The sequence below is a fragment of the Brassica napus genome, chromosome C1 (genome assembly GCF_020379485.1).
Source record: "Brassica napus cultivar Da-Ae chromosome C1, Da-Ae, whole genome shotgun sequence".
NCBI lineage: Eukaryota > Viridiplantae > Streptophyta > Magnoliopsida > Brassicales > Brassicaceae > Brassica > Brassica napus.
The window spans coordinates 43,444,382-43,583,948 of record NC_063444.1 but is presented as its reverse complement, the minus strand read 5'-3'; the positions used below and the strand labels follow the sequence as shown (position 1 = coordinate 43,583,948).

At 38.2% G+C, this 139,567-nt stretch overlaps 20 protein-coding genes, 1 long non-coding RNA gene and 2 pseudogenes across 29 annotated transcripts in view; 16 read left to right on the top strand and 7 right to left on the bottom strand.

The window, feature by feature from the left end:
* LOC106428897 (pentatricopeptide repeat-containing protein At3g16610-like) overlaps positions 1-2,723 on the bottom strand; it is a 2,790-nt gene extending 67 nt beyond the window's left edge. Inside the window, exon 1 of the mRNA XM_013869650.3 lies at positions 1-2,723. This exon is cut by the window's left edge and continues 67 nt beyond it. Coding sequence (XP_013725104.1) covers positions 525-2,492 — 1,968 coding nt within the window. The 5' untranslated portion in view covers positions 2,493-2,723 and the 3' untranslated portion in view covers positions 1-524.
* Positions 2,724-2,728: 5 nt separating this feature from the next.
* LOC106428945 (kinesin-like protein KIN-13A) lies at positions 2,729-12,458 on the bottom strand. 3 transcript variants are annotated; one of them, XM_013869691.3, is made up of 14 exons: positions 12,254-12,458; positions 12,113-12,164; positions 11,786-12,029; positions 10,909-11,130; positions 10,364-10,543; positions 10,148-10,249; positions 9,969-10,046; positions 9,729-9,810; positions 9,470-9,632; positions 8,906-9,235; positions 8,570-8,788; positions 7,943-8,492; positions 7,802-7,867; positions 2,729-3,122 (listed from the first exon to the last, which is right to left on the bottom strand). In XM_013869691.3, the coding sequence occupies exons 3-14, from the start codon at positions 11,972-11,974 to the stop codon at positions 3,093-3,095; spliced, it is 2,211 nt and encodes a 736-aa protein (XP_013725145.2). In that variant the 5' UTR covers positions 11,975-12,029; positions 12,113-12,164; positions 12,254-12,458; the 3' UTR covers positions 2,729-3,092. The 3 variants fall into 3 exon arrangements, with proteins under 3 accessions (XP_013725145.2, XP_013725143.2, XP_048602157.1); XM_013869689.3 differs by lacking the exon at positions 2,729-3,122 and adding an exon at positions 7,325-7,712; XM_048746200.1 differs by lacking the exon at positions 2,729-3,122 and adding an exon at positions 7,325-7,712 and having other exon boundaries at positions 11,786-12,014; positions 12,254-12,453.
* A 2,708-nt stretch (positions 12,459-15,166) lies between these two features.
* Positions 15,167-16,660, bottom strand: LOC106428950 (translationally-controlled tumor protein homolog). Its single transcript, XM_048746199.1, has 4 exons — positions 16,463-16,660; positions 15,962-16,035; positions 15,566-15,852; positions 15,167-15,465 (listed from the first exon to the last, which is right to left on the bottom strand). The coding sequence occupies exons 1-4, from the start codon at positions 16,488-16,490 to the stop codon at positions 15,348-15,350; spliced, it is 507 nt and encodes a 168-aa protein (XP_048602156.1). The 5' UTR covers positions 16,491-16,660; the 3' UTR covers positions 15,167-15,347.
* A 479-nt stretch (positions 16,661-17,139) lies between these two features.
* Positions 17,140-20,786, top strand: LOC106428902 (protein pleiotropic regulator PRL2-like). Its single transcript, XM_048746198.1, has 15 exons — positions 17,140-17,569; positions 17,748-17,843; positions 17,966-18,041; positions 18,128-18,217; positions 18,366-18,458; positions 18,714-18,777; positions 18,886-18,971; positions 19,074-19,175; positions 19,263-19,346; positions 19,463-19,523; positions 19,622-19,688; positions 19,769-19,846; positions 19,994-20,058; positions 20,170-20,247; positions 20,370-20,786. Exons 1-15 carry the CDS (start codon positions 17,427-17,429, stop codon positions 20,540-20,542), a joined length of 1,356 nt encoding a protein of 451 aa, XP_048602155.1. The 5' UTR covers positions 17,140-17,426; the 3' UTR covers positions 20,543-20,786.
* Positions 20,787-22,816: 2,030 nt separating this feature from the next.
* LOC106428920 (phylloplanin-like) lies at positions 22,817-24,139 on the top strand. The gene is made up of 2 exons (XM_013869670.3): positions 22,817-23,258; positions 23,637-24,139. The coding sequence occupies exons 1-2, from the start codon at positions 22,946-22,948 to the stop codon at positions 23,915-23,917; spliced, it is 594 nt and encodes a 197-aa protein (XP_013725124.2). The 5' UTR covers positions 22,817-22,945; the 3' UTR covers positions 23,918-24,139.
* On the bottom strand, positions 23,918-27,509 carry LOC106428931 (bidirectional sugar transporter SWEET16). Its single transcript, XM_013869679.3, has 6 exons — positions 27,264-27,509; positions 27,112-27,148; positions 26,794-27,004; positions 25,296-25,460; positions 24,869-24,988; positions 23,918-24,778 (listed from the first exon to the last, which is right to left on the bottom strand). Exons 1-6 carry the CDS (start codon positions 27,295-27,297, stop codon positions 24,650-24,652), a joined length of 696 nt encoding a protein of 231 aa, XP_013725133.1. The 5' UTR covers positions 27,298-27,509; the 3' UTR covers positions 23,918-24,649.
* Positions 27,510-29,847: 2,338 nt separating this feature from the next.
* Positions 29,848-36,346, top strand: LOC106428923 (probable acylpyruvase FAHD2, mitochondrial). 3 transcript variants are annotated; one of them, XM_013869674.3, is made up of 7 exons: positions 34,664-34,922; positions 35,003-35,168; positions 35,313-35,365; positions 35,492-35,554; positions 35,693-35,743; positions 35,822-35,939; positions 36,054-36,346. In XM_013869674.3, the coding sequence occupies exons 1-7, from the start codon at positions 34,815-34,817 to the stop codon at positions 36,170-36,172; spliced, it is 678 nt and encodes a 225-aa protein (XP_013725128.1). In that variant the 5' UTR covers positions 34,664-34,814; the 3' UTR covers positions 36,173-36,346. The 3 variants fall into 3 exon arrangements, 1 of the variants encoding a protein (XP_013725128.1); XR_007318638.1 differs by lacking the exons at positions 35,313-35,365; positions 35,492-35,554; positions 35,693-35,743; positions 35,822-35,939; positions 36,054-36,346 and adding exons at positions 29,848-30,381; positions 30,471-30,608; positions 30,705-30,816 and having other exon boundaries at positions 32,109-34,922; positions 35,000-35,151; XR_007318639.1 differs by lacking the exons at positions 35,313-35,365; positions 35,492-35,554; positions 35,693-35,743; positions 35,822-35,939; positions 36,054-36,346 and adding exons at positions 29,848-30,381; positions 30,471-30,816 and having other exon boundaries at positions 32,109-34,922; positions 35,000-35,151.
* Positions 31,221-31,985, top strand: LOC106441793 (glutathione S-transferase T3-like). The gene has a single exon (XM_048744009.1). It carries the CDS (start codon positions 31,221-31,223, stop codon positions 31,983-31,985), a length of 765 nt encoding a protein of 254 aa, XP_048599966.1.
* A 663-nt stretch (positions 36,347-37,009) lies between the features above and the next one.
* Positions 37,010-39,230, top strand: LOC106437800 (putative pentatricopeptide repeat-containing protein At3g16710, mitochondrial). 3 transcript variants are annotated; one of them, XM_048746196.1, is made up of 3 exons: positions 37,010-38,508; positions 38,613-38,785; positions 38,864-39,230. In XM_048746196.1, exons 1-2 carry the CDS (start codon positions 37,174-37,176, stop codon positions 38,628-38,630), a joined length of 1,353 nt encoding a protein of 450 aa, XP_048602153.1. In that variant the 5' UTR covers positions 37,010-37,173; the 3' UTR covers positions 38,631-38,785; positions 38,864-39,230. The 3 variants fall into 3 exon arrangements, with proteins under 3 accessions (XP_048602153.1, XP_048602152.1, XP_048602151.1); XM_048746195.1 differs by having other exon boundaries at positions 37,017-38,768; XM_048746194.1 differs by having other exon boundaries at positions 37,019-38,785.
* Positions 39,231-39,498: 268 nt separating this feature from the next.
* Positions 39,499-40,634, top strand: LOC106437802 (RING-H2 finger protein ATL2-like). Its single transcript, XM_048744008.1, has 2 exons — positions 39,499-39,906; positions 40,200-40,634. The coding sequence occupies exons 1-2, from the start codon at positions 39,499-39,501 to the stop codon at positions 40,632-40,634; spliced, it is 843 nt and encodes a 280-aa protein (XP_048599965.1).
* A 5,579-nt stretch (positions 40,635-46,213) lies between these two features.
* Positions 46,214-59,291, top strand: LOC106443475 (RING-H2 finger protein ATL2). Its single transcript, XM_048746197.1, has 3 exons — positions 46,214-46,329; positions 46,409-46,713; positions 57,497-59,291. The coding sequence occupies exon 3, from the start codon at positions 58,394-58,396 to the stop codon at positions 59,192-59,194; it is 801 nt and encodes a 266-aa protein (XP_048602154.1). The 5' UTR covers positions 46,214-46,329; positions 46,409-46,713; positions 57,497-58,393; the 3' UTR covers positions 59,195-59,291.
* LOC125580049 lies at positions 50,513-51,844 on the top strand. Its single transcript, XM_048744007.1, has 2 exons — positions 50,513-50,992; positions 51,101-51,844. The coding sequence occupies exons 1-2, from the start codon at positions 50,513-50,515 to the stop codon at positions 51,842-51,844; spliced, it is 1,224 nt and encodes a 407-aa protein (XP_048599964.1).
* On the bottom strand, positions 54,024-56,608 carry LOC125580048 (meiosis-specific protein ASY2-like). The gene is made up of 4 exons (XM_048744006.1): positions 55,660-56,608; positions 55,486-55,593; positions 54,474-55,372; positions 54,024-54,392 (listed from the first exon to the last, which is right to left on the bottom strand). Exons 1-4 carry the CDS (start codon positions 56,606-56,608, stop codon positions 54,024-54,026), a joined length of 2,325 nt encoding a protein of 774 aa, XP_048599963.1.
* Positions 59,292-60,218: 927 nt separating the features above from the next.
* Positions 60,219-61,355, bottom strand: LOC106441797. Its single transcript, XM_013883561.1, has 2 exons — positions 60,954-61,355; positions 60,219-60,686 (listed from the first exon to the last, which is right to left on the bottom strand). Exons 1-2 carry the CDS (start codon positions 61,353-61,355, stop codon positions 60,219-60,221), a joined length of 870 nt encoding a protein of 289 aa, XP_013739015.1.
* A 1,236-nt stretch (positions 61,356-62,591) lies between these two features.
* Positions 62,592-73,650, top strand: LOC106441798 (annotated as a pseudogene).
* Positions 73,651-73,887: 237 nt separating this feature from the next.
* On the top strand, positions 73,888-75,257 carry LOC106443476 (RING-H2 finger protein ATL2-like). Its single transcript, XM_013885037.3, has one exon. It carries the CDS (start codon positions 74,274-74,276, stop codon positions 75,156-75,158), a length of 885 nt encoding a protein of 294 aa, XP_013740491.2. The 5' UTR covers positions 73,888-74,273; the 3' UTR covers positions 75,159-75,257.
* A 1,180-nt stretch (positions 75,258-76,437) lies between these two features.
* LOC106437804 (condensin-2 complex subunit H2) lies at positions 76,438-79,849 on the bottom strand. Its single transcript, XM_013878792.3, has 11 exons — positions 79,444-79,849; positions 79,256-79,355; positions 78,857-78,963; positions 78,640-78,782; positions 78,130-78,553; positions 77,865-78,037; positions 77,644-77,793; positions 77,478-77,582; positions 77,314-77,415; positions 77,089-77,244; positions 76,438-77,012 (listed from the first exon to the last, which is right to left on the bottom strand). The coding sequence occupies exons 1-11, from the start codon at positions 79,610-79,612 to the stop codon at positions 76,641-76,643; spliced, it is 2,001 nt and encodes a 666-aa protein (XP_013734246.1). The 5' UTR covers positions 79,613-79,849; the 3' UTR covers positions 76,438-76,640.
* Positions 79,850-91,783: 11,934 nt separating this feature from the next.
* Positions 91,784-96,938, top strand: LOC106383686. Of its 2 annotated transcripts, XR_002656344.2 has the most exons (5): positions 91,784-95,598; positions 95,670-95,869; positions 96,012-96,124; positions 96,432-96,508; positions 96,586-96,938. It is a non-coding gene; the product is annotated as an uncharacterized LOC106383686 (long non-coding RNA). The 2 variants fall into 2 exon arrangements; XR_002656343.2 differs by having other exon boundaries at positions 91,788-95,869.
* A 1,334-nt stretch (positions 96,939-98,272) lies between these two features.
* LOC111198247 lies at positions 98,273-99,490 on the top strand (annotated as a pseudogene).
* Positions 99,491-100,794: 1,304 nt separating this feature from the next.
* Positions 100,795-101,274, top strand: LOC106383683. Its single transcript, XM_013823756.1, has one exon. The coding sequence runs from the start codon at positions 100,795-100,797 to the stop codon at positions 101,272-101,274; it is 480 nt and encodes a 159-aa protein (XP_013679210.1).
* Positions 101,275-116,490: 15,216 nt separating this feature from the next.
* On the top strand, positions 116,491-124,874 carry LOC106418981 (beta-galactosidase 15-like). The gene is made up of 15 exons (XM_022691926.2): positions 116,491-120,326; positions 120,417-120,625; positions 120,944-121,010; positions 121,099-121,191; positions 121,285-121,428; positions 121,511-121,599; positions 121,688-121,793; positions 121,899-121,986; positions 122,062-122,180; positions 122,259-122,420; positions 122,531-122,831; positions 122,909-123,018; positions 123,118-123,339; positions 123,426-123,637; positions 123,738-124,874. Exons 1-15 carry the CDS (start codon positions 120,177-120,179, stop codon positions 124,123-124,125), a joined length of 2,460 nt encoding a protein of 819 aa, XP_022547647.2. The 5' UTR covers positions 116,491-120,176; the 3' UTR covers positions 124,126-124,874.
* Positions 124,875-126,259: 1,385 nt separating this feature from the next.
* Positions 126,260-128,688, top strand: LOC106387393 (uncharacterized transmembrane protein DDB_G0289901). Of its 2 annotated transcripts, XM_048746192.1 has the most exons (3): positions 126,260-126,482; positions 126,570-127,825; positions 128,246-128,688. In XM_048746192.1, exons 2-3 carry the CDS (start codon positions 126,578-126,580, stop codon positions 128,417-128,419), a joined length of 1,422 nt encoding a protein of 473 aa, XP_048602149.1. In that variant the 5' UTR covers positions 126,260-126,482; positions 126,570-126,577; the 3' UTR covers positions 128,420-128,688. The 2 variants fall into 2 exon arrangements, with proteins under 2 accessions (XP_048602149.1, XP_048602148.1); XM_048746191.1 differs by having other exon boundaries at positions 126,304-127,825.
* A 462-nt stretch (positions 128,689-129,150) lies between these two features.
* LOC106387392 (ethylene-responsive transcription factor RAP2-3) lies at positions 129,151-130,495 on the top strand. The gene is made up of 2 exons (XM_013827240.2): positions 129,151-129,510; positions 129,739-130,495. Exons 1-2 carry the CDS (start codon positions 129,348-129,350, stop codon positions 130,305-130,307), a joined length of 732 nt encoding a protein of 243 aa, XP_013682694.1. The 5' UTR covers positions 129,151-129,347; the 3' UTR covers positions 130,308-130,495.
* The last annotated feature ends 9,072 nt before the right edge of the window (positions 130,496-139,567 follow it).

Genomic DNA, 139,567 nt, shown 5'->3' with positions numbered 1-139,567 from the left:
CCTGAGAATTCCCATGATCATCGTTCAGATTTTCATGCAACGTATCTAGAGCACGAGTAATTCTAAGCTTTCCTTTGATTTTTTCCAACAATAACGATCATCAAGATGTTCAATTGTTCACTCAAGAGCCTAGCTTCTTCGATCCTTTGATAGTTGAACAGCTTGCAGCTTCCTTATTACCGTTGGATGTCGCTAGCACAGCTCTGCTATCACCTAGATTCATGTTGCGAAGATACTAAATCCGGTCTTTCTTCCATTTCTTGCTCAACCATCATTCTCCGCCTGAAACAGCGCACGGTTTTAAGCAGTCTAACCCTCCTTGTCTAAACAAATCAAACGAAGAAGAGTTTGACAACAATCCCGATTTCTCGCAAGGCTTTGCTTTCATTTGGTGATCAAGCAACTGGAGGTGAAACACAATGGACTTATACAAAGCATCATGATCCCTTCCATTGAATCCATCATAGATGGCGAAAAACTGTGACAGTGTCTGACTTCCACGAATACTCAAACCAATCTATCAGTTAAACATCGACCCAGCTATAACCCGGGATCTTGTGTAGCCCTGTTTTCTTCTGTGTCGTTCTAATACTCTCAGCATCTTCCCATCTCTCAACAGCTGAATAGGTGTTGGATACAAGAACAAAGCTTCTTGTTGTTCCTCCAAGACTGTGCATCTTTGTCGACACTTTATCCCCAAGCTCCACATTCTTGTACGTCAAAGAAGCAGAGAGAAGTGTACCCAACACATTTACGTCTGGCTTAAACGGCATCTTGTTGACAAGATCATAAGCTTCATCCAGGTATCCGGCACGAGCTAGGAGATCAGCCATGCAATTATAATGGTCTATCCTTGGGGTGACGTTAAAATCTCCGCGAGACAGAGAGCTGAACACTTGTCTCCCTTCATCCACAAGTCCTGAATGGCCACAAGCAGACAGAAGAGCAAGAAAAGTCACATCGTCTGGGCTCACACCTGCGTTTCGCATACTATCGAACAGAGAAAGAGCTTCTTTGCCAAGGCCATGGTTTCCAAATCCAAACATCATTGTGTTCCACGAAACTGTATCCCGCTTATGCATCGTGTCGAAAACTCTCTTGGCGACATCGAGCTTCCCGCACTTTGTGTACATATCCATCAATGCGTTACAAATGGTTGTATTAACAGCATAGCCGTGAACAACACAGTACCCGTGGCAACTGAAACCGTGTCTCAAAGCAGCCAAGTGAGAGCAAGCGGTCAGAACACCTAGCAACGTTGTTATATCTGGACCAACTCCAGAACATTTCATATCACGAAACAGACACAGACTCTCTTGGGCGCGACAGTTCTCAACACAGCCAGAGATGAGAGAGTTATATGAAACAATATCTTTCAAGTCAATCTCACTAAACTTCCTATAAGCATCACATAAGCTTCCATACTTGGCGTAAAACGAAATTACGGTGTTTCCAACGGTTAGGTCTGAGATAAAGCCAGCTTTAACCGCGTAACAATGTACGCATCTCCCTCCATTCACATCTCCAAACCTCGCACAACCCATCAGAATAAGCCCAACGGCCACCGGCGTCACAACTGCCACATCTCCATGATCCAACATCTGCAAGAACAATCCCCCAGCTTCCATCATCATCTCATTTTCTATGTACCCTCCAATCATAGCACTCCATGTCACCTCATTCTTTAAACAGTTCGAATCAAAAACTCTCCTCGCGTAGACAATGCACTTGCTTTTCGAATAAACATCCAAGATCCCCGTCTTGAAAACAACATCATCACTAAACCCCATTCTTATGCAGTACCCATGAAGTGACTTCCCTTCTTTCAAAGCACAACTAGACCTTCCTAATGCAGGAAACATCCCAACGATGGTGGATAAATTAGGGCTCAGCCCATCTCTTCTACGCATATCCTTAAACAACGCAATAACATCAGCTAAACCGCAACACAAAGAAAACCCAGAAATCACAGCGTTCCAAGCAACAACATCTCTCTCCGGCATTTCGTCGAACACCTGGATGGCCATATCGAGTTCCCCACATTTAGCATAGAAATCGACTAGGGCAGTACACACATACAAATCAGCACTAAAGCCACTACCTTTCGCATGGGTATGTATCAGCTTCCCATCTTCAATCGCTCGCAGACCAGCACACGCCTTTAGGGCAAAAGGGTACGTGTACTTCGTGGGCATAACGCCTGTACTCAGCATCTTGTAATACAAATCCAAAGCTTTCTCCGGGTGATCGTTCGATGCGTAGGCTTTGATCATCACGTCCCACGGAATAGGATTGGTTCTTGGGTGAGGAATTTCATCGAACGCGTGGCGTGCAAGTTTTACTTCGTTGCATGAAGCGTAGAGACGCGTTAGTTTTACGAGCACGGTGGAGGAAGTGAGCGTGAGAGCGCGTTTGAGAAGGTGCTGGTGAATGATCTGACCTAGGATTAGATTCTGTGATCCGATACATGAGTCGAGAAGGCTTAGAAACATCGTAGGAGTAGGATTTAAGTTTCAGGTGCATCGGCCACTTACCAAGTTCCCATCGAACCATTGCGAAATCGATTATTTCAACCAATTTCTTGGTTATCTCCGGTTATATTCGGTTTGTAGAATTTAATCACATGTGGGTTTATACTTGGGCTTTACGTATGTGCTCAAACAAAAACAATACACTACTATTGTTGTGTCCACTTTTCGCAAGGATAGAGAAAAATAAGAAACACAAAAGGTATAATTTTATAATAAAGATTTTAACACATAAAATGAAATAAATTCACAAACACGATTCAAGAAGAGATCATGTTTTTTTTTTGCGGGAACTGAAACTAAAATTTCACTTTCTTTCTTCATTCATTGTGTCCCAAGCAACTTTCTTTCCCATTCATTGTGCAACACCACACATAAGTCGTTCTTTAGTTTCCTTTCTTCTACCAACTACCGGGGAGGAACTCTCTTACGGCTCAGTATCTCTTGTTCCTTGAGACGGTGTTGGAACCGAGCTAGCCTCGCTTGGAGACTGACAAGCCCTGCTGCTTTCTGTGACAAGACAAAACTCTGTTCCGTTACATAGTTTTCTATCATGCTTCCTGGTTAGTCCACCTCCGCTAGAAGCTTCATTTCCTGATCAAGATATGTTAAAGAAATTAACAAAGCCATGATAATCTACAATCTAATAGTCACTTAGTTATGTTTACTTACCTCGCGAACAGTCTCCATTGTATCCTCGATTTCTTTTCGGTGTGCTGCTATTAGAACTTCCTCTTCCTGAACCGAAGTTATCATAACTATCAGTATTAAGTTTTCTACCATTGCTTGTTAAGTGAGTATAATTTCACAGTTAAATGATGCCGAATTGAGAAGCTTAAGAACTGGGACTTGGACTTCTCCGAGATCTTTACTGCTGAAGACCTGATCGCTGACCAATTTCACGATGAGAATTAAACGGCCTTCACGGGCTAACGTTTGATCGAGGGAAAACTTGACGGAGTGATTCCTCCAGTTAGATTTCGGTTTATACGATTGGTTTAGTCTTGAGTCAAGTCTGTATATAAAACACACACTTGTACATTTTTACTAGTTAATGAGAATGATATTATTTACTCATATGGTATCACAGCTATACATTCTCTAACAAACTTTTCACACATTGTCATCTTCATCGTTTCTTCGTCGGATTCTCACCAGAATCTCGCCGGAATTCATTCATCCTTCCTCATCAACTTCGATTCGTACTCCTCCTCACTTTCCTGTGCGATTTAAGCTCCAAATCAGCTGGATAGGATTCAATGGGAAAGAGAAATTGCAAATAATTAAATCACAACAAATGTGTTTCTAGTGGATAGTAGAAGATTTAACACTAGATAAAATAAAAATCAGTCTAAGCGGTTGATGTTCATTTCACAAAAACAAAGATATCAATAGCCGATTTATCATCCACATTTTCTTGCTATGCACGATAACCAACATTTATTGCAAGTAAGTCGAAGAGAATTTTTTCATACGAATCACTGAACCAATGTTGTTGTAACTGAATTGATATCATTTCTTTGTTGGATTCAGTGAAAAACGAAACCGAGATGCACCAAATGAAATAAAATGTTACTCCCTTCGTTTTTTTAAGATGAGGTTTTATAACTTTCACACAAAATAAGGCATCTAGTACAATATTTTTTTTTCTATTTTTTTCACCAATTGACTTTCATCTTTTGCAAAACACCTTAGAGTAGAGTTGTTCCATTTTGAAACTTAAGTTTGTTGACTAAGAGAATAATACAAAGGCACATAGATAATATGTCATTATATTTTGCATGGATTTCTGAAAATGTCACGTATTTTTGAAACATAAAAAAGATTCTGAAGTGTCATTTAAAAGGAAACAGAGGGATTTTTGGTTGGGTTTTCAGAGACATAAATTGGAATTAGCAAAACAAATAATTTTAAGTCAATAAACACCAAACATTCATTTTATGTTATTTTAAAATCATTCTCATAACTTTAGAAACTTACAAACTAGAATAGAACCCAAAATTAGTCACTGCCTTTTTGAGATTCTTAGACTTGGAGAAGAAAATGCTTTAACATTCCAAAATCTCAATTGTTATTTTTGGCGGATTCATAGTGGAGGATCACAACTTCTCCCTCTTGTAAATCATTCTTATATATTCAATACAACATCTCTCTACGAGCTCAATGAGATTAAGACTGTTCACTTTAAATCCATTTACCTTATATACATGTTTCCAGTATATAGTTTTTCAAAGAACTAAATGGTTCAGTTAAAAACTAAGAAAAAGTATTAGATATGGTGGTTACCAGAAAATCTTCTAAGCATATAAAGTCTTGACTGATGTCATGATTGTCATCTCTCAACACTTATATAAAAAACAAATTATTTCACATGATTGAACTTTTGGAACTTCAAAATTTGAATTAATAGAAGATAACATAATAAGTGTTAAATAGAGAATCATTTAGAGTTCTAACAAACAAAATAACACACCTGACAAAACATGACCAGTACTATTCTCTAGTCTCAAATTCTTTTGTCTTTGATTATGTTTCATATAGGAGAGAATCGAAACCTGATATAAATCACATCATCCTCAATGTATGCATGAGTGAAAGACACAAATACAAACCCTCCAAATATGTAGTATTTTGGAAGGTTTAGTGTTTTATACCTTGATATGTGGTTTACCTTCATACAAATGATAACAATTTACATAAATGTGATGAAAAATAATCAATATCGTTAATAATAACAAGTGATAACACTTCTCATAATAATTTAATCAAGATAGTTTCATATGGTTTCTTCATAGAGGTGGAATGTCTGAAAAGACAGTGGAGACATATCTTCACAGAACTCGTCGCTATCAACCTCTAATAAAGCCAACTCACATCCGTAGTTAATTTTCTTAACTCTAGCCTTGTATTTGATAGATGAATTGTGGCTCACCACATTGATTAATGTGACTTTCTATTTTCTTATTTACTAAAGTAATGGAAACATATTATGTTTGCCCAAATTTTGTCTTTCAACATCAAAATAATATTTTGATGTGTTTGGATTGATTTTAATCTTCATACAATACTCTAGTCATTGTTTATTCATCATATATCTCTTATATTTTATTAATTTTTATTATGTTTATGTCTATTTCTTTGTAATTCATGATTTTTATGATCTAATATTTAGTTTGATCATGATTAGATTATAGTAGGATGATTTGAATGTTTGAAGATAATGATTTATGTCACATTATGTTAGATCTTTTGTTTGTATTTAAGGTCTCAATTGTGTTTTAGGAAATGCTCTTGAATTAAATTTTTTAATGATTTTTGAACTTTTTAACCAATAAAAATGATATAAGGGTGAATAGTGAACTTAATGAAATTATTTATTATTGCATATTATTGGTTATGTAACTAGCATATGGGAATTTCAAGTGGAGATTTATTGTTGTGTTTCAAAGTGGAGTTTTGTATTTAAGTTCCAGTAATATCTGATTTTAAATGAATACAATAGATATTTTACAGTGTGGTAAAACTGATACTAATATTACGTGTCTCTTTTATATCTTATCTCGACATATATCTCAAAATCTTCATAACAATTGGTAAACCCTAAAAGGAGAAAATTCAATTTATCAGAGACATTAAATTATACATGTCACATCATCGTTGAATAATATTTTTTTCTCATAAATCAAAGATTCAGAACTTCATTTCTCATTATCTATGCTATTAAGTTGTTCATATCATCAATATATGTTTAGATCAGTTGATAGAGTATAAGTTTCTTAACCTTGTAGCCGTGGATTCAAATTTCTAAGGTTGGCAATTCTTACATTATTTAATATGGAACACACAACAAGTAGTACTTAATCAATTAAGAGAACCAATTCTGTCGTTTTACAAATTAAAGAACGTCCACACTACAATAACATGTACACTTAAAATGCCAGCAAAGATCAGTTTCGTGTGTTTAAATACGATCAAAGAGATGATTTATAATTTCACCAATTCAATATTTTGTCGTCATCAATCATCACACAAACGGAGAAGCCTTTGAGGTGCGTTGATCTGTACCGAAAGTGATTACCATCACAGTCACATCGTCATGATATCTCCGTCTCCATCCAGCCGGAACATTCATCAATTCTTCCACGTGAAGCCTACAATCATTTTTTTTTAAGTTGTTATAGATAACAATCATACAAATCCAAACCCTTTTCTGGGTGATCGTTCGATACGTAGGATCTGATCATCACGTCCCAGGGGATGGGATTGGTTCTTGGGTGAATAATTTCGTCGAAAGCGTGGCGTGCAAGTTTTACTTCGTTGCATGATGCATAGAGGCGCGTTAGTTTGACGAGTACGGTGGAGGAAGTTAGCGTGAGGGAGCGTTTGAGAAGGTGCTGATGAATGATTTGACCTAGGATTAGAATCTGTGATCGGATACATGAATCAAGAAGGCTTAGAAACATGAGGAATGAAATTTTAAGTTTCAGGTGCATCGGCGACTTCCCATTTGAAGCGTTGCAAAATCAATTACTCCAACCAATTTTTTGGTTTTCTCCGGTTATATTCGGTTTGTGGAATTCCATGGTTCAATCACATTTCACTATTTTTGGGCTTATATTTGGGATTTATAATGTGTCACAAGAGCATGAAACACAAGAGTGAGGAAGAGAGCTTTCATTCCCAAAAATCTAATTTTGTAAATATTTTATATTTCTAATTTACTGATAAATAAAATAAAAACAATACACTGCTATTGTTGTGCCCACTTTTTGAAAGGATAGTTAGAGAAAAATAAGAAACACAAAAGGTATAATTTTATAATAGATTTAAAAATAAAGTGAAATAAATTCACAAACATGATTCAAGAAGAGATCACCATATTTTATGCAGAACTGAAACTAAAATTTCAATTTCTTTCTCCATTGTGTCCCAAGCAAACTTTCACACTTGACAACACCACACACAAAAGTCGTTCTGTAGTTTCCTTTCTTCTACCAACTACCGAGGAGGAACTCTCTTACGGCTCAGTATCTCTTGTTCCTTGAGACGGTGTTGGAACCGAGCTAGCCTCGCTTGGAGACTGACAAGCCCCGCTGCTTTCCGGGACAAGACAAAGCTCAGTTGCGTTACGTAGTTTTCTATCATGCTTCCTGGTTGGTCTACCTCCGCTAGAAGCTTCATTTCCTGATTAAGATATGTAAAAACAAAACAAAGATTGAACAAAGCGATGATAATCTCTAAAATCGAATAGTCATTTAGTTACGTTTACTTACCTCGCGAACAATCTCCATTGTATCCTCTATTTCTTTTCTGTGCGCTGCAATCAGAGCTTCTTCTTCCTGAACCGGTGGTTATCATAACTATTAGTATTAGTAAGATAATCTCTTGTCGTAGATGTTAAGTAACTATGTTACCTCCAGCAGTGCGTCAATGTTTTCATCAAGCGAAGTATCAGTTTCATACTGCCTTGAAGAAGCTTCGCTTGTGTTCTGTCTATAGTTTGTCAAGGTAGGGATATCCGATGACCTGACATCTCTTTTAGACAAGTTTTGTGGTGGTCTGTCTGGTTTTTCTTCCCGCCACGCTTTCCCACGAGGTGGTGACACTTTCTTCACTTTCTCTTCACGGTCTGAAGTCTCTTGCGGATATGAAGACAAGTGGTTCCTCTGACTAGCGGAGCCACCAAAAGAACTGTTGTTCGTCTCTGATCTCCCTTTGTCCATTGAGATTGATGGGATTCCACTTTCCTCTCGAAAACTTGTAGGTTGTCTGAAGTCAGTAGTCGAAGTAGTGTAGCTTTCCTTTTCGATCCTCCTCCCTGTTTCCTGTACATTCACTTCCTGTGGAGGCTCAAAGATATCTTCCACATCGTTTGAGGCCAGCAAAGCTTCCTTGTTAACTGGAGGCATTGAATTGCCAGTTTGATCTTTCCTGCTGTTCCCACTTTTCGATAGACTTTTGACCCTGTTTATTCCATATATAACAAACAGGTTAAGAAGGGCTGGAACTCAGAATTAGTCTAACGTTTGTACAAAACATACCGATCAGCATATCTTAGTGTATTGAGGGTATGTTCACACGATCCTACACTCGGAGAGATGCAAGAGATCATCACCGTTCTTGAGTTTCCAACGAACGAGTCACGGAGCACTTCGGTTAGTTTGCTTCCACGGAATGGTATATGTAGCTGGTCATTGTCCAGCGCACGTATACATTCCTTTAGGGCCAAGAGACTCTTATTGATTTCCGCTCCTTCAATCCTAAGCAAAATCAACCGTGAAAACTAAAGATCAAGATTGTGGTGGTCCTAAAGTAACATAGTGCCATCCCATCAAACACACAAGTCCAAAAAGAGGCATAGAAAAGAGCATCCTTACCTTGTTTGGCGGTCATTGTCTGTGGTGTCTGCACCTCTTTCACTGCCAGCAAGGTCAATGAAAGAAATCTTCCCAACAACTTTCCCAGGCAATTCCTTGGCATCATTGTTTTTGCGTCTAGTTTCTTTTACCTCAACATGCTTCTTTACAACAAGCTGTAAGATAGCATGTGATCTAGAAGATTCCTCATTTGCTCCAGTAGACCCAGTGCTCCTTTCTGCATTTCCTTTCTCTATGAAGTCTTTTACAATTTGAACATCTGAAACTTCATACTCTTGCAGGCCAACAATGCAAACTTGTTGTCTACCATCTTCTCGCATGCAAAGTTTCCTGCTCGACAATAACTGAGTGATTTAGACAACTCAAAACTTCCATTTGCAATTGTAGACAACAGATGACAATATTTACAATTTCATAACATCTTTTAAGGGGGCCAAATAATTTGAAGACACCAAAATAACAATTCAAAGCATAAAGAAAAATGTATATGCTAAAGGAAAAAACATAAAATGTCTAAAATTATGACTTAAGCAGAAATGAGAAAGAAAGAGAAAGAACACTAACTTTCTCTCACTGAGAAGATCAAACAGCTTTCCGCCATATATCTCAAAATAGCTGAGCCACAATTTAAACCTCTGATTGCTATATACTGGTTGACGCAACAACCTCATTAGATCTTCAACAGCTCGTATGGGTAGTGGCTTCATTGTGTATGTCTTACCACTACCTGAATAAAGCAAAACATCATCAGGGCCATCAAATGAAATCAAGAAGAAATATTATCATCTAATATCTTCGAATAAACATTACTGCCATTGCGTACCTGTTTGACCATATGCAAAACATGTAGCTTTTGTTCTCTGGAAAATAATGGGAATTATCGGCTCAATCGTGGCCCGATACACCTGTTTAAGGAAACAACAAACAAGATCAACGCAGAGTAAAGCTTTTAAAAATCTACAAAGCTTGGTGTCCATTCATAAATCTGTCACAGCTCAAGGTTGCATCATGTACTCCTGCTAGAATTTGTTATGGACTTCAATACGTTTGATTATTAAATTACCTCATCATTTGAAACATCCTCATCTAGAACAGCATCAAAGCAGAACTCATGATTTTCCACATAAGCTGTCAAATCGACCTGCACCAACAAGATTATGATTCTCTCAATATCAGATGCCATCGTTTAGTTATTTAACTGAATCATGCCATTATTATCTTCAATGAAGACTACACACAAACCTTCAGCTTGGGCTCATGGACAGTCAAAGAATTATCAGACACGGTCACGACATCCTCCTCTTTTCTAGCTATTTCTTTCTTATTTAGGGGTCTTTTCCTTACCTAGAGAGTGAAGACAGCAAACAACGGTTCTCAATGAGCCCTAGTCATAGTGAATGTTGCTTAAAAAACAATCACGTAGTTAAGAAACAGTTACTGCTCAAATGAATGCCTTACCACTACTTTAATCTTTGCTACACTGGTATTTTCTTTTTCACTCTTAGGCAATGAGCCCAAAGGTTCAGCATCTGTTTGTTGCCGTTGTTGACGATTAGCTGGCAAATTAAAATCTTCTTCAAATTCTTTATTCACACTAGGCATGAAAGGTGACGGCTCAAAGGGTTCGGTAATCACATGCTGCAAAATGAAAGAAAAATGAAATACTACAAAACAATGAATTGATAAATTTCACATGGATAAACTCATCCGTTAAGAACTAGCAAATGCAATCGAAATTTTCAGAAGCTTTTTCAACGAAATCAATACTATAACTGCCATCTCTCGCTAAATCCTATTCCTATTCCTTTCGATTGCATGCTCACCAAGCCAATGGATTAGGTGGAACACAATATGATAATGTAAGATTGCTAGTTACACTACTATCGACCGAGATGTAACTCAAGAACAGACAATGAATAAAATGTTTTGTTTTTCTAATCTATGTGAACACTAATGAGCATAACTATGAATAAACTCTGTACTAGTTCTTCTTCCAAACGTACCTCAGACAGCAGCTCTGTATCATCCATTGCATGAAGATCCATTAATCCAGCTCCAAAATCACCTCTGAACTCGGGTGAAAAAAATCCTTCCGAGGAAGGCATAGCTGCCGATGCCTGAAAAGTTGGTGTATATGATTCGGAAGTCGACTCCCCGTTAAAATTAAGATTTCTCATTAAATTGAACAGTCTTTGCTTCTCTTCAGCAGTCTGCGCTCCATAACCCTAGCAGATACCGCAAAACACCACAAAGGAGGCTTCAAATTCCCGTTCATACAAACAAAAACAAGAGCCATCCACAGGAGTTTCTATAGCAAAGAAATTCACCTATAGAAAGAGACATTACTAACATCCCTGAAAACAAACATGATGCGTATTCACATTCCCATGGATGGTAAAAAAATTGCAACTTTCCAAGCTCAACTAATATACATAAAAGAGAAACAATCCTACATCATCATGCTTAGGATGCAGCGAAGCAATACCAAAACCTGGCTATCTGAGTCTAATACAAAATTGTCAGACTTTTACCAACTAGAGTAATTCTATTGCTCCGTGAAACATATATTCCAAGCGCAAGCAAAATAAAAATTGACCAATCAAAAGAGAAATTACCAACATCCTGAAACAAACATCTAACATAATAACTGTTCTCATTCACATGGAATGTCAAAAACATCCCAAGCTCTCTCCTTGAGATACATTACGACAAATATACATAAAAGGAAGGGACACAATCCTACATTCGTCTACCAAGACTCGGCTATGCGGGTCTAATACAAAAAAGTGTCATACTTTTACCAGCTAGAGTAGGCCACAACAGGAGAACTAAAGGCATGCAAGTTACTGGAAGATTACAGAGAGAAAGAATGACGAATACCTGCATGAGAAGGTTAGGAAGATGACGCTGATCATTATTGCCTGTGGAAGCAACGGGCGACCCCAGATGCTGCAATCCAGCGGATTGTAGCCACCGTGCCATGACAGCATCTCCAGCGTCATTAGCGGGTCCCGCATCGTAAAGCGCCGTCGCGGCCGCAGCGTTGGTCTGCTGCATATGGCCGCCCATGTGGCGCTGCGATCTTCTTTGAGGAGCCAACTTGGGAGATCTGATAGAAACAACTCTTTCATCCCAAACCAAAAACAAAAATCAGATATCAAAATTCAATCTACAGAATCTCTGATCCTCAATCGAAGGGAAACTCACAATGTGGAGATTCAAACATGAAAGCAGCAAACTCGTTTCGCTTTCTTCGAATCTGAAATTTCCACCGATGGATTTGCATCAGAGAAGCCGAGACGAAGATCGAATTAACAACAAAAAGAAAAAAATGTAAGGGATAGTTACCAGAGGGAAACGAAGACACGCAACGATTCGATTAGAGATCTGCGATTTGAAAATACAATCAGATCCGATTGGAACCCTAAGCGATGCGCAGAGAGAGAGAGAAAGCTCTGTTCAAAATTTTCTTTCTTCTACAGGCGGAGAGAGAGAAAGAAAGAGAGGCGTTGAAGAAGATTTGACAAAGTGTTATAAGACCAAGTTAAAAAAATATATTAAATTAAAATTTTTTTAAAAAAAAAGTCGAAGCGTTTAAACTTTTTTTTTTAAAAAAAGTGACAGTTAGAACATCCTTTAACTTCAGAAACATTTACTGATTTATCCTACTTTTATAAATTGTGCTATCTAGTCCACATCATTTTTTAAAACAAGTCCACACGATCTTCTGTGAAACGGCATGGGTTATTGCAGTATGCTTGCTGTCTTATATGTTTTTTGTTTCTACGATATTGTTGAAATCAATCTTTGTCATCTATCGGTTTATTTACATTGAGCTCAGTCATCAATGATATATACTAAACAAAACAAAATAAAAGGAAAATTTATATGGTTTGAATCATTCCTTATTTGACCAAATTGCATAAACTGACAGGATATTGATTTGGACCATAGATAGTAATACTATGGTACTCTCTCTAGATGACAAATGACATGAGTTTTCAGTAGAGGTATGAAATTTGAATATGACTATCGTGCTACACTTCTACTATCATATTGATTTGGACAACAGTAGTAATTGAGAGATGAAATTTTGAATATGTCTGTGGAAAATGACATGAGTTTTCCTCGACATGAATGCCACAACTTTGGGAATTTTCGTACATGCTATGATTTAATATTCTTATAACCATTGTTCTTATATTCCTTTCATATTTATTTTATGTTGTTGACCCATTTGATCTTTTGTATTATTGAAGTCTGAGTTTTGATTTCCAATTTTTTTTTGCAATGTGTAGATGTATCATGCATATGTGTGTGTATAAAGAATTTAAGAGCTATAATATTTGTTAATTTTGTTTGTGTGGTGTATTATCCAAATATAATATACGAGAACAAGAATATTCAAAAGTTGAAAAGTGGGACAACAAAGCTTGTGGGTTACTTTCTTTTGAATCAAAAAGCTTTGCTTTATCCTAAAGCATTTCGATCTAAAGGATTTCTGGTTTTAAGTAGCAAGTGAAAGTAGTTTTTTCTTTATTTTCTCCATTCTAATAGAACTGGTCTCTTGTTTTGTGCAGCTTTTACATAGAGTACCTCACCTTTTAAGATTAACAAGTGACCACGTGAATTAATAATTTGTTTAAAAGCGAAGGAACAAGTGAACTCTAAAGAAGATAATGACTTCGAATACAATTAGAGGCAAGAGAGTTGGAGCAACGTCAACCCGACCAAATCACGTTTCCTTTTACTTGAGACACAATATTAACAACACATTTTGGTTGTCATCTCCTCTACACACAGACAAAAACACATACATCAAATTATGTTGAGCAACTAAATGAAGCTTCAAGAAAACATAATATTCTACACTAAAAAATGCTCATAACCAACATTTTCTCAATGACGGGTAAATGGGATTATTAAGGAGAAGAAGAAAAATCAAGCATGGATGGAATACTCGTAAATTGTAAAAGTTCAATTGGCAACAACAAGTGACGTTTGCTATTGCGTCCAAGGTCCACATTAGTGATCGTGCATAATAACTTGAAACCAAGAAGATATAGAATTATAACAAAAAGGATGCACGCGTGATGGAATGCCATAGGAAGCATTACGGAGATGAAACACACTTATGTTTGCTGAAGACAAGATTGATTCAGTTACGGTATGAGTTCACAAGGCTTAAACTAGACAAGCGAAGTTCAACTGATAGTAACTGATAATCAGACCAAATTACATGGGAAAACTGTCAATTCCCTTATAAACTTACCGCTACCATGCTATTCATACACGAACTTTTTGATCAAGTTAAAACATCATGAACTAACTCAAAATTTAAATTTCACACAAATTATTAAAATGTGGTCAACTACTACATAACCAGAATCAATTTCGGTTTTATCCACTTGTGTTGACGTGGCTGGCACATAGTCAATTGATTTGGTTTAGTTTGACACATATTTAACTTTTTTTTAACCAGGGAAAAGTGAAACAACGTCGTTTTGATATTTGCTAAAGTAGGGTGAATCGAACCTACCGGTCACATATCTCAACTCTCTCGCTACTTCACCATCAAATCACGATCAAAGATGAACAAAACGTTTGTTCGGGATTACACTCAGATCTGATTCATGCCCAACCACTCTTGTTCCTCTTCTCTTTTAACTCAATTTAACAAGATCTCTCGTTGATCTAAATGTTTTCATTTTTATGATGTCAAAGAAGATAAACAGTTAATCAAAAGATAAATATAGAAGAGATCTCTGGGTTTTCATCCAACACGAACGATATTTTTTGATTAAGACGTCAAGAGATATAGATTAAAACAGTGAAAAACTGAAACTTCTCTGATTTAGTGATAGTGTGGAATCGAAATTGATTATTGGATTTGAGTTTGATTTTTCTAGGTTTTGCCTTGATGGGTTTCCTAAGGAAGCTAAACGATGGTCAAGGAGAAGACTGGAACAGTCCGGCGATGAAGGTAAACGGCGGTGAAGGAGGTAGGAGACGTACACTTTTAAGTACTATTATGTTGTAACGAAATTAATAAACTTTGAAGCAAGTGGTTTACCTTTGACGTGATTGTACGTTATTTCATTTCACTTTTCTCAGATTAGTTTTTCTTTTTCAATAGGTGTCAAACTAAACTAAATTGACTATGTGGCAGCCACATATTGATTACAATATAGTAATTGGCTATATTTTAATACTGTGTGAAACTCAAACCAAAAAAGAGATAAAAATCAAAGACGCAAAAAGTAAAGGACGAACCAAAATTCAACTAACAAACCATTGTTTTCGGATTAATAACTTGAGAATTTTGCAACAGAGATGAGAAGTAGAAAGAAAAGTAAAATGGTGGGGAAGAAACACATAACAATATAAAGAGACATAGACTTAATAGAGTCGCTGCGACCGACCACACGAGAGCTTCTCTCAATCAGCACTTGACCTCCTTCAAACCATGTCCGAAGTACAAAAATGTTGGGTTAGTAGCACCCTCCTTGTAGTAAGCAAAGACCACAGTGCTGTCATCGTGCATGCTCTCCCCAACAAAGCTGTAAATAATATCAAAACAACGTAACCATAAATGAGATTCCATTACAATTGATCGTCATAAAGCAATGAAAATATAAGGATTGTGAAGGGGGTACTTACAATTGGAAGTCCTTGAGCTTAGGGAGCAAGTACTTGGTAGCTCCCTCAATACCCTTCTTGAAAGCTTCTTGATCTTCGGCGTTGAGCTTGGGGGTCAAAAGCTTGATGTACTTTTTGATATAGGCGATGAACCCCTTCTTGTCGTAGGTCGGTTGCTCCTGGAGCCTGAAGGTGTCGACAATGTCAACAACCTTTTGAACAGAGTCGTCAACACCCTCGTCCTCACCACCTTCTTCAGCAGAGGGGTTGGCACCAATGTTAACCTCTACACATCCCTGGGTAGTCCACTGGATATAACAACAACGCAAAAGAATAAAACCCAATGAGAACACAAAAAACTCAAAACAAAAGTCTTTGCAACTTTTGATGAATACAGAGTAAAGGGTTGGCACATACCTTTCCTTCAACTTCCCAAAGAATACCATTCTCAATCTCCTTGTAAGGGAAAGAGTCAGAGAGAAGCTCATCACCTGAAACATTAACCAATAATCTTCAGTAAGCCAATCCACTGATTCATATTATAGAACATATGAATCCTAAAGATAAGGTCAGGCAAATTCAATCTAGATTCACCAAAGATCAAAATAATAAACCTAATTCATACAAATACACCCAAATACGAGAAGAAGCATCAACTAGGACATTCAGAAACACTAATCAATAACAGATCCAACCATAAGATTCAATAACTATGCCCATCACGAATAGAATTACAAATTGACGAGAAAACTATTGTACATCCAATCTAAATCGCCTAATCAATAACTGATTGCATTACAGCTGCAAATCGACGATCTAAACGTAGGATGCGATTACAGATCTAACGAAATCTCAATTCGAAGCAGAACAAGTCGAAATCAACAATTAGTTCGATCGAAAACCAATGATTGAGCTTACCGGTGAGAAGATCAGTGTACACCAACATGGTCGCTTATTGAATTATTCTCTCTCTCTCCGATCGATGGGAATAAAAACGAATCTATAAGGTTGCGGGAGAGAGACGCAGCGACGAGGGGGTTACCTCGAGGACGTAACAACGGTATTTATACTCGAGCCTAACGAGGGTTTCCGATCGAGAGAAAAGGAGATAATAGTTAATTACTATTTTACCCTTTTCCTTTTTTAAAAAAAATAATGAAAAAATGACTAAGATACCAATAAAAAAAAGTTTTTATCACAAATATAATCTCTAAGAATAAAAATGATCAAAATAGCACTTAATGTTTTATCAAAAGAGATAAATATACATTTATATCCTAATGGTAAATTAATTTAGACATTAGGGTTTAGAGTTAAGGGGTAGAGTTTAGAGTTTAGGGTTTAGGGTTTAGAGTTTAGGGTTTAGGATTTAGAGTTCAGGGGTAGAGTTTAGGGTTTAGAGTTTAGGGTTAAGGGGTGGAATTTAGGATTTAGGGTTTAGGGTTTAGGATTTATAGTTCAGGATTTAGGATTTAGGGGTGGGGTTTAGGGTTTGGGGTTTGGGGTTAAGGGGTGAAGTTTAGGGTTCAGGGTTTAGGGTTTAGGGTTTAGGATTTAGGGTTTAGAGTTTAGGTTTTAGGGTTTAGAGTTGGGGATTGGGGTTTTGGGATAAGATTTCAAATTTTGAAAAATATAAAAAAATTAATTTTTTCAAAAGATAAAATGCTATTTTGGTCATTTTGGTTTTTGAATATTATTTTTGTGACTTAAACTTAGAAAATGTGCTATTTTTAAGATTTGCCCAAAAAAAAATGGAAAAAGAATTATAAAATATTAAACCGCCGAGAGTTGGGTTAACGTATAAATAAAGATCCGATTCGATCTTCCGCAGATAGTTTCGTTTCTCTCGCTCTCTTTTTCGTGTGAAAACGACGAATCGACGATGACGACGGAGATCGAGCCACAGTCACTGCAAAAGATGAATCTGAAATCAGTAAAGCGAGCTCTTGATCTTTTCTCCCCCGCTCGTGATCATATACGTAAGTCTGACCATAACAATGAGCAGATAGCTCCATCCATTGCCCTTCCATGTGAGAAAGTTTCCACCTTTCTAGTTTTTTCTTCATCTCATTCTTTATCGCAGTTTTGAGCCTTTATTCGTATCTCTATAAGTAGGGATTTGAAAACAAGTTGAAGTACCATTATTTTCTTTGCATTATGGTTTCTCGTTCGTTCTAAAGTTTCTAACTTTTACTGCTCGATGAATTCTACCAGGTACAGAAGGAGCCAAGGAAGTTCAAAAGGGCGTAACAGAGAAAGCTTTAGCTGTTGTTGGTCCAGCTTTACCGCCAAGAACCTTGTGAGTTTACCCTTTTTTTCCTTTGTAATTTTACTAATCGATAAAAAAAAATTTACTACATTCTCAAGAATCTTTTTGCTCTACTTATATCGTGATGATGCTGATAATGGATCGAATTACAGGAACGACAACACTGTTCACGCAGGCAAAAGCACCACTGTTCTTCCTGCATTTGGATCCTCATCTGAAAGGTTCTCTGTCCTTTCCTTTTCCTCTTTTATGAGCTCTCTGTAATGACACCACATGTTAGATTGTACATAAAACTCTGATGAGTTTGTTCATAGTCATGGAACCTGTCAACTGCTGCTTTAATGGAGAGAATACCTAGTAGATGGCCCCGTCCAGAGTGGCATGCGCCATGGAAGAGTTACAGGGTAAGATATGTTGTGGTATAGTAGCGTTTCTGCATCGAATTGACATATCGTATAAGCGAAGCATGCAGCTCTTCTTAGGCCATTTGTTGGCTTCTCGAGAGTACTTAACGTTCATATGAAGTGATGTATCTTTTGTTTCTTTTAACAGGTGATCCAGGGGCACTTGGGCTGGGTTAGATCTGTTGCATTTGACTCAAGTAATGAATGGTTTTGCACTGGTTCTGCTGATCGTACCATTAAGGTAAACCGATAAGCTCTACATGTTGAAAACTTCAATGCCTTTTTTTCTTCTTCTTTTAACCTCCTTTTATAATATGAATTTTGCTAGATTCTGTTACCTAGCTCTTAATGCATCGTTTACCCATATCTCATGCATTTACCATACTTTCATCCTGTGGGGTAGTTCCTGGAACTCGAGTGCAACTTTACCACTTGTAGCAATCCTGGTTTTATTACTTCTGTAGAAGTTTTCTCTTATATGGCTCATGTTCTCTAGGTATGGGATGTAGCGAGTGGAGTTCTGAAGCTCACACTTACTGGACATATTGGGCAAGTACGAGGTTAGCCTTTTTCAATCTTAACCCCATCCATTTCATCAATAATTAATTCTTGCAAAGCAAAGTTCCATGCTTCGACTTTCTAAGATTTGCTTAATCATTGTTTCACAGGCCTGGCTGTAAGCAACAAAGATACCTACATGTTCTCTGCTGGTGATGACAAGCAAGTCAAATGCTGGGACCTTGAGCAGAATAAGGTTTAAACTCGATGATGGACTTCACTTCATTGTAGATGAATTACATGTCTTCCTGATCTTAACTTCTCATGTTCTGTGTTTTTTGGAATTTTGCTTGGATAGGTTATCCGATCTTATCATGGTCACTTGAGTGGAGTCTATTGCTTAGCTTTTCATCCAACTCTGGACGTTGTACTAACCGGAGGGCGAGACTCTGTCTGCAGGGTATGAAATTTAGTGAAAAGATGTATCATGTTTTCAGTTTCTGAGTTTCGCTGAGATTGTTGTTTAAAATCCTGTTTCTGCATGTAGGTGTGGGATATCCGTACGAATAAGCAGATGTTTGCACTCTCGGGACATGACAAAGACGTTTGTTCCGTTTTCACCCATCCAACCGTAAGCCACTTTTCATAAGCGAGCACTTCTGTTTTATGCCTATATGGTCATTTGTTTTACTTTCGAAATCATTTGAACTTGGGATATGAGAGCTGATGGTGTGTGTAATGTTGCAGGACCCACAAGTTGTTACCGGTTCTCATGATTCGACCATTAAATTTTGGGACCTTCGATATGGTACACTTTAACGTTTAACCATCTTCTGATTTTTTTTTGCTTTTCAGTTGTGTGCAGAGTTGACTAACAAATATATATTGTTTGGTTATTATAATCAGGTAGAACAATGGCAACTCTAACGAATCATAAGAAAGCTGTCCGAGCAATGGCGCTTCATCCGAAAGAGTAATTGTCCTTCTCTTTCAACCTTTGGCTGTGCAAGATTATGCACTCTGATTTAATTTGTTCCGTTGATTTTTTTTCAGGAATGCTTTTGTTTCTGCATCGGCTGATAACATCAAGAAGTTTAGCCTTCCTAAGGGAGAGTTTCGCCACAACATGCTGTAAGTATCTGGAATCCTTGTTAATTAGCTCTTGTATCTAGTTTCATTGAGTATTTTTTAGTCAGTTAGTTTTCTGATGTAGTCAAAGAAATTGTAGTTTTTTTTTTTTTCTGATGTGTTTTGGTTTTGTCATACTCCATAAAGCAGTTCTCAGCAAAGAGCCACAATCAACGCAGTGGCTGTGAATGAGGATGGTGTAATGGTCACTGGAGGTATTAACTCATTTCCAAACCTTTTTATTTGATAGTATCTGGATGACACACTTATACGTACTACACTGGATGTATGTTTCTTAAAATGTTTACGTTGTTGTATCATCGAAGGTGATAATGGAAGCTTATGGTTCTGGGATTGGAAGAGTGGTCACAGTTTCCAACAGGCAGAAACCATTGTACAGCCTGGTATGACCTCATACTCTTTCTTTAAATTTTTGTTCTTGTTGATTAGTTTCTAAGGAGCTAAGGAAGCTCTCGAGTGTGAACAAGTAGTAAATCTGAGTCGTTTTATCATTTCACGTTGTTAGGTTCGCTGGAGAGTGAAGCTGGTATATATGCAGCGTGTTACGATCAGACGGGTTCAAGGCTGGTAACGTGTGAGGCAGACAAGACCATAAAGATGTGGAAGGAAGACGAGAGCGCAACTCCTGAAACCCATCCTCTTAACTTCAGACCTCCCAAAGAGATCAGACGCTTCTGAGGTCTCTCTCTCTCGCACACCTCTCTAGTTATCATCTCAAACTCAAGTCAGAGGAATCACTAATCTTACAAATATAAGATGCTTTTACCAGTTTCTCCCCAAGATAAAAGTCATGTTAATTGTAGTTTTGCAAGAGTGTTGAAGCCATTATTGTGGACAAGGGCATCTCAGTATGAAGATTTTCTCCAATAAATATGATAAATATACCCCATGTTTATGAATTATTATGGGCATCATCTGTTTATTAGCTGAGTCTGAAATCATCATGAGATTTTTTTTTTTGGTTTATGGGCACTAATTCTTTAATTTATAAGTTAAATGATGGAAGATAAAAGAGAACTTTAATCTTCTGAGGTTTATGAAACAAGATTCTAACTGTTTATGTTTCCTAAATTTTCAGCAAGGTAAGTTTAAATCAGTTCTTTCATTATCGAATCGGTTTGGTAATTTAACCCCAAATACCAAATCGTATATATATCATGAACAATTGATTAACTAAAGTTACAAGGGAGGCGATGACGAGCGTAAGAATGTGAAGAAAACGCTCTGAAATATCTTAGCCATGCATAATATGCACTTAACCAGCAGTGACAACAAGTTCAAAAATATACTTGCAGTACTATGGTGATGAAAACCTCATGTTTCCAAGATTCTTGTCTCATTGTTACTATCTACTCGAGTTTCTTGGTTACTATCAGTATACTCTAGAATGACTTTCTTACGGTTTTGTGGTGTCCATATCAAACGATTATACCAAACAATTACCGTGACCAAGAGGGCAAGCAACTTGATATACGACTAATCCCTTGGATGGATCTATCCTGGTCCCCTGGAGTTGCGTTGAATTCATTATTAACATACATTTACATTTACCTCTTAAGAGATAACTCTTTTGTTATAGCTATAAAACGAGCGATCCAACATAAAGTCGAAGATTAATAATAGGTTCAGTGGACCAATCTATATAACACAAGTGATGGGTGGTGGATTTTCCCTTATCTCATTATATCAAGTGTCTACTTGTGTAAGTTTGATTTGTTTTTATATATAAGAATATTTAAGCAGGAAAAAAGGAGCCAAATCTATAGGAGAGCCCTCCTATGATTTGGAGTTTAGGAGTTAAGACCACTCAATGATGCAAATGGTTAGATTTTGAACTTTGACAAAGCTGAACTCACCATATCTTTCTTGACCCAACACTTTAGGATACACTTAAAGACAAAACTGTATTCCAATATTCTGTCTTTCGTTCTTGATCTGTCTCTTTACCTTGTGGGTTCCGATATCTTGACTAATTATTAAAAGGAATAAAAAATTGACATGTTAAATATTTTTTTTGCATGAGAATGAGTTTTCTTTTAGTTTCTTTATTTTTCACTCAATTAAGTTTTTTTTTAAAAAATTTTTGTTGTCATACAATAGGAAAGATTCTTTTCGTTATCATTGTGTTGATCTATTTACTACTAGCGAAGAAACTTTATTCCATTAAATGTTTTCAGTAGTGAAGAAACTTCATTAACTCAAGTCAGACGAATCACTAGTCTCACATAAATAATCTTTTGTTGTCATACAGTATGAAACTTCATTCCATTAAATATTTTTCTTACGGATTGTGATATGTAAAATTTAGGTACGTGTGCAAAAGTTGAACACCAGATTTATTTTGCGAAATATATTGTGGAAGCAACAAGTTTTTCGATATTGAATTCTTTATGATGCTAGTTTGTATCTGGATGCTGATTAATAAATAGGGATGTATAGTTCATAATCATAATTGATTATACCATGTTATACCTATCGTCCGACTACTTATATATATTTAATGAATTTCTCAATACACATTATACAAGAAGGGTCGAATTTTGAAACTAATATATATCTCACGCATGCATGGTTTGAATGCAAGACCGGTACAGTTTGATATTCCAAATATTATAACTCGCCGAGAGTAGCATGATTAAACTCAGGCGATGATTTAGTATAGTACTATTATCACATCAGTTTTTTTACTTAAACCCCCTAATCTCGTATTCCTGAAAATAGGAAAAGATTGCAAGGATTCTTGGATGAACTAATAGGATGTATAAGAAAAGATACTAATAATTGATTGCTTGTACACAACTTGTAATTAAATTTTAGGATTCAGGTTTATGAAACCTATGGACGTAATTAACTTAAATATATGATGAAATTATATAATAAAAACATCAGTGACATCATCACCGACTTTAAATGTATAAGAGCAACGTATACAAGAGGGGCGAGATCTACAAAACTCGTTCTATAAATAAAGCTGCATGGGAAGACACTTTATCACATCCAAAACCAAAAGCAACACAAAAGAAAAGCATTTATTTACTGTCTAGCTACTCTGTAATTTCATATACAATTGTTCCCAAGAACATGACAATGCTTAAGAACAAACGAATAACCTTCTCACTGATCTTTGTGTGTCTCGTGATGGTGTCTCCAATGGCTAAGGCTCAGCTTGGTGGTCTGGGTGGCCTTCTTGGTGGTGGTGGTGGTGGTGGTGGTGGCCTAGGGGGACTTCTTGGTGGTGGTGGCCTAGGGGGCCTTCTTGGTAATGGTGGCCTTGGGGGGCTTCTTGGTGGTGGTGGTGGTGGTGGTGTCCTTGGAGGCATTTTAGGTCTCATCAATATTCAAGGCGTACTTCGTTGCTCTGCCAATGGCAATGTCTCCGCTCCTGCTTTCGTTAGTAAGCTTTCCAAACTTATCCTTTTACCTATGAATCAATCATTTGAAATTAATAACCAGGCCAACAACATTTGTATCGGTTCTCTAAACCAACACAAATTGGCGAGGCTGGTTTTGTTAAAGCGATATGTTATAAGAAAGCGATATGTTATAGATTTTATGTAAAGTAAATATGGTATAATTAAACACGTTTGTAAGTTCAATTGTATTGTGAAAATGCGATATGAAATATATATTTCGATTGATTCCTAGGAGTATTTGTATATGTTACATATTCATTCGTGTACGAATCTATAAATCCACCACTTATTCACGTTTGACAAATGTAATTTCATTAATTTTACAGTTCATAACAATCACAAGTTTTAAAATTGAACAGATGCCGGCGTTCAGCTCCAATGCGGAGGACAAAACAACGTCGTCTCAACGTCGACTACAAACGCCGCCGGATTATTCTCGATGCTTGTAAACCCAATCCAGCTTGTGCTTTCTACACTCCTATCCGATTGTCAGGTCGCCGTCACAACCCCTCTCTCCACCTGCAACGCCGCACTTCCTACGGGCCAACTCCTCTCATCATCATTGGCCCTGGTTGGAGAAACCGTCTCTGGTCTCCTCCGCGTCGCCAACCTCCGCCCCACTGGCTTTACCCTTGCTTAGTGAGTCCAGATTATACTTATAAGTTCGGTGAATGTACGTGTTGTTCCATTTTGTGTCGTGACCAGTTTATGTTTGCTTGTGTATGGGTTAACCATATGCATGAATAAGGTCTAGGGTTTGTGTCTTAAGCTTCAAAGTCGTGTACCTGTTGTCATTTATGTCTCCTATGTTTGATATGTATAATGCTGTTATAAAATGTAAGAAATTACTTTCCGTCTTTAATAATGTATCTCTGTATACAAAATACATGTACGTGTATTAGATATTTTCTTTCTTGGTCTTTAAAAAAACCCTAAAAAATCTAGAAAAGCACTTTGAAATCATTAAAAACCCAATGTCTCAAACATTTCTAATAACGATGAACTTGAATTTATGTTTAAAAATCACTAGTTCAATATCACTAGATTTAAGGGACATTTGTAAAAATCAAGTAATAACACTGATCTTAGAAAACTTATGTAAATTCATCATTAAATCAAATGAGATTTGTTATTTTAACACAATCTTTCAAATGTTTGATTGATTAGTGATATTTTGGACAATTTTAACAACAAATCATAACAGTTTCTCTAGATTCGTTATAATCTTCCAAAAAACATATTTATAATCAAATCCTTCAATGTCACACATGTACTCACGCTCGGATATGTAAAATCAAATTAGATACTATCAATGAACACTCGCCAAAAGAAAAAAAATACATAGATTTTTATTCATTCATACAAATTATGTTTAAGAAAGGAGAGGTTGGCTTGGAGCGAGGGCTTCCTCTTCATCTTTTACGTTTGGTTTGGCATTTCTGTAAAACGCATAAATTAGGAGTTGCATTGTCCCAAGGAAGAAGCCCATTCCATTTGGCACCTATACACACCAAAATATAAATCAGTTTACTATCAAATAACTATTTTTTATGTTTCCTATAAAAAGCTGTATCAAAACAATGATACTTACTAGTAGAAAAACATCGTGTACGAGTAAAGCGTAGACACCCCAAATCGCGCCGTTTAGGAAGAGGAAAAACGATAGCCAAAACGGCATGTACTTCACGCTCTTCGTTGTCACAACTGTTTTCTGATCAGATCAATAATTTAAGTGATTTGGATTAGAACGACACTACGTGTATATCAAAAGGGCCATCTAATGATTTGTTGTTTCTTTGTGGTGGTTGATATGATAGTTTATTGTCTAATGGGGACATAATATTTGTATAAAATAGTCACAAAATTTTAAACATGAAAGAATAAAAAATAAAGTTATTGGTGTCTTATGTTTTTTTCTTTGAAACATATTGGTGTCTTATGCTATTATCATTTGTTTGTAGCAAACGTGTATAATTAATTAATATATAGTTTGATGAAAAGAATATAGAGAGACTTACAATAGCGGAAAGAGGAGAACCATACATGATAATGTTGAGAGTAGCACAAATGAAACCCATTGAGTTAGAACGCGTTTTTGCATCTCCAAACGCAGTTCTTGTTCCCACAATTGCTATAACTGGGAAAAGAATGTTCAGAGCTAGAACCAAAGTAATTGTTTTTAACTGCAAAAACATAATTGAAAAGATGAGAGAAATCAATTAGTTATAAATGCGTACAAGTGGACAATATATATTATAGTTTATATGACACTAGATTAAGATCCGCGCCTTGCGCGGAATGAACTTTATACATAAAAATTATTTTATATATTAAATATTTTTACATATTATGAAATAATAAATATATATTGAATAATTAAAAGTCAGTAACTATTAAATATATAATTAAATTGGTGCAAACATATTAATCCAAAAAATATTTTTTTTTAATATTTGATAGGATATGTAATTAAATTTAAATGACACTAACATACATAGTATATTTTAGTATATTTTTAATATTAATATCTATTAAATGATGATTTCTACTCATATAGTTTTTTGATCATTTGTATCTTTTATAGAAAAAAAATTAAATTAGTGATAACAAAATTTTCATTGTGGGATTAATAATTTTAACAATTTATAATTTTTTAAAAAATAAGTTTTCAATGTTCGTTCAAAACTTTTACCAAAAAATTGTTCAAAGTAAATTTTGAAACTAAAAGATTTATGTATTTTATACGATTTATAGTTTAATTTAAAATGATATATATATATATATATATATATATATATATATATATATTAATCTTAATAATTAATTAAATTATACTTTTTACTTATATAATTTTGTAATCATTTGAATGTGAGACTTTTAACAGTTTTATTAATTTATAGTCGTTTTTAAAATTCAAAATATAACATATACAGAAAAATCTAAATTTTTAATTATATGGTTATTGTGGTTATTTAATTTATTTAATAGTTTAATATTAAACAAATATGATAGAAGCTACACTAATTTCTTATCAAATCTTTATTATTCAAAATCATTAATTGTCATATATACGTTAGCCACATTAGACAATTCCGTAAATTTTATTTAAGGAAATAATAAAATACATTAATAATAAATTTATTGTTAGTTTAATAAAAAGTTTATTATATAATTAGATGGACCAACATATTTCTCTAATGATTCTAAGAATCATTCTAATGATGATACGTGACTACAAAAAGAAGTTGTAATGTTTGGACGGATATCAACTTTTTGATCAAATGTCACAGTAAAATGTTTCTATATATATCTGCTAATCAGATCTGAATCTGAGTCAGACCAATGCAGTCCCTTATCTGTCCATTTTTTTTTTAAACACATCTGTCCATTAATTAAAAATGCAGATTTCAACCAATAACCAAAAGAAAACACATAAGATCTCATCATCAAAATACAAATTTACAATGCAAGCAAAATTATATTATTGAAATATGTGAATGAAAATTAAAAACTTACGAATCTAGGTTTTGGGACAAAGAAGAGGAAAATGAGAACATAGATGGATTCAGCAAGAACTCCAAATCCATTGACCGTCGAAACCAAGTATTCTCCAGGTGTCACTATTCCATAATATGTCCATAACGACGAACCCAACAACGTGCAAATGTACGGCAAACACTCATACTCCTCCGTCGATCTCCGTTTCACTATCTTCCAAAACGCCTCCCTATTAATAATTCATATGTAATTCAATTAGTTCATGACCCATTTCTTATAGCTCAAATAATCTATTATTAGATCAAACAAAATCATCTGAAAATCAAGGTAACTCACACAGGAGAGAGGAATACAAGCACCGATATTACATTTCCTGCATCGATCATATAAAATTATTCAGCTATAACAATTTAGATATACATATGGTTATGAATGTATAGTATGATTCTTTGATGTAATTTCACGTGCAAAGAAGATGATAAGGTTACCTATGACTCCGACATAAAAACTTAGTTCTGCCATATCTCTGGGGATGAGTTTTTAAGGAAGACAGAAAGAAATAGTGGTCAAAGAGGATTAGAAGAGGCAACTTTGTGTTTACTATCTACATAATGGATATTTATATACATATATTTGAATTTATGGTCAAGTACTAATAAATATATAAATTCTCTTTCAGACAGCAAAACGAGTACATGACAGGACGCTAATGTTAAAATAAAAGGGCTCATGTATCTCGTGAATATTTGATTAAGGATAAGAGTAGTATCGTGCATACCATATTCTACACTAACCTCTTTTTCAGGTTGAATAGTTCCTTTCCTCCTATTATAATCTTTTTATACCCTTGTTGTTATTGAAATAAGTGATTTACTAAAGATTTGAATGGATGTAATAGCAAATCTAATTTAGTGTAAAACTAATACAAATGCACTAGTATTTCTTAAGAAAACATTAAACAATAGCATTACTGAGCACGTAATTGATGTTTAGTTCAAGTCCAGACCAAAACAGCTCAACATCGGCTTTTAGACCCAACTCAGGGCTACACTCATTAAAAGAAACAAAAGAAAACAACTTCAACAAAAAGTAGCACATATTTCTGATTTTATGATTTGACGGACAAGCAAAAAAAAATTATGCTGCATGATTTTGTTAGACCATGTCCAACGGCGGATTTCACCCGGTCCATAAGATAAATCCTTAAGCATAATTATAATTAAATACTATTATTAGCGATAAATCGACGAAGGATTGGTCCGTCGCAGCGGACTTAAGGATTCAATCCTTAGCAACGTGTCACGTGGTGAGTGGGACGATTTTGTCTTTGGTTTGTGTAGGGTCGAAAAAAAAAAATCATTCTCGAGCCAAACCGAAAAAAAAAATTTCTTCTCGAGAGAAAGGCGATTTCGAGACGATTTTGCTCGATCTCTCTTCCTCGGCTCGTGTAAGGTAAATCGAAGCTTTAACTCGTAGATTTATCGATTAGAGATCACTCTCCATCTTGTTTGTTGTGTATTAAGGGTTTGGTTCTCGGATTTCGACCGATTTGAGAAAATTTTCAAATTAGGGTTTTAAAAATATTTGGGGATAAATCGATTTCGGGATTCTTTGGGGGTTTAGATAGGGTTTCGAAACGTTTTTGGTTTGTATCGGTCTCGGATCTCCTCTCTGTGTCTTATACGGATTGAAACCGTATCGGGTTTCAATGGATTGTCGTTTCTTAACTGTTTTTGATATTGTATTTGTTCCTTGTCGTTGGTTTGCTACCTTCTCGTTCATGTGCTTTTGATTATTGTGCTTTTAAATTGTTTTTACTCGTTTTTTGCTGTTGATTTTATTGGTCCTTAACTAAGTGTTTACTTGTTTTGGTTGCAGATAAACGATAATGGGACGATACAGTTACAGCCAGCCTTCTTCATCCTCACACTCTCCAGACTTAACCTCCCTCCTTGAAGCCGAAGGTGAGATGTACGCGGCTGAAGCTGAGATTACTCGGTGGAATGCAGAAGCCATTGATTGGAAACCATCACCAGAGGGTGATGATGGCATCCCAAGGACATGCTACTGTGGTTCAGAGCCAGTTCACGGATACTCCCAAACTCCAAAAGATCCATACCGACGTTACATAACGTGCCCCAATGCCGATTATCGTTCAACTTTTCTAAACATCGTTATCAGACCATAAAATATGTGTATATGTACATCTACCTTTTATTGTACAGATTAAAAAAATTTTAATTACTTCAAATGTTCTTTTGGTAAAATACTTTAAAATGTTTGTTCTTAAAAAAAATTGTATGATAAAAATTAGAACCTTACTATAAACTAAATATATGACCAAGACATTTAAATCATATATCTTATTTATACATTTTTCATTTCAGAAAGATTGTTTTTACATATTTATCGTGTTTTGTTTTTTTTTTGCTTAAGATATTTATCGTGTTTTGGTAAGCAATTATGTTTGTTCTAAAAACTCTGTGCCAAAATTTACTTCAAATGAGATTTTGACCCGATCATTAAGTTCGAGATTTTGATTAATCTTGCTGACACGTTTTAAAAAAAAAAGCTCGTTATTTGATAATTGATCATGTGAGTTGCGAGATCAAATTAATTAATCTTTTATTTTTTTTTGTTAAAGAAAAGAAAAATGTCTACACGTCCAGACTAGCTATATGTCTTAATTGAGTCTTGACTTAGACCACCCGCATCGGGGGTTTATGAAAGAGTCATGGGCTCGGTATCATAGGCCTTTTCGATTAAAAGAAATGAATAAATGGGTTTCAACCCGTGAACCGGGTCTTCCAAGTGAGCCCGTATGATACGGGGTCATGCCACGCGGCGCAGAGGGAGTGGCTACGCGATCTCGCGTGTTGAGTGAGAAAAAAAAGGTTTCGCGTGAAAGATCCCATTTTCCCTTCTCTCTTCGAAATCTAGGGTTTCTCCGTCTCTGAGGCGATTTCGTGTCCGAGTCCAGAGTCGGAGATTTTCTCGATCAATTCGTCGTCGGAGTCACTCATAAACGCTCTCAGGTGAGTCTCAATCACTCCGAGGACGAGATAGCTTCGATTTGATCTCGAGAGGTTTCTAGGTTAAGGAAGTCGATTTGGGGGTTTCGTCTTAGGGTTGAAAATCGAGAAGGGGGTTTCGATTTCTTGGTTAAAATCGACATACGGTTTCCTTTTAGGGTTCGTTTATCGTGGATTTCATTTCGATTTGGGGGTTTCGTGTAAGGGTTCGAAATCTAAAAGGTGGTTTTAATTTCTTCGTTTAAATCAACATACGGATTTCTTTTACTGTTCGTTCATCGTGGATTTGAATTGGATTTGGGGGTTTTTAGTTAGTCTTTCAAATTTTTTTTTTGTTTCTCGGTTGCTTCTGTTCTAATTATTTGTTTTCCTGATACAGATGGATCCCGAAGCAGAGATAAGAGACACAAAGAGAAGAAAGGAGCACATCAATATGCTTTCATACGTGTGTGATTCAGAACACGGGATTCCGACGAGGTGTCCCTGTGGTGGGAGTATAATTCACGAGGTTTGTGGGAAGGAGGAATACGACACTCTCCCCGGCAAGCGTTTCTTCACCTGCATAAACTACGAGGTAAAAAACGGGTTCTTGTCTTTTAAATAATGTCTTCTGTTTTTGTCTGTTAATTAACAATCTGATATAGTTTATGTGTTGTTACCAAGGCTGATGGTTTTCATTATCGTCAGCCTTGGGTCATTAGTGTGCAGGAGCATATCGAACGGCTCACAAGTCGTGTGGAGGAGGTGGAGGCAGTGATCAAGTGGGTGCCCGAGGTGAATAATAAGATTAAGAGTCTGGAGGTAATCTGACTTCCCACTTTTGAATTTTGTTTTGTAATTTTTTTCTTATATTTTATACAGTGACTAACACCATCTCATTGTCATTTCCTTGTACAGGCAGAGGTAAAAGCCCTCACTGTGGAGGTTGATAGGCTCACTGGAAAGGTTTATAACCTGACCGTGCAGGTGGATCACTTGGAGAAATGCTGCTTCGACTGAAAACACAAAGGTAACCACACTATAACTAGAGTTGTTGCGTAATGAATTTGAACTTGAACTAGAGTAGGTTAGAGTAGTAGTAGAATTAAAACTTGAACTGAACCAGAACTGAAGTAGTTGTGTAGTTAAGTTAAGTGTAATCAATTTTTGAATGGTCTGTGTGAACTTGAATTTAAACTTGAACTGAACCAGAACTAAATTTAAACTTGAAATAATTAATTTGAAAACCTGATTTGATGTTTATTGAATGGTCTGTGTGAAGTAGTTGTGTAGTTAAGTTAAGTGTAATCAATTTTTGGTGGTTAGAAGGTGTTTACTTCCTTGTACTTTCAAATCCAAAAGTAGTTTAAAAACCTAGCTAATCGACATCTTAAAACACAAACGAAAACTTAAAAACTTCAATACTCAACCAAAATGGATCCTTTTCCCCTAAACTCTCCCGGCTTTGTTAACCTGCTTACTTCCCAGACCACTCAGCCAATAGAAATAGGATCTTCTGAGGTTCCCAAACCTCCGGAAAGGAGGAAGTGGACAATCAAAGAAGATTTGGTGTTGATCAGTGCTTGGTTGAACACCAGCAAGGATCCAATAACCAGTAATGAGCAGAAGCTAGGAGCATTTTGGAAGAGAATAGAGGAGTACGTGAATGCTAGCCCTCTGCTCGTTGGCTCCATTCCTAGGGAGTGGAGTCAATGTAAGCAGAGGTGGGGAAGGGTTAATGAGCAGGTGTGTAAGTTCGTGGGATGTCATGAAGCTGCTCTGAAGGAGCAGGCGAGTGGACAGAATGAGAATGATGTCATGAAGGTGGCTCATGACATCTTCTTAAATGACTACAAAGCCAAGTTCAGTCTTGAACATTGTTGGAGGGAGCTTCGGTTTGATCAAAAATGGAGATCACACAGTCTGACATCAAATGGCGCAAAGGAGAAAAGGAAGGAAACTGCGGATGAGGTGGGTCGCGAGGAAGATGTTAGACCTCCCGGAGTCAAGGCTAGCAAAGCAGCAAAACGCAAGAAGCATGGCAATGAAGCAGCGTTTGATCAGATCGAAACCATTCTAGCAGCCAAGAATATGTTATCCAAACAGAAAATACTTGATAGGTTGCTAGGAAAAAACGCTGATACACTTACAGATCAAGAGCTTGCTCTAAAAAACAAACTCATATCTGAATTGCTTTAAGTTGGTGAGTGGTTATTTATTTTTTGAAATTTATAGTAGGTTGCTAGGAAATGCAGTGTATGATGTTTGTGTTTAAATCTTTTCCTTGATGTATATTGATATTGTAACTGTTGTGCTTTGTAGGTCACCAGTTCAAGGAGGAGGATGCGTGGATGGTTGCAGGTCTCTGTTTCTTTATGTATCAAATCAAGTCACGGGTGGTAATGTAGTAGTAGGAGGTTGTAGTGGTAGGTTATGTAAGATGGAATCACGGGAGAGTGTAGTGTTTTCCAACTTTCTACACTCGTTTTATGTATGTATCAAATCAAGGGTATGTCCCCACGGCTTTGCTTTTGTACTCACAGGTGTATGTACCCACATGCTACTTGCTTCAATGTTTTTCTATATATATGACTATGTGTTTCATTCTATTTATCTCATTCATGCATTTTATCAAAACTATCTTACCAACTATGTGATACATCAGTTTGATTCTTCTTACCATCAGCCATACTTTTATCAAAACTATCTCACCATCTCGGAATCTCACCAACCAACACCACTACGAGAATCACCAACCAACACCACGAGAATCACAACAGCAATCAAACAAGAATCACCAATCAACACAAGGAATCAACTCTACTACTCCTCAACCCCACAGATCATCTCTACCATTCAACAGAGGTAAGTTGAAAACCAAAAATTCTAAGTAATGAACATATCCTTAAATAATGAAATTATAAATTCTATTTATCATATTTAAAACCAAAAAAAGGTTTATAATTTACTAAAGTTAAAACCCAAAAAAAAAAGATTCAAGAGAAATAAACAGATTTATAATTTTAATGAAAAACTTTACTAAGGTTAAAACCAAAATAATATAAAAAAAAACTAAGGTTAAAACCCAAAAAAAAATTGAAGAGAAATAGAGAAATAAACTTTAAAAGAGGAAAAGCATACTATATATAAGAAATAAAAATTTGTTTTAAAAGTTTATTAAAAATTCCTCCCTATTGCCTTTTGTAGGAAAAATATTACAATAAATATCATCAACAATGTCTTCCTCATCAAGTGATGAAGCGGATGAAGTTTTTGATGAACTGGTCGATGAAGTAGTTGATAATTTCATCGATACAGTAATTGATGGTCAAACCAACAAACCAAAGAGGCGAGCTTATATTGAAAGAGATCGAGAACTAGGACACATTCAACTATGCAACGACTATTTCAGTAATAATCCAACGTACACACAAGATATGTTTAGGCGGCGGTTTCGAATGAACAAGCCATTGTTCCTTCGCATTGTCGACCGTCTAAGTACTGAAGTTCCGTACTTTCAGCAAAGAAGAGATGCTACCGGAAGGAACGGGCTATCTCCACTTCAAAAGTGTACGGCAGCGATACGTATGCTCGCATATGGTCAGTCAGGAGATACATATGACGAATATCTCCGGATGGCTGACAGTACATCACGTTTATGTTTGGCAAAATTCACTGATGCAATAATACAATTGTTTGGGGATGAGTATCTACGAACACCTACAGCCGAGGATCTTCAGCGATTACTCGATATTGGAGAGGTACGGGGATTTCCGGGGATGATAGGCAGCATCGACTGTATGCACTGGGAGTGGAAAAACTGCCCAACAGCTTGGAAAGGCCAGTTCACACGTGGTTCGGGAAAGCCGACAATTGTCTTTGAAGCCGTGGCATCACAAGATCTTTGGATTTGGCACGCTTTTTTCGGCTTACCAGGTACCCTAAACGATATCAATGTTCTTGATCGGTCTCCAGTTTTTGATGACATCTTACATGGTCGAGCCCCTAAAGTGAAGTTCAAGGTCAACAACCACACTTATCGTATGGCCTACTATCTTACCGACTGCATTTATCCTCCATGGGCAACATTTATCCAATCCATCCCACTTCCTCAAGGTCGTAAAGCACATAAATTTGCAGAAATGCAAGAATCCGCCAGAAAAGATGTCGAACGGGCTTTTGGAGTATTGCAATCGAGGTTTGCAATTGTTAGGAACCCAGCTCTACAATGGGACAAGAAAAGGATAGGAAAAGTAATGATAGCTTGTGTCATATTGCACAATATGATAGTAGAAGATGAACGAGACGGATACGCTCCAATTGATACATCTGAGTTTGAGACAGGACAGTCTAGCAGAAGTTCGCAGGTGAGAAGCAGAGATAGTGTTAATGTCACCCCTGATATGTTAGCCATGCGGAGAGAAGTTCGAGATAGTGACAAGCATCATCGTTTGAAAGCTGATTTAGTGGAAAATATTTGGCAAATGTTTGGTGATGAAGATGAATAAATAAGTTATGTATGTTAGAAAAATTTCTCAATTTATGTAATGTACTTTTAATGTATTTAATAAAATGTTTTCATAATTTTAATAATATGTTTTAATATTTTATTCATCTTTTTTGAATATTTTAAATTTTCTTTTTAAAAAAATTAATATTATTATTTTATTCCTATGAACTCGTTCTTCGGGTTCACTAATGCGGATAACAGCATATCCGAGTTCATAATGTTCATGGACCCACGAAAAAATATTAAAAAATGTTGGTGAACCCGAGAGGGGGTTCACCAATGCTCATGCTCTTAGAAATTACACGTCGTGATGTGATGTCTTAATATGCGAATCATAGCTATTTTCAGTAATAGGTCCATACATTATACATTTGTTCCACATTTCGCCACTGACTTTCAAAACTTTACACTTTGACCCTTAGCCTCACCGAGTGGACTCGGTAACTCTGTCAACGACGAATCTTTCCAGACGAAAAGACGAGTGCCAAAACCTTAGAAGCTCTGGGCTAAACCTAAAAATGGCGACTTCGATGATTCAGAGGATGTTCAAGCAAGGCACGAAGATCGTCGGCGTTGGTCTCAATTACGCTTCACACGCCAAAGAGCTTGGCAACGCACTCCCAAAGGTACACACTTTGTTGCATCTTCACTTCCTCTTCTTTGTTCTTGACTTTGTAACCTTTTATGTTTTGTGGTATCGAAGTAGGACCCGATTGTGTTCTTAAAGCCAACCTCTTCCTACTTGGAAAACGGTGGAACGATTGAGATCCCACATCCTCTGGATTCACTTCACCATGAGGTTGAACTCGCTGTAGTGATCGGACACAAGGCTAGAGATGTCCCTGAACGGTTAGCCATGGATTACATCGGAGGTACTAAATAACACACACATTTGTCTGAATTAAGATTCTTGATGGTTATAAAGTATGTGATGGTTCTTGTGTTTGTGACATTGTTCTTCATCTTAGTATTTATTTATATACGTTTTTAATGTGTATAATGTTATTATTTTGTAGGATATGCGCTTGCTCTTGATATGACTGCTAAGGAGCACCACGTTTCTGCCATGGTACATAACCATTTTGTCTTTTAGTATCAATGGATGGATACTTATGACTTTGTTCATACGAGTCTTTACTTAGCATATACATCGTTGAATGATCATGGGGAGTGTTTAATTTCTCTCCTTCTCTAGGCATCTGGTCTGCCATGTACACTTGCTAAAGCACAGGATACCTTCACTCCCATCAGCTCTGTTGTAAGTTAATCATCTGGAACTTGTTACCATATGTACGGAACATACATAACATACTACTATTAGGCTATTAGCTAACTAATAGCGAACGAACAGTTTGGCCTCTAATCTTGAGTTTTGTTTCTTTTGTGGGGTTTTAAGCTACCAAAGGCAATGGTGGTTGATCCCAATAACCTGGAACTCTGGCTTAAGGTTTGGTTCCTCCTGCTCTGTTGTCACTATGAAGCTATTTTTCAATCTCTTTTTATATGATTTCAATCTCTGTGATAGGTTGATGATGAGATAAGACAAAAGGGTTGGACAAAGGATATGATCTACAAGGTCCCATACCTCATCAGCTACATAAGTTCTGTGATGACCCTTTTCAAAGGAGATGTCATCTTGACAGGTAATAAATGAATACCCATCTTCAAGTTGTAACATTGGAGTAGTGGTTTGATTTTTGCTATTGTCTGAGAACATTCAAGAGGATAGTATTGTCAAGAAAGTTTTGGATGTATAGGTACACCAGAAGGGATAGGACCTGTAAAGATTGGTCAGAAGATAACTGCTGGAATCACTGGTCTTTCTGAAGTTCAGTTCGATGTCGGTAGGCGTGTAAAGCCATTGTTGAAGTGCTAGTGTTTGCTCGTGAATCTATTACAGTGATTTGTTGTTGTATAATCTTTAGTTATAAGAACATTCAACTTGATTTCTTTGTCTTTGTATCATGTCTTGTTAACTTTTTTTTTTTTGTTTTTTAACTTGTTGGTTACTAGTTACTACCAATGATGAATATTGATATTCTTTACTCAATGTATCAACTTCACACCAAGAAATGGGCTGTGACGGATTTCATCAACTAATGGTCATCTTACAACGACTTGGAAGAAAATTTGTTGGTCAAATATTATAAAGCAGGCTTAACATACTTGTCACAAAGAAACATTTTTAATCAAATAATTATTAATTTCGTCCATAATTAAAAGTTTGTTAATAGTTCTGTAACAACAAGAATGATTCAAATCAGAAATTATTACTCATTCTATTCAAAATGATCCATGTTTGTTTTAAAAAAAATAGTTTCAGAAAAATATATCTTTGTACATTTTAATGCATTTTATTAGATAATAATGGTAAACTGTATATTTTGAAAAATTAATTGTTATTAAGTTTTGATTTACTAAATTCTTTTTTTTTTTAAATATTTAATCACAAAAAAATGTATTTATAATTGAAATTTGAAATAGTTTTTTAGTATATGTGACAACTGTAAAACATTTCTTTTTAAATGATTAATATTTCTACATTCGAAATATAAACTAAAAAAATGATTCATTGTCACATAGGAAATTTTATGAATTTTTTTTATATGGTATAACTAAAACTGTGAAGTGGAAACTTTTATTAAAAAATTCAAATAGAAATAGAATATTGTAGATTGTAAAATCGTGGATGTAATAAATAAAATAATAAAATAGTATAAAATTTTGGAAAATAAATAAAAACTGGTCGCCTCTCTTTCAGAACCAGGGAGTTAGGTTTATCGTCTTCTTCTAGCTTTCTCCCTCTCTCAGACCACGATTTCGTTGTAAGGGTTTAGGGTTTTACAGTGAAATGACTTTCTAATTCATAGCTTGTGAATGCGTAGTTCCATTTCGTCTGGGTCCGCTTCGATAACTAAAAGGTTCCTTCTTTATAAACATCGCCTGCATATACCTAATCCCGTAACTCCTCCCTCCTCTAGACTCTGTGGTTCACGAGCTTTCTCTAATCACCGAGATACTCTAAGAAGCGATCTACACAATCTCCACCTCAACGAAGCTCTCGATCTATTCGCTCGCATGTCTCACTCCCGCCCCCTCCCTTCCCTGGGCGATTTCACCAGACTACTCACCGCAATCGCCGCAATGGAGGACGAGGAGGAGAGATACGACGTCGTGGTCTCTCTCTTCGACCAGATGCGAAGAATCGGAGTCTCGCCTCTTCTCTACACCTGCAACATCGTAATCAACTCTTTGTGCCAATCCTCTCGGACTTATTACACTGCTTTCGCCTTTCTTGGGAAGATGTTGAAGCTTGGGTTCGAGCCTGACGTGTTCACGTTTACTTCCCTTCTCGGCGGGTTATGTAATAGGAATAGAGTTGATGACGCTGTAGCTTTGTTTGTTAAGATGGTGGAGATCGGGTGTAGGCCTAACGTTGTAACCTACACGAGTCTAATTCACTGTCTTTGCAAGAACAGACACGTGGATCACGCGGTGGAACTATTCAACCAGATGGAAAGGGACGGGGTTCGAGCAAATGTTGTTACCTACAACTCTTTAGTAAAATGTCTTTGTGATTGTGGTAGATGGGGTCACGCAGCTCTGCTTCTGAGAGATATGATGAAGAGGAGAATCGGCCCGAATGTGATCACTTTCTCCGCGTTGATCGACGCGTTTGTGAAAGCTGGGAAGGTTCTGGATGCTGTAGAACTCTACGATTTGATGAAGGAGATGTCTATAGAGCCTAACGTTTTCACTTACAACTCTTTGATCAATGGGTTTTGCAAGCACCGTCGTTTAGAAGAAGCTATGAGAATGTTGTATTGGATGGAGAGAAAGGGCTGTGTGCCGGATATAGTGACTTATACTACTCTCATACATGGATTCTGCAAGTCCAAGAGGGTAGATGACGGTGTGAGACTCTTTAACGAGATGTCCCTGAAAGGACTAGCTGCCAACACAGTCACTTACACGGTCTTTATCCAGGGTTATTGTCTAGTTGGCAAACCTGTTGTTGCGCAAGACGTGTTCAACCAGATGGGTTTTTCTCACAATGCGCCTCCCGATATCAGGACCTACAACGTTCTGCTAGATGGTCTGTGTTGTAACGGGAAGGTGGAGAAAGCACTGATGATATTTGAGTACATGCGGAAGAGAGACATGGATGTTAGCATCGTTACGTATACCATTGTGATTCAAGGGATGTGCAAGGTTGGTAAGGTGGAAGATGCTTTTGATTTGTTCTGTAGCCTTTTCTCCAAGGGAATGAAGCCTAATGTTGTAACGTACACTACAATGATAACGGGATTTTGTAGGCGGGGACTAATCCATGAAGCTGATGCGTTGTTTAGGAAAATGAAACAAGATGGCTTCTTACCAAATGAGCGGGTGTCTTAAGTAGGTGAACTCATGCTGAGTTAGAGATACCATGATGCTTTTGATCTCAAGCAGTTTCGGGAGAGGACACACAGGTTATAGTATATATCAGGTTAAAAACTCATTGCTTCAGGATAATGTATGTTGTATTGGATTTAATTAATAATTGTTGTGGATTGTAACTTTGCAGGTGCAGTTTAGATTTGCCATACCTCGACAGCTACATGAGTTCTGTAATGATTCATGGTACAAGGTGATGGCATCTTGACAGTTTTTTTTGCGTTGAAGACTTGTTTCTATCTTCAAGGTTCTGCATTATTGAAGTGGAATAGTATTCTAGAAATATAATCAATGTATAGATAGATAGATGAGAAGGTATGTGTGTAGGACATGTAAAGATTGGTCAAGAAGCTTGTTGAGCTTTGTGTCTTATGAATCTCTACTGGTGTAAGGGGATTTAGATTTTGTGAAGAAATCCTTTTGGACTTTAATGAATGTAAACTACGACATTATTATCCGATATAAACCAAACAAAACCGTGGTTTGATCCCAGTTTCCTTATAATGTGGCCTTAAAAATGCTAAGAAATCTATAATTTAGTAGGGAACTATTTATTTATGTTTTTAATAAAAAAAGAATATTTTTGGCGAAGATAAGAATAAACTTACTTTCGTTTTCCCTTGAATTTGAGTATGTACAAATTAGATATTGATGATGAAACAAATTGGCAAAAATCAAGAAAAAAGGAAGGGCAAATTGGTCAACGTCAGCGTCATCTCTCTCTCTCTCTCTCTCTCTCGGAAGCTTTCAGTTGCCGCCAGAATCATGAACTCCAACGAGCATAACCCGAAGGACCAATGGCCCGGGGAAAACATCTCTGATTCTCCAATTTACGACACGAATGGCAAAATCAAGCTAGTCACCATTGTAACCCTCTCCACCATAGCCATAATAATGGCCCTTTCCTATCTCTACGATCGCTGGTATCTCCCCCGCTCTAGGAGTCACCACATTCGCCGCCGCAGTCGTAACATGTTTTTCTTCGCCACCGATCCTTCTCCTGCTTCGGTAACCGCCTCACGCGGCCTCGATCCCGCCGTCGTGAAATCCCTCACCGTTTTCGCTTTCTCCGACGCGACGCACAAGGATCCGATTGATTGCGCCGTTTGTCTTTCTGAGTTCGAAGAGGGAGAGTCGGGTCGGGTTTTGACCGGGTGTAAACACGCTTTTCATGTTAAGTGTATTGATATGTGGTTTCATTAGTCATGTTCTTTTCCTGGACGCAAGTTTCAGCTTCAGCTTCAGCTACACAAAAACATAAAGGAATTAAAACTGACATGTCAGCAACATGTTAAAATAGAGAGTTACAAGATACTAATTATTGACGCTAGCGGTACGTCAACACTTGTTTAGAAGACGCTGATAAAAAACACGGGAAAACCCAGTCGCGACACTTGCCCGGCGGGAGCTTATAACGACGCTGCATTTAGTTTTTTTTTTTTTTGTTTGATAATTTTTAACCGCAGTGGCTGACGCTGCGTTCAGGAAAAGAAGTGGACTATTCTCATTCAACTTGTCCTCTCTGCCGCTCTCTCGTCGAGCCTCCTGCAACAACGACGACAGTGGAGGAGCAAGTCACGATCATCACGATTTCTCCTGAACTGTGCTCAACCTCAGTATCTGGATCTTCTGCGATGCCGTTGGATAATTTAGGGAGGGAACCAGTGGCAATCGAGACCCCTAGGAGGAGTTTGTTCGAAGACGATTTGACACGGTACTTACTAGCGAATCACTCGTTTACGTCGCCGACGAATCGGATGTTATCGTTTACTCGGATGTTGAGCAGAAAAGGAAGAATCGCCCCGTCTTCTTTTGCTGGAGCTCCGTCTCAATCGCCATCGTCAAGCTGTCAAATAGTGATGACCGAATCGGATATCGAGCTGGGAGAGAAGAAGAGATAAAGTGATTTCCTCCACGTGGATGTTCTTATTGGTGTTGATCATTGATATTATCATCAATTATAACCATGATTTAGAGCTTTTTTGTTTTGTTTTGGACAACAAGAGATGCACTGATGTATAGCATTTTTATTGCTAAGAAATCTAATTAAATATATTAACAGTTCACTTACAACTCACTGATCATCGGGTTTTGTATTCACGGTCTCGCTTAGATGAAGCTATGAGAATGTTTTATTTGATGGAGACTTACCAAATATAGTAACTTATACTACTTTCATACATGGATTTTGCAAGTCCAAGAGGGTAGATGACGGTGTGAGACTCTTTAACGAGATGTCCCTGAAAGTCACTTGCACCGTTTTTATCCAGGGTTATTGTCTAGTGGGCAAACCAAATGTTGCACAAGAAATGTTCAACCAGATGGATTCTCACAATGCGCCTCCCGATATCAGGACCTACAACGTTCTGCTAGATGGGCTGTGTTGTAACGGGAAAGTGGAGAAAGCGTTGATGATATTTGAGTACATGCGGAAGAGAGAAATGGATGTTAGTATTGTTACGTATACTATTGTGATTCAAGGGATGTGCAAGGTTGGTAAGGTGGAAGATGCTTTTGATTTGTTCTGTAGCCTTTTCTCCAAGGGAATGAAGCCTACTGTTGTAACGTACACTACAATGATAACGAGATTTTGTAGGCGGGGACTAATCCATGAAGCTGATGCGTTGTTTAGGAAAATGAAACAAGATGGCTTCTTACCAAATGAGCGTGTTATAGAACTTTGATGAAACTAGGTTTTACTGAATAACTTTTATTATGAAACTCAGATGATCTCAATGAGAGTGTACATTGGTTTATATACTAAGCTTAGAATACCCTAGGTCTTGTACTATACACACAGGCTGTCTAGTGACTCATCATGTACTAGTCTGGATAAGGTATCAAATCTGTTCAGAGTCGGTATCTCCTTCTTTAGTCTTTCATAGCCGTTACTCTGTTTTGTCCTCTTCTTCACTTCATCTTGGCGGACTATACTGTTGACTTCTGTTTGTTGATGGGCCACTCTCGTCAGGCCCATATCTTTGTTACTCATATCCCCCCGCAAACCTGGCGTGGGGAGGAAGGTAACGCCAAGTTTGCTCCTCAAACTCTCAAATGATCTTCTTGGAAGGGGTTTAGTGAATATGTCTGCTAGCTGCAGTTCCGCCGGTATGTGTCTTGTTTCAATATGTCCAAGAGCCACCTGTTCCCTGATAAAATGCCAATCATTCTCAAAGTGTTTGGATCGTTTGTGTAGAGCTGGATTGGCACTAAGATACACAGCTGAGAGATTATCACACTGAAGCAGTGTTGGGTTCTCTTGATGTACTCCCAGGTCCCTGAGAAGAAATGACAGCCACACAATCTCCTTAGCTGTTGTTGTGAGAGCTCTGTATTCGGCTTCAGTAGATGAGCCAGACACTGTATCTTGACGTCGAGCTGACCAAGATATCAGATTAGGTCCTAGCAGTGTGCACAACCCAGTGGTGGATCTTCTTGTTTCTCTGCATCCAGACCAGTCACTATCGCAATATGCAGTAAGCACTAGGTCGGAGTCTTTGCGTATATGCATCCCCATCCTCGCAGTGCCCTTTACATATCTCAAGATTCTTTTGAGTAAACCAAAGTCTCCTACTGTAGGAGCATGCATTCGTTGACATACAAAGTTTACAGCGAACTGTATGTCGGGTCTTGATATGGTGAGATACTGCAGTTTTCCTGCTATGCTCCTGAAGTATGTTGGTTCTGGAAATGCTTCATCTTCAAGAGTATCAGGGCTTGTGGGTAGAGGTGTCGGCATGGGGTTACATGTTGACATACTTGCTTGATGAAGCACATCATCCGCATAGGCTGACTGATGAAGAAACAGCCCATCATGAGTTTTCTCTATCTCAATACCAAGAAAGTAGGAGGGAAATCCAAGATCTTTCATTAAAAATCTTGTGTTGAGCTTTTCTAACAGAGTATCCATCAGATTATTGTCATCAGCCGTGAGAAGAATGTCGTCAACATACAGAAGCAGCACCATCGTTTTCTCTTGACGATTATAAATGAATAGAGACGGATCAGACTTGTTGCAGATGAACCCAAATTCAATGAGGAAGGCACTGAATGTATCAAACCATGCTCTCGGAGCTTGCTTCAGTCCGTACAAGGCCTTTGTCAGTTTACATACATAATCCGGTCTCTCTGCATCTACAAATCCTTGAGGTTGAGTCATGTAGACTGGTTCTTGTAGTTCTCCGTGAAGAAAGGCGTTGGAGACATCTAACTGCTTCAGATCCCATCCTTTTTGTATAGCTACATTGAGGACTATTCTTATTGTTGCCGTTCTGACAACCGGACTAAATGTCTCCAAGTAATCGAGCCCTTCTTCTTGATGATTTCCTTTCCCTACCAGTCTCACCTTCAACTTATCAACATCGCCGTTTGGTTTAAGTTTAGTTTTGCAAAGCCACTGCGATCCAATTACATTCATCTCTGGCGTTCTTGGTACCAGACTCCAAGTGTTTAGCATGTGTATCCTTTCCATCTCTTCCATGACTGCATTTCTCCAACCAGGATGAGCCATAGCTTCAGCAATTGTCGTAGGCTCTTTGGTGGAGAATTTTGAAGCAAGCAGAACATATCTTGAGTTTGGTTTGTGGATTCCTGCTTTACCTCTAGTCGTCATAGTGTGAGTGTTGTCCACAGGAGGAATCACTGGAGTATTAACAGGAGGAATCTCTGCAGGAGGGTCAACTGCAGCTGTTGCTTGTTGTTGAATCTCAGTTGCTGGTTCTGCTTGTGGAATTCCTTGTGGAGTTGACGATATATCAGGAGTGAAGAACCTCGTGATACGATCATCTGATGACTGAGTGCTGAGTGGAAATGATTGCCATGCCTGCATCAACGGAGTCTTGTACTGAGGGACTAGATGCTTGTACTGATGTTTGAACGGAGATAACCCTTCATCGAATATCACATGTCTACTTATGTAGACTTTTCCACTTAGAGGATGCAGACATCTGTAGCCTTTGTACTGAGAATTATAACCAATAAATACACACTGGAGACTTCTTGGATCAAACTTGTTTTCAGTTATAGGTCTCAGACACGGATAGCAAGCACTCCCAAACACTCTAAGAGCAGAGTACTCTGGTTTCTTCAACTTCAACACTTCGTAGGGACTCTTGTTTTCAAGAACCACACTCGGTAGTCTGTTTCCAATATATACTGATGAGAAGAAGGCTTCTACCCAGTGTTTCAGTGGAACGTGACTTTGAAAGAGCATCGTCAGGCCAAGCTCTACCAGGTGTCTGTGTTTTCTCTCTGCAGTTCCGTTTTGTTGCGGAGTGTATGGACAGGAGACTAGGTGTTTTATTCCTGACTCAGCGAAGTGTTGTTTGAAGGCATTGTTCATGAATTCGCCACCACCATCGCTTTGAAACACTTTGATCTTTGTATTGAACTCATTCTCAACTAGTCTTTGAAACGTTTTGAACACTGCAAAGAACTCTGACTTAGCACGGAGAGGATAGAACCAGGTGTATCTAGAGAAGTCGTCCACAAAAATAACATAGTATTTGAACCCCTGGTTTGATACAACTGGTGCAGGGCCCCAAAGATCACAATGTATTCGATCTAGGGGATGCAAAACACGAGAGTCTGAAGAAAAAAACTGAAGTCTTGATGATTTTCCTATCTGACAAGGCTCACAAATAGGATTGATGTTGCTCTTATTCACTGTTATCTCCTTGTTGTTCTTGAGATGTTGAAGAATCTGGTAGTTGGAGTGTCCAAGTCTCTGGTGCCAAACTTCTGCATCAGCTCCACACTGCCGATTTGAATACATCGCAACTAGTTCTTGACTCTTCAACACATATAGGCCATTACGACGAGGGCCCTCTGACACTACTCTCTGAGTTATGAGATCAATCACGCAAACTTTAGATGCATCAAAGTAAACACCACATGGATAATCATCACAGAGTTTAGACACAGATAACAGTGACTTCTGAATCTCAGGACATACGAGCACATCATTGAGAGAGATGTTACCTGTGGTGTTTGAGAGTGTGACAGAGCCAATGTGACTGATTGGGAGGTAAGTTCCATCTGCTACCATCACAGCGTCAGTTCCATTGTATGTCTCAGCAGTATGAAGGTTGTTTGTAGAGGAAGTGACATGTGTAGTCGCACCGGAGTCAGGATGCCATTCCTTGCCTGATGAATCAGCAACTTGAAGGGCCGCATAAGCTTGTGGAGGCTGCGTGGTTTGATATGCATTGTCAAACCTATTGTAGCACTTTAGAGCGGTGTGACCAACTCTGCCGCATATCTGACAAGTTGGACGGGAGTTGTTTCCTCCTTGTTGCTGTGGTTGGTGCTGAAAGAAGCCTCTTCCTCTGCTTGAGTAACCTCCACGACCTCTACCTTGATTAAAGCGACCACGGCCTCTGAAGTTGGGATTGTATTGGGGAGGGTTCATGGTGTAGCCGCTTTGTTGGGTCTGAAACGCCGTGTGAGAGTTGATGGCAGCTGATGCTTCCTCGTATGATTTGAGCTTACTGTCATAACCCTGAACCTCTGAGATAACATCATTGAAACTGGGTTGCGGGAACTTAGAGAGAGAGCTTTGTATCACTGTCGTGATTGGATCATACTCCCGACTCAATCCGTTGAGGAACCCAAAAATCTTCATGGAATCATCAACTGGTTTCCCAATCGAACTCAACGCATCACAGATTCCTTTGAACTCACGACTGTAGTCGTTCAAGCTCTTCTCTTTCTTTGACAAAAGTTGCAGACTTCTTTTGAGCGAAAATTCTCTGGCAAGAGAACTTTTGTTAAAGTTTTCTGCGAGTGACAGCCATACCTCCTTAGACGTTGAGAGGTTGTGAACAGATCCAAGGACTTCTTCCGACAACGTTCCGAACAGCCACGACCGAACCAGCTGATCAGAACAAAACCATGCGCCGTAAGCTGGGTTTGCGACTGTTGTGATGACTCCACCATTCTCGACCTGATGTGTAGTCTCAGGAGGCGTGATGCTTCCATTCACAAACCCTATGAGCTTCTGACTGGACAAGAGAGACTCCATCTGAGTCTTCCATAGCAAGTAATTGGTATCTGTGAGTTTCAACGTGACACAACTCAAGATGTGGACGTTGCTTGGAAACGGGTACAGAGGATCCGCCATTGCTGCGCCTGTGAGAGCTTAGAATGGCTCTGATACCATATAGAACTTTGATGAAACTAGGTTTTACTGAATAACTTTTATTATGAAACTCAGATGATCTCAATGAGAGTGTACATTGGTTTATATACTAAGCTTAGAATACCCTAGGTCTTGTACTATACACACAGGCTGTCTAGTGACTCATCATGTACTAGTCTGGATAAGGTATCAAATCTGTTCAGAGTCGGTATCTCCTTCTTTAGTCTTTCATAGCCGTTACTCTGTTTTGTCCTCTTCTTCACTTCATCTTGGCGGACTATACTGTTGACTTCTGTTTGTTGATGGGCCACTCTCGTCAGGCCCATATCTTTGTTACTCATACGTGTGTCTTAAGTAGGTGACATCGGGAGTTGAACTCATGCGGAGTTAGAGATACCATGATGCTTTTGATCTCAAGCAGTTTCGGGAGAGGACACACAGGTTATAGTATATTACAGGTTAGAAACTCATTGCTTCAGGATAATGTATGCTGTATTGGATATAAATTAATAATTGTTGTGGGTTGTAACTTTGCAGGTGCAGTTTACATTTGCCATACCTCGACAGCTACATTAGTTCTGTAATGACTCATGGTACAAGGAGATGGCATTGTAGAGGATGGATTCGACCATCCCACAAGGCCCGAGGAATAAAAAGGCCTGACCCGGATTAGGTAGAGCGACAGCTCGATCGGTCGGTTCAAGAGTCAGGTCTCTCGGCTTGACTCTTGAGTACTTTTAGTCGATCGTCGTCGACTAAAGTATATTTCGCTCAGCGGCTGCTCGGACGCCTACGGGCTTCTCGGCCCAGCAGAGGAGGCCCACCAAGATGGCGTAAATTAGGTCAAGTACGAAGCATCAGGACGTCTATATAAGGGAAAGTGGAGACAACGAGAGAAAGATCCGAAATCACTGACTAACACTTGGCGGCTAGATTAGGGTTTTCACCTTTGCTTCATCTCGCCGTTAGTTGTACTTTTCCGGTAGCTCATCGAGCCACCGGCTTCCTTTCTGTCGCACTCTTTTCGTTTCCCTTGTAACCGACTGAACGTTTTCTCCGACCATAAATAAGACGTCTTTGTTAAAACCCATACTTTCTTTATTACCGTTTTCCGATCAAACAGTTGGCGCCCACCGTGGGGCAACTAGCAAAGCAACGTCAGAACTATGGTCGTTAACAACGACAGTTCTTCATCAGGCGAGGAGCGCGAAGCTCTCGAGGTGACGCCGGCTCTAGAGGTGACACCTACGCCTACACCAGTAACTCCACTTCCCCATCCTGCGTCTATGGAAACTATCCTGGCACGCCTCGCCCTATAAGAAGCGGCGCAGAAGGCGGCAGTTGACCAAATCACGGCGATAGCAAAGATCCTTGCTCCTCTCGCTGCAAACGCCGAAGCTTCAACGGCGCAGTATCGTCGACACCTGTTCGCCACAGAACGAAACACCGACGTAGCACCTACGCGGGATAACGATAACCAAAGCGCTGGTAACGACATCAACGCGCACACTGCAAACGAACTAGCCGCGTTGAAACAGTCGGTCCTCGACATCAATTCGAAGATTCACCAGGTGACGACGTCCGCGCCCCAAATCGAGCATGTACTCGCGGAATCTCTTCGTACACCCTTCACGCAAAAGGTTACCGGTGTGCGGCTCCAGAAGATGGAGAAACTCCGTCTTCCAACCTTCAAAGGTCTCTCTGACCCTTCTATTCACGTCACGTCTTTCAACATAGCGATGCGACGCGCAAACCTGACCGACGAAGACAAAGACGCCGGCTTTTGCCAACTCTTCGTCGAAACCCTAGAAGGACCGGCCCTTACTTGGTTCACCGGCCTCAGAGAAAACTCCGTCGACTGTTTCAACGACCTCTCGACGGCTTTCTTTAAGAACTATATCATGTTCACCAACCAGGAAGCGACCGTGTCAGATTTGTGGAACCTCACTCACGCCAGCGACCAAAGTCTCCGCGACTTCATGGAGAAATTCAAAGCTATTGTCTCGAAGATTGATATTCCCGACCATATCGCCGTCGAATCTTTGATGAACACCTTGCACGTCGACTCCACATTCCGTCAGGATCTATACCGATAGCCGACAAAATCTGTCTCCGACGCCATCGCTCGCTCGCACAACTTTATCCGCATGGAAGAAGACACCAGACCAAAGTTTGCAAAAGAAGCAGCAGCAAAACAGCGACCCTCCCGAACAAACGACACCCGCCCCGAGCCCCGCCAGCACTCCTCCGGTGGAAATACCACTCAGAAGCAAGGCTACGTTAGCTCGGTCGATGATGAGGAATCTCCAAAAACAGCAGCCATCACGCGAGAGAAAGGCTGGAACCACTGGGATCGAGACTCCGCTCCGAAGCAGTCAACCTCATCCGAACCAGCGAGTTTAAACTCCGAGGAGCCAAAAAAATGGTGCCTATACCACAAAAGGGATTCCCATGATACGAAGGAATGCAAGGTCCTCATCGGGCAGTTTTTCGACGGGATCACTAATTGGACAATCCAAATGCCCACCTCTCCTACGACACCGAAACACACCAAAAGTTGGAGTAAGAGCAAGGAGAAGAAGGCACAGAAGTCTCAAAAAACACGGCCCCGAGCGAGGAAAGAGCAAGCCCTGAGCGCACTCCCGTCAACAACGTCAGCCCCGCCAATGATTCGCCTGAAGAGGAACACCCGCGTCGCCGGCGATGAGTGGAAGTCATACTCTCTCGCCCTTGCGACTCCTCTGATGACGACATCCCGACAGTGCAACCAGATCTGCGCGATAAGTTGGACAGCAAGGATAAGCAGTCTCTCGCTCCCTCGAAAACAGATAAAGACCTGCGCGTTCTATTGAAGCGAAAAAGCTCCACCAACGAAAACACAGGAACCGCCGACCTCCGTGCGACCATCTCAAAATGCAACGCTCGGAGAGTCGGTCAAACTGGCGACCTTCGCGACCAGCTCAATTCGAAGGCCGACGACCTGCAAATCCAACTCAACCGTTCGAAAGGGTCCGATCTGCGACGACGTCTCGAATCAAAAAAGAAACAGCCCGCAGAAATTCCTACATTCGAGAACACAACTGACGATTTGAGGAAGCAACTCGAATCAATGCGAGCTACCCGAGCCCCGCACATTAGTGTCATAATGGGCGGATCACCACCTTGCGGTGACTCGGTTCGAGCCGTCAAAGATCACAAACGTCAAGCAACCACCTCTCAGAAGTGGCCTTCTCCATTCGAAAATGATCACCAGATCACTTTTTCGGCACTAGACACCAATGGCGTCCACATGCCACATAACGATCCTCTCCTCGTCGACCTTGACATCGGCGAATGTCTGGTCGCAAAAGTCCTTATTGATACCGGCAGCTCAGTCGATCTCATCTTTCGCGACACACTCGACAAAATGGGAGTTGATTTAAGGGATATGAAGCCTTCCTCTCGAACGCTCACCGGCTTCAACGGAGCCTCGGAGCAAATGATCGGGACAATTCGCCTTCCAGTTTACGCAGGTGGTATAACCCGCACCATCAAGTTCTCCGTCATCCGCGCCAAAGCACCCTATAATGCCATACTCGAAACACCATGGCTGCATTCCATGAAAGCCGTCCCTTCGACTTATCATCAATGCGTCAAATTTCCCGGAAAAGACGGCAAAACTCAGACGATTCGGGGAGATCAACAAGCCGCGAGAGAACTACTGATCACAACTGTAAAGATGCAGCAACAAGCTTCCCTTGTCAACTCCGTCAGTAAACCGCTCCACAAGATATACCCCCAGAAGGAGGAAGTTCGCGAAGTCGCAATTGATGAATCCGACCCGACGAAAATCATCTAAGTTGGCGTCTACCTGTCCGACGACGTATGTTCAAAGATCGTCTCTTTCATCAAAGACAACGCCTCGACGTTCGCCTGGAAGACTTCCGACATGAAGGGGATCGACCCCGCAGTTACCTCCCATGAACTGCACGTCGACCCGACGTTCAAACCCATCCGACAGAAGCGACGAAAACTCGGTCCAGAACGATCTAAAGCCGTAAACGAAGAAGTCGACAGGCTCCTCGAGGCGGGTTTCATAACCATAGTCTGATACCCCGAATGGTTGGCTAATCCTGTTGTCGTCAAAAAGAAAAACGGCAAATGGCGCATATGCGTCGACTTCACGGACCTCAACAAGGCGTGCCCAAAGGACAGTTACCCACTCCCTCATATCGATCGTCTCGTCGAATCAACTGCTGGTAACGAACTCCTAACCTTCATGAACGCTTTCTCGGGATACAACCAGATCTTGATGCATCCCGACGATCGCGAGAAGACGGCATTCATCACCGACAGAGGGACTTACTGCTACAAGGTGAGGCCCTTCAGGCTAAAGAACGCCGTCTGGGACGAAAAGTGCGAGGAGGCGTTCAATCAACTCAAGCATTACCTCACAACAACCCCCCCCCCCCCCCCCCCCCCCCCCCGCCCCCAGTACTATCAAAGCCAGAAGCCGGCAACACATTGTCTCTCTACATAGCCGTCACATCCTCCGCCGTCAGCAGCGTGCTCATTCGAGAAGATCGGGGAGAACATAAACCAATCTTTTACACAAGTAAAAGAATGACCGAGCCGGAGACGAGATACCCAACACTCGAAAAGATGGCCTTAGCTGTCGTCACCTCGGCCAGGAAACTGCGACCCTACTTTCAGTCGCACACGATTGAAGTATTGTCCAACCAACCACTCCGAACGGTTATGCAGAATACTAACCAGTCAGGATGGTTGACTAAATGGGCGATGGAGCTGAGCGAACATGACATCGTGTACAAGAATCGCACAGCAGCAAAGTCACAGGTCCTTGCCGACTTCTTGATCGAGTTAACACCAGAGCTGGAGCAAGACCTCATCCTACCAAATTTAAACTGGATCCTACACGTCGACGGTTCATCCACGAGTAAAGGGTCGGGGGCAGGAGTGCAACTGCAATCACCAACAGGAGAGCTCATCCAGCAGTCATTCAGTTTTGGTTTTGCGGCGTCAAACAACGAAGCTGAGTACGAATCCCTCATCGCAGGGCTCCGTCTCGCCAAGGCAGTGAAAGCCAAAAGAATCAGCGCTTACTGCGACTCTCAACTTGTCGTAAGCCAGTACCTCGGCGATTACAACGTCCGCAATGAAAGGATGGACGCCTACCTCAAACTCGTCCAAGACCTCACGCGAGACTTCGAGTTCTTCGAACTCACGAAGGTTCCTCGCGGAGAAAATGTATGTGCCGACGCCCTCGCTGCTCTAGGAAGCAAGCTACACGATCAAGTCAAGAGGACAATCCCAATCCATAAAATCGAGAAATCGAGCATCGACACGAAGGCGGAACAGACTGCGATCGCAGCAGGGATTAGCGAAGCGATGGACATCGACGAAGCAGAACCTCCTTCGCAGGATGATCAGCCAACAGATTGGCGCAAGGAACTCATCCATTACCTCGCTGAAGGTTTATTGACCACCGAGAAATGGGATGCGCGGCGACTGAAGCGACGTAGCGCACACTACGTTGTCATGGACGGGGAACTACACCGATGGACCGCGACGAAGGTGCTACTCAAATGTATCTCCGGCGAAGAAACGGGACTAGTCATGGCCGAAACACATGAAGGAGCAGCAGGCAATCACTCGGGCGGACGAGCTCTCGCATTAAAAGTAAAGAATCTCGAATTCTACTGGCCAACCATGAACGCCGACTGCGAGACATACGTGCGCAAGTGCGACAAATGCCAGTGTCATGCTTCCACCTTACACAGCCCAACGGAGTTCCTTCACACCCTAACTGCTCCACAACCATTCATGCGATGGGGAATGGACATCATCGGTCCGATGCTGGCATCTCCCCAAAAGAAGTTCATCCTGGTCCTCACAGATTACTTCACCAAATGGGTTGAAGCCGAAACCTACGCCAGCATCACCGACAAGGAGGTGCAAAACTTCGTCTGGTAGAACATAATCTGCCGACATGGGCTCCCATACGAGATCATTACAGACAACGGTTCACAATTCATCTCGCATCATTTCAAGGGATTCTGCGACAAATGGCGAATTCGACTCAACATGTCGACCCCGAGAAACCCGCAAAGTAACGGCCAAGCCGAGTCGATGAACAAGACCATCATCGACGGTCTGAAGAAACGACTCGACTTAAAGAAAGGTTGCTGGGCAGATGAACTAGATGGTGTCCTGTGGTCCCACAGAACAACTCCTCGCGGAGCGACGAAGGCTACCCCTTTCTCGATGGCCTACGGCGTCGAGGCAATGGCTCCCGCAGAAGTGAATGTGACGAGCTTACGCCGATCGCGAGTGCCACAAAACGTCGAACTCAACCGCGACATGCTGCTCGACGCACTCGACGACATCGAGGAAAAGCGCGACCAAGCACTACTCCGTATCCAGAATTACCAGCATCAAATCGAGAGCTACTACAACAAAAATGTCAAATCGGGTCCCCTCAAAACGGGCAATCTTGTCTTAAGAAAGGTCTTCGAAAACACTAAGGAGTGGAAAGCCGGCAAGCTTGGAGCCAACTAGGAAGGACCATACAAGATAGTCAAAGTCATCAAACCAGGAGTATACCGACTCGAGACTTCAACAGGCGAAGCAATACCGAGGGCTTGGAACTCCAAACATCTCCGCCTCTTCCATCCTTAGTCAAGACGAACGCCTTACCGAGTAAATGCGCCTTAAAGGCCACTTTTACTCGCCTCTCGCTCAAAAAAAAAAAAAAAAAACCGAGTAAATGCGCCTCAAATGCCACTTTTACTTGCAATCTAAGAACTACGAATGGCTTGATTCCCACAAAGGGATACGTAGGCAGCCCAAAAGAAAAAGGGGTCCAGCCGAAAAAAAAGAAAAAACAAACCTCCTCCCCGAGGAATCGATCTCCGAAGCAGACGATCACTAAAGCGATGCCGACACGAGCATGCCCCGGCTTCTCAAACAAGCGTATCGGTACTCGCATCCCACGTTGGATATGTCCTGATCAGACACGTATTCACGGGAGTCGACCGTGTTGCGATTTAAACCAACACGGTCGAGACAATGACTCCAACTCACCCTGTAAAATACTAAGTAAGATTTGACCCACCGAACGCTTGAAAATTACGTTAGGGTCGATTTGGAACCGTCAACGTCGAGAACTCATAATTGAACTCAAATGATGAACGATCGCGAGTCAAAGAAATCGATCGAGACAAAGTCATAACGAGCTTAACACTACAACGATTCGATATCTCGAAAAACGTTTATACTAAACAAACAGTCACTTCAAATCTTGAGAAATCATGCATTTGATAGACAAGTACAATAAAAGATAAACAGTTAATACGATTTGAAGAGTTGGAAATAACAGAGGAAAAACAAAGTACAAGCCTCGAAAGGCAAAAGTCTAAAAGGCAACAACACAAGTCCTCCGGGACTCAAAAGAAAACAGCAAACAAATAAAACTAAGCTTCCCAATCGCTCTCGCGATCATTAAGGGCGGAAAGCTCCGAAGCCCTGACGCTCGATTCGCGGGAAATCGGAGAGACTTGCACCGTAGCATCCTCCGACACCTCGCCAGTGTTTCCCTCGCCATCCCGACGAGACTCTTCTGGAGGCGGCGAATCGCGACCCTCAACTGAAGTGTCTGAAAACACGAGGACAGGAACTTTATCTCCATCTACTCGAGCTCCTCGACCAGGCACTCCTTCCTCAAGAACAGTCGAAGGGTTTTCAATAGGAAGCGTCGGGTCCTCGCGCCTTTCTCCGATCGGGTGAGTAGGCGAGACATGCAAATTCACCGCGGTCTCTGGGTCAATTAAGCCAGCTTTGGAACCATATGGGTCGAGACCCGCCAGAATCCGAGCATCCACGAACTGAGACTCCAACGCGAGGGGAGAGAGTCTAAAATCGCTTTCGGGGATCTCGCCAACCTTCAGCTTCTCAGCCTCTTGTTCGTACTTTCTCTCGTACTCGACAAACACATCGATAGAAGCTTGCGGTATGTCGTTCCCGGCTCCTTTCAAGGCCTCGAGGCACTTCCTAGTCCCAAAGGCTTGGCTGTGGAGTAACCGAGCCTCGTCGTAAGGACCCCGACGCTCCTCTCGAGAACGAATCTTGGCGAAGCAACGATTAGCCTTGGCGGTCATTTTGCCTCAACTCTCCCCCTTTCTCTTGTCACCTCCAAGATTCTGGAATCCCTCAGACGTTTCATCTCTCCCTCGTGCGTGGCAGCGAGCGAAGCCCTCTCGCTCTCGAGATCAGCATTCTTATGTTCAAGCTCGCGGATGATTCTTCGAGATGATTCCACCGCGGCTTTAAACTCATCGCGTCGAGCAACGGTGCGGGTCATCATCCCGTTGAGCTTCTGCAGATTGGCCCTTGACTCGTTCAGTTGACGAGCGGAAACCTCTTTCTTCTCAGCAAACTCTTTCTTGGCCAGCTCGAGCTCGTCCAAGGCTCCTTTAAGGGCAGTGTCGTATTTATCAATCACGACATTCATCGTGCTGTCACCCTGAACACGCGACACAATGGAAATCGTGAAAAGTTAGGAGTCAAGGAATTTAAAAAAAAAAAGGAGGACCAAGCCGTTTACCAGCAGTTTGGCCCTCGCAGCTTCTTCGTTTTCACCCCCGAAGATCAGGTCTTTCACAGCAGGAAGAGGTTTCGCCCTCCCTCTTAATTGACAGAGAAACTCTCCACATTTTTCTGGAACGTACACTAAGGGAGCCGGTCCCTCGTAGTGGAAGTCGACCTTGTCGGGAAAGCTGAATCTAGGTGCCCTCCGTAGGATAGCGGCGCCGCGGGAAGAAGTACCGGTCTGAACGGCCCCTCCCCCGGCGGGAACATGAGTTCTCTCGCGAGGAGACGTCAGAACAAAAGACCTCTTCTCATCATCGTCTTCGTCATTTCCCATCCTTATCAGGAGTGGCGACCCTTCGCTATCTTCCTCGGAATCACCCGAGCGGGCGGCATTAAGAGAAGTCTCACGTTCCTCTCCTTCACTTACTCCCTCCTCGTCATTCCGTCCCTCCGAGGCTTCAGCCTCAGAAGCCCCTTCTTCGGACTGAAGTTCTTCTTCTCGAGCATCCTCCTCCTCTTGCTCGATCGGCTCGTCAGCATTCTCCAACTGCTCGCCGGCGGACTTCTTCTTTGTCCTTTTCTTCTTTTTCTTCTTCCGGGGTTCACCGGAAGGAGGGACGTCACTCGTCTCCTCAGTACTCCTCTCGACTCCCGAGCTGTCGCCTCTTTTCCTTTTCTTGCCCTTCCCCGCACTTCTGGCATCGGAAGGGAAAACCTCGTCAGCACGAGGAACCGCCATCGAGGGTCCTTCCCCGCTATTCAGCCCCAGCTGGGCCGCTATTAATGCGGTCAGATCAGGAAGAGTACCCATCCTCTTTGCCTCGGTAACTTGTTTTTGGATGTCTCTCGGGAAGACGTCTAGTCGCTTAGCGCGAATGGGAAGAACGGTCGGAAGATCGGATCTCCACTCTCCTGAAAACATAAGGCAGAAGGGTCAGGACGCGATAAATAAAACTTGCGACTAAAAGAACACAATCTAGAGCTGCGAGAGGACGTACTTCGAGCGATTCAATCTTTAAGCTCACGGATCTTCTCAGCGGAGATCTCGGACCAACGATAGATTCGAAGCAGAGCGACGGCACGAACACTTCTCAAAAAATCTTCGGGATAAACTGGAGAGGTAGGATGGCCGACTGCATAAAAAAAAATGGTTGGTTAGAATCGACAAATCGCTTACGGTTCACGACAGAATATTCTACCGCAAGAACGGTTCCAAAAAACTCGATAATCATCTTGGGGAGGCTCCTCGAAGGCCGAGCTGTCGGACTTAAGGAAGAAGTAGGAGCGCTGCCAGTTCTGCGTCTTATTCGGATGACCGGCACACACATTGCAGTTCGGTCGTATCATCACCGAGTAGGTGCCATCCTTCATATCGGTTATCGAGGTCATCTCCTCGAATGACCTAACGCTCATCGGCATATCAATCTGCTCCGCCAAAACCGACAAAGTGACCGCTAGTCGCAGCGAGCCATTCAGCAGCTGACTGATCGCGAGATCTCGACGTCTGGCGTATGCTGTGATCAGTCGCGGGATGGGGAACCAGTAACGAGTGTCTTCCTGAAAATAGGATTCGTACACCGTCTGGTACCCCATCGGAGGAGACCAGGGTCTCTGCGTTTTCGTAGGTACAAGGAAGGTCACGCCTACGGCACCCGCAGCCCAAAGAACCCTCTTCACACTTCCAGGAGTCGACTTCGTCTTCTCTACGCCCTCCCAGTCCTGACCGGCCAAGAAGGCAGGACGCAATAAGTCAGGATGGAGTTGAGGAAGCTCTTCGAAAATTCTGTCGGGGTAAAAGGTAGTCGGGAAGAACTCGGCCTCAGAATCATCGTCCTCCGAGGGACCGCCCTCCGCAGGTCGAGCTCTCAGGGTGACCGAGTCAACAGGCATCACCCCGCTCTGCCCGTCTCTCGAACATTCCATTGCATCCCTCGCAACGACGTTCTGGCTTCCTTCTCTCGCGAGTCTCGCAGCATCCGCGACCAGAAGTCGCTGAGAACGAGATAGATTCGCCGTGTCCATCATCGCCGCGCGATGAATTGCCTCCGGATCCCCGACACGATCCCCGTCGGGATTCCTTGTCGGATTCGACGTCGCTGCGACTGCCTTTCCCTTCTGCTGCTTCGATAGCCTCTGAGCCGACGACATCGCGGAACGGAACGGTGAAGAATGCTTCGAATGAATCTAACAACGCTTAGAGAGATAAAGGGAAGAGAGAGAAAGTACCTTTGATCGCTGAGAAAAACTTGAAGAAATGAGAGGGGATCTGCGTATTTATAAGGAAAAGAGAGGGGGGAAACTCGAGGCGCTATCATTAGGTCTATTCGGGCCTAAACGGGCCTCGAAATCCACCCTAAAAACCCAGCGGACCCTCGCGACGATTCCGTTTCTCGACATGTTATGAAAGGAAGAGAAGGGGGGGAAACTCGAGGCGTCGCCATTAAATTCAAACGGGCCCATTTGGGCCTCGAAACTCTCCCAAATGTCTAGCGGACCCTCGCGACGGTTTAGCTTCACGTCTAAATCAAACGTCGGTCATCTTAAAATCAGAATAAACCAACGGTTAATCTAGATATGTCAGTCGGGACCGATTATCCGCGACTGATCGACCTCAAGCGGAAATGTTCCAGAACCTTTCCAGCGACACAACGACCAAAAAAATAAAGCGATAAGGTCTCTACTGCTCGCCTCCGAGGGAACGACGCTGTGCGACTCATCGGCCAACCGCTCCAACCTTTCGACAGGCCCTCTATTCCCTCTATTCCCTCAAACCTTAGAATCCATCACGAGCCAGAAAGCACTTCGCTCACTGATGGACTGGGGGGGGGACTTACTGTAGAGGATGGATTCGACCATCCCACAAGGCCTGAGGAATAGAAAGGCCTGACCCGGATTAGGTAGAGCGACGGCTCGATCGGTCGGCTCAAGAGTCAGGTCTCTCGGCTTGACACTTGAGTACTTTTAGTCGATCGTCGTCGACTAAAGTATATTCGGCTCAGCGGCTGCTCGGACGCCTACCAAGATGGCGTAAATTAGGTCAAGGACGAAGCATCAGGACGTCTATATAAGGGAAAGTGGAGACAACGAGAGAAGGATCCGAAATCACTGACTAACACTTGGCGGCTAGATTAGGGTTTTCACCTTTGCTTCATCTCGCCGTTAGTTGTACTTTTCCGATAGCTCATCGAGCCACCGGCTTCCTTTCTGTCACACTCTTTTCGTTTCCCTTGTAACCGACTGAACGTTTTCTACGACCATAAATAAGACGTCTTTGTTAAAACCCATACTTTTTTTATTACCGTTTTCCGATCAAACAGGCATCTTGACAGTTTATTTTTTTCCGTTGAAGACTTGTTTCTATCTTCAAGGTTTTGCATTATTGAAGTGGAATAGTATTTCTCTAGAAATATAATCAATGTTATAGATAGATAGATAGACGAGAAGGTATGTGTGTAGGACATGTAAAGATTGGTGAAGAAGCTTGTTGAGCTTTGTGTCTTATGAATCTCTCTACTGGTGTAAGGGGATTTAGATTTTGTGAAGAAATCCTTTTTGGACTTTACTGAATGTAAACTACTACATCAAGAGGGGATACAATAAACCGAATTATCCGATTTAAACCAAACAAAACCCGGTTCAATCCCAGTTTCCTTATAATGTGGACTTGAAAATGCTAAGAAATCGATAATTTAGTTATATAATTTTTTTAAAAAGGTATATTTTTGGTGAAGATAAGAATACAGTGATTTGGTCAAGCAGAAGGTGATTTTTATTTGAATTTTGGCAAATGAGAGTATTTTTGTAGCATTTTCCCTTGAATTTGAGTATATCTTAAATTAAATATTGAGGGAACAAAAGGAAAAAGAAATTTAAAAACCACCGATAGTACTCTAAAAACCACCTTCACCTGTTCTCTCATTGGCCGTCAGAATCATGAACTCCAACGAGCATAACCCGATGGAGCACTGGCTCGGGGAAAACATCTCTGATGCTCCAACCTACGCCACTAACGGCAAAATCACGCTGCTCACCATTGAAATCCTCTTCTCCGTACTCATCTTTATGGTCTTCTCCTACCTCTACGATCAATGGTATGCCACCCGCTCTAGGAGTCACCGCCCTACAATGTTTTTCTTCGCCACCACCGATCCTTCTCATACCGCCTCACGCGGTCTAGATCCCGTCGTCTTGAAATCTCTCCCAGTTTTCAGTTTCTCCGGCGCAACTCACAAGGATCCGATTGATTGCGCCGTTTGTCTCTCCGAGTTCGAAGAGGGCGAGTCGGGTCGGGTTTTGCCCGGTTGTAAACACGCGTTTCATGTGGAATGTATTGACATGTGGTTTCACTCTCACTCAACCTGTCCTCTCTGCCGCTCTCTCGTCGTCGTCGAGGAGCCTCACGCAACAACGACGGTGGAGGAGCAAGTCACGATCACGATCGCGATTTCTCCTGAACCGCGATCTGGATCTTCGGCGATGCCGCCGTTGGATGATTTAGGGAGAGAACCAGCGGCGATTGAGACCAATAGGAGGAGTTTCAGCGAGTTCGAAGAAGACGATTTGACACGGAATCACTCGCCGATGAATCGGATGTTGAGCAGAAAAGGAAGAAGCGCCCCGTCTTCTTTTGCTGGAGCTCCTTCGTCAAGCTGCCAGGTAGTGATGAACGAGTCGGATATTGAGCGGGGAGGAGAAGAGATTAAAAGCGATTTCCGCCACGTGGATGTTCCTTAGTGGTCTTGATTATTGATATTAACATCAAGTGTGTAAGTGTATAACCATGATTTAGATCATTTTTATTGCTAAGAAATCTAAATAGAATATATATTTTTTTTAAATTGGATAAAGGCACAACTGAACAAGAATTAAAAAATATATTTTTTTTCTCTACAAATATTTTTAAAAACATAAGACTGTCTAAAACTAAGAGCATCTCCCATGTACACCTCTATATTTTCCTCTAAAATAAAAATCTCTATTATAGAGGTGAAAATGCTCCAATGCATGTCTATATAATAGAGTTTCTCTATTTATAATGGAAAATATAGAGATATGATATTTCTACCTCTAAATATAGAGGCAAAAAGTAACTTTCCTCTATATTTTCCTCTAAAATAGAGGAACTATATTATAGAAGCATACATTGAAGCATTTTCACCTATATAATAGAGAAACTCTATTTTAGAGGAAAATATAGAGATAGAAATAGGGGTAGGTTGGAGATGGTCTAACAGCTCGGCACTATATCCAAATCTGATCATCGCTCCTTTTCAAATGAAAAAAAAAACATTTTAAATTGAGTTGCTGTCGATGATTGTCGTTTAGAAGTTTAGTTGTTGATACGAAAATTCGAAGACTAATAAAACCTAAAAGAAACTACTAATGAAAGGTCTGTAAAAGGTATAGAAATATGTATAACTCATACAAAAATGAAGAAGAGAGAAGAAAACAATTTCCAGGAACTTTCCATTGTCAAATTTTTTTTTTGGCATCAAACAAAATTTTTCATAAGAGTTTACTCTAGTCCGTTTAGACCGGCTGCTAAGGCCAATCTAGAGTGAACCAGAACGTCTACAACGGTAAAGCAGCGACCTCGTGATCGTCCTTCCTTAACCAGGGAATCCGCACGGATATTGTTATCACGGGGTACATAAGAAAAATCAACATCATGGAAACAAGTTGATAAGAATTTAATATCATCTAAGTCTGGTGCTAAGGCTGGCCATTCGTCCTCCCTTCGGATGAGGTTTATTAACTGCTAACAATCCGAGCCAAAGTTAACCCCATCAAAGCCTCTGTCACGGGTTTCTTGCATTGCCAAAATAAGGCCACTAGCTTCGGCATTTATCGGTGCTTGTGTACGAGGGGCACATTTTTGTCCCTGCAATATCACAACCTCCCCTTCTGTAAGTACGAATCCCATACCCATCCAGTCGTCCTTGTCCGACCAGGAGACGTCGACGAGGCACCTAAATCTCTTCTCCGCGACAAGCGTATCTCGGGCTCTACTCTGATGCTCTGTTTGTTCCTCATCAGATGTCTCATACAGTTTATCTCCTATTTGCGCAATCCTCCACGTCTCTGCTTCATGTCTTGCTAATTGAATCGTATCCAGGGGCGAGATGTCTTTCGCATTGAAACACTTCTCATTCCTTGCTTTCCACACATACCACATCAGCCATGGGAATATCTGAGCATCCCCTTGTGGATTTGCAGTCGTAACTTGCTGCAGTAGGTACTCAAAGTTCACAAATAAGGACGTACTCGGGAACGACCCCAGAGGTGTTGGAATTGCTTCGAGAATTCAGCATTGAAAAGCTGGTGGGCACGTGAAGAGTATATGATTTATGTCTTCTATCTCCGCTCCGCATCTTTGACAAGATTTATCCGTGCCGCAGTGTCTCTCTACTAGTTTGCTTGCCGACGAAACATATCCCGATAGGGCTTGCCAGAGAAAATGTTTAATTTTTCTTGCTGTTTTTAGTTTCCATACCTTTTGTTTCAGTGGTGTGATGCTTGGTTCCGTCATCGGCGCGAAGTGATTCTTCCTTCGTTGTTTCACTGCGATATCGTATCCAGTTCTCACCGTGTAATGCCCTGATTTTGAGTGCTTCCAGCAGTAGCCGTCTTTTCTTCCAGATTTACTAATCTTTATCTCAAGGTTACGTTGGATATCATCAGTATGTATGAACTCTTCGAGAAGCTCCGGTTTCCATTCTTTTGAGTCAGGATCAATTAAATGATGGACTTTCAGGTCTTTATCTACTTCCAGTTGAGCTCGACGTGCTGGCCTTGCTACTTCCTCCGGGATCCAGACGTCATCCCATACACTGGTATCAGCTCCTGTCCCAATCGTGCAGCACACACTATCTTCCAGTACTTGTTTCGCTGCCATCAGGCTCCTCCATCTATATGATGGGTTTGATGCTTTACATGTTCGAAGTGGGTTTGAGTGCCGGTAGTATCTACCTTTTAGGACCCTCGCGAGTAGCGAGTCCGGAAAGACTAATAGGCGCCAGACCTGCTTGGCTAGAAGTGCCAGGTTAAAATCTCGAAAGTCCCAAAATCCCAATCCGCCTTCCTCAAGTGGTACACAGATTTTATCCCATGAAATCCAGTGTATTCCGCGATTGTTTTCTTTTGTGCTCCACTAGAACCTCGCCACTGCGGCAGATAGTTTTTTACATACTCCCTGTGGTAATAGATAGCATGACATGACAAAGGAGGGGATCGCTTGTGCTACTGATTTGATTTGGACTTCTTTACCTCCGCGAGACAGCAGTTTCCCTGACCAATTGTTAGTTCTTCCATTCATTCTTTCCTGGACATAAGAGAAAACTTGAGTCTTTGAGCCACAAATTTTCTCCGGCATCCCCAAATTCATCCCCATACCCCCTTATCTCGTTATCCCAAGTGATCTTTTCAGATCCTTTTTAGAGGACGCTACGGCCTTAGAACCGAACAGAACTGAAGATTTAGTTTTATTCAGTTGTTGTCCTGAGACTTTACCGTAGACGTCAATTATTCGCATCAGTTCCTCGCATTGAGGTTGTTCTGCTCTGCAGAAGAACAAACTGTCATCCGCAAATAATAGGTGTGAGATCGGGGGGGGGGGCATTCTCTTGCTATTTTGATGCCCGTCAAAGCTGAAGTGGCTTCCGCGTTATTTATGTGCGATGTCAATACTTCCGTGCACAGTATGAAGAGGAAAGGCGATAAGGGATCACCTTGTCTTAAGCCTCTCGAGGGCTTGATATTTCCTTTCGCTTCACCATTGATCAAAACCTGATAGGAGACCGAGGAGATACATTTCATGATCCTGTTCACCCACTGCTTCTCGAACCCCAACTTGAGAAGCAAGGCTTCCATAAAACTCCATTCAACTCTGTCATAAGCTTTGCTCATATCCGTTTTGATCGCCACAAATTTCCCTTTACAGCTAGGGTTTGTTCTGAGTGCGTGAAACATCTCCTGTGCAATCAGGATATTATCTGTAATCAGTCTCTTTGCCACAAAGGGTGATTGTGTCTCGGAAATCATTTCCGGAAGGATACGTTTCAACCGCGAAGACAATATTTTAGATATGATCTTGTACCCCACATTGCATAAGCTTATTGGTCGGAACTCAGTCATGGACGTAGGTCTGTCTTAGGTATAAGGCAGAGGTTTGTTTGGTTTAGACATTCTTCCAGCTCGCCAGTCTCAAAGAAATTCCTAACCATGCTGCACACGTCAGCCCCAATCTTGTTCCAGAAGCGTTGGTAGAACAGGCTGGTCATCCCATCTGGTCCAGGCGCTTTCTCTGGATTTATCGCAAAAGTAGCTTCCCTAATCTCCTCATCTCGAGGGATTTTCAAGCGTTGTTAGTTCATCTCATTTGTGACCGACGCGGTAACATACCGGAGTGATTCTCCAATGGCTGGAATCCCGAGACTGGCTCCCTGTACCACCACGACTACGACGCTGTCGAGGCCGGGTCTGATCATCATGAGACCTGTAAATTAAAAAAATATATGTAATAAATAGAGAAATATATAAATTAATTTTGTTTTTAAAAAAAATCCCAAATAATATAGTGACAAAAAAGATTTATATATATTAAAAATATTTAATAAATATATAAAAATAGTTCTAATAAACAAAAAATAGTTTTAATAAATAAAAATAGTTTAATAATTAAAAAAAATAGTTTTAATAATATATATATATTAAAAATATTTTTAAATCCCAAATAATAGTTTTTAATCACAAAAAAAGTTTTATAGATATTTAAAATGTTTTGTAAAATCCAAAAAAATTGAATTTGTATACCAAAATTTTTTTGTAAAATCCAAAAAAATCAAATTTGTATAGAAAAATCGATTTGTAAAATACAAAAATCGATTTTATATGCAAAAATCGATTTTATAAATACAAAAAAATAAAAAAATATAAAAAAATTCTACATCAATTCACCAAAACAAATTATTCAACCAAATCATAATTCTAAACCTATTATACAACCAAATCACAATCCTAACCAATCACCCTAACAAAAATCTATCAAAACTACACAAAAACCTAACAAATAGAACCTAAGAGAGTGGGATAGGGTCCTTACATGATTTGTGTAAGAGAAGGGGGAGATCGCCGGAGATATCGTCGGATTTCAGGGGGAAATCGCCGGAAAGGAGAGAGGAGTCGCGCAGAGGAAGAAGAGAGAAATGGGGAAGAAGAAGCGGCTCGTGGTTATAAAACCTAGGGTCCGACGGATAATATCCGTCGGAATTCCGTCAGAATTCTAATTTCAATTTTCGCGAAATATTTGCCCGGTAAAATGAAAATATTCCGAGGAAATTCCGACGGATAGTAAAATATCCGTCGGAATTTCCTCGGAATATTCCGAGGAAATACCGAGGAACTAGTGTTTGGGGTTTCAAAACATCAATTTTTTTTGCTGTATTTCATTTCTTATACAATTGTAATGCATACCATTGAGGATTCTTTGTATAGATGAGCATAAACCATGAAATAACAAATTTCAAAACTAATTGAAAGTATTCCCTTTACCGTTCATTAAAAGGTATAAGTGTTTCTCTTATGTTGTGGGATTTCGTTCATACAATCGGAAAAGTGTTAATTATACGGTAAGGAACAAATATTTGACTTCATAATGAACGTTAGACACTTAATAAGGGTTATATAGGTGTTATTCAAACCGCAAAACGTTGTTTTCGGTTTAAAAACCATATTTCCTCGGAATTTCCTCGGATTATTCCGAGGGAACTCCGAGGAAACCCTCTTCTTACTCGGAATTTCCTCGGAATATTCCGAGGAAATTCCGAGGAACTAGTGTTTGGGGTTTCAATACGTCAATTTTTTTAATAAACGGATCGATCGATGTATATATATCCAAAAACGCATCGATCGATCACTAAGATGGACCGGACCGTAAGAATGTGATCGATCGATGAGATTATCCCATCGATCGATCGAGAATCTCAAGTGTTCCTCGGAATGTCCTCGGAAAATTTTGTAAGTTTTTTTATAAACGGATCGATCGATGGATATATGTCCAAAAACACATCGATCGATCACTAAGATGCACCGGACCGTAAGAATGTGATCGATCGATTAAATTATCCCGTCGATCGATCGAGAATCTCAAGTGTTCCTCGGAATGTCCTCGGAAAATCTTGTAAGTTTTTTTATTAACGGATCGATCGATGGATATATGTCCAAAAACGCATCGATCGATCACTAAGATGCACCGGACCGTAAGAATGTGATCGATCGATGAGATTATCCCATCGATCGATCGAGAATCTCAAATGTTCCTCGGAATGTCCTCGGAAAATCTTGTAAGTTATTTTATAAACGGATCGATCGATGGATATATGTCCAAAAACGGATCGATCGATCACTAAGATGAACCAAAGCGTAAGAATGTGATCGATCGATCCGTATTTGTTCAAAAACGCATCGATCGATGCGTGTGCGGGAAACAGAATTATAAGGCAAAACCCGACCTTTTTTGGATCTAAACCTCAGAACTCTCATCCCCTCCGATTTCCCCTATAATTCGCCCCCCCCTTTCTCTCTCTATAATCATCCGATTTGAACAATTTTGGGCTCTATTCCCCTTGATTTTTCGAGCTCTACCTGATTCCTACACTCATTTTCACCCTAAGACAGGTATACTCCGCGAATCTCCACATTTTGAAATCGTGTTCTTGAGCAATATTTGGGTTTTGTGAATTTCTTATTTCCTTGTTGATTCCTTGATCAAATATGCATGAAACAGATGTTTAAACATGGAATAGAACACAATTGTCTGTGATCAACGAGTTTAGAACACAATTGAGATGATTTAGGGATTGAGAATTTTTTTCAATTTCGTTTTTTTTTATCACAACTCGATTTCGCCTTTCATTTTCATGTTGCTTTGAGTTCTTAATTGATTATAACCATGTTGAGAGCAATGATTCTATTTTGTAGAGAATGAAGCACACGAAAACATCAGCAAAGAAGTACACACAAGAAGAGGGTTCGTCTCAGCGAGATACGCAAAGGCCAAAGAAGTGGGATAAGTCTGATACGACCCACTATAACAACATGAAGAAGGTAGCCGTTCCGGCTACACAACTAGCATGTCCTGAGACGATGACAATATTGGGAATCAAAGCAGACATTGAAGGGCTATTCCAGAACATGGGTCTAGGCCAACTATGCAACCTCAAGGAACCCACTTATCCGGAGTTGGTACGCCAGTTCATAGCATCCACATACGTCAGCCGTCCCGATGATAGTCATCAGGAAGGTTTTCTGGCATTCGTAGTGCAGAAAGTATACTATGAGGTATCTTTCACAGATCTCTGTGGACTATTTGCATTGAGTGCGGGGGAGAGGACATCTGGTCTTTATTGGACTTCAGAGATGTTGAACTTCTGGGAAACGATTGGCACAGGGGTTTATAGATCTTCTCAGGCAAAGGAGTCACTTATCCGGAGCCCAGTACTGAGATATGCGACACGCCTCATTGGCTCATTGCTATACGGGACAACCACAACCGCATCAGTCACGCAATGGGAGTTGTGCCTCCTGTACCAAGGTGTGAGGCATTTGCTACCGGTATTTGGAAACTCTACATTCCCACATGCTACTGCCTTCAACATGGGAACGGTGCTGGCCGCAAACTTAGCAGGATACAAGGGGAAAGTAACCAAATTCAAGAGCAATGCATGTGGATTTGGTGCAGTGATTACTCGGATCCTTAGACATGTGGGTGTAGACTGCCAGAACTAGCAGGTAGCACTGGACAGATCAAACAACATTGCTTGGAACTACCTGGATGTCATTTCTCTAGTAAGTAAGGAGTTCATAGCTGGTCCCCACTCGAGGATCGATCGGGATGGTCCTTACGTCTACGTATTCCAGGACCGAGCGAAGAAAACACTCTACTGCCACCTGCCTCAGATCGGCCTGACTGCTCTACTTTCAGAGGCTGCAGTTGAGTTCCTATCCCCTGCTACCGAACTAGTAGACAAGCCATCCTTCTTTACGCCAAAATATCAGACCAAAGGCAAGGCCGTGGTTGATGAAGAAGGAGAAGATGAGGCTGCACAAGCCATTCTAGATGATTCACAACCCCATCAGCTACTCCCATCAGACTCCAGCCAGTACAAGCTGCAAGAGCTTCCACCGAACGCCACTTCGCGCCAGCAACAACATTGGAGAGATCAGAGCATAAAGACAAATAACGACATGCTACACAAGATCTGGGCTGCCATTTCACGTATCAGGCCGTGTCGTTGCCAAAAGGATGATGTAGTTCATCGGGACAACTCTCCATCCAGCTCTGGTTCGGGTTCGAGTGGTACACACAGGGTAAGAAAGAGGTCCAAGAGACCCAACGATGCAGGAACATCTGGAGCAGGAGACGAGGAGTATGAGCTATCACCGGCCAGTATTGCCATTTGATTTCCGACCGCGCTATTTTATTTTCTTTTTTATTCTAACGTTTTATGGTTTTATTATCTGTTAATTTTGAACTTAGTTTTTTTTTTCTTAATTATGAGTTCGTATTTCTTTTACATGGTTGCTTCGTTTTATTTGGTTGTGTTTTGAGTAGTTTTTAATTCGTATTCAGCTTTGCCTTGCTAGATAAACCAAATAACTAATATCCGAGGAAAGAGGTTATATCAAGTGTTCCTCAGAATTTCCTCGGTATTTCTTAAAAAAAAAAAAAAAAATCAATGGTAGTCTGTTTCCGAGTCATCATCACCAGATGAATCTGAATTTGGATCTTGGTGAAACTCTCCAATCACTGGTTCATCCTCTACGTGAACGACGGCTTCCTCTCCAAAGTCGGTTAAATCGACTACAAGGCCAACTCCAGCTAAATCTTCTGATGCACTTAAGTTGCCGGATGTGCTTGGTTGTAGTGGGTCTTCCAGCTCAGAACTTCCCTGAACTCGGCCTCTCGGGTTGAGTCTTGTAACAGTAACCCATGGATCATCTCTGTTCCTCACCCGGGGGTACTTGATATAACAAACCTGTAACATTTAAAAAAATTATAAATTAATACACATGATGATGAATCATTCTGAATAATTAACATTTAAATACCTGATCGGCCTGAGAAGCAAGAATGAAAGGATCATAATATTGCAGCTTTCGCCTCGAATTTACTGATGTAACACCAAATGCATCTGTTCTCACACCTCGATCTGGAGTGTTGTCGTGCCAATCACAATAGAAAACAGTACAGCGCAATCCAACCATGCCCAAATACTTGATTTCCAAAATCTCATGTATGTGTCCGTAGTATACATCATCTCCTGATGCAGAACAAACGCCAGCATCATAAGTCGTACTCAAACGTCTCCTCTTCTGAGTTGTGAATGCATATCCTCGAGTACAAAATCTCGGATATGACGTAACAACAAAGTTTGGTCCAACGACCATCTCACGTATCCAATCGTCAAATGTTTCACCTCTGGCCAAACCAGCAGACACCTATTAATAGCACATATATATCTGTTATATCAATAAATGTGAATTAGTATAAATATGTGATAAAATATATTTTAATTTGTTTAAAGCACTCACATAAGTAAACATCCATCCAGTAAATTCTCTCTGCTTCATTTCTTCTAGTTCGTCCTCTGTGGCGTATCTATACTTGAACCGCTTTTCTGCCATGAAAATCCTGTATATGATGACAATAATGTAATTAATTAAGATTTAAATTTCAACTTGTTAAAATAAAAATTTGTAAGCTCATTTATTTACCTCTCATATTGAAGAACGTCTTCGCAGTTGGTGAGCAAATATGTTTGCAAATGACTGCGCTCCTGCTCAGTAAGTCGACGGTCCTTTGGTTTTCCGCTAAGTCGTCCAACGTCTGTGAAAATGTCTGGAACCGTAACATGATATGTTGCCCGTTCGCCTCTATCATCATGCCGAGCAGGTCTTCTGTTTTTGGTCTGAACTTCTGCTGGAAAGTAGTACTCGGCAAAGTTTGAAGTTTCTTCATTGATCATCTGTGCGACTATAGAACCTTCCACCCTACTTAAATTTTTCACCATCTTTTTCAAATGGAACATATACCGCTCATACAGATACATCCATCTATACTGCACAGGACCACCAAGTTCCAATTCTCTTGCCAGGTGAATAATAAGATGCTCCATAACATCAAAAAATGAGGGAGGAAATATCTTCTCAAGGTTGCACTGAATCACGGCTATGTTAGTCTTCAAATTTTCAATACCTTCAAGAGTCACTGATCTCGTGCATAAATCGCGGAAGAAACCACTTATCCCTGCAATTGCTTCATGAACATTTCGTGGTAATAGTTCCTTGAAGGCGAACGGAAGGAGGCGCTGCATCATTACATGGCAATCGTGGCTTTTCAAGCCAGTAAACCTTCCTTCCTTTCTGTCGATACAGTTACGCAAATTTGATGCGTAACCGTCTGGAAATTCCACATCGTTTGAAATCCAATCAAGAACGCATCTTTTCCCTCTGCATCAAGTCGGTATATGGGAAAAGGAGCCCTACCATTCTCATAAACATGAAGTTCTGAACGAGCACATATATCGACTAAATCCAGTCTTAACTTCAAATTATCCTTTGTTTTACCTTGAACATTAAGGATCGTGTTCATGAGATTGTCAAAAAAGTTCTTCTCAATATGCATGACATCTAAATTATGCCTTAGCAGATGATCCTCCCAGTATGGCAGATCCCAGAAAATACTTTTTTTGTGCCAGTTATGTAGTTCTCCAACAGCATCTACCGGAAAACGCTCATGTCCACCGACGTCTGGCGTCCTTTCTGCACCAAAATCTCTTAGTTGTATCTTTAAATCTTTCCCACAAATTTCCGGAGGTGGACTGTCAAACACCCTCTTGTTCTTCGTAAACAAATTCCTACTCCTACGATATGGATGATCAGGTGGTAGGAATCTCCTGTGACGGTCAAACCAACACGTTTTCCTTCCGTGTTTTAGTTGGAAAGCATCAGTGTTATCTTGACAATATGGACATGATAGCCTTCCATGCGTTGTCCATCCAGACAACATACCATATGCTGGAAAATCACTTATTGTCCACATTAGTACTGCCCGCATTTGAAAGTTTTCTTTACACGAAACATCGTATGTTTCAGCACCTTGGACCCATAGTTGTTGCAACTCATATATTAGTGGCTGAAGAAACACATCAAGTGATCTCTTAGGATGCTCTGGTCCGGGAACGAGAATCGGGAGAAACAAAAACTCTCGTCGCAAGCACAAGTTTGGGGGTAGGTTGTATGGTGTAAGGATGACGGGCCATAGAGAATACTGTCTTCCACTCTTGCCAAACGGACTGAAACCATCAGTACATAATCCAAGGTAGACATTTCTTCTCTCATACGCAAAGTCGGGATACTTTGATTGGAAATGCTTCCACGCTTTTGCATCTGAAGGATGTCTGATCTCACCATCTGTTGAGTGCTCCGCATGCCATCTCATTGGTTGCGCTGTGCGTTCAGACAGATACAACCTCTGCAACCTTTCCGTCAAAGGTAAATACCACATCCTTTTATATGGCACTGGAACTCTTCCACTCGTATCTTTATAACGAGGCTTTCCACAAAATTTGCATGTAACCCGCTGTTCATCCGCCCTCCAATAAATCATGCAGTTGTCGCTGCATACATCTATTACCTGATACGATAAACCAAGACCAGCTACGAGTTTATGAACCTCGTAGTATGAACCAGGAGCTACATTATCCTCGGGTAGAATACCTTTTACAAAATCAGCAATCGCATCCACACAGTCTTCAGCCAAATTATAATCTGTTTTAATGCCCATCAATCTTGTAGCAGATGATAAAGATGAATGACCATCTCTGCAACCTTCGTACAATGGTTGCTTTCCAGCATCCAACATATCATAAAATCTCCTAGCTTCTGCATTGGGTAAATCTTCCCCTCTAAAATGATCATTTACCATCTGCTCAGTACCTACACCATATTCTACATCTGTTCTAATTGGTTCTTCTAATCTAACCGCTGGCTGAGGTTCGCTAGTACTACCATGTTCATAATCAGTTTCCCCATGATGATACCAAATTTTGTAACTTCGTGTAAACCCACTCAAATATAGATGAGTCCAAACATCCCACTCTTTAATAACCTTTCTATTTTTACAATTAGAACAAGGACATCTTAACATACCTGTTTTTTCTTCCGGTTGTCGATGAACTAACCCCATGAATTCGGTTATACCTCGTTGGTATTCTTCCGTAAGCAATCTCGTGTTCGGATCCAAATGAGGTCGATCGATCCAAGAACGAAAATAATTTGAAGAAGACATATTTTTTATGAATCAAATTCGTGTGTAAATAGAGTAAGAGGGAGGATGAAGATATGGAGTGAATGAAGAGGAAGAGGAGTGCTTGTATTTATAGTTTAAATCATGCCGACAGACTGAGGAAATTCCGACGGAAAAGGCTAGTTCGTCGGAATTTCCTCGGAATTTTGTAAAATCCCCCAACGGCTATAATATTTCCTCGGAATTCATCGGTTTTTTCCGAGGAACCCATTTTCCCTCGGAATTTCCTCGGAATTTCCTCGGAATATTCCGACGGATAGATATTTCCTCGGAATTCCGTCGGTATATTCCGAGGAAATTCCGTTGGGATATTCCGAGGATTTCATTTTCCGTCAGAATGTCTGTCAGAATACCGCTGTTTTCTTGTAGTGTTCTGAGTTCGAGGACGGGGAGTCGGGTCGGGTTTTGCCCGGTTGTAAACACGCATTTCATGTTGAATGTATTGATATGTGGTTTCATTCTCATTCAACTTGTCCTCTCTGCCGTTCTCTTGTTGAGCCTCCCGCAACGACGGTGGAGGAGCAAGTCACGGTCATCACGATTTCTCCTGAACAAGTTTCTGCTACTGAACACGTATCGGTATCGAGCTCGGGTTTTGGATTTTCTGCAATTCCGTTGGATGATTTAAGGAGAGAACCAGCGGCGATTTAGACCCCTAGGAGGAGTTTCAGCGAGTTCGAAGACCATTTGACACATGACTTACCAGCGAATCACTCGTTTGTCGGATGTTATCTTTTACTCGGATGGTGAGCAGAAATTGAAGAAGCGCCCCGTCTTCTTTTGCTGGAGCACCGTCTCAATTGCCGTCGTCAAGCTGCCGGGCAGTGATGACCGAGTCGGATATTGAGCGGGGAGGAGAAGAGATTAAGTGATTTCCGCCACGTGGATGTTCCTTAGTGGTGTTTATCATTGATTTTAGCAGCAAGTGTATAACAATGAATTAGAGCATTTTTATTGATAAGAAATTTAAATAACGTACAGAAAAAATTTAAATAACATACAGAAACTTTATTAACAATTCAGTATTAACATTTTATATAATTTATTTATATAATTAAATTTAATAGATAAAAGGATAGAACTAGATTTGAACAAAAAAAAAAAGGATAGAACTAGATAAATGGGATATGAATTTTTTTCCTACTGTTTCAATATAATTAAGTTTAAAATTTTTAAAAGGAGTGAACCATTTACAAAATAGACAATTGGGATAACAATTTTTTTTCTATTGTTTCAATATAATTTATTTATACAATTAATTTTTTTTTAAGGATTGAACTATTTACAAAATAGACAAACGAGGTAATGGTTTTGTTTCTGATGTTTCAATATAACGTATTTTTATTTATCTCTTTTTTTTTCCTCATCTGTACAGAAACTTTCTGTAATTCAATTTCAATGGTCATAAAATCGTGATAGAAACTTTACATAAGTTTATTTGTTACCAATTGAACGTCTTTGTCTCTTTGAGATCCCACTTAACTTATTTTTCTCGGTTTATACTTTACAGAATGTAATATAATCATCTTCAATTAATTGTAAATGAAAATATTAATCCATAGGACAATCAAAGATGTTTACTACTCTATCACGCACTGTTTAGCTACATATATATCATTTGTTGATTTTCCGATTTTCAAATCATTTTTCAAATCATTTTTCGGATTTGATTCTTGCAGTTTCTATTAATAGAGTAAACAAAATTTGTGCAAAAAAAGAGAGAGAGAGAGCAAAATAGAATAATTAGTATCAATTTTACAGATATTCGATAGTATGATCAGATCAATCTATTATCGATGAAAACATGTAATAATGTACATAATTAACTGTTTTATAAATTTGTATTGATTAATATCAGTTATATACATAATTTGTTAAAGTTTCTTCACATACATGGTGTTGGGTACATTTGACACACTCAGAATGAGATTCATAGTGCTCAAAACGACTTTCAAGTATTGACTCCAACTTTTTACTTCCTTAATATCAAGTATAATATATTTGGTTTTGTCCATTCACAGGGGTCTCGTTTGTATAGAAATATGACTCTTTTGGTTTCCAGTTTATCTGTGTAACTTTGTGTGAGTGGACAAAGTCATATGAACCACAACGTAATCGATTATTAACGTAAGTTCTGTAATGATAGTCTGTATAATTAGTCTTTTCTAAGAATCATAAACGTTCTCGACTCTTAAGCGGGAAAATTGCCTATTCCCCTATGAACTAATTGTTTCCGGCTTTTTCACACACGAATTTTTAAACTATGCAAAAAATCACATGAACAACACGAAAATGGTTTATTCCCCTATGAACTAGTTTTTTCTGGCTTTTTCACACACGAACTTTTAAATCATGCCAAAAAACACATGAACAACTCTATTTTAGAATTACGTACACAAACTATCTATTTTAAACTAATTCCCCTAAAACTGTAATGGTGTAATTTAAAAGTTAACTTGGTTTATGACATGTGAAAAACCGGTTTAATTTGGGTTGATAAAAAATATTATGTCGTTCTATTCTTTTTTTTTTTGTCAATTGCTCTTTTTTCAGAAATCTTTTTACTCTTCATTATCAGTTTGGGATACTGCGCCGATTTTATAGTTTTTTTGTGGCAATACATGGAGATTGTAAGCTAGTAGTTGTTGTTTTTCTTTCTTTATGCATTATGTAAAACATTTTATTCTTCTGCGGAATAATAAATTTTATCTCCAATTGATGATAAAGAGTAAAACTATTTTCGAAAAAGACGAACAATTGACAAAAAAAAGAGAAAAAAGATAAAACTACATAGTATTTATCAATCCAAATTAAACCGGCTCTCCACCTGTCACAAACCTAGTTAACATTTAAATAACACCATTTACGGTTTTAAGGGAATTAGTTTAAAAATCGATAGTTTGTGTATGTTATTCAAAAAATAGAGTTGTTCATGTGCTTTTTAGCATGGTTTAAAAGTTCTTGTGTGAAAAACCAGGAAAATAGTTTATAGGGGAATAAACCATTTTTTCGTTGTTCATGTGGTTTTTGGCATGATTTAAAAATTCGTGTGTGAAAAAGCCAGAAACAATTAGTTCACAGAAAAATAGGCCATTTTCCCACTCTTACGCATTAATAAATTTTTAGTCAAACCAATGGAACAAGAGAACTTCCACGTCCTAGTTTCTTTATAATGTGGCTTTAAAAATGTTAAGAAATCTATAATTTAGTCATACAAAGGAAACTATATATTTATTTATTTTTAAAGAAAAGGTATATTTTTGGTGAAGATAAGAATACAGTTATTTGGTCAAACAAAAGGTGATTTTTTATTTGGAATTTTGGCAAATGGGAGTATTTTTGTAGCATTTTCCCTTGAATTTGAGTATATCTTAAATTAATATTGAGGGAACAAAAGGAAGAAAAAATTTAAAAAGGAAAGGGCAAAAGGTCAAGGAGAAAATTCTCATGAGTCATGGAACCTCTCTTTCTCTCACGATAGTCTCTAAAAACCATTTCACCGGTTCACTCTCTCTTTCTCTGAATCTCTCATTCGCCATCAGAATCATGCACTGCAACGAGAATGACCCGTTGGTGACAGTCTTCCTTTCATTCATCTTCTTGTTCTTCATGTGTTTAACCATCTACTATCTCTACGTTCACTGGTGTCTCCCCCGCTCTAGGAGTCATCACATCCGCAGCAGTAACCACCGCCCTACAATGGTTTTCTTCGCCGCCACCGATCCTTCTCATACCGCGTCACGCGGTCTAGATCCCGCCGTCGTGAAATCTCTCCCTGTTTTCACTTTCTCTGGCGCAACTCAAAAGGATCCGATTGATTGCGCCGTTTGTCTTTCAGAGTTCGAGGACGGCGAGCCGGGTCGGGTTTTGCCCGGTTGTAAACACGCGTTTCATGTGGAATGTATTGATATGTGGTTTCACTCTCACTCAACCTGTCCTCTCTGCCGTTCTCTCGTTGAGCCTCACGCAACGACGGTGGAGGAGGAGCAAGTCACGATCATGATCGCGATTTCTCCTGAACAGGTTTCTGCTACCGAACCGGTATCGAGCTCGGGATCTGGATCTTCTGCGGAGACTGAGACCCCTAGGAGGATTTTCAGCGAGTTCGAAGACGGTTTGACACGGAATTCGCCGGTGAATCACTCGCCGATGAGTCGGATGTTATCTTTTACTCGGATGGTGAGCAGAAATCGAAGAAGCGCACCGTCGTCTTTTTCCGGAGCTCCGTCTCAATCGCCGTCGTCAAGCTGCCAGGTAGTGATGAACGAATCAGATATTGAGCGGGGAGGAGAAGAGATTAAAAGTGATTTCCGCCACGTGGGTGTTCCTTAGTGGTATTGATTATTGATGTTAACATCAAGTATAACATGATTTAGAGCTTTTTTTATTGCTAAGAAATCTAATTTAATATATTTTCAGTTCAGTATTAAACGTTCGGGGCATCCATCCATTCTGAGTTTCAGAAAAAGTCATTGATAGCATAATGTTTGGGCTTCCATTCTGATTCTGAGTACATGTTATTTTTTTTTTTAGTCTGGATTTTTTTGATTCAGTTTTCCAATCGGGTTTAGTTAATAGTATTTTGTATTTCAGGTAGATTTTATAAATTTTTAATACTTATTTGAAACAAGTGGTAGTAATTTTTTTGGGGCTAAACATGTATCCATGTTGGTTCAAAGTTTGAATTCCTACCAAAAACTAAATTATTATTACTTATCTGGTATGAATTTGGATTTTGACCCAAGTGATTAAACGGTGGACAGCAACAAACGACTGTCTATTCTCTAGTATTTATCAGAAGATATTTTAAATTTTGATATAGCAGTTCGGTATGTTTTCGGACTAGTCTACTTTAACATTAAATACGTTTTTAAAACCAACCAGATCATCAAATATATATATATAGTACGTTAAAAAAAATACTCTTTTTTGAACCGAATTCATTGTAGACACTTGTTAATAATATATGGAGTGTATGTATTTTGTGGTCGAGTATTTAGAATATTTAATTAAGTTTGACATAAAAACATATACAAAGAAAATGACCCAAAGAGTTAAAAAGGTAAAAGACGATTATATCTTTACTTAATAGATATATAAATATAAAAATATAAAAAATACAAATAAAATTCTTTTTTCTTTTCGAAAAATCAAACTTTTCATTTTTATTTTAAATTGTTTTAAAAAAAATCCTAAACTACACACCTAAAACATTTCCCAAAGTGTATATAACAGTTTGGTCATCCTTTGTGTGCTATATTTATAATAAAAAAAATTGTGCTAATCTTAAAGAATTTCTGTTTAGATTTTGAAACTCATATTTAAGGTTTCGAATGGTGACGAACCGCTCCGCATCGCACCGCCGTAGATGGTAACAAAAATCTCTACATATATATATATCTATATGTTTTTGTTACTATTACAACCGCACCGCAGTTATCCCGCACATCAACATTCAGAGCCTAAATCTAATTCAGATCAGGTATATATATATTTATGACAAGCGGACGATTAAGTTGAAACTGAAACAATTTTGAGTTGCGAGTTGAAATGGATCGAACAAAGAGATCTAAGTATATAGGAGATATCTACGAACCTAATGACAATCGAATTCCTTAAAAAGTAATTCAAAAGCAGCTTCTCTAAAAGTGGAATTTTCATTGTTATTACAACATACGCTGCTACTACTACTTCAGACAATGACTTCATCATAAATTACATAACAGACAGTTACAAGAGTTTCGTAACTGTCTGATAGAAATCCCACACACCTAACTACATTCTAATCTGTTCACTCACTATCACTGGCCTTTCTTAGCTTCCCACAGTGCTTTTAACTGAAGAAACTTCACTTCCCTCGCCTACTACTACCACCTCATCAGATCGACCTTTTCCTCTCTTCTTTCCCTTCGGTGCGCATCTTGCCCCCACACTGTTGATCTTCAACGGAACTTTCCTCCTCTGGCTTGACACAGAAGACGTTGTGTTTGCCTTCTTCGGTGGTGGTGACTCGTGAGTTTTCCCTTTGGCTATTGGGGACTGAGCTCGTTTCCGTGGTAAATCCATTCCTCTTTTCTCAGTCTTTCTGGTAAGCAACCGAACGCTGAAAGGATTATCCGCTGTGTAACACACAGGCTCCCCTACGGAGTTGTCAGGTTTCTCGAGATCAACCTCTCCATTGTTCACCTAAATAAAACATTTAAATATCAAATGATGGTTTCTTGCTTTTTTGGTGAACATACAGAAAAATGTGTTAACTTACTAACTGGAGAAGCGCAGAGAAAGCTCGAGCTACATCGTGCTTTTCTTGGTCTTTCATTAGATCAGTAAAGGCCTCGACGTGTCCACTCTCTTCAACAGTCAGCTTATTGAGAATCCTTTCACCGTATTCTCGAATGTCAAAAGGAGGGTGTAGCTCCTGATCATATAAACATATCAGAATCTCTCTGACTTCAACACATAAACTATAGGAGAAAGAGATTATTACTTGTTCTTCTAGATTTTGTTCGATTTTCTGTTTCCATGATGAAACCCGAGCAGCTAGATCTGTTTGCCTCTCAGTTTTAGCTATGTTTGCAAGAAGAGCATCCTACAAGAACATTTTCAGCTTTTTTTGTTTTCTCAGTCTAGTACAAAAACCAAAGTAGTTACCAGGTGTGAGCGGCAAAGATCTTCCAAGCTTTCTTGACAATGTGAGTCCTCTTCGTTTCCAAATCCATCGTAATTGGGGAAATCTGCAGCTCCACCATCATCATTCTGCATGGATCCAAATTAGAGAACTACTACTAGAATGTCATCAAACTAGTGAACTACTCACCATAACTGGACCATCTTCATCCATAAACGCAGGTTCATGATCATCACCAAAATCATGGAAGTCGCCATCATTAGCTTCATCATGGTTATCCTTGTGATTGCCGTTAGCATCAGTAGGTAGGTTTCCTCCATTAACTAGCAATGCTCGAAGCTGAAACCAAAACTATCAGTTTCTTTGTCTGCATTACATATTATATAATAATGTATAGAGAAAACACAGACCTTCTCGTAAGAGGGAATGTCTTGTGGTTGTCTGTGATCTTTACTAGCAGGACGGCGCTTCTCCCAAACTCCGGTGAGCTCCGTACTGATGGGACCGTTGGGTTTAGCAAGAGGAAACATAGAAGTGACATGGTCCTTGGTAAGGCTCCCTCCAAACTTTCTCAAACTTTTCACTGCTCAAGAAATATAAAAGTATAATAACATGAGGTGGAATATGATATAAGCTTCGGACATCAATCAAGAAAACAATAGGCCATGTCCCAACCTTTTTTGAAAGGCTTCACTTTCAACTTCCCTTGTTCATAAGGATTCAACGGCTTCCACGGATCATCTTCATCATCTTCATCATCTGTATCACACAAATCCATATTTCCTCCATGGTCATCATTATCCATGTCAAAACCATGATCATCATCTCCAAAGACAGGAGGAAGAGGATGAGAGCCTTGGTCACAGTTCTGAGCATCAGGACCTTTGGTGCTCTGATTCTTTCCCAAAGAAGATCTACGGGCACTTCCTCCAGAACGTCCTAGTGGTGAGTGAAAACTTTTACGACCTGAGCTGCCTCTGTGAGAACTGGTCTTTCCTTTACTGGCATTGGCATAGCTACCACCTAAGAATTCATTTACCGCTACAGCATCACATGGGTCTAATAGAATAAAGTCTCGGTAGAGATGTGTAGTTGCTAACTGCAAGACATAAAAGTTAAAAAAACGGAGTTCAAACTCTTTTTATTTTCAAATACTATAGAGGGATGGAAGAAGATGCTATATACCAGATAGGATTCCAATTCTCCTCCGTCGCCACTAGTATCCAAGCAGTCACCTTCAAGAACAACTAGATTTGCTGGAGGCTTGACAAACTGACTCGGATATGAATCTCCGCCAACTGAGTTGTCCAAGCTATTCTTTGCGTCAGCTACATTGTTAACACTCTCTAAGGTTAGAAATCAGCTCGCTTGAGATGTTAAAAAATCTCAGAAGTTAAACTACCTGGGATGTCATCCACATTCCAGAAGAGATCATTTTCTTCTTCATCAGCCTGACGAGAGGAGCTTGCCTCAGCCTCGTGTGATGTACCTTTGGACTCTTCTTGCTCTCTGTTTAAAAAAAAATAGCAAGAAGAATTGATCAAACAGAGAACACTCGTCTAACACTTTTTTTTTATTATGTGTAGCCGTTTGTGAGGTTATGATATATGTAACGTTTGTTTGATTTTAGATACTATCATTACTCAAAGAATTGCAAACGAGGGCTGAGAGAGAGGCAAATAAAACCACTTTATAAGAAAAAACAGCTTAGACAGAAAATGCACTTTATAGATTCACTTCATTAATGAGCACAAAGAGAGTATCTAACAAAAGCACTAATCTAATAAAAAAAAGGAGGAACCTTTGGTTGGATAGAAACTCCAAAGTACGTAAGACCAAGTTGTACAAGTACTCCACTTTCTTGCTGTACACCTGAACCGAACCCTGAAGCAGCAAAGCAGCTACAACAGACCCACCACAACAAACACATCAAAAATTCAATCTTTCGTTGACCCAGCAAAATCAAATTGGTAGGAATGGAGGAAGAACCTTCGGCGAAATTGACAGGCGAATCTTCTTCAGTTCCGGTGATTTCACCGGAGCAGATTTTGAGGAGGTACTCCTCTAGCTTCTCCGACAAATCAACTTCCCAATTCGCCACCAAATCTCTCTCCGGCTGTACCCTATGAATCCTCTCGACGCCGCCGTGGCTCGTCATTTTCGGTGGAGCCGATTTAAGAGGTTGGATAGTTCATAAACCCTAGAAACAGTGAATTGGGAACATTTGAGGAATTTTAAAAGAGAAACTTCCACATGAACCAGAGTCTTTCAGATGAAATTTTGATGGGAGGCGAAGGGACGTTAAGGATTCAACAACAAGAGAGTTCGAACTGAAGATAGAAAGGAACTGTGTGAGACGAGACTGAAGAGATTGGGAGATAACGAAATATTTTGACTTCTCTAGATTTTCCCGCTTTTCATTAAATTTTATTGGGCCTTATTTATTTGGGTTTTATCCGCGTAAGATAATATCTCTCTATCATAGGCTCGTATTTATAAAAATAAGTATATCACAGTCCCACTGTTTCCGAAAATAAGATTTTCTAAAGTGTTCACGATTATTAAAAATTCAATAAATATTTATAATTTAATTTTTTTTTACTTTATTATACACTTTCCAATAACTTTTCACCAATGAAATTTAATCAATTCAAATATTTTCATTTAATGTTTCTTAAAAGTATAAAAAGTACTTTAAACATATTGAAAATCTATTTTTTTGGAACAAGTAAAAAATCTAAAATATCTTACTTTCAAGAACGGAGGGAGTATGAGATATTGTCTTCCTCTCTTTAATTGTTTTCAATTTATGAGATACAAGTTTAAAAACCTGATGAGCATTCTTAACGGGACGAATGACCAAATATCTATTAAAGTAAATTGAATTTGTATCTTGAAAAATAAAACAAAAAAATTATAAAATCACTTTTTTGTGTGTAAAATAGACACTCTAATCCCATTCTATATAAATGGATTTAGATAATATAAAACTGAGTTTTTATATAATTTAAATGAGATTAGTGGTAGGAGAAAACAAAACTTGTTATTTTTGTATGGAACTTACTCAATTGTCTTTTACCCAAAAAAACTTAATCAATTGTGTCAATTTTCAAGATACATTGGTTAAAAAAAACAACCAACCACACCATATATCTTGTTCGTTTGGGATTAAAAAAAATGATAAGCCTGAGCAAAGAGTCACAATTAGCAACTAAGTATCGTCCAATGCCATGTATATGTTAGAAGCATACTTTCGAAATGACAAATATAAGACTGAATTGCCATGTTTAACAAAAGACAACACAGTAGTAAGTAGTTTTATTTATTACATTCAACCAGTTAAAACATTTGAAAATCGCAACACCCTTCTTGCTTCTTCATCTTCAGATGTGTTCCTTCAATACTTTAGAAGGAAACCCAAGTCAGTAAATACAAAATCATGCCATATGTACATTAGATGGAACTCAACAAGGAAAAGAAATGTCAACTTGCCTTGGATTGACTGTTAGATCTGAATTTATAAGGCCTAAAGCCACCGGGGCACTTTCTACTAACCATCTCTTGACATCTAAGCATGTCTTGAGTAAGCAGCAAGTCCAACTCCTGCAGTGGAAAAAATCAGTGTTAGAGATTACAAATATCAACTTTGAGATGAGATTAGATGATTTAAACACATACCTTTGATCGACCAAACGGCAAGTTATTACGGTTAGTACGATCCAGGGCGTGTTTACTAGCATACCTGTCCCACTCCTGCTTGACAAACATATATAAGACAAATGGCAAAATGACACAAGCCGCAGAGAGAGAGAGAGAGAGAGAGAGAGAGAGAGAGAGAGAGAGAGAGAGAGAGAGAGAGAGAGAGAGAGAGAGAGAGAGAGAGAGAGAGAGAGAGAGAGAGAGAGAGAGATGCTTACACGAAATTCATGTTCTACAGACTTGAGATGGGTGGTGAAATCTTCAAAGCTTGGGGCAGCAACAAAGCATACTGAGCAAGACCAGCGATAACCATTGCACTTGTTAACAAGGCTTGTTGTTGTTGTTGTCTCCAGTTTATATGAGAGTAAGGCATCCCAATCACACTGGTCAGTAAAGGTTAGTGGAAAGGGTGTGGCTAGGTCACGCTGAGTATATGCAAGAAGAATTCTGTATGCATCATGTAAATTTATGAGAATTAGCGAGAGTTTATAAGAATTATTTGAGAGATTTTGGTGAAGAACTAAGAGAAATATGTGAGGGAATCCAAGAGAGAGACAAGAATATTTGAGGAACATTTTTCCTTAGATTAATTTAGTGTATACAACAGTTACATAAATAGATTTAACAAGGAGAATAAGACAATGAGAATGAATAAACAAATGGAGATGAATAAACTAATGAAGATCAGATCTGAGGAAGTCACTTTCGGATAGTGACAACTCTTTTCTCTCTTCCTTCCTTAGCATATCATGTGACTTTGGCTTGTTTACACACTCCAACAGCTCTATCCAGTTGCCTCCACTTGTTTAAATTCGTCCAAGACTTCAGGCAAGATATTTAAATCAGTCTCACACCTTTCGTTGCTTTAGTTTTTCTGTCCATGATTTTCTGTCCATGATTTCATGTTCATGATTTCTTGTCCATGATTTCCTGTCCATGATCTCCTGTCCATGATCAATCAGGTTCTTCATGTCTTTACTCTTGCTCTTTATTCTCTTCATGTCAACACTCCCCCTCAAGCTTGACCATATGGACTTGGTCAAGCTTGGAAACAATGAATCATTCCCTCATTAAAACCTTTACTTGAAAAAACCCACTTGGGATAAAAACCAAGCAAAGGAAAAAGAGTAAAACACTTCATGGCAAGAGGATCAGTGACAAGAGAGGTCTATGAGTCCAAGCTTAGGATGAATGAACTCACAAACCTTACTGCTAGCTGCCTTGGTGAATATGTCAATTAGTTGATCTTCACTTCTTGTGTAGCATGTAAGAATCACTTGCTGTTCCACTGCATGTCTCACCTTGTGGCAGTCAACTTCTATGTGTTTTGTCCTCTCATGAAAGACTGAATTGGATGCAATGTGTATTGCTGCCTAGTCGTCACAATGCATAGTCATTGGTGTGTTGATCTCAATACCCAAGTCCCTTAGCTGTCCCTTGATCCATATAAGCTCACTTGTGAGCTTCCTCATTGATATGTACTCTGCCTCAGCACTTGAGCAAGACACCACCTTCTGCTTCTTGCTCTTACATGTGACCAGGTTTCCTCCAATGAAGGTGCAGTAGCCTGTAGTTGATCTCCTATCAACTCTGTCTCCAGCCCAATCAGCATCACAATATCCAACAACTTCAGTACTCTTGTTACATGCCATCCATACTCCTTGGTCAGGCGCCTCTCTTAGGTACCTTAAGATCCTCTCCACCATATTCCAATGATGAACCTTAGGAGCTCCCATGTGTTGACTCACTTGATTCACAGCAAAGCACACATCTGGTCTGGTGATGGTTAGAAAGATGAGCTTGCCCACCATTCTTCTATACTTCTTGATATCTCCAAATGGTGTAGACTCATACTCACCCTCTCTCAGCACCTTGTATCCTTCTTCTAATGGAGTCTTGGCATTTTTACTCCCAAGGTTTCCTGCCTCATTTAAAATATCAAGTGTGTACTTCCTTTGAGATAAGAATAACCCCTCTTTAGAGCGGCAGATCTCAATCCCAAGAAAGTACTTCAACTCTCCCAAATCTTTGATATCAAAGGCATTTTTAAGAAAGGTTTTAGTTGAGAGAATATCTTCCTTGTTGCTACCAGTGATGATAATGTCATCCACATAGACTAATATGACCACAATACCTTGCTTACTAGTTAATGTGAAGAGGGTGTGATCAGCTTCTGACTTTACAAAGCCTCTTCCATTGATGGTGGTGCTCAACTTATGGTACCAAGCCCTTGGAGATTGCTTCAAGCCATAAATTGCCTTCTTTAATCTGAGAACATTTCCTGGCTTCACCATGTTCTCAAGACCAGGAGGTGATCTCATGTAGACTTCATCCTTCAATTCTCCTTGAAGAAAGGCATTCTTCACATCCATCTGCCATAAATCCCACTCAAGGTTGACAACAAGAGACAAGAGAATCCTTATAGTGTGAAGCTTGGCCACTGGTGCAAAAGTGTCTAGATAATCTTCACCATATACTTGAGTATATCCCCTTGCAACCAGTCTTGTCTTCTTTCTTTTTGGTTTTCCATTGGCTCCATACTTGATAGTGTAGAGAAGCCGGCTTGTCACTGCCTTCTTTCCTTTTGGAAGTTCAGTCTCAAACCATGTATCATTCTTGATCATGGTTCCCATCTCATCTCCAACAGATTCTCTCCACTCCTTGTGTTGCATAGCTTCTTCATATGTTCTTGGAATGTATTCCTGATCCAATTCACCGATGAAGATTTGATGCTCTTCTGGATATTGAGCAAGGGAGCATACTGCACTTATTGGGTGAGCTACACCTTCAGCATTGAAGTAAACTCTTGTGTTGATCCAGTGTGAAGGTTTCCTGATCCTTGTACTCCTTCTCAAAGGTTGTATCTGCTCAGGTTCTGCTTCATTTCCTTCACTTGGCGCCTCTACTTGAGTCTCAGCATCTGATTCTGATGGCATCTCATCTTGATCATGGGCTACTGAGTTCTCTTCAGGTTGAGCTTGTGTAGACTATTCAACATTTCTACTGCCCCCCTCATGATCAGGATGAGTGTTCTCAACACTATCAGCTGCAGTAGATGGTACATTTTCAGGGACATGTTCCACCCTTGGTAGAGAAGGCATACTGATTCCCAAGCTCTCCATTACTCTCCTAAGGTTGTTTGTTCTATCTGAAGCTGATTGAGAAAGATCTTTGTGCTCATCCCAACTCTTTCCATCATAATAGCCTCTGGATTCTACAAACTTCACATCCCTTGATATCAAGACTCTCCTAGTCTCTGGAACAAAACATTTGTAGCCCTTTTGGTGAGGAGAATAGCTAATAAACACTGCCCTGGTGCTTCTATACGCCAGCTTATCTCTTTGTTCTCCTGGAATCAAGACAAAACACAAGCACCCAAACACACGTATATGCTCTATGGATGGTTTAGTTTTGTTCAGTACCTGATATGGAGATTGATCTTGAAGGATCCTGGTAGGTATCCTATTGATCAAGTAGCAGGCAGTAAGGACAGCATCTCCCCAATAGCTTTTGGGCATGCTTGTATGGAACATCATGCTCCTTGCAACCTCCATGAGATGTCTATTTTTCCTCTCAGCTACTCCATTTTGTTGTGTGGTGTATGGACAGCTAGTTTGATGAATCATCTCATATTTGGCCAAGTGTTGTTTAAAAGCATTGCTTGTGTATTCTCCTCCATTATCTGATCTCAAAATTTTTATCTTGGCATTGAAATGGTTAGATACATAATTTTGAAAATTTATGAAAGCTTCTAAGACTCTATCTTTAAATTGCATCAGTGTGATCCAAGTATATTTTGATTTTTCATCTCTAAAAGTCACAAAATACTTATGATGCTCTCTAGATAAACATGGGGCAGTCCATACATCAGAGTGAATGAGGTCAAAGCAATTTTCATAAATAGTACTTGATCTAGAGAAAACAGATTTGCAATGTTTTCCTAAGATACAAGCCTCACAATCACTCTTAAAGGAAATACTAGGCAACATGATGTTTAAAGCTCTAGAATGGGGATGTCCTAATCTAGCATGCCACAATACATCTTTAGGGAAATCAGAAATGGAATTTAAAGCATGGGATAAATCGGCAGCAAGCTTAGTATTTTCAAGCAAGTACAAGTCTCCCTTGGTGACACATTTGCCAAGCAACCTACTAGTTTCAATATCCTGAAAGTAGACATCATTAGGAGTGAAAGTAACACTGCAATTCAAGTCATTAGTAGCTCTTTTAACTGATAACAAGTTTGAGGTGAAGCTAGGCATATAGAAAGCTTTAGAATCTTTGTTAAACAACCAAAGATCACCTACTCCTTTAATTGGTACTCTTTCACCATTAGCTATTGTAACATTTCCTAAGGCGGGGACAATGTTTTTAATCAATTTTAAATCACTGATCATGTGGTGACTAGCTCCTGAATCTATAACTAAAGGTTTTGCCACATTACATTTAGTTATCGCATTCAAGGAAGTTCCACAAGCAGTAGCATGTAAAGAGGTACCAAGTAAGTTACCAGAGTTATCCTTAAGGTGTTTGATGAGAGCCTCAATATCAGATCTCCTGATGGTCTCATCTTGAGTGTTCCTTAAGGCTGAGCCACTCCTGGAAGCTCCCCCTTTGTTCCCACAAGCTTCATTGGTCTGGCGCATGCTGCCTTGTATAGATGGCTCACCAATATCACCAGAGAAGTTTTCTTTTACATCATTGTAACCTGTCCTGAACTTCTGTGGCTTGAGATGGGGATGAAGTATCCAGCACTTGTCCTTTCCATGGCTTTTCTTCTTTCAATGATCACAAATCCACACCTTCTTGTCTTCAGCTTTGTAAGAGCTTTTGTTTGCTGCTCCATCAGCTTGGTTTGCAAGCACCAAATCTTTCTTTCCTCCTCCAAATAGACCAACTGAGCCTTGCTCCTTGTGAATCTCAGAGCATACCTCATCTAGAGAAGGTATCTCCTTATTCCTTAGGATGTGCTTGATGAGGTCACCATAGCTTGGATGGAGGGTAAGCAACAAAGCAAAGACCTTGTCTTGCTCTCTCCTTTGATTAAGCACATCAGGATCAATAGTTGCTGGCCTGAGCATATCAAGTTCAACCCACAAGGATCTGAACTTCCCAAAATGTTTATCAAAATCATTGTCCTCTTGACTAAGAGTATTGATAGCTCTCTTGACTTCAAAGACTCTACTGATGTTGGAATTGTTTCCATACACCTTCTGAAGTGTATCCCATAGCTCATTGGAAGTTTCACAATAGGAGTAACCTTCCTGAAGTGAGGGGTCAAGACTATGCTGAAGAATGGACAACACCAACCGGTCCTCTTGACATTTCTTCTTGGCGCCAACATCAGCAAGAACAACCTCTTTGCCATCCTCTCTTTGGATAGTCTTCTTTTGTGGTATGCCTTCTTCAACAATCTCCCAAAGCCCTCTGCCTCCAAGAGCTGTCTTAGCAAGCCTTGCCCAATGTAGATAGTTAGCTCCTTTAAGAGTAACTGGAATCACCACCATTTTTTGAGTTTTCTGCTGAATCCATCAAGAGTCACAAGAACAGAACTGGGAAAATTCAAGAACAGTTCAAGAACAGAGGAGAGAGACTGGTGTGAATGATAAGAGATTTTAAAGAGAAAAAGAAAAATAAAATCAAAGTAATTTGCGGAAGAGATTTAGGTTTCAAGAGCTTGTAGCTCTGATATCATGTAAATTTATGAGAATTAGTGAGAGTTTATGAGAATTTTTTGAGAGATTTTGGTGAAGAACTAAGAGAGATATGTGAGGGAATCCAAGAGAGAGAGACAAGAATATTTGAGGAACATTTTTCCTTAGATTAATTTAGTGTATACAATAGTTACATAAATAGATTTAGCAAGGAGAATAAGACAATGAGAATGAATAAACAAATGGAGATGAATAAACTAATGAAGACCAGATCTGAGGAAGTCACTTTCGGATAGTGACAACTCTCTTCTCTCTTCCTTCCTTAGCATATCATGTGACTTTGGCTTGTTTGCACACTCCAACAGCTCTATCCAGTTGCCTCCACTTGTTTAAACTCGTCCAAGACTTCAGGCAAGATATTTAAATCAGTCTCACACCTTTCTTTCCTTCAGTTTTTCTGTCCATGATTTTCTGTCCATGATTTCATGTCCATGATTTCCTGGCCATGATCTCCTGTCCATGATCAATCAGGTTCTTCATGTCTTTACTCTTGCTGTCAACACATCATGTTCAAGGTCGCAAAGTGTAGGAGCTAACCATCCTAGTTGCTCATGACCGTCTATGACCATCATAGTAGCCGGAGGAGGATTCTTTTCGGCCCAGTCATACAAATCTTCTTGATAATCTACAGAAAGTAAAGCTGTATATAAACCCTAATCCAAATTACTTGCTCACAGACAAGGAGGAAGAAGGACTAACCGTGGCCGTTTTTCAGAGAGATTCCAATGGAAGAGAGCTTCCTCATGACGTCTTCACCACCAAGGATCTTTGTTAGGTTGTTGCCAATGGCAGTCATGGAGATCTCACCACAGCGGCGGACGAGGCCAAGCGCCGTTTGTATTCTATGAACCACCATAAAAGGATCATGACCATCTGGAATCGGACAGTTGTTGATGTCCCATAGCACCAAAGCTTTCTCCCCACGATGCTGTTGCGTCGCCATGTTCTCGATTTTGTTCATTCCACTGCAAAATCATATCGCAGCTAGATCTAATCGACAACGTTAACCTTCCGAGAGATAGATTCACACAGATGGAATCAAGATCACCCACCTCGGATAGTCGAATGTGTGAAAGAGAGAGAGGGGACTAGGTTTAGCGGATATATAAATTTTGATTGGTTTATATAGGCAGGAAAACGTGGCACACACGGGTCCCACAATTTTTGCATTAAATATTGAGATACACAGTGTATTATGAAATTTTGACTTATATTTATTATAAAATATCGATCAAATTTAAATAATAATTTCTAAAATTTAACAAAAAAAATGTATAACTTACCACATACATCTATTAAATTAAAGCAATTTCATCGTCTCAACAGGGTTCAAGCAAGTTCTATGATTATTTTAAAGGAAGACGACCTATTTCCACACCAGAAATATCGTATAATAATAAATGTACACAATATTTCAACCTCGTAGTAATTGCACACCATAGAAGTATTACAACCCCTTTCCACACGCAATGAAAGTTCGAAACTCGTTTCCACACAAACCGAGATTTGGCTTGGTTTTAATGGTTTATAACATGAACCGATAGTAAACCAGTTCATATCAGTTGGTACTGGTACAACCAGACCCAGATAAAGATTCGACTAAGGATCGATTTAAACCCGACCCGAAACCTTCTAAAAACCCCTAAAATCGATTTCCCTTTCGTTTTTTTAGAACCCTAAACTCTAAAAGGTTAGAGAAGAGATTTCCATTTCCAAACCCACAAAGTATGAGCAATGAATCTGGAAATTCAAGTGGAGTCTCTAGCGCTCAAGCAAGAGGTCGTGTTGTTGGTTTCTGCAAAACAGAGAGACACTGAGTCAATACCAAAGAGAGAAAGAGACAAAACAATAACGAGAGAGAGAGAGAGAGAGAGAGAGAGAGATAGAGAGAGAGAGAGAGATAGAGAGAATTGTCGAACACTTACCTTAATGGAGCTAAGCAGAAGATCAACGACGTTCATGGCGAGAGAGACAAAGGATTTAGGTTTTTAGGGTTTCTAATTTCTTAAGTCTGGTCTTGGGTTTGTCTGGTTTATTAATTTAATCTAGTTTATATTCTCGAATCGGGTCGTAATCGGATCATTTTTGGTTAGTTAAGTTAGTCATTGGTTAAGTTTATGATTTAGAGAACACTAACCAATGTTTAACCTGTTTTTGTAGGTATTAGTTCGGCTTGTGTGGAAACGAGTTTCGAACTTTCATTACGTGTGGAAAGGGGTTGTTATACTTCTGTGGTGTGCAATTACGACTAAGTTGAAACATTGTGTACATTTATTATTATATGATAGTTCTGGTGCGGAAATAAGTTATCTCCCCATTATTTTACTTTATTTTTACAAAAATAGTTTTTAAAGAGGAAGATAACCAATTTTTTTATTAAAAAGTAAATACACACTTATATCTTAGGGTTAACCAATATAGACTTAGAATTTGAAGTTAAAGGATAGAGTTTATAGGGTGGAGTTTCAAATTTTTTAAAAATACAAAATTTCAAAATAAAAAGGGATTATTTTGGGTTTTTTTTATAACTATTTTGGTGATAAAAACTTAAAAAGGGATATTTGAGAGAATTGCCCAATTTTTTTTATAACTAAACTTTGTTTTTTTAAGGATATCATTCTATGAATGACATTTAGGTAAAGTATCTAAAAGACATAACAAATATATTTATCTCTTTAATTTTTTGAATTGGTATCAATTTATGAGATACATGTTAAAATCCTGATGAACCGTTCTTAACCGGACTGAATAACCAAATATCTATTAAAGTAAATTGAGTTTATATCTTGAAAAAAATATATATTATAAAATCGTTTTATAATGTGATTTGATATTTTTTTATAATAATCTTTCATCAAAATTCATGGGTTCTAAATTAGTTAAATTATAAGAGATGTGTGTTCTTTAGTGATCTAGGTCTTCTTTCATATCAGAGTACTCTTTGGATTATTATTGTCGATCTATTTGTGTTCTTGTGTTTTGGTTTCCTGACAAAAATAATTGTATGGGCTCAAGGTGACTATACTTTTATTTTTATTCGGATTTTTGATTCAACATTATGTTTCCTTTTCTTGTGTCAAATAATGTTTCGGATTTTGGGCACATGATTATTAGAGGCAGCGGGTTCGAAACCTGCAACTGCCTCTAATAAGAGGAACTATTAGGCCATTGTGCGATAGAGAAAAAAAAAAGATTACTTCAGCTTATAAATGTATTTTATTGATTTTACTGTGCAATTAGTAAATGATTAGGTGTTTTCTTGCACCATGTGCAGTAAAACAATTTAAAATATTTTTTAACAGATAAATATAAATTATATTATAAAATAAAATTTTATTAATATTATAAATTTTCTTTTTCGTATTAATATTTTAATATAAATTTGATTTAATGAAACATAAAAATTATATTTAAGAATATGCATGTATATATTTGAAATTATAATCTTAGATAAATTTTTCTATCTATTTATTTTAATTAAATATATTAAATAAATTTGTAAAAGTTGCATAGTTACCAAAAATTCAAAATTAAACAACATTTATAAAATTTGTAGATATATAAGAAAATAATAATTTTACAATTAATTTTTATAATTTTCTAAAAAATTGTATACATTTTTGGAAATTTTAGTAATAAAATTTTATAATTTAAAAATATATAATTAAATTATATTTCGAAATTTATAATGCCATATTTGAATATATTTATTTTAATGATGATTTATGAGTTATTCCCATATTCTAAAAAAAAATCCAAAAATATAAATTGATATTAAATGTAATATATGAGTTATTACCATATTTTAAAAAGTTTACCAAAAATATAAATTAACATTAAATGCAATTGTCCATGTCATATTAAACTTTAAGATATGTCATCAATTTCAGTAGCAATGTCATATTTGTTTTGTGAAACTGATTGTAGAAAGGATATGTAGCAAAATCACTTTGTAAATATAGTCGAGGGGATTTCTGAAATAATAATATGGTTGCCAAATTGTTAGTCTTGTAAACTAGTCAATATACACTATTATTGTCTTCTGTTTTCCGAACATTAGATGTCGACAAACAAAATAACATATACTCTTGCATATATCTTTCTCTTTATTTTCTATAAATAGTCGTGTATGGTTTTACGAAGACACAAAACTAAAACATATATCTATCTGTTATTATAAAGAAGAGGCACTCTCCACTTAGAAAGTGCCACATCATTAAATAAGTCGTTCAGAGCATGACACGTGTCCTTTTTTCTATTCTCTGCGTTTCATTTACATATAATTGGGCTTTCTCTTTAACTTATAAAATTGAGCCCAATAATGAGGTTTACATGATTCTCTAATTGTATGTTTTTATAATTCAAAATCCATGATTGACATTTGTTCATGTTTCTACGTGTTTTGATTTGTAATTTTAGTTAAATATGTTTTAAGATATTGCACCATTTAACTTCTTCTATTGTAGTTTTTGTTTAGTAAAAACATATTTTCATTTTCATTTTATGTGAATGTAGTTTATTTTTTCTAACAGAAAACTGAAATAAAACAAGGCAAAAAAACCATGAAAAATGAAAAGTGTTTAGACTACAATGGTCTGTGTGTTGATGGTGATTTAATTTGTTTAAATGATGTGCATGAATGTCTCCAACTTCCTTACATATTTCAAATTTTGCTCCTTTATGTATAATTATTTATATATTATTCATAATTTAATTGGAAAATTTCAAAAGGATACATTTCCGTACTGAACATCTTTTAATGTTTTATAACTTTTTTAGCATTTTATCATTATTTAATACTTCGTACCATTTAGATGTAATTTTAGATCATCTTAAGCTATTTTTAAAAAAAATTGAGAAAGTGTTTTTTGTGCAAAAAGGAGAAAGTGTTTTTTAGCTATGTAAATGTTGCATGTATGAAATTTATATGATTTTAATCATTTCTTTGTTGAATTTAAACATTTCCCTATATGGTTTCAACCTTTGGTCTGACAAAACTTGAGACAGTCGTAAACGTAACCGAGGTCACACATATTATGGATGACATCTCGGTAGCTACTATGGTTAACGATTTTAGTTCGTAATGCTGACATGCAAAAATAGAACGCAAACAGAATAGTTCACCGACGTGTGGCCAAAGATGATAATGAATTCCAAAATACGATTGTCTTTATAGTCCATTGAAAATAGTTAACACCAGATGAAGTAAATAAAAAGCAACAACTATGCCTAAGCATTACCATAGGAGACGACACCTTGGCTTAAGAATCTATCCTCTTCAACCTATGCAAGGCGTGCTTTCTTTGTTGTTTGTTGATTATGAACATGTTGGGATCATTAGTTTTTTAAAAAAATGTCGGGATCAGTAACTATGTGGCTGATGCACTTGTCTTATCTTTTTCACTTGACTGTGTTTCAGATAAATCAGAGAAAGAAGAATAAAATCATATTTATTAATCATTAATGAAAATAAATTAGTTTATACAACTTTAATGTGATTTATATTAAAAATATGTATGGTTTTAGATAAAATATAAAAATACATGTTGCAGAATTTATATAAATTGGTTTCTAGTTTCAAATCTATCCAGTCTGAATGAATATGGTAGTCACTTTGGTTTAGTTTTTTTCTTTGTTTATTTGTTTTCTTGCATTTTTTATGTATCTATATTCGTTAAAACCAAAACATCAAAAATATCTAATTATGTATGAATTTTCTTTTAAAAAAATTAGCTTAGGGCATCCTAATACAGTAGACCGGCACTGTTTATTATAACTGGAATTTCTTATATGTCAGTTTTTTTCTAGTCCATTCTCATCGTGTTAGGGGATGTGAGTTTGAAAAGTATAACATTATATTGGCCACATCAAGTTAGGGGTGGAGAAAATATCCGCAAATTTTGATTCGATCCGTTATTCGTTTTGATTTGATCCGAAAAATCCGGATATCCGTAACTTAATGAATCAAAGCAAATACTAAAATTCAATATCCGTCAAAGACGAAGCAAATCACAAATACTAATATTTTTAAAAATGGATATCCGATTCGATCCGTTATATACATATATATGTATACATGTTCATAAAATTATATAATATATACACTTTAATATCTCTATATAAGTTTTATAATGTATTTATTCACTAAATTTATTATTTAGTTATTGAAAATTTTAAAAGTATGTAATTTTTAAAAAAAAATTATAATGAAAAATTATTATTTTATATAAGATTTTTTTTATTTTTCTTTTATTTTTTATTTTATTATTTATTTTATTATTTTTACGGATCAGATCGGATATCCGGTAAAAATTTAGATTTTTACGGATATCCGAAAAAATACTGATCGAATCGAAAAATCAATTATTCGTAGGGAACAGAGCGGATTACGGATATCCTTAAAATTCCGGATATCCGCTCCGTGCCCACCCCTACATCAAGTACAACAACACCATCCCTATATTCCTATCAAATAGTAGTGGAAACTTTGTTGGATGTTCTGTATTTAAGCAGATGCTTGGAAAAGGTTCTTTAAGCGCATGAATCTAAATTAATGTTGTCCCTTGAAGAGGTAAAATTTTGGTAGAGCAAGTTGCACAATTGAGAAGAAGCTAATGAGTTTGAAGATAATGTTAATGACCAAAACATAAAAATGTGTTAATAAGGAACACACATATATATGATATGAGAAAGTATAAACTTCAGGATCAATGTCGCTGTAGTGTAAACCAAGTTAATCGTCCTCTCGTCTCTCGTCTTTTGTTCATTCAATCTTTGACAACAACCAAAAAAAGAAACAGAATAATGTAAAAAGGGGTAAATCACAATAGCAAACATGATAGTCTTTTATGTATTACAGATTTAAAACACAACTTATAAAGTACAAAAACACAGCACATGCTTGCAAAGGAGAATACCTGAACTTCAAAACTAATTATTCCTTAGTAAGAAAAATGTACAAAAATATAGACCTCAAAATATTGAATAAGTTGTATTTTTTTGTTGGGGTGTAGAGAGTAACAAATGTAGAGCAACAGACACCAAAAGAAATTGAAGATGGTAAGCCCATCGCTTCATCGACTATTGAAACCATTTCTTCAGTTGATCATTATGTCATTGTTGTTGCTGCTGGAGCTCCTCCCCCAAGTTTGGTCTGTAATATCTTTCAACTTACTTGATAACAAACCAAAGTAAAAACTGAAGTTCAAACTAAGCAAATTACTAAACTATAAGTATAACTCTTGTATTTGTGGTTAATGATTTAAGGTGATCTCACACCGGCTCAAACACTTAACCTTTTTTCTTTTTTTTTTCTGTCAACCTTGACCTTCTCTGTTGAAAGAACTAATTAATTGTTTATATAATATCTGTGACAAAAAAAAATATCAGAGAAGAAAAAGAAAAAGCTAATAATAAATGATATTCTTAGACAAAATTTTAATTACTAAACTATATTTAATGTAGTAATTTTCTTAATTACTGAGAATGATTTACGTTATTTGACAAAAACAAAACAAATTTCAAATGTTGATATCTATCTCTGAGCAAATCTAAAATGCTATAGAATCGTAATAAAAATGAATAGTTATTTCATATTCAAGAAATCATATATTCAAAGAATATAATTTAAATAAAAAAAACGAAGAATGCAAAAGAGATAATGATGAAAGATGTTCCTCTCTCCCCTTTCCATTATACTCTCTTCTTTCTATCCTTTCTACCATCATCAGTAGCTTTCTCCTTCTCCGTCACCGCATACATCCTCTTCCTCTATTCCCTCGCCGCCGCTTTCCTCCTACTCCGCTGTAATCGTTTCCGGCGGTTGGGTCTTCCTCTGGGAAGTCTCGGGCTTCTCTCATAGGTGAGATTCTTCAGCTGTTCGGAGCTCACACGACGGAGAATCTTGAGCCTTTCATTGATGAGATTGTCGCCTCATAAGGTTGGTTTTCATGACGCAAATATTTGGTGAATTGAAGTTCTTCTCAGCTGAACCGGGGACAAACCAGTTTGTTCTTCAACAAAGGAAAGCTTTTCGTGTGTTCTTTTCTTGCCTCCCTTCAAATTCTATGAACCGATTCATTCTGTATTCTATTGGTGGTGTTTGTGTTTCGGATGGTTATAATGATTGAGAGGGAGAAAGTGATGAATTTCACGAAAGCTACTTCCTTATTTATAGGTACATATTCGCAACCATAGAAGGAGTGGTGTACTGAATGCAGTGTAGTCGAAGGAGTGATTCAGGGGTGTTAATGAAAGCATTTATTAGGTTGATTGAAAGCAAGAGTTTACGCTGCTGGACATTGGGTTGAATATCAATCGACAAAGACGGTGGCTTTACACAGAGCAAGCAGAAGATAAGTCGGTGGATTATTTTCACAGATGTGGGCTGTGTTATGAAATAAATTTTGGGCCAATGAAACCATGCCCAATATCTGAGGCCAACCATAAATGTCAAACACGTGAGCCCATTCCTTTTAACGAAACGATTAGTTTAGTTAGAGAGGACACGTGTCACTCTTAGGATCTGCGGCTTAATGACGTGGCGTCACATGAGAGAGGCAAACATTTCTTTATATATATAGATGTCTCTCTTATTTGTCTTCCTACTTCCTACGATTCTCATTATCTCTCTCGCTTCCGTTTTCCATCAACATGTCCTTCTTCGATTCAGAGTCGACATCCTATGCCCGTGACTGGTGATGTTATAAGTTCTTTCGTCAGATCACCTGCGGTCGTAATCTCTCTCTCTCTTTTGATCTTTTTGGTTGTGTTTATGATGTGGTTAGTCTAATGACGTTTCAGGGCTGCTGCACGAGATGCTTGGATCTACCAAAACAAGAGATTCAAAAGCTTGAAAGGTGTTTTTGTTGTTACTTCACTTTTTCTTTAGACTTTCTCCGTGTGGGTGTGGAAAACAGAAGGTTCTTTCATCACATTTGTTTATTACCAACAACAGAGACTCTTCATGTTTCAGGGGCTTTCATGTTCCTAACCAAATCCAGGTTCGATCATTCTTCATGTTTCTTGCAAGCTTGATTCTGAGATAGATTTGACATCGTATGCCTCTCATAGATTCTGAGATAGATTTGACATTGTATGCCTCTCATAGATTCCATTGTATGCCTTTTTTTTTGTTGACTATAGGAGGCCACTATATCTACAGACAAAGGAAAAAAATTAGTTCTCAACCGAAAGCACTTGCAAACCATTCCCATTTCCCAGAGTTTACTCATACAATATCACCTGAGAAGATATAGGTACTTATTTTTCTTTGGTTATTTTCTTTTGTATTTTTATTTTAAGTGACACCACAATATCCTCATGTTCAAATAAGTTCTATAAGAGAGTGCTGCCAGGTTCGAAGAAGAAAAGAAACTAATCAAGTAATGATGTTCAGAAGTTTTGATGATCAATCTGTGTTTCAGTCCATAGATAAATATTGCGGGTAGCAAATGCAAAACTAAATCAACCATCACTGAATATCTATATTAAATGCTCACAAAAGATGCAAAATTGTGTAAACTAAATAGATTTTGATTTAACATTTGATTATTATTATAATAGGAATGCAAACCGGTTAAGAATGGAGACACCAATGGTAATGGCAAAGAGAAGTGCTCATGTGGTGATTGGTGCCAAGAGTATGTGTTCGCAGTGACTAAAACCATTATTATCTCAGACATTGCATATCGTCTAACCACTTCATTTTGTTTTCCAGTTAATCAGATACAAGAGCTGACGGATATTACACGCCAACTTCAGGTCACCTTTACACTGACAAACACCTTAAGTCACATAAGAGGTGATAGACTAATAAATATACAGAGACAGTCTTCTTCCAATTTTTATAATATTTTTACACCACTGTGCATTTGTATTTATTTTCCAAAGTGAAGATGTGTAGATTCAATCGATTGTCTTTCTTTACTTGAATTTCTAGAGAATGTGGAAGAGCTGTAATTAGAGGGTCAATATGAATGTCTCGATGTCAGGGTTGTATATCATGTATTTTATGTGTTTGGAATATGTGTATTTTCTAAAATCTAATTGAAGTTGAACTCATTTGTCGAATTTAAGAATGATAGCTGATGTCCCTCATGTTAAATTGTATAAAATGCAGAGTATAAGACCATATAAATGGATCGCATGGAAGCAAAAGTTACGTGACGTGATCCTCAATGACTAATCCTCATGATAACTATGTCGTCCATCATCATCACTGTCGGATAACAAGTTGTGCCTCCTGATGATGTAAAATGAATCATAAAGATTCTCTAATAACCAAATAATGAAAAACCAAGGATCAAAGGAAAAGAGAATATAATTTATAAAACAAATTTTGAGTTCTAATTATTTCAAATCCTGAAATTTAGATTAATTTTTTTTTTGTAAAATAATTACATTATAAAATGCACAGCTTGAGGAGCAGACACATAATGTAAAAGATATATCACCTTAACATGTGATTGAGTTGCAGAGAGGGAAAGAACAACTTGAAATACAACTCAAACGGTGAAAATCTTAGAATAAATATTTGGAGAAGAAGAAAAGTGTCAAAGACAATGACTCAGAGAAACAGAGGGTTGGGAACTTAACTCGAGTCGCAACTTAAGCAATCAAAATCCATGATCCAAGACTTGATTGGTTTGCTTCTTTTTTTTCCATTACAATAAGTCTACTACTTATTACAAAATTTCGCCACTACATTTTAAAGGTTTCGGTAAACAACAAATTTTTTAAAAGAAAAAGTGCTACTTAAAGCCTAATTTCTTTTTCTTTTGTTAAAAATCCTAATTATTCTTATGACAACTAAATGGTTTAAGTATACAAAAGAAAGTAAGCGACTATGAAATATCGATTAAATGTTCACTAATAAGAGGTTTAAGACATGCATATGTAACAACCTTAATCCACGGAAAGTCAACAACCAATTTTTGTACCTATGTTCAACTATTATGAAGGTTGTTTGAGAGACTGATCCACACGTGTTCTCAATACATATTTTACCATATTAAATTAAAATTATTTATTTATTTTATTAATTTTTAAGAAACTTGGAGAAGTTCTCCCGAAAATGATGTTATTTTTGGAAGTTCACAAACTTTTCAAGTATGTTCCCTCTCCACTATTTTTCTTAGTATGAATTTGATCGACATATATATATATATAAACTACATAATCTTTTACATGTTCAAGATGTAATGATGATTATGCAATTGGGATAGTTAGGTTACTCAGGTAATGTATTCTCAGAGTAATTGCAGAGATTGTTTTCTCATCCAATTTGTATTGTCACTTAAGCTTTACTAACATCTTTAAATTATATCATTGTAAAGGATCGCCTACAGTATTGTCATTAACTGAAAGACCTGTCATGTTGCTTAATTACACATCTGAATGTATACATGACATCTACCTGTAAAACAAAACCGAATCCAAAACACACCCCAAACATTCCAAAAATCAATAACAAGCACCAAACTGTGCACAAGGAATCTAAGCATAAGAAGAAGTTATTCAAACTAATCAGGATTCATGAACAACAACCAGATTATGCAATCCAACTTAAGAAAACATCAAATAATTTACATGTAATGAAGATATGAATTATTTACTCTGAAAAATAGAGAGTACTGGTGTTATTAAAAATTAACCTAGGAAAATAATCAATTTTCTTCAAAAAAAAAAAATAGAGAGTACTGAAGATAGCTGTCACTTTAATTCAAAGTAAAAAATGATTAATTCTATTCATTATTTTTTTTATAATATTGTTTTAATCAACAATGTTTTAAAAATGTTTCATAAATTTAATGTAAATTCATATAAAATAGTTTTTTAAACTTCTCGCCCGTAGGGCGGGCTGACCCCAGTATACTAGAAAGCTAAACAATTCGCCTCTAAAAAACGTGACAGTGAAACATGCAAAGGGAAAACAAAATATTGAGATGAAGAAGGTTGAAGTTTACGGAGATCGAATGATTATGTTGTCAAAACATAAATCTGGAATCTTCAAACAGATGAACGAAATCGTTTCAATCTGCAATGTGGAAACATCTTTTTTGGTTTTCTCTGAAGCCAAAAAGCTCTGCACATTTGCACATCTGTCTTTGGAGGAAGCGGCTGGCCGGTTAAAGAGCCCTTTGAGACATGACCCGTCCATGAGTACCAATATCGGACCGCTAATGGAAGCTTATAAGAGACAGAAGATCGAGGATCTCAGGAAAAAGTACATTGATCTCGTTGAGGAGCTTCAAATGGAAAATGAAAAGGAAAATATTTGAAGAAATCTAAAAAGGAAAATACAATGGAGAAAATGTGGTGGAATACTCCTACAGAAGACTTGAGCGTGGAGAGATCAAAGTCAAGGCGCCAAGCGTTTGTAGAGTTACATGTTAGCTTGAGCGATAAGGCCTTGAAACGTTTTGCGAAAGACAGTGACGGTTCATCTTCTAGTCAAGAGAGTTGTGGTCGTAAAAATACCAAATTCGGTTATTGAGCATAATCGCAAGGCTTGGGACAGCTTCATTATTGGGCAGTTCTATGAAGAGGCACCTGCAAGAGGTGCAGTTCAAGCTATTGTCAACGGTATGTGGAGTAAACAACGCCGTGACATCGCAGTGTCCAAAATGGATGGAAACGCCTTTCTCTTTTGAGTACCTTGTCCGAATGCTCGACGCAGAATCCTCGCTCAACGTCTATGGCAAGTGGATGGCCAGACAATGTTTGTTGCGAAATGGGCTCCAGGTATCACGCCAGAGAAGCCATCATTATCCACCGTTCCGGTTTGGCTGGATTTCCATGGAGTCCCTCTCCAATTCTTCAATAGTGATGCCCTTAAGGAGATTGCAGGACTCGTAGGTCACCCCATTTGTCTTCATCCGACTACAGAAAACCTCACTAACATTGAAGTGGCTAAGGTGTATACTGTGATTGATCCGCGGAAGCCGCTTCCAGAGGCTGTCAACGCTCAATTTGAGTGCGGAGAAGTGGTTAGAATAGGAGTCTCTTGCCCTTGGCTTCCATCCATATGCTCTCACTGCTCCAAAGTCGGCCACACCATCTCAAAATGCCCGGCTGCTCCACCTCGCTGCTCGATATGCAGATCTGTAAAACACGCCACTGAGGCTTGTACCAGAACAAACTCCAACAAGTTTAGTGGTAACGATAATGGTAAGGCTCCTATTCCGAGTCAGTACCCTATTGTTGGACCTTTATGTTCAGATACAAAGAGCAAGAAGAGGTCTGTTCCAATCTTATCTAAAGGAAAACCCCCTGCCTCTCACCGTTGGGAGCGAGCGGACAACATGATCCATGCTAATCCTCCTAGTAATAACCCTCCTGCGATTGGGTCATCACGTCAAATAGCCACTCTCAATGAGTATGATGCCTCCTCAGGAAAGCTTTTTGTTGATCTGCGACCTGAGAACCCTGAGTCACCTATTATCTCCTCTAATGGCACTTCAGAAGACGAGGAACCGGATCCTGATTCTGAAGGGATCTCCAATGATGAGGACAACCCAAATGATGAGGATGACCAGTATATTCGCGTCATTTCCCAAAGGTCTAAGAAGCAAGCTAAGCGTAATGCTAGGGGCAGAGACCCTTTAAACCTCTGATTTTTCACCCCTTTATGGATATTTTTTGTTGGAACATTAGGGGTTTCAATAATAAAATAAAGCATAGCGGCTTTCGGAAATGGTTTCGGATTAATAAGCCAATTTTTGGAGGTCTGTTGGAGACACATGTCAGTAGTATCAAGGCTGTGTCTATCATAAACAAAGTTTTCCCAGGATGGCATTACGAATGTAATTATGAATTCTCGGATTTAGGAAAGATTTGGCTTCTGTGGCACCCTTCAGTCACTGTTTCGGTGTTACACAAGTCGCTCCAATGTATCTCCTGCTCTGTCCGGCTTCCTTTTGTTGCTATGGAGTTTGCTGTCACTCTGGTATATGGCTCCAACTGCAGGAAATTTCGTAGGGAGTTATGGTCAGAGCTCTCTTACTTATCTACTTATGCTCCTATTGCCTCATCTCTGTGGGCAGTTGTTGGCGATTTCAATCAGATTCTGGATGCTACCGAGAACTCCTCTACCTCTGCTGCATATTCTACTCGAGGTATGAGGGACTCCCTGAACTGTACGATATCAGCAGCTCTTTTGGATCTGCCATATTGTGGTAATTCCTTCACCTGGTCGAATAACCAAGGTCTCTCAGTCATCTCCAAAAAGCTAGATCGAATTTTGGTGAATGATCTTTGGCTCTCAAGCTTCCCTGATTCACTGGGTGTATTTGGAGACCCGGGTATCTCTGATCACAGCCCGTGCTGTATTTTCCTAGACGCCTCCAAGCCAAAGCTGAAGCACCCGTTCAAGTACACAATGTTAAACGATAATCCAGATTTCTAGACCATCATCTCTGAATGCTGGCGATCTCTACCATTTGAAGGAACTTTTATGCTGAGAGTATCCAAGAAGTTAAAAGAGTTAAAGAGTGTCATCAGGACCTTCAGCAAAGAAGATTATTCAGGAATCGTAAAAAGAGTTACTGAAGCCTTTGATAATCTAACTTGTTGTCAGCGGTTACTACTATCCTTCACTACCCCTCAAGCCAGTTTGGAGGAGAGGAAAGCTTATGGAAAATGGGCTATGCTTGCTAAGGCAGAAGAATCCTTTTACCAACAGAGATCGCATGTCAATTGGTTAGGCAAAGGTGATTCCAACACGACCTTTTATCATCGGTTTTTAAGAGCAAGGAACTCTATTAATCAGATTTTGTTCCTCAAGGATGATTTCGGTAATATTATTGACACAAAGGCAGGGATAATGAATCATGTTCTGGATTTCTATGAGAATTTGCTTAGCAGATATTCACCTCCAACTACTTCCACTTTGGAAGATATCTCTCAGCTTCTCGATTATAGATGCCCTCCTGATGTGTCTGAAGCGCTTCTAGCTCCTGTTTCCCCTTCAGATATTAAAGATGTCTTCTTCTCACTGCCCAAGAACAAAGCTCCCGGGCCAGATGGGTATCCTGCTGAATTCTTCACTTCTCATTGGAAAACTGTCGGAGGAGATATGATTATGGCAGTACAGGAATTTTTCACTTCGGGTAAGCTGCTCCAGCAATGGAATTCAACGATCTTAACCCTTATCCCGAAGAAACAAAATGCTACACTTGTCTCTGAGTTCCGGCCCATATCATGCTGCAACACAACGTACAAAGCCATCTCCAAAATTATTGCAAAAAGGCTGAAACAGGTACTGCCATCGGTGATTTCAAACACGCAATCTGCGTTCATCCCAGGAAGGCTTTTTGTTGAAAACGTCCTTATGGCAACAGAGTTAATCCAAGGCTACAACTGGAAGAATATCTCCAAGCGATCTATGCTCAAGGTTGATCTAAAGAAGGCATTTGATTCTCTTGATTGGAGCTTCATAGTCCTTATCCTGCGAGCCTTACGGTTCCCAGAGTTCTTTATTCAACTGATCTCTCAATGCATCACAACGACTCGCTTCTCAGTGGCAGTAAATGGCGAGCTTGGAGGATACTTTAGGGGTACTCGCGGTCTTCGTCAAGGTGATCCCCTATCTCCTTATTTGTTTGTTCTAGCCATGGAAGTTCTGGCACAGCTTCTCAACAAGGACTATGTTAACAGTCTCATTGGATACCACCCTCTAGCTACTAATCCGGAAGTGACTCACCTTGCTTTCGCTGATGATATTATGGTTTTCTTTGATGGTGAGTACAGTTCTTTGGAACGTATTGCAGAAACACTAGAAAGCTTCTCTGCTTGGTCGGGTCTCTCAATGAATCGCCAAAAAACGGAACTTTTTGTAGCAGGATTGAGCCCGGTAGAAGCCTCAGACTTATTCAGCCTTGGCTTCTCTCTTGGCTTGCTGCCTTTTCGGTACCTAGGCCTTCCATTAATGCACCGAAAGCTCCGGATATGTGATTACAGACCCTTAATGGACCAGCTTAAGAGGCGTTTCTCATCCTGGTCAACCAGAGCCCTCTCGTATGCAGGCCGAAGGCAACTTCTAGCTACTGTCATCAATGGTATGCTGAATTTCTGGTTCTCTAGCTTCATATTACCGACAGGTTGCATCAAGGCAATTGAATCCCTTTGTTCAAAGTTTCTATGGAATGGTAATATTACAAGCAGGGCTAAAGCAAAAATTTCTTTGAAATCAGTTTGATTGCCTCTATCTGAAGGTGGTTTAGGTTTGAGAGACCTCGCTACTTGGAATGAAACTCTTTCTCTCAAACTGATATGGTTGCTCCACTGTGATAATGAATCTCTATGGGCCTACTGGACGAAAAGAAATAGATTAAAAGGCGAAAGCATTTGGAGTTTTGATGTGGAGAAACAACAGTCTTGGATTTGGAAATCAATTCTTCGCCTCCGGCCTCTCACTACAAGAAAACAGCGATATTCTGACGGACATTCCGACGGAAAATGAAATCCTCGGAATATACCGAGGAATTTCCGAGGAAATTCCGAGGAAACACAAAATTGGGTTTCCTCGGAATTTCCTCGGAATATACCGACGGAATTCCGAGGAAACTACAGTCCGTCGGAATATTCCGAGGAAATTCCGAGGAAAACTCTGTTCCTCGGAAAAAACCGATGAATTCCGAGGAAATATTATAGCCGTTGGAGAGCCGTTGGGGGATTTTACAAAATTCCGAGGAAATTCCGACGAACTAGTTTTGTCCGTCGGAATTCCGTCGGAATTTCCTCGGTATGTCGGCAGGATTTAAACTATAAATACAAGCACTCCTCTTCCTCTTCATTCACTTCATATCTTCATCCTCCCTCTTACTCTATTTACACACGAATTTGATTCATAAAAAATATGTCTTCTTCAAATTATTTTCGTTCTTGGATCGATCGACCTCATTTGGATCCGAACACGAGATTGCTTACGGAAGAATACCAACGAGGTATAACTGAATTCATGGGGTTAGTTCACCGACAACCGGAAGCAAAAACAGGTATGTTAAGATGTCCTTGCTCTAATTGTAAAAATAGAAAGGTTATTAAAGAGTGGGATGTTTGGACTCATCTATATTTGAGTGGGTTTACACGAAGTTACAAAATTTGGTATCATCATGGGGAAACTGATTATGAACATGGTAGTACTAGTGAACCTCAGCCAGCGGTTAGATTAGAAGAACCAATTAGAACGGATGTAGATTATGGTGTAGGTACTGAGCAGATGGTAAATGATCATTTTAGAGGGGAAGATTTACCCAATGCAGAAGCTAGGAGATTTTATGATATGTTGGATGCTGGAAAGCAACCATTGTACGAAGGTTGCAGAGATGGTCATTCAGCTTTATCATCTGCTACAAGATTGATGGGCATTAAAACAGATTATAATTTGGCTGAAGACTGTGTGGATGCGATTGCTGATTTTGTAAAAGGTATTCTACCCGAGGATAATGTAGCTCCTGGTTCATACTACGAGGTTCAGAAACTCGTAGCTGGTCTTGGTTTATCGTATCAGGTAATAGATGTATGCAGCGACAACTGCATGATTTATTGGAGGGTGGATGAACAGCGGGTTACATGCAAATTTTGTGGAAAGCCTCGTTATAAAGATACAATTGGAAGAGTTCCAGTGCCATATAAAAGGATGTGGTATTTACCTTTGACGGAAAGGTTGCAGAGGTTGTATCTGTCTGAACGCACAGCGCAACCAATGAGATGGCATGCGGAGCACTCAACAGATGGTGAGATCAGACATCCTTCAGATGCAAAAGCGTGGAAGCATTTCCAATCAAAGTATCCCGACTTTGCGTATGAGAGAAGAAATGTCTACCTTGGATTATGTACTGATGGTTTCAGTCCGTTTGGCAAGAGTGGAAGACAGTATTCTCTATGGCCCGTCATTCTTACACCATACAACCTCCCCCCAAACTTGTGCTTGCGACGAGAGTTTTTGTTTCTCTCGATTCTCGTTCCCGGACCAGAGCATCCTAAGAGATCACTTGATGTGTTTCTTCAGCCACTAATATATGAGTTGCAACAACTATGGGCTCAAGGTGCTGAAACATACGATGTTTCGTGTAAAGAAAACTTTCAAATGCGGGCAGTACTAATGTGGACAATAAGTGATTTTCCAGCATATGGTATGTTGTCTGGATGGACAACGCATGGAAGGCTATCATGTCCATATTGTCAAGATAACACTGATGCTTTCCAACTAAAGCACGGAAGGAAAACGTGTTGGTTTGACTGTCACAGGAGATTCCTACCACCTGATCATCCATATCGTAGGAGTAGGAATTTGTTTACGAAGAACAAGAGGGTGTTTGACAGTCCACCTCCGGAAATTTGTGGGAAAGATTTGAAGATACAACTAAGAGATTTTGGTGCAGAAAGGACGCCAGAAGTCGGTGGACATGAGCGTTTTCCGGTAGATGCTGTTGGAGAACTACATAACTGGCACAAAAAAAGTATTTTCTGGGATCTGCCATACTGGGAGGATCATCTGCTAAGGCATAATTTAGATGTCATGCATATTGAGAAGAACTTTTTTGACAATCTCATGAACACGATCCTTAATGTTCAAGGTAAAACAAAGGATAATTTGAAGTCAAGACTGGATTTAGTCGATATATGTGCTCGTTCAGAACTTCATGTTGATGAGAATGGTAGGGCTCCTTTTCCCATATACCGACTTGATGCAGCGGGAAAAGATGCGTTCTTTGATTGGATTTCAAACGATGTGGAATTTCCAGACGGTTACGCATCAAATTTGCGTAACTGTATCGACAGAAAGGAAGGAAAGTTTACTGGCTTGAAAAGCCACGATTGCCATGTAATGATGCAGCGCCTCCTTCCGTTCGCCTTCAAGGAAATATTACCACGAAATGTTCATGAAGCAATTGCAGGGATAAGTGGTTTCTTCCGCGATTTATGCACGAGATCAGTGACTCTTGAAGGTATTGAAAATTTGAAGACTAACATAGCCGTGATTCAGTGCAACCTTGAGAAGATATTTCCTCCCTCATTTTTTGATGTTATGGAGCATCTTGTTATTCACCTGGCAAGAGAATTGGAACTTGGTGGTCCTGTGCAGTATAGATGGATGTATCTGTATGAGCGGTATATGTTCCATTTGAAGAAGATGGTGAAAAATTTAAGTAGGGTGGAAGGTTCTATAGTCGCACAGATGATCAATGAAGAAACTTCAAACTTTGCCGAGTACTACTTTCCAGCAGAAGTTCAGACCAAAAACAGAAGACCTGCTCGGCATGATGATAGAGGCGAACGGGCAACATATCATGTTACGGTTCCAGACATTTTCACAGACGTTGGACGACTTAGCGGAAAACCAAAGGACCGTCGACTTACTGAGCAGGAGCGCAGTCATTTGCAAACATATTTGCTCACCAACTGCGAAGACGTTCTTCAATATGAGAGGTAAATAAATGAGCTTACAAATTTTTATTTTAACAAGTTGAAATTTAAATCTTAATTAATTACATTATTGTCATCATATACAGGATTTTCATGGCAGAAAAGCGGTTCGAGTATAGATACGCCACAGAGGACGAACTAGAAGAAATGAAGCAGAGAGAATTTACTGGATGGATGTTTACTTATGTGAGTGCTTTAAACAAATTAAAATATATTTTATCACATATTTATACTAATTCACATTTATTGATATATATATATATATATGTGCTATTAATAGGTGTCTGCTGGTTTGGCCAGAGGTGAAACATTTGACGATTGGATACGTGAGATGGTCGTTGGACCAAACTTTGTTGTGAAGTCATATCCGAGATTTTGTACTCGAGGATATGCATTCACAACTCAGAAGAGGAGACGTTCGAGTACGACTTATGATGCTGGCGTTTGTTCTGCATCAGGAGATGATGTATACTACGGACACATACATGAGATTTTGGAAATCAAGTATTTGGGCATGGTTGGATTGCGCTGTACTGTTTTCTATTGTGATTGGCACGACAACACCCCAGATCGAGGTGTGAGAACAGATGCATTTGGTGTTACATCAGTAAATTCGAGGCGAAAGCTGCAATATTATGATCCTTTCATTCTTGCTTCCCAGGCCGATCAGGTAATTAAATGTTAATTATTCAGAATGATTCATCATCATGTGTATTAATTTATAATTTTTCTAAATGTTACAGGTTTGTTATATCAAGTACCCCCGGGTAAGGAACAGAGATGATCCATGGGTTACTGTTACAAGACTCAACCCGAGAGGCCGAGTTCAGGGAAGTTCTGAGCTGGAAGACCCACTACAACCAAGCACATCCGGCAACTGTAGTGCAGCAGAAGATTTAGCTGGAGTTGGCCTTGTAGTCGATTTAACCGACTTTGGAGAGGAAGCCGTCGTTCACGTAGAGGATGAACCAGTAATTGGAGAGTTTCACCAAGATCCAGATTCAGATTCATCTGGTGATGATGACTCGGAAACAGACTACCATTGAACTTATTATTTTTTTTTTTTAAGAAATACCGAGGAAATTCCGAGGAACACTTGATATAACCTCTTTCCTGGATAATAGTTATTTGGTTTATCTAGCAAGGCAAAGCTGAATACGAATTAAAAGCTACACAAAACACAACCAAATAAAACAAAGAAACCATGTAAAAGAAATACGAACTCATAATTAAGAAACCTAAAAAAAAACTCAGTTCAAAATTAACAGAAAATAAGACCATAAAACGTTAGAATAGAAAAGAAAATAAAATAGCCGGTGATAGCTCCTACTCCTCGTCTCCTGCTCCAGATGTTCCTGCATCGTTGGGTCTCTTGGACCTCTTTCTTACCATGTGTGTACCACTCGAACCCGAACCAGAGCTGGATGGAGAGTTGTCCCGATGAACTACATCATCCTTTTGGCAACGACACGGCCTGATACGTGAAATGGCAGCCCAGATCTTGTGTAGCATGTCGTTGTTTGTCTTTATGCTCTGATCTCTCCAATGTTGTTGCTGGCGCGAAGTGGCGTTCGGTGGAAGCTCTTGCAGCTTGTACTGGCTGGAGTCTGATGGGAGTAGCTGATGGGGTTGTGAATCATCTGGAATGGCTTGTGCAGCCTCATCTTGTCCTTCTTCATCAACCACGCCCTTGCCTTTGGTCTGATATTTTGGCGTGAAGAAGGATGGCTTGTCTACTAGTGCGGTAGCAGGGGGTAGAAACTCAACTGCAGCCTCTGAAAGTAGAGCAGTCAGGCCGATCTGAGGCAGGTGGCAGTAGAGTGTTTTCTTCGCTCGGTCCTGGAATACGTAGACGTAAGGACCATCCCGATCGATCCTCGAGTGGGGACCAGCTATGAACTCCTTACTTACTAGAGAAATGACATCCAGGTAGTTCCAAGCAATGTTGTTCGATCTGTCCAGTGCTACCTGGTGGTTCTCACAGTCTACACCCACATGTCTAAGGATCCGAGTAATCACTGCACCAAATCCACATGCATTGCTCTTGGATTTGGTTACTTTCCCCTTGTATCCTGCTAAGTTTGCGGCCAGCACCGCTCCCATGTTGAAGGCAGTAGCAGGTGGGAATGTAGAGTTTCCAAATGCCGGTAGCAAATGCCTCACACCTTGGTACAGGAGGCACAACTCCCATTGCGTGACTGATGCGGCTGTGGTTGTCCCGTATAGCAATGAGCCAATGAGGCGTGTCGCATATCTCAGTACTGGGCTCCGGATAAGTGACTCCTTTGCCTGAGAAGATCTATAAACCCCTGTGCCAATCGTTTCCCAGAAGTTCAACAGCTCTGAAGTCCAATAAAGACCATATGTCCTCTCCCCCGCACTCAATCCAAATAGTCCGCAGAGGTCTGTGAAAGATACCTCATAGTATACTTTCTGCACTACGAATGCCAGAAAACCTTCCTGATGGCTATCATCGGGACGGGTGACGTATGCGGATGCTATGAACTGGCGTACCAACTCCGGATAAGTGGGTTCCTTGAGGTTGCATAGTTGGCCTAGACCCATGTTCTGGAACAGTCCTTCAATGTCTGCTTTGATTCCCAATATTGTCATCGTCTCAGGACATGCTAGTTGTGTAGCCGGAACGGCTACCTTCTTCATGTTGTTGTAGTGGGTGGTATCAGACTTATCCCACTTCTTTGGCCTTTGCTTCTCCAGCTGTGACGAACCCGCTTCTTGTGTGTTTTTCTTTGCTGATGTTTTCGTGCGCTTCATTCTCTACAAAATAGAATCATTGCTCTCAACATGGTTATAATCAATTAAGAAGGCAAAGCTGAACATGAAAATGAAAAGCAAAATCGAGTTGTGATAAAAAAAAACGAAATTGAAAAAAATTCTCTATCCCTAAATCATCTCAAATCATGTTCCAAACTCGTTGATCACAGACAATTGTGTTCTATTCCATGTTTAAACATCTGTTTCATGCATATTTGATCAAGGAATCAACACGGAAATAAGAAATTCACAAAACCCAAAAAATTGCTCAAGAACACGATTTCAGAATGTGGAGATTCGCGGAGTATACCTGTCTTAGGGTGAAGACGAGTGTAGGAATCAGGTAGAGCTCGAAAAATCAAGTGGAATAGAGCCCAAAATTGTTCAAATCGGATGATTATAGAGAGAGAAAGGGGGGGGGCGAATTATAGGGGAAATCGGAGGGGATGAGAGTTCTAAGGTTTAGATCCAAAAAAGGTCGGGTTTTGCCTTATAATTCTGTTTTCCGAACACGCATCGATCGATGCGTTTTGTTTCTATAACGCATCGATCGATCACATTCTTACGGCCCGGGCCATCTTGGTAATCGATCGATGCGTTTTTGTTCTATAACGCATCGATCGATGCGTTTTTAAAAAAACATACAAGATTTTCCGAGGAAATTCCGAGGAACAATTCAGATTGTCGATCGATCGATGGGATACTCTCATCGATCGATCACAATCTTACGGCCCGGTCCATCCTAGTAATCGATCGATGCGTTTGTGTTCTATAACGCATCGATCGATGCATTTTTAAAAAAACATACAAGATTTTCCGACGAAATTCCGAGGAACAATTCAGATTGTCGATAGATCGATGGGTTACTCTCATCGATCGATCACAATCTTACGGCCCCGTAAATCCTAGTAATCGATCGATGCGTTTTTGTTCTATAACGCATCGATCGATGCATTTTTAAAAAAACATACAAGATTTTCCGATGAAATTCCGAGGAACAATTCAGATTGTCGATAGATCGATGGGTTAATCTCATCGATCGATCACAATCTTACGGCCCGGTCCATCCTAGTAATCGATCGATGCGTTTTTGTTCTATAACGCATCGATCGATGCATTTTTAAAAAAACATACAAGATTTTCCGAGGAAATTCCGAGGAACAATTCAGATTGTCGATAGATCGATGGGATACTCTCATCGATCGATCACAATCTTACGGCCCGGGCCATCTTAGTAATCGATCGATTTGTTTTTGTTCAAAAACGCATCGATCGATGCGTTTTTTTAAAAAAATTACGTTTTGAAACCCCAAACACTAGTTCGTCGGAATTTCCTCGGAATATTCCGAGGAAATTTCGAGGAAGAAGAGGGTTTCGTCGGAGTTCCCTCGGAATAATCCGAGGAAATTCCGAGGAAATAGGGTTTTTAAACCGAAAACAACGTTTTGCCGTTTGAATAACACCTATATAACCCTTATTAAGTGTCTTACGTTCATTATGAAGTCAAAAATTTGTTCCTTACCGTATAATTAACACTTTTCCGATTGTATGAACGAAATCTCGCAACATAAGAGAAACACTTATACCTTTTAACGAACGGTAAAGGGAATACTTTCAATTAGTTTTGAAATTTGTTATTTCATGGTTTATGCTCATGTATACAAAGAATCCTCAATGGTATGCATTACAATTGTATAAGAAATGAAATACGGCAAAAAAAATTGATGTTTTGAAACCCCAAACACTAGTTCCTCGGTATTTCCTCGGAATATTCCGAGGAAATTCCGACGGATATTTTACTATCTGTCGGAATTTCCTCGGAATATTTTCATTTTACCGGGCAAATATTTCGCGAAAATTGAAATTAGAATTCCGACGGAATTCCGACGGATAATGTCCGTCGGACCCTAGGTTTTATAACCACGAGCCCCTTCTTCTTCCCCATTTCTCTCTTCTTCCTCTGCGCGACTCCTCTCTTTCTCTCCGGCGATTTCCCCCTGAAATCCGACGATATCTCCGGCGATCTCCCTCTTCTCTTACACAAATCATGTAAGGACCCTATCCCACTCTCTTAGGTTCTATTTGTTAGGTTTTTGTGTAGTTTTGATAGATTTTTGTTAGGGTGATTGGTTAGGATTGTGATTTGGTTGTATAATAGGTTTAGAATTGTGATTTGGTTGAATAATTTGTTTTGTTGAATTGATTTAGAATTTTTTTATAATTTTTTTATTTTTTGTATTTATAAAATCGATTTTTGTATATAAAATCGATTTTTGTATTTTACAAAACGATTTTTCTATATAAATTCGATTTTTTGGATTTTACAAAAAAAATTTCTATATAAATTCGATTTTTTGGATTTTACAAAACATTTTAATTATTAAACAATTTTTATTTATTAAAACTATTTTTGTTTATTAGAACTATTTTTATATATTTATTAAAAAAATTTAATATATATAAATCTTTTTCTGTGATTAAATTATTTGGGATTTTTTTTTAATAAAAAAAATTAATTTATATATTTCTGTATTTATTAAATATATTTTTTTAATTTACAGGTCTCATGATGATCAGACCCGGCCTCGACAGCGTCGTGGTCGTGGTGGTACGGGGAGCCAGTCTCGGGATTCCAGCCATTTTCAGGATTCCCCTTCGCCCCACAGCTCCAACCATACATCTCCCTCTGCTGCACCCGCTCATGCTCCTCTCGCTCCCGCTGCTGCATCCGCTCCTGTTCCTCCGGGTCCTCCGGGAGTGATGAGGGTTGCGGAGTTGGTTCAACAGCCCGGTCGTGACCATCTTCCGTATCTCACTCCGTATCCACATGGACGGGGTCAAACATGGTAATTAAACATTTTTTTTTCTTTAAATTTGGATTCATTATTAACCGTTTGTTCTTTTAATAAGGTTCAACCGATCCGGGAACGGGATCAGCGCATGGATCAACCGTATGATGTACTCGGCCCTCGACAGTGGACATCCGACTTTCACTCACTTCCCAACCGACAAGCAGGTTCTGTGGTTTCGTCAGTTTGCGGTAAGTATTCTAATTTTTTACTTATATTTTTAATCTTTAATATAAATTTTCTACTAATTGTGTTTTTTTTTCAGCAAGAGTTCAACTGGAATTCCGATGAGACGCTCTTTATCTATCACCACTTCGTCCATAAAGTAATGGACAACTATGGGAAGCAGATCCACGAGTGGAAGAAGAAGTGGGAAATCAATAAGGTTCGATTTAATTTATTAAACAATTTTTTAATTTATTAAACTATTTTTTTAATTTATTAAACTATTTTTTTATTAAACTTTTTTTTTTTTTTTAATTAAAAGGTCCCAAAGTCGATGAACGATACGGTCTGGAAGGAGTTGTGTGCGCATTGGGATAAGGAGGAGACGAAAGAAACTTCTTCCACCAACTCCACCAACCGCAGGAGCGACCGTAAAGGGAAGGGCATCTACAAGCATAACTTGGGTGCTCAATCTATTGCCACTCTCGGAGATCGCATGGTAAGTTCAACCGCTTTTTCTTCAATTATTTGAGTTTCAGAATTTAAATTTATTGTGCATTTCTTCTAATTTCTAATGTTTCTTTAATTTTATGTTTTTTTTCAAGGCGGAAGAAAATGATGGCGAGCCGGTCGATGATCTCGCCCTAATGAGGAGGGCGTATACCAACAAGAAGACCGGCCAGATTGATGACGGTCTTGTGAGGGACGTGGTCGACCTGGTCCAAACTCAGGTGGTAGACGAAGTGTCTCAGCTTCAAACCGAGGATGACGCTTCGACGGCTTCGACCAACTTGTCCCGGTTTCGAATCAACGAAATCGTTGAATCCGTAAGTTCTTTTTTTTTAAAGTTCAATTCATTTATTTCTTGGTTTAAATTTCTAAATTTGGCTTTTTTCTATTCAGTCGGTTCCAAAGAAGAAGGGACGTTTGTTCGGTTTGGGTCGTCGCACCCGGTCGGTTCCTCCTTCTTCTGCACCACCGCCCTTTGTTGATCCAGAAGTACTTACGGCTCAGTTGAAGGACAAAGATGATCGAATATCTTTGTTGGAGACCCAGATGGCGGCTCAACAGGCGGGCTATGAGGCACAGAGGAGGCTGAACCAGCAAATGATGGAGATGATGCAGAGGATGTACCCGAACGAGGTGTTCCCGGACGTGCCAGACCCGTAGTTTTTTTTTCCCCAATCTCGGAATGTTTTATTTTTATTTGTGAAACTTTGAATATTAATTAGTATGATTTCAATTTTACTTTTAATTTCATATTTTCGAATTTAAATTTCAGAAATTTTATTTTTTCAAAAAAATTAATATTTTTTACATTTCGAGGAAATTAATTATATTTTTCACTACATCGATCGATGCGTTTTTGAACAAAAACGCATCGATCGATCCGTTTTTTTAAAAAAATATAGCGAGGGACATTTCCCTCGGAATTTTCCGAGGGACAACTCCCTCGGAAAATTCCGAGGAACGGATCCCTCGGAATATACCGAGGGAACAGTTCCTCGGAATAAACCGAGGAAAAAGTCCGTCGGTATACTCCTATCGATCGATGTATATATGTCCAAACACGCATCGATCGATGAACTTCCGAGGAATTATCCCGACGAAGTTCTACCTCGGTATATTCCGAGGACTTTTCCGACAAACAAGGGATCCTCGGAATTTCCTCGGAAATTTATTTCCTCGGAATTCCGTCGGAAAATTCCGAGGGATTTCAGAGGAAAAAAGAAATTCCGAGGAATTATTTCCGACGACGTATTTCGTCGGAATTGCGTCGGAATAACGATATTCCGACGAAATTCCGACGATTTTTTCCCTCAGAATCCTTGATGTTTTCTTGTAGTGTCTAGCTGAACAATTTCTCAGATGTGAAGTGGGCAATGGCAACTCCGCAAGTTTCTGGTATGATCATTGGCTCCCCTTAGGTCCTCTGATCAAGTTCTTTGGTTCTAATGGACCTCAGCATATTGGTATACCACTGAATGCAACAATCAGAGAGATTTGTCCAAGCGAAGGCTGGCTTATCCGTCCTGCCAGATCACCAAAAGCAGAGCATCTCCAAGTTTTGCTCTGTTCAGTACCTCTCCCAGCTCAATCTGAATCTCCTGACACTTATAAATGGTGTCTAAATGATGTCAGCTTGTCAAAATTTCCAACAAGCCTCACATGGGAAGCTATCAGGCATAGAGGAGAGGAAGTAAATTGGGTCTCTCTAGTCTGGTTTAAAGGTCATACTCCAAGGCACGCCTTTCATATGTGGGTCACTCACCAGGACAGGTTGCCTACTCGAGCAAGGCTTGCTACTTGGGACCCAGGTATTGATGCATCTTGCCTTCTCTGTGATGAATGTGTTGAGACAAGGGACCATTTATTTCTAAGCTGCAGCTTCAGTGAACAAGTGTGGCACCTCGTGACAAAACGTCTAGGCTACCGGCCTACTCTGCTCCATACTTAGACAGCCTTTGGTGACTGGCTTAGTTCATCAGACTCTACCTGCCCTACAACGCTCTGTCGGCTTGCTGCTCATGCAACAATCTACCAGCTCTGGGCAGAACGCAGCAATCGTCTTCACAATGCAACCTCTGCAACGCCCCCAAAGGATCTTCAAAAACCTTGACAGGCTCATCCGGAACTCAATCCTTGCAAGGAAGGAGCGTCGGAAATTCAGAGGTCTCATGCAAGCTTGGCTAAAACATGCTTGAACCGATAGTTGGTACTTAAAATCCCAACTTATAAGTCTTTTGATGTTTTTTAATCTTTTTTGGCATCATTTGACTTAACTGCTTAACTTTTTGTTTGTACAAATTAATTTCATTTTAATGAAATTCACATATTTATCAAAAAAAAAAAAAGCTGTGGTCGTAATGGCGAAACCTAAGTACGAACAAAACTTGATTTGCTGTTTTTTATTTGAATTGCTGTTTTTATTTGTCCTTTTATTGATAGACTATTAGGGATAGCATTGGTGATGATGAAACTATTCATCAACGTCTCTGCATTGGTGATGATGAAACTATTCATCAACGTCTCTATTTCATAGTCAATCGTTGTATTCATTGCAAAACGAATATCATATATAATAGTCTAATTTGTAAGAATAAACCAACATTGTTTCTTTATAATGGGTTTCTCGCATAGATTACACACCCTAAACTAATGAACAAAAATATTTATTGTTTTAAGGATTCATGTCAATGCCTTTTGATGACATACATCAAGCATCAAATTGATCAACAGAAGCTTTCGTTTTCATGAAAAATTGCAGCTAGTATTTACTATTATATGCTAGTTAAGAAGATAATTGAAATTGAAAGAATCTAGTAGAAGGTGTTCGGATAATCAATAGATTTGAGAGAGAAACCTAATTTCTTTCTTCAATTATCGAGGGAAGAAAAAAAAATACTAAATGAATGGAACGGAACATCGTCGCTTTAGACAGTTTGCTGGTAATTTAAAAGTTTTATCCAATACTATATTCAATTTTGTTTGGTCCGGCCCATTAATAACCAAATTTTATGTTGTAATTACCTAGTATTTTAAAGCTTTTGATTTTCTTATTGATTACATATTGACCGATCAAATATATGTATGTTATTTTATATACATAATCTTATTATATAAAGAATATACATTATCTCTCACCTCCCGATGACACATCATCAATTCGAGTGCTGAGAAACCGCCACGTGTCCCGTTTCCAAAACTCACCTTCTGTACAGCGAAATATTCGGGCTTTAGTTGTAGTAAGGCTGTGTCGTAGCTTCTTAGAGCCTGTACCATAAGAGATCGAGTCCGCCTAGATGAAACGTCGCATTTTTCTTTAGGGTTAGACATGTGTTCATATTTGCCTCTCGAGAGCTCATGGTGCTCTTTCATCTTCGTATTCATGATACAAAATGATACCAGTTACAAAATAATCCACTTAAAACCCTCTATTAATCCATCACCCACGATCTCTAATCAATGTGAGTCCAAATCTTCTAATGGTGAGCTTTCCTATTTTGAGAATCATCTTTTATTCTTTCTACTCTAACCAGTAAACTAATATTGTGAGCTATGGCTAACGTATCAGTCCTCCTCTCCGATTTGAAGACAGGCCGCTCCTCCTCCACCGTTCAAGTCCGGTTGCTCCGTTTCTTGGCGGCCATGAATGTCTGCCAGGGTGGAAAACTCATGGGAGTGGATATGCTCCTACACGATTCCCAGGTAAATTATTTAACTCCGCCTTCTGTTAATAAATAGAGTTATTTCACCGGTTAAATTCTTTAGACATTTCCGCTGTCATGAATCCATATTACTAAGATTTTAGTTAAAAAAAATTTTTTTTGCTAAACATTCTTCACTGAGACATTTTGCACAGTTTGATGATTGTTGTATCTATTTCACATATGTTCAGGCGACCATGATGCCTGCCACCGTGAATGTCAACCGGCTTGCGACTCACATGCCTAATCTGAAATCGAGTTCGGTTTATTCTCTAACCGTTTTTGATGTTACTCGATGTAACCAAAATTATCGGCTATCGGACTCTGCCCTGCTAATCCGTTTTAGCGACTCAAACTCTTTCAATGAGGTCAAACCGGCCGTTCTGATACCTCTTGAATTTTTCTGGCTCCGCCATAATCACAGTGATATGCTTTGTGTTGCCAACACAAACACTCAGTTTCTAGGTAATGTTTCTCTTATATGTTCTTCTGACTATCGGATTAGATATATAATTATCTTCTATCCACAGACCTTATTGGTGAGATAACTGTTGTGATGAGTACTGTCACTGACCCTTCTCAGGATAAGAACTGTGTTATGGCAACCATTAAGATGGACAAGTAAGTTATTTGAACTATATTTTTTGGTCGATTGTTTAAATATAATAACTACAGTTTTCTCACCAATATTCTATCCAATATTCTATCTTCGCATGTTATCAGTGACATGTATGTGACCATGAGTCTCTTCGACTCTCAGGCTGTTAAGATCCACAATCAACAAGAAACAATGCGAGGTAATCCAAGGGTTGTGGTTGCAACCAGTGTCAACCCCAAGATGGTGGGAGGTAAGCAACCAAACTGAAACTACATGGCCATCCGTTAAATGATTGTTAGAGCATTTACTCCCTATTCGTCCTGCAGGTCGTCTGTTTTTGAATGCCACCTCCGGCACACACATATACTTTCACAAGGAAACAACTGCAGGGGAGAGTTTTTTCTACATGTAACTTCTTGAGAATCATTGGCTTTATACATTCACTAATTCTGTGAGATTCCAAATGTATATCGATAAGTCTAACAACTTTATATTCAATTATGCAGGTTGGTCGCATAAGACACTGGGCTTACACCAGCATCTCCACTGCTAAGGGGATATGCTAAGGTGGAATCCCTGAGCATAGCCGAGCTCAATAATTTTTTCACAACTGCTCCCTCGCAGGTATGTCAACCATGTTTGTAATGCTTAAATGCTGAATGTGTACGTTTCTGTGTGTCATTATGGTTTTTGAACAATGTAGGAAATTGATTTTGTCTGTACCGGAAGAGTGACTGGAATAAAGATGGAGAAGGAATGGTGCTATGTTTCCTGCTCTAACTGTGACAAGAAACTTTAGCGCACTGTCTCATCTTTCACATGTCTGCCTTGCAACAATACTAATGCAGTTAGTGTTCTCCGGTCTGTACTAATTATCAGCAGCTTATTCAGTAACATTGAACTTCTGACCTAACACAAAATCACCTTTGGGATTTGATACATGTTCTCTGTCTACTAGATACCGTGCGGAGATGTCCGTTGCAGATGAAACTGGTGAAGCTTTGTTTGTCTGTTTCGATGGGGTATTGACGAAACTGCACAACACGAGAGCCTTATACAATTTAAACAAATGATACATGCTAATACGACTCCAATCTCATTATAATTCAGGTTTTCTTATTCAACTCCTTGTCGTTATATTTAAAACTGTTTTGACTAACAAATCGTTAGTCAACCGTTAAATTGAGATGAGTAATCTTTTCTACATAAAAATATCCGCTTTCCACTAATGCTCACTATACCGCACTAGCTCAGTTGATAAATAACTAAATTTACTTTGTTACAATACTTTTTTGCATTATATAAAATCTTTAACCCTTCTTCTTCCCCATTATCTTTGACGTACACGAACATGAGGTTGTCACCGCACTCATCAAGTTTTTCCGACCAAGGTGATTTCGGTGAGACAGTGAGTTTTGGAAGGACTGAAGCACTTTCCGCTTCAGTCATTTATTTGCCGCCACTACCTACGGTGAGGAGATTGACTGGAACCGCATTGTGATCCAGAGGATTAATCGATATATTAGGAGGTAAGGGAGATGGTGAGGATTGAGGAGGAGTTACATGTGATGCTGAACAAGAAAGGAGGCAATGAGCGATTCTCAGAAAATGTACGGGAGATGCTGGATGAGGAGATAGGAGAGAGAAGGCGATGTTGGGAGGAGAGATGAGAGTGAGGGCTATGCTGAGAGGAGAGAGGAGAGAGAGGGTAATTTTAGGAGGAGAGAGGAGATAGAGGGCGATGTTGAGAGGATAAAAAGTGGACGATGCTGTATCGATCACTCTTGGCTCTATCTCTTTTCTTCTGTTATCCTTTGATGGTTTCATATATTCTTACTCAGTTTCCCAAAGCTGTTTCGATTTGTTTAACGAAAAATATGCATAAATACAAAATTTCAAGCTTGAAGCTTCCATTACAAGCTTAAAATAGTCAATTATCTTAATCAACAGATGTGTCTATCTGTCTCCATCAAGCTTATTGAAACCATTTTGATCCCAAATCTTATTGTTGGCAAAAATAAATTTCAATTCTTTTGCTAATTTTTCACAAATTTTGTTGGCCTCCAATGAAAATTTAGAATATTATAGTAAGAATTAGGTTTCAAATGAGAGAAAAAGAACGAAAACAATTTAGTAGCCTTGTTGAGCAAAATAACTTTCTTCTTTCAAGGATCATAAGATAAACCTATTTTTTAACTATTGACATTTCTTTTGTTACACCGGGTCTGCAATTTCCGCCGTTAGATTATGGTCTCCAACTTTAGCTGTTAAATTATAATTTTAATTCCTGAAACATCCTCATTGTCCAATGAATTTATACTATTTGCCATAGCACCTTAAACCTTTACAGTTTACAAAGTACGCAATAAATTTGATAGTTATATTACCTTAAATTTTGATTCGCGTAAAAAGCTATAGAGTCTAAATGGTTTAGATGTTTGGAAATCATATATGCTATTTCTTTTCTACAAAATTTTTTAATTTTTATTTGTAAACATATGTGTGAAGTACTATGTTTTAATTTTAACTAAACAAAACTAAACTAAACTAAACATAGCGCATTGTGTTTTTATAGCTAACATATAACAAATTAAATCAAACTCTTTACCAACATGTTAGCCAAAATGTTAAAATCTAACTATTTTGAATCATAAGTGGAGATAATCCTAATCATTTTTTTGTATATATTAATGAGTCTCGGAAATCATATAATATATACCTCGTCATTAAGTTAGTATAACATTTATTCAATGCTCATACACTAATTTTATTAACACAAACAAGATATTTATTATATAAAAAGATAGATAGTGAATACAATTATTTTTATCTCCTTTGTAAAAAATGGAAGTATTATGAAAATTATTCAGACTTAAACTGGTTTAAAAATTAGATGAAAATATATAAATAAATATGATGGTTTTAGATTTACATTATTTACAAAAAATAAAATAAAATCATATTCAGACATTTTTTAAGATATAATGAATTGAAAAAAAAAATCAACAACCAACCTACATCGATTTAGATTTTTGGCATAAAATCTGTTATTATCCAAATTTAAATTAAAAATCAGGATAAATGATTTTGTATTGGTTAAAAATTCACAAAATTAGTTAAAAGATAAACAAATTTATACTTAAAAAATATGGCAGTTACAATTTTGTTTTTTTCGGAATATCTATAATTATCCATATTATCTTTAGGTAACGATTTTATATCCCTATAAAAGATTTGTTTCCTTTCACATTTCTTCATTCAAAAACCATTCTTCTAAGTAAATATGGTTTCTCTAAGATTTCTTTTATGTTTTCTTTTCGTAAGTAGTGCTTATGCCACAATCGTTTCTCATGATGGTCGAGCCATTACCATTGATGGTCACCGCAGAGTTCTCCTTTCCGGTTCGATCCATTATCCTAGAAGCACTCCTGAGGTATTTAATCTACCTTACATCAAACAGTATATGTGGTCTTAGTCTTTTATGTTTGCGACTAACTATATTTGTTTTTGTTAATATGTTTAGATGTGGCCAGATCTTATCAAAAAAGGTAAAGAAGGAGGTCTTGATGCGATCGAAACATATGTCTTCTGGAATGCGCATGAGCCTACTCGCCGTCAATATGATTTTTCTGGAAAATTAGATCTTATTCGATTCCTGAAAACCATTCAAGATGAAGGATTGTATGGTGTTCTTCGAATAGGACCATATGCATGTGCCGAGTGGAATTACGGGTAATATATTAAAATGGATTTAGCTAGTCTCTTTACGTGCAATATATACCAGTTTAATACATTTTCATAATAAGTTAGTTTCTTGTATGGTGATTGTACGGTTTCCATATAATGTTTTGGTCGATAAATGGTCCAATGAATTAATTTTCGTAATCAGTATACCAAAACTTATGTATCAATAATGTCATTACTAGTCTTTTAATTATAGTATATATTTTTAATAAATTATCATAATCAGTACTTAGCTTCTTGTATAATGATATTACTGTTCTCATGTAATATTTTTGACCTGCAAATTTTTTTAATTATGTTAAACAGAGGATTCCCAGTGTGGCTGCACAACATGCCTGGAATGGTGTTCAGAACTACAAATAAATCATTTATGGTAGTCTTACCTGATGATCAATATTTTTTTTTATCATATGTGTAGTGTTACAGTTTAATTAAATTTTATGTGAATGATTTATGTATAGGATGAGATGCAAAACTTCACAACTATGATAGTAGACATGGTCAAGAAAGAAAAATTATTTGCATCACAAGGAGGCCCAATTATTCTTGCTCAGGTAATCAATTTAATTTTTTAATACATAATGTGGTGTTTCGTAATGTTATATACAATTCTGAACAATATTTATCTTTTTTTACTAATCTTGCAGATAGAAAATGAGTATGGAAATGTAATGGGACCCTATGGAGAATCGGGTAAAGCATACATTAAGTGGTGTGCAAACATGGCTCAGTCTCTTGATGTTGGTGTTCCATGGATAATGTGTCAACAAAATGATGCTCCTCAGCCTATGGTAATAAGTTCAGTCTAGTATAATGAATATTTATTGAATATATTCAAAGGTTAACTATTTTAAATCGTTTTTGTTTTTATAGTTGAATACATGTAATGGATTTTATTGCGACAATTTTGTACCAAACAATCCCAACACCCCTAAAATGTGGACTGAAAATTGGACCGGATGGTTAGTTTTATTTTCAGTATGATTATATTTTCAATTATTTTGTAAATATTTTATCGTAATATATTTATTTTGTTTTTTATTTGTATAGGTTTAAGCAATGGGGTGGTAAAAATCCCCATAGAACAACCGAAGATGTTGCATTTTCTGTTGCAAGATTCTTCCAAAGAGGAGGAACTTTTAATAATTATTATATGGTAAAATATAATAATAAAAAATTAATTTATTTATTAAAATAAAGCTCATAGAAAATCGATCGACATTAACTAGAAAGAGTAATTGAGATGTTTTTATTATTGTAGTACCATGGAGGCACCAACTTTGACAGAACCGCAGGTGGTCCATACATCACAACTTCATATGATTATGATGCTCCCCTTGACGAATATGGTAAATTTAAAGTATATTCATATTTAAATATATTTTAGAAGTTTCTAATTTTACAAACATGGGAAAACCTATTAGGTAATTTGAATCAACCAAAATACGGACATTTAAAACAACTTCATGATGTTCTTCACTCTATGGAGAGAACTCTCACATACGGAAACATCTCCACCATTGACTTTGGAAACTCTGCATCGGTAATATTCTTGTTATTTTTTATCAGTATTGTATATGTTATTCTTGAACTGATTACTTATCATAAAAATATTACATAGGCAACAATTTATAAAACCGAAGAAGGATCAAGCTGCTTTTTTGGAAATGGAAATGAAAATTCAGATGCAAAAATTAGTTTCCAAGGAGAATCTTATGTTGTCCCGGCTTGGTCTGTTACCATTTTACCGGATTGCAAAAACGAGGCTTATAACACCGCAAAGGTTTTTTATTTTACATTTTCTTTTGTGGATTTTAAATTTTCATACTAATAACCATTATTTATTCAAAATTGTAACCAAAATTTATTTTATTGTTGGTTTTCTATTTTCAGATTACCACTCAGACTTCAATGATGGTTAAGAAACCAAATGAAGCTGAGGATACCCCTTCAACTCTGAAATGGTCATGGAGACCAGAGAACGTGGACAACTTCATTTTGAAAGGAAAAGGAGATTCTACACAGACACAACTATTTGATCAGAAAGTAGTAACCAATGACCAAAGTGATTATCTATGGTACATGACTACTGTTAAGTTTAAAAAACGAGATCTATTTTTGGGTAAAAGCATGTCTCTTCGCGTCAACAGTACTGCTCATGCCCTTCACGCTTTTGTCAATGGAAAACATATTGGTAAATAACTCATATATATGTTTTACAAATCTCAATAACACCAACTTACCAAAAAAGTTTTTGATTTATATTTTTAGGTAATCAACACGCTGAGAATGGAAAATTTAACTATGTATTTGAGAAAGATGTGAAGTTTAAGTCTGGTCGTAATGTCATTGCTCTTCTTAGCATAACTGTGGGACTTGCCGTAAGTTCTTAGATATTATTTTATCTTGTATTTTTTTTAAAGTTAAAACTCTTTTTAATTTTAACTGAAAAGTAAAAAATTGTCAATTTGTTTTTATAGAACTATGGTGCTTTTTTTGAAAGTAAGCCAGCTGGAATCACTGGACCCATTTTTATTACTGGAAGAAATGGTGATGAAACTATAGTTAAGGACTTGTCTGCTCATAAATGGAGCTATAAAACCGGTTTAAATGGGTTTGAGAACCAATTCTTTAGAACGGAATCAATGTCTAAATGGTCAGTTGAAAGTGTACCGTTTAACCGAAGCATGACTTGGTATAAGGTAAAGAGATATTATTATCTATAAGATAACAAACCAAACATTTGTTGATTTAATATCAAATCACATCATTCCATTTTGTTTTTCAGGCTACATTCAAGGCTCCCTTGGGAAATGATCCTGTTGTTGTCGATCTTATGGGACTTGGAAAAGGTACAGCTTGGGTTAATGGAAACAACATTGGACGTTATTGGCCGGCATTCATTTCAAGCGAAAATGGTTGTGATGCAAAATGTAATTATAGAGGAGCTTATCATGCTGAAAAATGTCTAACCAATTGTGGAGAACCCACACAAAGATGGTACATTTTCCACATCTTATTAGGTTCTAGAATCAAATATTTTAATATTAAACCAGAGAAATCTTTACTAGGATTTTTGCTTTGTTCTTTTTTTGAACAGGTACCATGTTCCTCGTTCTTTCTTAAATGGAGAAGGAGATAACACACTAGTTTTGTTTGAGGAGATGGGAGGAAATCCATCGCTTGTCAGTTTCCAAACTACTAGAGTGGGAAGTGTATGTGCTAACGTCTATGAGAATAAAATTATTGAGCTTTCATGCGATAGAAAACCCATTTCTGCCATCAAATTTGCATCATTTGGTAACCCATATGGCAATTGTGGATCTTTTGAAAAAGGAACTTGTGAATCAAGTAACAACACAGTTGATATTCTCACACAAGAATGTGTTGGAAAAGAGAAGTGTTCCATTGATGTCTCTACGAAAAAGTTTGGAGCACCAGATTGCAGTGGTGCTGCTAGAAAGCTCGCTGTCGAAGTTATCTGCTAAATGTTTTTCTAAATTTATGGTGTTTTCTTTATCATATTTTCAAATTATGCTATATTGTTTTACAAAGATTTAAGTCTTTTTAATCTTTATTTGTGGTTGTTTTATTCAATAAAAGAACACATTCTTATATGCATTTTACATAGTCATCTTCTTTTCCCAAAACAATCAAGTTCATTTCTTCTCCAATATCCTCACTCTTTCTGAAAAATTGAAAAATTGTTAATATTTATTGTTTTCTATTTAATATATAACACTGGTTAAATTGCACTATCTTAATTGGTAAATAACTAATTTTAGTTTTTTAAGATACACGAGTTCAAGTTTTATTGTGACTTTTTTTTATTAAATAAAATCTTGAGCTTACAACTAATCACATAAAATGATAGAGAAAAGAAATATCAAATTTGAAAGCATAACAGAGTAATTTAAAGAAATAATATATAAATACATGAAGAATAAAGACTATATATCTTAAATAGTATATTACATTTTTATAATTTTTCACTCTGCGTAAGATGTGAAACTTATATTAGTAGTCTAACTAATCTAATTAATTATATAAACCAAATAAGCTACATTGGAAATAGGCAACTTTAACATATTTTAAATATATATAAATCTTTTATTTATGTATCAAAATCTTATATCAACTTCTGAACTTCTGTATGTCTTTATTCTGAATAATCATAGTACACAATTTATTGTATTTTTTATTTCGTGTTATTAATTTCAACATTTTTAGTATACACCATTTTATCTGCAAGTTTCAAAAGGCATCATGAAAATCAATTTGAACATTTTATATACAAGAGTCGTCATCTTGTGCAACTGTTTCACTGCAAAAAAAAAGTTTGTTTACATCATTTATTTTGTATATGTGAAAAAATTTGTATCATTTAAATAAATGATTCTAAAAGTGGTGATGTTAATAATTGATATCACTTTATTAATGATTGATGCAAAAATACAGAATATTTGCATTAGTTAAATAAGTGATGTCAATATATATATTTGTGATAAACTGATGTTAACTTTGCATCAATTTTGCTAAATGATGTTATCATTAGTATCATTTATGATAATTGATTTAATATATTATTATCACTTGTATATAAGTGATTTTAAATTGATGTCAATTTCACAAATGATTCTAATATATGTGTCATTTTTAAAAGTCATGATAATTTTATTCTATTTACATAAATAAATATGACGTCAAAAGAATTCTCATTATTTTTTAATATTTCTTAGATTTTTTAAAAAAATATTTAAAATAAGTAAAATGCAAAAAAAAAGATAAATAAGAAGAAATTATTTATTTATTATTTAAACTTTAATTGTATCCTTCTTTGATAATGAAAAAAGAGAACCAAGTAAGGAATTTAAGCAGAGAGAGCTATATGAACATAATGTTTAACATTAGCTTCGTTAATTAGTGTATCATATAAAGAATTTAAACTTAAATTGTATCGGATAAACGATCTATTTGCACACTAGAAGTATCATATAGTAACAATTGCATACAATCTTTCAAACTCGTCCTAATTCAACATATTAGAAGTATTAAAATTTATGTCTTCCCAATCCGAAAGATCGAAGCCCGTATCTCCATAATGTATTAAGTAGGAACTAAAATCCGCACAGTCCGAGTTAGATCGATTTACTACTCAAAAATTTGAAACATAACCAATAGCTAACCTAATTTAATCGATACAATCTGATTTTTAAAATTTACTAAAGTTTGATTCGGAAGTTGGATCATATTTGTATGTGGATCTCATGTTGGTTCGAGTTTAAAATTTGGTGCAAAACATACTAATTTGGTATCGGTTTATGTTCAAACTATTAAAACCAAATCAAACCTTCCTTTATGGGGATACAGATTTCAATTTTGGGACTGGGGAGAAATAGGTTGAAACTGGTATTTGTGGTCCGGAAATATGTCGTTTGTCCAATCGTATCCATCACGACGTATCACGCTCCAATCACACCCGAACTATATGAACATAACTTTTTTAAAAAACTATATGAACATAACTTTTTTAAAAAACTATATGAACATAACGTTTGAACTTCCGAGACATTAGGCATAGGTTTAGGAAAAAGGAAAAATAGGCGAGACCTCTTAAAAGAACAAAGGATGGCACAAATCAAACTGTAATGGTAGTAAAATTAATGAGGTAAATTGAATAGAAACTCAAAAAATAGGGGTCTTTGTGTAAAGTTTTATTTTTATTTTCCCCTTTCGTTGGCTCTGGAACAACAACAATTGCAAAAAGAGATCTCTACATCGCTGGTACAATTAGAATCATCTCTCCACGACGGATCACGCTCTAATCTCACCTGAATCTACGCCGGTATCATCTCATCTCATCTCATCCCTCGCGCATTTTCACCTCTTCTGATTCTCCACCATCTTCCGTTTTTTTTTGTAAATCTGAAAGTTTCGATCATGAATTCGAACTACGGGAAGAGATCATCGGGATCCTCGATCAACGCCTTCGATTTCGATCTCGGCCTCGGATCTAACCAAGGCAAGCCCCTGAATGGCCAGAAGAGCCAAACACCTTCTTATTCGCAGCAGCCGAGGCCTGCGTTTCAGCCTGGGAAGCCTTCGTGGACGCATCAGCCCGCGCCGAAGCAGAAGACGATCAGATCTGAGATCGGAGGACCGACTTCGATGGTGGGAGATATTCACGGGAAGACGTGGAGTAGTAGCTCGTCTTCCGGATCGGGTTCGGGTATTGGGATTGTTAACAAGGATCCGAGCTTGTTCGGAGATCTGGTGGGATCGGTTATTGGGAAATCCAGCGGAAACGTGCCGTTGAAGAAAGCTCCTCCTAAGAGCTCTTATTCCATGGGGAATCTGGCTGATTCGTTGCCTAAAACGGGTAATTCGATGAACAGTGCTAGTGGTGGTTGGGGTTATAGTGGTAATCCGGGTGGATACTCCAGCTCAGGCGGTAGTGGTTCTGGTGTTAATGCTAGTAACAGTATCAAGACTCCAAATCTTGGAGGTCCTTCGATGAAAAGTATGTCTGGGAGCAATCTGAGTAGCTCTGGGCTTCCTTCCAACGGTGATCCGTTTGGTAATTTGGTTGGTTTCGGATCGAAATCATCAGGAAGCATCAACTCTGAGAAGGCTAAGAATGATGCAAAGAGTGATGCTGCTTTTGGGACATTCCAATCTGGAGTGGCGAATCCGAGTGGTGGGTTTGCGGGAACAACCACTCCGAACGATGACTTTGGGGGTTTCCAGGACGCCGCCAAGTCGAGCACATTCTCATCAGGAGGGTTTGATGCTTCCAACGTTGGTTTTGGTGTGCAGTCAAGTGTTAAAGATGATCCATTAGGAATGTTTTCTACCTCCACCAATACCTCAGCGGCTGCAGCGCCGCAGAGTGAAGACTGGGGGTTTGAAAGTTTCGACGGCGGGGCTGATTCTGGCGGCGGTTCAACCACTGAGCTTGATGGGTTGCCACCGCCTCCACCGGGTGTGTCAGCTGCATCAGCTAAGAGCAAGGGGATTGATAACCAGAGGCAAGGTCAGTATGCTGATGCCATCAAGTGGCTCTCTTGGGCTGTGATTCTTTTGGAGAGAGCTGGCGATGACGCTGGGTCTGCGGAGGTGCTTTCCACTAGGGCTTCGTGTTACAAAGAAGTCGGAGAGTATAAGAAGGCTGTATTGGATTGTACAAAGGTATGTGTTTATTGGTTGATTATTGTACATTAAAGAAAGATTCCTTTGGCTTTGAATGCATCATAGACGAACTCTTTAGCTTGGGCTGTATATGTATTCGCTTTACTGGGTGAAGGACTCTTGACGGAATCAATACTGAAAAGTTTTTGGAGTCATGTTGTAGTTTTGTGGAATCTAAGATATATAATACGGCTTGAATTTGCTATGTTAGTATAGAAGTTTTAGAGTCGTGTTGTAGAAGAAAGATACCATTGCTGAACAGCTCTCTGATTGCAAGGATCGTCACATTGTGGTAGTTGATTGATTGTTGCTATGCTTTGCTCCGTAGACGGTTTCGTTTACAACTGAGAACAAAACCAGATATGATATATGAAAACGTATATGTACTTTTTGTTTGTTTGTTTCAAAATGTGATTGCAGGTACTTGATCACGACGAGAAGAATGTGACGATTCTGGTACAACGAGCACTCTTATACGAGAGCATGGAGAAATACAAACTAGGAGCTGAAGATCTAAGGATGGTTTTGAAGATCGATCCTGGTAATAGAATCGCTAGAAGCACCGTTCACCGCCTAACCAAAATGGCTGGGTGATTGATCGATTCATTGATCAAACCTTCATATACAGATATTTCCTTTATTGTCTCAAAATATAAACAAAGTTCCCTTCAAATCTTCTTCTGCTGTTTTCCTCTCAATAAGTTTCGTCTCTCATCAATGTACCTTGCGTGTGTAGTCTTTCTGAGTTTTTTTTTTTTTTGATGGATCAGCTTATGCAGTGTGTGGGTTATGAATGTATTGTCATCAATATGGATTCTATTATACACTACAATTTTTTGAATTTATCACGGAATATTTGACCATGAATGTTTTTATAAAAGCAACTTTATAACTCTGACTGTTGTTATTTTCTTACAGAGCTACAAGCAAAAACTTTCCGACAATATTAGTGGGAATTTGTTACACGGTCAATAAAACTTTACTTTTGAGAAACGCGGCATGATGAACATGAGGCGTTCAACGCATATTACCAGATTAACCAATGAATATTATTACTAAATTACTGTAACGTTAGGATTACTTTTTCGTTTTTAATTTCCAGATAAAGAATATTAATCAAAAACTGATAGAACACCCCCGTCACGTGTAATAACCATTGATTAGCCGACGCTCGTGGACGCAACACACTCCAACTTCCGATTAATTGATTAATGACATTGTCTTACGTTTTTTTCATCAGAGCGCCAAAAGAAGCTTATAGTTTTGTTGTTATTTGGATTAATTTTGTCCTAATCGGCGTGTATCGAGGAACATATAACTATTGAGTATAATTATAATATAAAGTATATTATACATAGTTTTTAAAGTTCACCCGACTTTATACTATACAAGCTTTTATTTTTTTCTTATCAACATAATATAAAGCATTTATTTCTCCTATAAATGCGTTACACCCCCCACCGCATTCATCTCCCTCTCGAAACCCAGCATCAGAAAAAAAGAAAGAAAGCAAACAGAGAAAATGTGTGGCGGTGCTGTAATTTCCGATTTTGCCCCTAACGTCACCAAGGCTAAGGGTAGGAAACTCACGGCGGAGGAACTCTGGTCAGAGCTCGATGCTTCCGCCGCCGACGATTTCTGGGGTTTCCATTCCACATCCAAGACTCAATCCACCAACCAACAAGGTACTATTAAATTAATCATAATAATAAATGAAATTGGGGAAAAATCAATATTTGGAACTTAGTTTTTAGTAAATTAGAAAAATTAAAATAAGATTTCTAGAAGTTACATGAATATGATGATAAAAGATTCTTTAAAAACATTATTTGAGGGTTGGTGGTGATATTTATTTGTAATATATGGCTATATCCGGGGTCAATTCTGTAATTTTGCACCTTAAACTTTTGAAGTGACGTTGAAAGAGGAGGCGGCGGAGAAGGAGAAGGAAAAGGAGCCGGTGACGGAGAAAATGAGGAAGAGGAAGAACGTTTACAGAGGGATACGTAAGCGACCGTGGGGAAAATGGGCGTCAGAGATTCGAGATCCAAGAAAAGGCGCCAGAGTCTGGCTCGGGACGTTCAACACGGCGGAGGAAGCTGCCATGGCTTATGACGTTGCGGCGAAGCGGATCCGCGGCGATAAAGCCAAACTCAACTTCCCAGATCTTCTCCACCATCCTCCTCGTAGTCCTGCGACTCCTCTAGCATCGTCTCCAGTTTCAGAAGTTCAGCCTCCGGCGAAGAAGCACTGCGTTGTCTCTCAGAGCGAGTTGACTCAGCCGAGTTTCCCGGTGGAGTACAGTGGAGTGGGGAGCGGGGACGAGTTTCAACTGGACTACGATCTGAAACAGCAGATATCGAGCTTGGAGTCATTCCTTGAGCTGGATGGTGACTCGGTGGAGCAACCGAGTCAGCTCGACGAGTCCGTCTCCGAGGTGGATATGTGGATGATTGATGATGTCATCGCGTCGTATCAGTAATAAACGTAATATAAGTAGAAATATTAAATAAGGTTTGTAATATAACTGCCGTTACGTTCTAAGGTTTGTAATGTGATGACATGAGCGACTGATGTTATTATATGTTGTCGTTTGTAATGTGTGGCGCCTTCTTGTGACTCATTTGGAGCGTTACATCTACGGTTTATGGTATTGTTTATTCTCTTCTTTTTTAAATGGAAAATATATCATGCTGTAAATACAAAATAAGGAAATGAGTAGCATATCACTGAAAAAGTTTTTGTCATAAATATAGCCTATAAAAATAAAAATGACCAAAATAGCACTTAGTGTTTTATAAAAAAAAAAAATATATACACTTATATCCTAATGGTAAATTAATTTAGACATTAGATTTTAGAGTTAAGGGGTGAGGTTTAGGATTTAGGGTTTAGGGTTTAGAGTTAAGGGGTGGGATTTAGGATTTAGGGTATAGCGTTTAGAGTTAAGGGGTGGGGTTTAGGGTTTAGGGTTTAGAGTTTAGAGTTAAAGGATAGGGTTTAAGGTTTAGGGTTTAGAGTTAAAGGATAGGGTTTAAGGTTTAGGGTTTAGAGTTTAGGTTTTAGGGTTTAGAGCTGGGAAGTGTGGTTTTGAGATAAGATTTTAAATTTTGAAAAATAAAAAAAAAATTAAATTTTTCAAAAGATAAAATGCTATTTTGATCATTTTAGTTTTTGAATACTATTTTTGTGACATAAACTTAGAAAAATGCTATTTTGGAGATTTGCCCTTACAAAATGAGAAAAAGACAAAAATAGCACTAAATCAAGTTTTTGTTCCCAAACTAGCACTCAAAGTCAAATGTCACAAAAATAGCACTTAATGTTTTATCAAAAATCACAAACTTAGGGTTTAGAGTTAAAAGGTGGGGTTTAGCATTTAGGGTTTAGGGTTTAGAGTTTAGGGTTTAGGGTTTAGGGTTTAGAGTTTAGGGTTTAGGGTTTAGCGTTTAGGGTTTAGGGTTTAAAGTTTAGGGTTTAGGGTTTAGGGTTTAGGGTTTAGGGTTTAGGGTTTAGGGTTTAGAGTTTAGGGTTTAGGGTTTAGAGTTGAGAAATGAGGTTTTGGGGATAAGATTTCAAATTTTGAAAAATAAAAAAATTAAAATTTTCAAAGGATAAACTTAGAAAGGTGCTATTTTGGTTATTTTAGTTTTTGAGTGCTATTTTTATGATATAAACTTAGAAAAGTGCTATTTTGGAGATTTGCCCTTACAAAATTGTAATCAAATTATAATCAAAGTAAATATATAAAAACAAGGGCAAATCTCCAAAATAGCACATTTCTAAGTTTATATCACAAAAATAGCACTCAAAAACTAAAATGACTTAAATAGCATCTTTCTAAGTTTATCCTTTGAAAATTTTGATTTTTTTTATTTTTCAAAATTTGAAATCTTATCCCCAAAACTTCATTTCTCAACTCTAAACCCTAAACCCTAAACCCTAAACTCTAAACCCTAAACCCTAAACCCTAAACCCTAAACTCTAAACCCTAAACCCTAAACCCTAAACTCTAAACTCTAAACTCTAAACCCTAAACCCTAAACTCTAAACTCTAAACCCTAAATCTTAAACCCTAAATCATAAACTCTAAACCCTAAACTCTAAACCCTAAACCCTAAACCCTAAACCCTAAATCCTAAACCCCATCCTTTAACTCTAAACCCTAAGTTTGTGACTTTTGATAAAACATTAAGTGCTATTTTTGTGACTTTTGATCTTAAATGCTAGTTTGGGAACAAAAACTTGATTTAGTGCTATTTTTGTCTTTTTTCTCTAAAAACAATCATTTTGTTTTCTTTCTCTCGGTAATATACGAAGAGTTGAATTTTGGAAGTGGGGTGAAATGAGTAAAAATGGTTTATAAATGTTTGTACATAGGGTTTGTTGTTTATAGGTGGAATATTTCTAGGTTTTTATTTCTGACATAATATTTCTTAATTATTAAAACAAGAAGTTAATATTTTTCGGGTTTGTTATTTTCAGGTGGAATATTTCTAGGTTTTAATTTTTGACATTATATTTTTAAATTACTAAAACAAGAAGTTAATTTTTTTTTTTGAAAAATGTTATCCCTACTGTTTACATTAAGTGTTGTTTTATCTTTTATAATTTGTTTTGTTATAAATGTCGTTTTATATTTCAAAAGTAAATATTAAATATTTTTCTGAATTTGTGTCAAATTAAATAATAAATTAAATAGAGTCAAAACAAATAATATAATTATTTTCTTAATTTGTGTCGCTTATAATAAAATGGAGTGAGTATGATTGTAGACTTTTACTAGCAAAAGACGAACCAGCTGTCTTTTTGTTTGTTTTCCCGATTCTAATGCATGCGTATTATTCTCGTGTACCTATATTATATATGATGATTTTTAAATCACTTATATATTAATCTAACAACATTTGAAAATTTGTAAACTCAATTTTATAATAATTAAAAAAAACTTTTTGCTTATTTGTTAATCAATTAGGTAGTTTATTAATCATACGTGCCAGTTTCATATTGAAATTGAAAAACATGTTGGTCCAAATCGATTTTATATCTCACTAGAAACATTTAATACCAACTACAGTGAAACCTCTGTAAATTAATAATGTTGGGATTACACCAAAACTATAATTTTTTATTAATTTATAGAGATATTAATTTATCGATATACTAATTGTACCAAAAACTCAATTTGGGACTATAAGATTATATTATTTTATAGAGATTTTTAGTGTATATTAATTTATAAAGTATTAATTTAAAGAGGTTATACTGTATATGGTATCATATGATATTAATTAAAGCAAGGTGACTATTTATTATATATTATCTCCTTAACTAAAACCTACGAAATTACCTAATATGATTATGATATATATAGTAATTAATGATTTTAAATAATGAAGATTTGCTAATAATATGTATGTTTTCCATCATTTTTGTTTAATTCTTTACTATTAAAATAAATTACACAATTACATTAATCATATATTAAAATTTTAGATTTTTGTACATGTTGTATTTTGAATTTTTCAAAATGAGTATAAATTTCTAAAACTGTTAAAAGTCTCACATAAACTTTTGCGATCAATGTTTAAATTTTTTTCTATAATAAGATACAACGATAATAAAATCATATAAATAAATAATTTTATTTTAACAGGTATTTAAGTTAATATATATACTTCATATAGTTTAAATTTAATTATATATCATATACGATAGATAAGATTGATTGTTTTGATTTATTTATTCTAAAATGGTTGCGAATAAACAAGAGCGGTCATTTGATTTATATTTGCAAGCCAATTGATTACATAATAGTAACTGATTTTATAGTTATTTAATATATAATTATTATTTCATATTATGCAGGAAAATATAAAATAAGTATAAGATCTGTACAAGGTGCAGATCTTAACCTAAGTATGTATCTCTTTAATAATTTTGAATCTTAATCATTTTATAAATCTCAAGCCAAAATAAAAGAAAGAAATAAGAATAAACTCAAAAATCAATATTTATATCTAGCAATAACCAAAATTACACAAAAAGGAAAAAAATATCGAAGATAGATAGGATTGGCACGTGAACGTAAACTTCTCATAACCATAATTAACTTTTAAATTGCTAAATCATGATATAAAACCGAGCTGACATTGTTTCATTGTAACCAAATAATAGGCATGAGATTCTCCGACCTAAACGTTAGATTTTTATGCGATAAATTATTTTTTTGACCTAAAATATTTTTAAAAATTGGATCAGTTCATTAGTAAACAAATTATGTAATTAACAATTTTTTAAAAAAAATTGTTTAAGGGCCAAATATATTAATTCGATCAATAATACAATTTTTTTTTCATACGATATTTCTTAAATAATTTTCATATAAATTTACTCCTAGTATATATTTATTTTCATTGCGGATAAGGTAATCTTAATGAAAAACGTCTGATCCGTTCCTACATGGAAAATTTGAAAATTTGAAATATCTTACTTTTAACAATTTTAAAAGAAACGATCGATAGCAAAAACTTATTTGTTTGTTTTTGAAAAAAAGAAATAACTCGCATATGAGATTATCTTTCAAGCTTCAAAGTATGGGATTCTTCGACCTAAACGTTAGGTTTTTATGCGATAAATAAATTTTTAACCTAATATATTTTTAAAAATGAGATCAGTTCATTAGTTAACAAATTATGTAATTAACAAAAAAGTTTTTAAAAAATTGTTTAAGGGCCAAATATATTAATTCGATCAATAATATAATTTTTTTTCCATACGATATTTCTTAAATAACTTTCATATAAATTTACCATGCGTCTTGCACCGAGCTTGTCCTAGTATATATTTATTTTCATTGCGAATAAGGTAGTCTTAATGAAAAACGTCTGATCCGTTCTTACATGGAAAATTTGGAAATTTGAAATATCTTACTTTAAACAATTTTAAAAGAAACGATCGATAGCAACAACTTATTTGTTTGTTTTTGAAAAAAAAAAAAACTCGCATATGAGATTAACTTTCAAGACTTTGGTGGATCTAGTCACTAAGAAATCAATAAACTTTGGATGTTACAATTTCATCCGGGTCATATGGCAATGGAGCAAAAAGTTTGAAGATGTAAGGATCACATGGGTGCGAAGAGAATACAATATTAAACCGGCGGATCTACTTTCAGCCCAAGTTATACCAAACGATCTTATCCTTTTCATTTCATTCACATGTTCTGCGTGTAATCAACGATGCATTTCATCGTGGCTATATTGTTTCATCAATATAATTAAGTTTGGAGAAAAGAAACCAGTATTTTGGGCGTAAATTGTTATATTTGCTTAACTTTCTGAAGTTTATAAACTCTGTTTAGTGATTAATATGTGATAAACTTGTCTAAAACGTGATGTAGTTAAGATGCTAAACATTTGTTACCATGTAGAAATGTTTCACCCATAAACAAATTTAGCTTAACGATCCTGAACATATATAGTCAGTTGATCTTGGAATTCAGAACCACACAAACATTTTAAAGTAAATTTCAAGAAATGTTTTTATAATTTGAGAATTATATAACTTATGTATATTAATTTTAAAATGTTTGAAAATGATAAGAATTTTTTTATTTTTATTGTACTTTACCCAGGACCGACCATGTTCCCTGTCCTTAAACTAATCCTATCGTTTCTCGGTTGTCTAACGTATAGTACAAAGCAAAGTAGTTTGGATTCTAGATGCATGAACCTCGAACCGTAGTTGGTCTAATAAGAATTTAAGTGGGTCCCGACAACGTTTCATAGATTGAAAGAATGTATACTATTAGTTTCGCGAGATTGTCTATTTGTTTCACGTTTAATTAGAATCAATAGTACTACTCGTCGCTTTTATTCGGTGTGATTGATAATTTACTCATATTTAATTAACCGAAATAATATCATCGAATGATGTTTATCTTACTTAAACTAATACTATACATCATGATAATGTTCAGACCGTATCGAGATAATAACCTATCATGTAGTACTCAGACTCAAGTCAGTAAGGTCCCGTCTCGATTGATTTTTTTTTAGTTGCATTAATTTTCTACATATATCACAATATCATAAATAGGATGACATAGAGTACAATAGCTTTTCTCTAGCAGTTTCAATCGTTATCCTTTTCTCCCCACTTGTAAGATGTAAGATCCGTACGTGCGTGTATTAATAATACGTAGGATATGGTTAAAGTATAGAGTATGATACATTTATATTATATTGTCAAATACAATGCATATGCATGTATTACCCACAACCATTTTCTATTTATTTTGTCTTCTTCGGCGATCAGCCAATCAATGTAAACTTATTTTCTTAAAATATCGTGGAGGCAATCATTTTCAGTGCATTTTGTTTTATACTAACCAGAAATTTGAATCTTAAATTATATTTTATGATTTTTAAAAAATAATTAATTGCCTCTTTCACCTTGTAGTCTTGTACCAGTACTAACAACCATAATAGAAAACCGTTGTCCCTTTCTTGTAGTTGAAGAAAAAAACTATTATAGTATTTTCAGTTTCAGAAGTAAAAAGATTGTAAACCTATATAGTATCTACATTCACCTTATGCAAAATCAATCATCTTAAATTTATAAAATCACGACAAATCATCTACTCTCAGTCTCGGTTTATGTTAGTGACATTAGCCTGTTCTTTTGGTGAACGCCGAGACCAGCAGTAGCGACTGAAAATTCCAGTACGACGGAAGCAAATTTAACTGGTACGAAAAATTAAAATAGCCGCTAATAAACTGCCGTAACTATAAAATATGGGAAGCAGATGACGCTGAAATATTTAATGTTATTTTTACTCTTCACGATCAGCTGGCGGCGAGAAAAATAGGCTGGCGTTGTTTCATGAATGTTGTGCTAGGCTGTGTGTTTGCCATGGTAATAGTTTAAATTTTCAGTCGCTGCCGCTGATTGCGGCGTTCACCTGAAGAACATGACTATATTATGAGGCTAAATGAGTCTTGTCACATTTTTTTCTTCTTCATCTTATTGCAAGAGAAGCTAAAATGCGAACTGATAGCCTACCCTATCATGCAGTATAAAGCACTAAGGCATGTGTTTTTCTTTTTTTGTGCTAAACGTAAACGAATAGGACCTAAGTGAACCTATGAATGAACGAATCATATGTCACTCACAACAATATAATGGGCCAAAAACTACGATTCATTAAAAGACGAAAAGGCCGAATTTAGCAACGAGTCGAGTTAGACATACTTCACTGACCCAAAAACAATAGTTCAATTTTCCGAGAGCTCACCTTACCAATTAGTTGTCTATAACCAATTAGTTTTCTATAAGCTAGATGATCGGATCCAGATTTATGTTTTCTCTTTCTAATTGGGTTCCATAAGACATGTTGATCAATGGTTGATATCCTTATTAATAATATACTGTAATTAGCATTTGTATCAGGACATAATATTATAAGGAACATGAAGGATGGTTTCACAATTAGGAAACCCTCCAGGATCCACTCACGTGCTTGTGCAAGGAGTTCAAACGAGGCAAAGAGAAAAGGTTGTCACTCTGGATATGGTAAAAGGTCTCACGAGATTTCCTACCTGAAAGATCCTTTTGTCGTGTATTGTCTTTTGAAAACCACTTCAACGTTTCTTGGTTTTTAGGCAAGAGACGGACCAAGGTCTTGTTGTGGATAAGGAGAACGAGGGTGTCGAGGCGTTTTCTTAGCAAGTTCCTTGAGACAAACAGGATCGAGAGGCACATCTAGCGCGATATGTATACATAAAAGCCAAGCGTATAAAAAGAGAGGAGATGGTGGATCGTAACAGATGATCGGTTCACCTCTTGGCATTAGTCGGTATTTCAAACTCGGATCAGGCAGTGTGGTAGCTAGTCCACTCCGTAGCACTAAGTGCGTTCCTCCCGAGACCGACCAGATCAACCGATAAGATTTATCAAAAAAAAATAAAAATAAATAAAGAGAGGAGATTGTATAAAAAGAATAACAGTAACTTTTTTAGGTCACACAATTCAATCATGTGTATCATACACTACAAGAAAACAGCGATATTCTGACGGACATTCTGACGGAAAATGAAATCCTCGGAATATACCGAGGAATTTCCGAGGAAATTCCGAGGAAACACAAAATTGGGTTTCCTCGGAATTTTCTCGGAATATACCGACGGAATTCCGAGGAAACTACAGTCCGTCGGAATATTCCGAGGAAATTCCAAGGAAAACTGTGTTCCTCGGAAAAAACCGATGAATTCCGAGGAAATATTATAGCCGTTGGAGAGCCGTTGGGGGATTTTACAAAATTCCGAGGAAATTCCGACGAATTAGTTTTGTCCGTCGGAATTCCGTCGGAATTTCCTCGGTAAGTCGGCAGGATTTAAACTATAAATACAAGCACTCCTCTTCCTCTTCATTCACTTCATATCTTCATCCTCCCTCTTACTCTATTTACACACGAATTTGATTCATAAAAAATATGTCTTCTTCAAATTATTTTCGTTCTTGGATCGATCGACCTCATTTGGATCCGAACACGAGATTGCTTACGGAAGAATACCAACGAGGTATAACCGAATTCATGGGGTTAGTTCACCGACAACCGGAAGCAAAAACAGGTATGTTAAGATGTCCTTGCTCTAATTGTAAAAATAGAAAGGTTATTAAAGAGTGGGATGTTTGGACTCATCTATATTTGAGTGGGTTTACACGAAGTTACAAAATTTGGTATCATCATGGGGAAACTGATTATGAACATGGTAGTACTAGTGAACCTCAGCCAGCGGTTAGATTAGAAGAACCAATTAGAACGGATGTAGATTATGGTGTAGGTACTGAGCAGATGGTAAATGATCATTTTAGAGGGGAAGATTTACCCAATGCAGAAGCTAGGAGATTTTATGATATGTTGGATGCTGGAAAGCAACCATTGTACGAAGGTTGCAGAGATGGTCATTCAGCTTTATCATCTGCTACAAGATTGATGGGCATTAAAACAGATTATAATTTGGCTGAAGACTGTGTGGATGCGATTGCTGATTTTGTAAAAGGTATTCTACCCGAGGATAATGTAGCTCCTGGTTCATACTACGAGGTTCAGAAACTCGTAGCTGGTCTTGGTTTATCGTATCAGGTAATAGATGTATGCAGCGACAACTGCATGATTTATTGGAGGGCGGATGAACAGCGGGTTACATGCAAATTTTGTGGAAAGCCTCGTTATAAAGATACGAGTGGAAGAGTTCCAGTGCCATATAAAAGGATGTGGTATTTACCTTTGACGGAAAGGTTGCAGAGGTTGTATCTGTCTGAACGCACAGCGCAACCAATGAGATGGCATGCGGAGCACTCAACAGATGGTGAGATCAGACATCCTTCAGATGCAAAAGCGTGGAAGCATTTCCAATCAAAGTATCCCGACTTTGCGTATGAGAGAAGAAATGTCTACCTTGGATTATGTACTGATGGTTTCAGTCCGTTTGGCAAGAGTGGAAGACAGTATTCTCTATGGCCCGTCATTCTTACACCATACAACCTACCCCCAAACTTGTGCTTGCGACGAGAGTTTTTGTTTCTCTCGATTCTCGTTCCCGGACCAGAGCATCCTAAGAGATCACTTGATGTGTTTCTTCAGCCACTAATATATGAGTTGCAACAACTATGGGCTCAAGGTGCTGAAACATACGATGTTTCGTGTAAAGAAAACTTTCAAATGCGGGCAGTACT

Coding starts and splice junctions, on each gene's coding strand:
- LOC106428945 (XM_013869689.3), bottom strand. CDS start 11,974: ATGGGCGGCCATATGCAGCAGACCAACGCTGCGGCCGCGACGGCGCTT. Junction 10,544..10,908: donor ATACAGAGCTGCTGTCTGAG/GTACGTTTGGAA, acceptor TTCATTTTGCAG/CATGTGATTACCGAACCCTT. Junction 8,789..8,905: donor GACAATGACCGCCAAACAAG/GTAAGGATGCTC, acceptor GATTTTGCTTAG/GATTGAAGGAGCGGAAATCA.
- LOC106428950 (XM_048746199.1), bottom strand. CDS start 16,490: ATGTTGGTGTACACTGATCTTCTCACCG. Junction 16,036..16,462: donor GTACACTGATCTTCTCACCG/GTAAGCTCAATC, acceptor TTAATGTTTCAG/GTGATGAGCTTCTCTCTGAC. Junction 15,853..15,961: donor TTTGGGAAGTTGAAGGAAAG/GTATGTGCCAAC, acceptor TGTTATATCCAG/TGGACTACCCAGGGATGTGT.
- LOC106428902 (XM_048746198.1), top strand. CDS start 17,427: ATGACGACGGAGATCGAGCCACAGTCACTGCAAAAGATGAATCTGAAA. Junction 18,218..18,365: donor CGCCATGGAAGAGTTACAGG/GTAAGATATGTT, acceptor TTCTTTTAACAG/GTGATCCAGGGGCACTTGGG. Junction 20,248..20,369: donor AGAAACCATTGTACAGCCTG/GTATGACCTCAT, acceptor TCACGTTGTTAG/GTTCGCTGGAGAGTGAAGCT.
- LOC106428920 (XM_013869670.3), top strand. CDS start 22,946: ATGACAATGCTTAAGAACAAACGAATAACCTTCTCACTGATCTTTGTG. Junction 23,259..23,636: donor CTCCGCTCCTGCTTTCGTTA/GTAAGCTTTCCA, acceptor AAAATTGAACAG/ATGCCGGCGTTCAGCTCCAA.
- LOC106428931 (XM_013869679.3), bottom strand. CDS start 27,297: ATGGCAGAACTAAGTTTTTATGTCGGAGTCATAG. Junction 27,005..27,111: donor CTTGTATTCCTCTCTCCTGT/GTGAGTTACCTT, acceptor AATTATTAATAG/GGAGGCGTTTTGGAAGATAG. Junction 25,461..26,793: donor TTGTCCCAAAACCTAGATTC/GTAAGTTTTTAA, acceptor ATGTTTTTGCAG/TTAAAAACAATTACTTTGGT.
- LOC106441793 (XM_048744009.1), top strand. CDS start 31,221: ATGGATCCTTTTCCCCTAAACTCTCCCGGCTTTGTTAACCTGCTTACT.
- LOC106428923 (XM_013869674.3), top strand. CDS start 34,815: ATGGCGACTTCGATGATTCAGAGGATGTTCAAGCAAGGCACGAAGATC. Junction 34,923..35,002: donor TTGGCAACGCACTCCCAAAG/GTACACACTTTG, acceptor GTATCGAAGTAG/GACCCGATTGTGTTCTTAAA. Junction 35,366..35,491: donor AGCACCACGTTTCTGCCATG/GTACATAACCAT, acceptor CTCCTTCTCTAG/GCATCTGGTCTGCCATGTAC.
- LOC106437800 (XM_048746195.1), top strand. CDS start 37,174: ATGCGTAGTTCCATTTCGTCTGGGTCCGCTTCGATAACTAAAAGGTTC.
- LOC106437802 (XM_048744008.1), top strand. CDS start 39,499: ATGAACTCCAACGAGCATAACCCGAAGGACCAATGGCCCGGGGAAAAC. Junction 39,907..40,199: donor GGTGTAAACACGCTTTTCAT/GTTAAGTGTATT, acceptor TTTTAACCGCAG/TGGCTGACGCTGCGTTCAGG.
- LOC125580049 (XM_048744007.1), top strand. CDS start 50,513: ATGGCCTTAGCTGTCGTCACCTCGGCCAGGAAACTGCGACCCTACTTT. Junction 50,993..51,100: donor ACTGCGACTCTCAACTTGTC/GTAAGCCAGTAC, acceptor GAACTCACGAAG/GTTCCTCGCGGAGAAAATGT.
- LOC125580048 (XM_048744006.1), bottom strand. CDS start 56,608: ATGTCGTCGGCTCAGAGGCTATCGAAGCAGCAGAAGGGAAAGGCAGTC. Junction 55,594..55,659: donor TTTTTGGAACCGTTCTTGCG/GTAGAATATTCT, acceptor TTTTTTATGCAG/TCGGCCATCCTACCTCTCCA. Junction 54,393..54,473: donor CTGCGAGGGCCAAACTGCTG/GTAAACGGCTTG, acceptor TCGCGTGTTCAG/GGTGACAGCACGATGAATGT.
- LOC106443475 (XM_048746197.1), top strand. CDS start 58,394: ATGAACTCCAACGAGCATAACCCGATGGAGCACTGGCTCGGGGAAAAC.
- LOC106441797 (XM_013883561.1), bottom strand. CDS start 61,355: ATGGCAGCGAAACAAGTACTGGAAGATAGTGTGTGCTGCACGATTGGG. Junction 60,687..60,953: donor TCACACCACTGAAACAAAAG/GTATGGAAACTA, acceptor TACCTACTGCAG/CAAGTTACGACTGCAAATCC.
- LOC106443476 (XM_013885037.3), top strand. CDS start 74,274: ATGAGTCATGGAACCTCTCTTTCTCTCACGATAGTCTCTAAAAACCAT.
- LOC106437804 (XM_013878792.3), bottom strand. CDS start 79,612: ATGACGAGCCACGGCGGCGTCGAGAGGATTCATAGGGTACAGCCGGAG. Junction 79,356..79,443: donor GCCTGTCAATTTCGCCGAAG/GTTCTTCCTCCA, acceptor GGTCTGTTGTAG/CTGCTTTGCTGCTTCAGGGT. Junction 78,038..78,129: donor AGTGAAGCCTTTCAAAAAAG/GTTGGGACATGG, acceptor TTTCTTGAGCAG/TGAAAAGTTTGAGAAAGTTT.
- LOC106383683 (XM_013823756.1), top strand. CDS start 100,795: ATGGAGTTTGCTGTCACTCTGGTATATGGCTCCAACTGCAGGAAATTT.
- LOC106418981 (XM_022691926.2), top strand. CDS start 120,177: ATGGTTTCTCTAAGATTTCTTTTATGTTTTCTTTTCGTAAGTAGTGCT. Junction 121,794..121,898: donor CTTTTAATAATTATTATATG/GTAAAATATAAT, acceptor TTATTATTGTAG/TACCATGGAGGCACCAACTT. Junction 122,181..122,258: donor ACTTTGGAAACTCTGCATCG/GTAATATTCTTG, acceptor AATATTACATAG/GCAACAATTTATAAAACCGA.
- LOC106387393 (XM_048746192.1), top strand. CDS start 126,578: ATGAATTCGAACTACGGGAAGAGATCATCGGGATCCTCGATCAACGCC. Junction 127,826..128,245: donor CTGTATTGGATTGTACAAAG/GTATGTGTTTAT, acceptor ATGTGATTGCAG/GTACTTGATCACGACGAGAA.
- LOC106387392 (XM_013827240.2), top strand. CDS start 129,348: ATGTGTGGCGGTGCTGTAATTTCCGATTTTGCCCCTAACGTCACCAAG. Junction 129,511..129,738: donor TCAATCCACCAACCAACAAG/GTACTATTAAAT, acceptor AAACTTTTGAAG/TGACGTTGAAAGAGGAGGCG.